The sequence below is a fragment of the Lepisma saccharinum genome, chromosome 5 (genome assembly GCF_977018435.1).
Source record: "Lepisma saccharinum chromosome 5, izLepSacc3.1, whole genome shotgun sequence".
In the NCBI taxonomy this organism is placed as follows: Eukaryota; Metazoa; Arthropoda; class Insecta; order Zygentoma; family Lepismatidae; genus Lepisma; species Lepisma saccharinum.
In genome coordinates, this window is record NC_139233.1 from 35,328,737 (window position 1) to 35,472,915 (window position 144,179).

A 144,179-nucleotide genomic window follows, 5' to 3' on the forward strand; every position below is an offset into this window, starting at 1 on the left:
GTGTTTCTCGATGAAATATCAGTATGTTGCATCATGGTAATTCATTAACAGCCATTCATGATCTGTTTCTTATCAGTTCCAATGCTAACTTTATGCCACAATTAAAACACTCACATATACTAAATAGGAATTGTAGCTTTCCTGGCGACGGGATTCGAAAAGTGTTCTCACGTTACCAGCCAGGTTAAGTCGATGTTGGCTTCCATGCGCTCTAGCCAACATCGACTTGACCAGGCTGGTGACTCACATATACTAATCAAACACTAAATTTTCCAGCAGAATATGTTAATATTGCAAACCAACAGACTCGCCTATATTCCGTGGATATGTCTTTCCCACCTACGTTCCTTCGACAAATAATCCACAAATACTCTGAACGTGATTATGTATTGAACTTTTTTGAAAGTGTTAATTAAGGCTTCCCGCTTAACACTCATTCTGGTATGTCAAAACTTTCTTACATACAAAATCACACACTTGAATGCGTTATTTTTATACTACCTACGACCAAATTGAGGCAGTTTTCGAACAGTAACATCAACTTTTCCAATCCTTTGTCCATAGAACGGTGCCACCACCTAGCTACTTGTCGACTACAACCTCCTCAGATTCTTATATTCCACGAGAAGGAACATATCAAGGACTACATACAAATCAAGTTATAATTGGTCTACGGTGAGGTATAATTCTCCTGAGAAGATGGTATTGCTTGGCGCCAAGTCCGCAATGTAAGTTCGATGACTAAAATTGTTTCAGTTGAATGGCCTTCATGTCCCCGTGACGCCCCTTACCCCGTTGTTAAGCACTGAATTGCCACTCATAACATTTACGTCTGACAGAGGCAATGAAGAATCTGCGACGCAGTGTTCGTCTGCTTGGAAAACCAATCACACCACGGGATCCACAGCTAGCTCGTACCTCCGTCTATTACATACCGCTTATTGCGACCAGACACTTGAAAGGCCGGCTGGGTAGCCGAGCTCGTAAAGTGGTCAACTGTCGATCTTGCTACCGAAGTTCCTAGCTTCGAGTCCTAATCTGAGAATGGCTGTTCTTTGTAATTGTCCTTACATCCTTATTTAAAGACCATTAAAATATCTTAACATCCCTATTCATAACTTATCATTTTTTTCTGAATCTCTCCATTTCATTCCTTAATTTTCACTCACTAAACTCACTATATCACCCACTAATCCATAACATATGCTCATTTACGAACACTAGCCAACCCTCATTTTAAACATAATATGTCAACCTTATTCCTTCATAAAACCAGAACAACAGGATACTTTTAACATAACTCAACATTTATGTAAGCATGTATACAAAATGATACAATGTAAATATTATAATGTGAAACAAATTAACGAATACATACACAAAGATAAGAAAAACTGGGAAACTTTATTCTGAGGAATGGCGTCTTGGTTTATAATTATAATGTACACAGAGAGCTGCACATCAGCCATATTCGCTTACTAGGTCCGCCTGGCTAGCAAGCGACCGAGTAAAACTATAGACCTGGGTTTTGACCCGTCAAGAATCGAAAGCCCACGGGTAACTGGAAGACCTTGAAAGAAGAAGCTCGCTTATCTTCAACGAACGCTCATTCCGATTTTGCACAGTCTCCAGATACATGAGTCACGCAGTCACCGTTGCCAACTTTTAGATTCTAAACTGGTCTAGGACCACTTAAAATGTTCATCACTTTTATCAATTTGAAATTGCAGACATTTATTCCTTGGTAGAAAACATTTGTATCACTCACACCCAGTGGCGGCGATTGGGTTCCAAAACTAGAATGCCAAGGTGCAAAAGTTGGGGGGGTGGCGAGGACAGTTTAATTTCCCTTCGTACATGAGGTTAGCGTGGTGCAAGAGTGGCACAAAGTGGGGGGGACAACTGCACCCTCTCGGCCCCTCCTCTAATCGCCGCCACTGCTGACACCTGTAAAGGAGTACGAACCAAGATTCGCAAAAAGTGCCATCGTAAATATTTTGGAACTTTGTGTGACTGGTGGTTATTCTACAGTATACTTTTTTGGGGGGTGCTCCCCTATGGCGAAGGGGTAGTGTCGTCGCCTTGTAATCAAGGGGTCCCTGGTTCGATACCCGGTGGAGGCACATGGTGGTTCGGATCCCACTTTAAACTATAGGTCCAGTACAGTCTTCTTAAGACTCGGGTAATTGAAAAACCTGGCAGGCATCGATGCCTGTGCACAACTGTGACGTGAAGCTTGTTTGCGCGATGTCGAACACCTGGGCTTGACGTGCGTGTTGCATATTATTGTAGGCGCGCCTCCTCGCAGACAGGTTTTTTCTGGGTCTTGTGCAGGTCTCCGAACGTACAGTCTCTGACATTTCTAGGTTGTAACAACGCCATTGACTTTGAATTGGATCATTACAACCAGGAAGTGTCCATGAATGTACCAAGACATAAGCGCATACCCCTTCTTCAGGGGTTCCCCTGTCTTAATTAGTAATGTCTTTACATCAATTTCATCTGATCATAACCCATCGTAGCGATTAGTACAGAGACAGAGAAAAGTGATTTGAAATAACATGAGCAACATAAACCTACACCTTACACATACCTTTCAGGTCAAGGGCTTTCTTTAGTAATCGACCGTCCTGAAGCTTTTGTCCTGTCATCATCTTCTGTGATATCGGTTGCTTCCTTTCCAATTCTTAGCTTTGTAAAGAGACAGAGAAAACAGAGGAAAATGGAGAGCAAAGATTTCTCCAAATGTCGCCACCACATCTCGACGATATCTCTTCGGCGATAACAGAGAGTTGCGAAGTTATAATTTCGAGAAGAAGGCAGGAGGGAGGGGGCAGGATCAATTCTTCTTCCGCGAAGTTGCCAGGAGTCGGGATCTGAGTCGGTGGCTTCAAGGGGATTTTTCTTTCCGGAGAGGTGGCGGAGGGATATGACACTTAGAGGAGACACGTATAACAGAATTTCAGTTTCGGAAAATACTCGAAGGAAGAAGTCCTGAGTGCACCGTGAGGGTGAGGATTCCGTTTTTAACTGTTCCATGGTATCTGTGGTTTGGGATAGGCAAACTAAGTAAAGCCTACTTTCTTTCAACCCTAATGCTTGGGCCGGCGCTATTAAGACCTCTGATGCGTGTGTTGCTTAGCCGCCTAAATCCATGTCTGAAACCTTTTGTGATTTTTTCTTATTTGATGCCATTTTCTGTCACTTTTGGCTGATCGCAACGATGAACATGAAATGGTGATTACTATGACTTAGCATATTTTTTTGGTAAGGGTGATGTAGTCCCAAAACATATAGAAATTCATATTTATGAAGAAACTTATAAAATTAAGGTGCTTTTTAAGGGCATATTTTGTCATATTTGGCCATTTCTGCATGATAGAGCATATTTTGATGGATTTTCGGTCATATTCAACATATTTTTGCATTTTTAAGAAATATACAGTCATTTTCGAAGTGGATTCGTTCTTACTCCCATGTTTACTCGAGAGTTTTTTTTTCGACTGTAGCAAAATCTTTTTCATTTTTAATTGAAAATTTAGGGAAACTGTTCATTGTGCATTGCAACTCAGGGCCTATAAAGTGAACTAACAATAGTACGTATGTGAAAATATCTCAGCATTTAGATAATGATGTTTGAAACAGACCAGTTATAAGGGCATAGTTTTAAAATTACAGTGCATATTTTGTAAAATTTTGGGCCATAAGAGCATATTTTATTTTGAATATTTTGTTGATTTTTAGGTCATAAAAATCCTAGCCTTAGTGATTATATAAGAACTGGTGCGAGGCTCTCACAAAGGAACTTCCAAGTAGTCGATTTTTGAAGTTTCCGGATTCAACTCCCGGCCTGGCCGTTGGTGTTCTTTGTGAGTGTTCGATCATCAATTTTATTTCGTCGTCACTCATTCTTATTGTCGATTAGCCAAAAGTGGAAGATAAGCGACGTAAAAGAACAGAAATGCAAACACAAAGGAGTACTCATGCCCAGGCCTAAGTAAGCTGTAGCTAGGTCTTTCTACACCAAGGGCAAGATCATAATTTGGTCCGATTGGCCTAGCTTTCCTTAGAGGAAAACGGTTATGTTCAATCACCCAATTAAAATGGGACAACTAGATCCAGAAATACAAACCTCGGTGCATGTTGTTATGTGTGTTGCGAATTAGCCATGGAAGTTTTGCTATTGAAGATCGGTCACCCCCGCAGAGTTAGGCAACGCACAAGAAAACAAGTATCACATTTTTAATGCGGGTTACTGTACATGAGAAGTCACTAATCATTAGAAAGAAAGTTATATTCACCCTAACCTAATTCCATAGTACAGTCAGGAGTACAGTCCATTGAACAGGAGTTATGTATATTGCCTAACTGCGGCGGTAGTAGAAGTTACCATTGAACTATTTGATATAGCCTTGAAGGTAGGCAACATACATAACATAACGCCTTGCAGGGAAGCGAGTATTTCAGGATATATATGTCCCATTTTTATTGCCGGTGACTGTACCTTGTAGTGCCATATTAGAAAAATGTTGCCGCAATGGTCAGAGAAGGCCAAATACTCGCTGTAGGAGGGAGAAGCTGTAGGGTTCGAGGGGAACCATTACTGGCGGATCATTCGCGGATGATTTGTCTCTGTTGACCCCCGCAATCAACGCCATGTTTGCTATACGTGACACGACGCTACGAGCACTGCTTCAAAGAACGGAAAGGGAGGAAAAAAGAAACACGGATGTCGACTGGACTCCACGGCGTGACGCGGTCAGGATAACGTGCTGTGAAACCGGAACTCCAGGATGAGTGCTGGGTGGGCTTCAGAGCCGTTTTGCGGAGGGACATTTCTTGAAGATTCTCAACTGAGGGAATTACATCTGGAATGGAATCCCGGTCTCCCACTTGGAAGCCAGACTCCAGGTTTCAAACTGTGTGTTTCAACTGTAGAGGGTGGGCAAATAAACAAAAGTGTATTACAAAGAAACTATTATAGTTTCAGCTGCATTGCTTGTGCCAATATAAAGAGAAACTCATAAAGCGTATTCCCCTCTTTGTTCCATGTAAAGGTTGAGTTGGTATAGGAGGCGCTGCAATTGCTGAAATTGAGAACTGTGTTTTCCTGACTCAGGAACTAATTGCGAATGTCCGACACCCTGTTCATCACGGTCGCCAGACATATCCTCCGTCGACTTTTCCCTGTGGTGCTATGTCAAGGACAGAGTGTATACAACACGTGTACTTGATCTGGACACATCGAGATGAAGGAGAACTGACGCTGTTTCTGGTACAGTCCTGTTAGAAAAATCTGTCGCATGGAATTTTTCTAAGTCCAACGTCTTACCAAATTATGTTGGTAGCTCTGCAACAAGGAAGTGTTGTGAAATATACGATCCTGCAATGAGAGAGAAGTTCGTTTCGGAGGAGCAGGAGGCGTGACTCACGGTCTTCTTCACAGGAAGTTCAACCAATGCAGCATTTTCTGACATGAGATAACGTCCTTATTAGTTAAATGTTGTTTCAATATAGCGAATCAGCAGAAAGATTGCGCAAAAGTTTACATTGTCGCTATAATCGCGTTTCATCGTTTCAAATTAGCATTAGATTTTCCAAAATATAGTTTCAAGAAATTAATATATGTATTCACGTATGTACTTTGATAATATTTTATCACTCATTAGAAAAGTTTTCACATTGTTTTCACTATGTGAGATGATATTTCATTTACATTTAAGATAAAATAGTGGCTTGGATGTAATAATAGTCTTCATTAATTAATTTAGAGATTCATTTTTATTTGTTGAGTCAATGATTAAGTGAATTCGTTATTTTTCTGTAAAAGAAGGATCCACAGCTGAAAGAAAATACACAAATTGCATTACTGAGGGCAAGAGTTAATTTTAACATAACTTTTTGCACACATAAGCTAATCACGACTCGGAATACATTTAAATTGGACTGACTTGAACTCGGAAAAGACACACTGATTACAAGACATCGATACATTACCACTATGCTCTGGCGAACGCCTATAATAATGAGGGTTGTGTGAGAGGGAGAGAGGTGACTGAAAGTAGAACACAAATAGTATTTTTTTGAGTATTGAATTTTTTATTTATACACATACAAGCCTACGAGAAGATTTATTGTGGTACATGTGTGTGTGGGGCGGGGGGAAGGGGGAAAGAGAGGAACAGAAAGATATTGGGTGAGATAGGACGAAGAGGTGATTATTTTAGTTATATAACATGTTTTATTGACGTTTAGTAACAAAAACAATCAATAATGATTATCTTATAAATACCATATTTAATGTAAATTTATTTTAGAAATGTGGGGCGGTGAGCTGTTTGTTTAACTTCAGTGCAGGATAACAAGGTGTTCCAGGTCGTATACCTGGTGGAGACACATACTGGTTTGTATCTCACTTTAAACTGTAGGTCCAGGCCCGATTAGCATATCTGTGCATAAAGTGGACTTTGAATTCAGTAGGAAAATAACGTCGATCTAGTATTTTGGATTTTAGATGCGTTGAGACCACTAAAATTACCAATTCTTATAATAAGAAACCTGTCCTCATCTTTTCATTTTGAAAGAGAGAGAGAGTTAATTGTATAATCTTTCGTTGTTAATTTCAAAGAAGACTAATTCAAATAGTAACAGTGAGGAACGAATAAAGCTTGCGAAATTTTTTTGGCAATGTGGAGATTTGAACCTACGACCATTAGAGTGACAACTCAGTGTGATAATCACTACCCCACGAGTTCATTCCTTCATACGGCATGATTATAAGTAAAGTCGAATTCGTTCAATGTGAATTAGAAATGCCTCCATATAAACAACACGCCCAAACGTTCTTTTGTAGCAAATTAAAGCAAGGTGGTATGAATGTCACAAAACATTTAAGCAAAATCTACTATATTTACGTCGAAGTCGTTTTATATGGAGAGGCTACAGCTTAGAAAATTGAGTGACCCGGGACCCACACATGATTAAGAAGGTCGATACAGTGGACCACCGGAATTTGATTGATTGATTTGGTTCATTTTACTAGGCGATTCCTCCACTTTTGGCTAATTTAGAAAATTGGTTAAGTGATGATTTGAAGGAATTAAAAACTCTTGTCCAGACTTGCACTCGAATCCAGAACACCTAGTGTCGTAGTTCGATGCACTAACCACTCCGTCACTGACGCAAGTTCACACTGGAATGGTGTTCTGTTGATGCTCTAGCTTTGTAATTACGTGCTTCAAAGTTTATAATCACTTTATACTCAGATGGGGGTGCAAGGTGTGACCTTCTAGTAAGAGACATAAAAATCAACCTCACTTCCCCATAGAACACCTTCTGGTAGGGGCGGCTGAATCCACGGCCAGGAAAATGCTCTGTGGAGTCTTGTGTTTGCCCTTGTGAGTGCTGAGCGCCCCTTCAGTGTTTAATAGGTAAGGAGATTATAGTCTTCAGAGAGAGTATGGTTTTCCTTCTTTTTAAGTAAGGAATGAATAAATACTTGTAGTTTTCAAAATTGAGTTCGGAAGTTTTTAACAGATTAATTTTATTGTTAGTTTTATTGAGAGGCTTATTGACGGGCATATGTATTCTGTGTGCTGAAATGCACATAAAAAATGAATCAATCAATTAGTTACAAGTAGGGCTCGGAACTTGAGGAAAAATCCTAGTGTCCGAAGACGAGGCTCAACATAAAATATGTTCATTTTGGGTCATTGAAGGCCAGAAAAAGGTGGGTTTTATTTGTATTTTTTTGCCTTTTTCGGCGAGTTTTGGCTTATTGGTCCTTTTTTAGGTCTTAACGGATTTTTTTTGCAACTTCACCTTCTATCGACTACGTTTTTACTGCCAATTCTCAATTCGAATCATCATCAGTTCATCACCTCTTAAACATCCTTTCTGTAGTAAAGAAATAAAAAAAGAAAGAAAGAAATATATTTGAACCATCCCTGAAATGAGAGAAAAACATTTTTGGACAACTGAAGCAGGTACGGTACAAGGTCCTTTAACCGTAACTTGTCTGGAAGATCGCGCTGTAAGTGGCAACTTTCTCTTGTTTTAAAGCTTTCAGCACGGTGTATGCGACCAGACAGCACGCGCCTGCAAAGATCTCAAGTCATATAAGAATAACTGAAGTTAACTGAAGTTATTAATTAATTTTGATCACATTTATACGTCCTTTTTACCGTTTTAGGTCCTTTTTTTATATTTTTAGGTATTTTTATTGGTCTTTTTTGGCAATTAATAGGTCTTCAAATTCCGAGCCCTAGTTATAAGTGACTGTTCCCCATATAATGTGACGGGTGCAAATAGCCTAAGTGCAGAAACACTTATATCAATCAAGTATACTCAGATAGGCTAATCGGGAACGGACCTACAGTTTGAATAGAGATCAGAAACCAAGACCACTTGATTACAAAGCGATTTTGTAAATAATGGACCTATGGTTCGATTCTCGGTTGTGGCTTAAACTTAAGTCCAGTCACGATTAGCCTATCTGTGTATAAAATGGACTTGAAGCAAACCCTCTCTTTCTTCTTAAACACAGCTTCCATTCCTTCACCCTACTTTATCTCGACATCTCCTTCTTCAGCTTCCTCCTAAAGTCGCCAAAGAGGGCTGGAGGTGAGTAAGCGCCCACTTGATATGGAAATCACGTTTCCTCAGTGATCAATAGCCCCTCTGCACTCCAGAGATTTCCTCCGGAAACAAGTTGCTGGAACGCTCCGGCAGTCTGGAGAATTTTCCGCAAGTCTTTTCATGAGCAGAGAATGAATTTCCAGTAGCAGTAATAACGTATGGACACTCGTAAACGGGTTCTAAGAACATGCAAGCAACATTTTTGCAGCCCGTCAAAGCAAATCGATAGTCGCAGTGGTGACGCTTGGGAGGGGAGGGGGCATGACCCTCCCAAGAAAAGCAGCTACCCCCCTGTTGTTTCTAGAGCTATTTTGACTGTCAATATATAAAGACATGGTTCGTACCATATGCAATCTTTTGTATTAATTATTTGAGAATTTTTATGCATATCCCAGCCACATATTCTGTTGACATTTCTTATTATGTATTAGTTCTTTCTTTCAGTATTTTCCTTTTTCTACTTCTGTAGACTAATCGCTATGATGAAGATGAAGAATGATGTCCATGACCAGACATCCGTGGCGAAGTGATCGGCTACAAAGCTAGAGGTAGCAGGTTTGTACCCTGGATAAAGTATTTGTATTCTTATTTCAAGTCACTTACGTCCATTTTCCGACATTTTTGTCTAATCACGACGATGAGCTAGAGCGATAATTAAATGTAATTTACGATGGTACACTTAAAAAGAACACCCGATTCCCAGGCCGGGACTCGAACCTGGAAAATACGGTGGCGATATCGAAAGTCGCCCACTTGACGTGCTTGTCCTTGAATATTGCATACAGGTAGATGCGTATATCATTGGGTTTGTTCCATCACACATTCATCAGTTCGCCATTTTCCCTAAGTAACGATTTACCCAAGAGGCAGACAAGCGTCATAAAACAATGACAATAGACATTGATAAGAATGACTATTCTGGGACTCTAATCCGTATCGCAGGGTGACGAGATCGAAGTGAGACCACTCAGTGGGAAGTAGGATATTTCTTCTTTAATGTAATCACCAGTCATCATCATGTTGAATGTGAATGTTGAAGTTTGCTCCTCGATGGCAATGTATGTTGAGTGCTAGACTATTGATCTCGCGCGAAGGTTCCAGATTCGAGCCCTGGTATGGGTGTTCATTTGTAACTATCCCTTCAGCATGTAATCATCCTTCGTCCTCATCGTAGCGATTAACCAAGATAAGAAGAAATGCTACGCAAAAATTCGACAAATACAAAGAAAGGCTTACAGCGAGTATAGAAGTAGAATTACACCAAACTGGAGGTGACATGATCAGCACCACGCTCCGGTCGCCTTGAGCAATCAGGGTTACTCGTAAGTATTCGTTGGCCAGAGGCTGGGAGGTTCCTAGAACCCCTGATGCAGTAACGGGAAAATTCCCACCCATCAAACCCTAGTCTTGCGTTTGCCAGTGAGAAATAAATGTAGTATTAAGGATTTTATAATTAGTAAATAATCATTAATGAACACAAGATTCACACTGAGATCATTTAATTGTCACCAATTCCAATAATGCATAAATTATTCATCGGTGGCAAAAAAAAATTATGAGTATAACATGTACAATAGAAAATCCCTTCCACTTTCCATGTCACATTACACACTTCTCTTCAACAATCACAAACCAGATAACTTGATATATAATAAACGCGCAAATCTTAATTGTTGTCTGTCTTCTAATTTGCAATAATCCTCTCCGCACTGAACAATAATTGCTGATATTTCTCATTGTTGTCTTCAGTTTGATTGATAACACTACACTTATCACTGACACTGAAACTGTCAACAATATTCCTCATAACAGGTTTATCTTTCTTGGCAGAAAGGAACAATGAAATTGTTTCGAATGTCTTCTTGAGATTGCTTGATGAGCGTATGAAGAGATCCTCTCACTATCAAGACTCCATGTGTATTGAGTGTGCAATCAAAGACACGCAGACGAACAGGAGGGAATACACGGGGCACAGAGAGGCAGTACCTAGAACGAGAAATTATGAAAAGTTTTAATTACAATATGAAATCGATATTCACTATTGAAACTTGTAAGTAAAGTCGCAAAAATATTTTAACAGAGTGTGTATAGAAATGTAGGCTAAGTGGTATTCAAAAAGAAAAACAAAGATTAGAAATAAAACATGGGAAAATATGTGAGAAAATCCCCTACACGGAAAATAGTAAAGCGGGGGTTGAATAGATGATGTGGAAATGTAGACTGACTAGAACCGTTGTGAAGGGAAAACAGAGGGCAACATATAATCAGAAAATCAATGATTGAGAAACTACTTACTTCTTGAGAAAACTATAGAAAAAATGAAGAGAAACTACTTCTGAAAGATACAACCACAGAGTAAATGATGACAAACTATACTTCTGAAAGAGAAAATCTTAGAGTAAATAATGGAAAACTAGTTCTGAAATAGAAACTCGCAGATTAAATGATGGGAAACTACTTTTGAAAGATAAAACCGCAGAGTAAACAATGAGAAACTATTTCTGAAAGAGAAAACCTCAGAGTAAATTATAGAAACTATTTCGGAAAGAGAAAACCTCAGAGTAAATTATGAGAAACTATTTCTGAAAGAGAGAGAACCTCAGAGTAAATTATGAGAAACTATTTCTGAAAGAGAAAACCTCAGAGTAAATTATGAGAAACTATTTCTGAAAGAGAGAACCTCAGAGTAAATTATGAGAAACTATTTCTGAAAGAGAAAACCTCAGAGTAAATTATAGAAACTATTTCTGAAAGAGAAAACCTCAGAGTAAATTATGAGAAACTATTTCTGAAAGAGAGAGAACCTCAGAGTAAATTATGAGAAACTATTTCTGAAAGAGAAAACCTCAGAGTAAATTATAGAAACTATTTCTGAAAGAGAAAACCTCAGAGTAAATTATGAGAAACTATTTCTGAAAGAGAAAACCTCAGAGTAAATTATAGAAACTATTTCTGAAAGAGAAAACCTCAGAGTAAATTATGAGAAACTATTTCTGAAAGAGAAAACCTCAGAGTAAATTATGAGAAACTATTTCTGAAAGAGAGAGAACCTCAGAGTAAATTATGAGAAACTATTTCTGAAAGAGAAAACCTCAGAGTAAATTATGAGAAACTATTTCTGAAAGAGAAAACCTCAGAGTAAATTATGAGAAACTATTTCTGAAAGAGAAAACCTCAGAGTAAATTATGAGAAACTATTTCTGAAAGAGAGAGAACCTCAGAGTAAATTATGAGAAACTATTTCTGAAAGAGAAAACCTCAGAGTAAATTATAGAAACTATTTCTGAAAGAGAAAACCTCAGAGTAAATTATGAGAAACTATTTCTGAAAGAGAAAACCTCAGAGTAAATTATAGAAACTATTTCTGAAAGAGAAAACCTCAGAGTAAATTATGAGAAACTATTTCTGAAAGAGAAAACCTCAGAGTAAATTATGAGAAACTATTTCTGAAAGAGAGAGAACCTCAGAGTAAATTATGAGAAACTATTTCTGAAAGAGAAAACCTCAGAGTAAATTATAGAAACTATTTCTGAAAGAGAAAACCTCAGAGTAAATTATGAGAAACTATTTCTGAAAGAGAAAACCTCAGAGTAAATTATAGAAACTATTTCTGAAAGAGAAAACCTCAGAGTAAATTATGAGAAACTATTTCTGAAAGAGAAAACCTCAGAGTAAATTATAGAAACTATTTCTGAAAGAGAAAACCTCAGAGTAAATTATTAGAAACTATTTCTGAAAGAGAGAGAACCTCAGAGTAAATTATGAGAAACTATTTCTGAAAGAGAAAACCTCAGAGTAAATTATGAGAAACTATTTCTGAAAGAGAAAACCTCAGAGTAAATTATGAGAAACTATTTCTGAAAGAGAAAACCTCAGAGTAAATTATAGAAACTATTTCTGAAAGAGAAAACCTCAGAGTAAATTATGAGAAACTATTTCTGAAAGAGAGAGAACCTCAGAGTAAATTATGAGAAACTATTTCTGAAAGAGAAAACCTCAGAGTAAATTATGAGAAACTATTTCTGAAAGAGAGAACCTCAGAGTAAATTATGAGAAACTATTTCTGAACGAGAGAATCTCAGAGTAAATTATGAGAAACTATTTCTGAAAGAGAAAACCTCAGAGTAAATCATGAGAAACTATATCTGAAAGAGAAAACCAGAGAGTAAATGAAGAGAAACTACTTCTGAAAGATACAACCGCAGAGTAAATGATGACAAACTATAGTTCTGAAAGAGAAAATCGGAGAGTAAATAATGGAAAAGTAGTTCTGAAAGAGGGAACCGCAGAGTAAATGAAGGAAAACTTCTTTTGAAAGGGGAAACTTCTTTTGAAAGTGAAAACCCAGAGTAAATGATGGAAAACTATTTCTGAGAGATAAAACCTCAGAGTAAATTATGAGAAACTATTTCTGAAAGAGAGATCCTCAGAGTAAATTATGAGAAACTATTTCTGAAAGAGAAAACCTCAGAGTAAATTATGAGAAACTATTTCCGAAAGAGAGAACCCCAGAGTAAAATATGAGAGTAAATGATGGAAAACTAGTTTTCATATGTAGCCACCCATACCAAAGGAAGAAAAGTGCCAGGTCATATTCAAAATTGAGAAAATAAGTGGGAATCCTTGCAACTTTGTCTGCCATTCGTAGAAATTTAAGATAATAGGACTCTAACAGGACTCGAACCTGGGTCTCTGGCTTACCATGCTATTCCTCAACCAACAACGGAGAGCGAAAAATTATGCGAAGCCAGGGGTGGCTTGGTAGCTAGGTAGGCAGAGCAATGGCACTGTGCCAGACCATCCTGTCTATTTTGAATATATCTACGCTTTAAATGAGCAATGCAAGATTTCATCCCGAAGCAAAAACTTGAATTGGGTTTCTCAAAGCCACCCATTGAAACAACAGCGTTTGTGAAAGGGGGCTGACGAGCCGACTCTCAATCATGAATTTCCTGCACGCCTCTGGTATTTACGCGCAATTATTTGATGATAAAAGAGGGATTACAGCTGGAATGAAAATGGACGGACGGATAAAATACGTTAAAGTGAAACAGAGAGCTGCGAATTGAAAATAAAAATCCCAGTTAATGCGGGGAGAAAAGTGGTGAAAAGGAAGCTAATGGATGAGAAGCAAACTGGCAAACAATCAAGAAACGAAGAGGGGGAAGGGGAGATAATTAGGCTAATGAGGAATGGTATTTAATTAGCAGAGTGCATGAGGAGAAAGGAAACAGAAGAAGGTAATAAAGAAAAAAAGAGAAAAGGAATCGAAGATGGGAAGTAAATGGGGGGAAGGGAACAGAGAGAGAGCAGGGCGTGGTGGGCACCACTGTACGATTCGATGCGATGAGATCAGACTCTCCGGCCATCTCAGGGTTGGCGAGACTCCAAAATCGCTGGGTTTGGGAGGACTGGACGCGGACAGGGGGAAGAGAGAGAGAGTTGTTGAAGTAGAATCCTTCCTTCCTTTCCCTTGCTTTTCCCAATTCTCGGATTGGCAGGACAACCCCTCTGGACGAAGCTGAAAGGGGGTGGTTCAAGTAAGGAATAGAAAAGTAAAGGTGATGTGGAAATCGCGAATTTTCTCCCTTTTCCTTGCATTCTCAAAGGAGCAACACTGCGTTTCTGGACCCTTCACGTTCGAAAGTAGTGGTTAGCATAAGACGACACAAAATCTGGTTTAGAAGTTGAGTACATTTTTTAAAAAGAACTCCCATTCATACCATATTTCTCGTCGAGATTATTGGTTTATTTTACTTAGGAAGAAACCTGTTGCAGCTATGTTTTCTGCTTAGCTGCAGTGGCGGAGATTGGGTTCCAAAACCGAGGGGGCAAGGTGCCAAAAATGGGGGGGGCAAAGATAGTATATTTCCCTTTGTAGATAGCATTGTGCGGGGGCAATTGCCGCCACTGCTTAACTGCAATACACTAGATATTTTCCAGTCTTCAGATTTTTACTTTCTAAAAGTAAGTGAGTTACAATTTGCTCAAAAAGTACGTAACTCAAACTTAATATTTTTGAATATGAGTCAATTATAATTACGGTTCATTAAGTAACTGTAATTTAATTTTAAAATTACCTTACTCTAGATGGGCTATAACTCATAGAATGTGTTGCATACATAAACATAACGAATTTTTCAAATTTGCAATATTTAAAAAAATATATATAATGCGTAGTTTAGGAGGAGGTTGGAGCCTAAGTTGCAAATATTGTATCTGCAATAATTGTCATAATTGTAAAAGTTTTTCACTGAAATTTTACAGGTGCTAATAATCTTAGAAACTTCGTTTTCTATTACAGACGAATAAAATAGGTCAATATGTTTTAATGGAGTTCAAACTTCAACTTTTTGTGTAATGTTTTCATTTTCAATTTCTGCTTTTATTAGTCTAGAATAGATTTTTGTAGATAGGGAAACAAAAATTGTCTGAAATTTTGTGACGTAAGGCGACTTATAATGTATTCATAAAAACTTTCTGATGTAGTGCGTAGTGTAGGAGGGGCGGTGGATGTAAATTCGTCTGATCGCAATAACTGGAGCGCACTGAACTTGTATGGCGATTAAATACATATTGCAGCTACATAAATCAGTAGTGTATATTGGCCGGTTCAAAGTAATACTTGGTACGAGCCCTCTTTTAGCCTCTTTTTTTATCAATTGAATATCAGTTTTTGACATATTTTGACAATTTTTTGTCAATGTTTTAGCGTTTAGCGATGTTTTAGTAAAATTTCCCATTTTTCCCACCTCATACTTGGTACGAATGCCACGATCTTACGTGATATAACTTAACCTATCCTTTTTTTTCTCTTACGATTTTTTCTTTTTCAGTGATCCTATCATTTTTTTATTTACGCACCGAACTAACTTACATTGGACTCCGTTTTGTTTTAATATTTCAGTATTTTAAAGTTTTTTCACATATTTTTTATATACCCTAAAAATGTGTTGATTTTTTTTTAGTATGTGGCAATTTATTTTTTTTTACGAATTTTTTTTTAAAACTGCTCCGTCACCCTCTCGTTCTTCACGTCGTACGCGAAGGACTTCTCTGCAATCAGGATGACGCTGCACACGGTATCATCGGGCAGCGCGTCGTGGAACTCGCACACGACCTTGATGTTGGTGCGATCGTTGACCACCACCTGCTTCCTCTTCGTCGTGTTGATGACGAACATGGGTCTGCGTGCTTTGAATTCGCTGGGCGCGTAGTACATGTCCACGCTTCCCTCGGTCACGCGTTTGTAAGCGGTGTAACCTTCGTAAAGTTTGAGGTAATCATCTTTGGTCATGTCGAGGTTGTAATTCTCGCGCGGGAACACTTCGTTCCTGCCATTCTTGAGATAAACGTTCTTGATCTTGCAGTCGTCGAATTTGCTGGAATCTTTTTCCTGATTGTTATCGCGTCCGGTCTGAAAGAGCACTACGACGAAATCTGGCATGTCGAACTGTATGTTGTTGAACTGAGTCGTCACGTCGAATTCCATGTGACTTCCGGACGCTAACTTTTGCACGCACTGGTAACCGTGAAAGTGAATCGGCACCTGTGGACTTTTCAAGATCTCCGCTTTGTACTTGAGGGCGTAGTTCGTTTCGTATTCCACGATCGGCATTCTCAACTCCATGCTCCGGATGACGCACTTGGCTGCTTCGGGTAAAGTGTTGGGCAGCGGCGTGCCGTCCGCGTTCAAGTTACTGTATCGCATCAGTGCGTTGTTGTCGTTGGCCGCTCTTCGAAATGTGACTCTCACTCCTCCCTCCCTCCCTCGATATTTTCGTCCCCGCTTCGAATCCTCCCGCCTGATAGTATGCTGCGTCCGTTTTGGATAATTTCAATGTTCCCACTGCCGTAGACGTGATGCCTGGATAATCTATTCTGTCGATGACGGTGTTGTGTTTCCTCACCTCCACCTGCGAGAACAGGTGAGGCACGAAGTTGTCCACGAGTATCAAATTTGCTGCTGCGGGGAACGCTTCTCCGCTTTCTTTCTTCACCACGTCGAATTGAAGGTAGAGGTCCGCTCTGTGAGGATAAACGAACCCATCGCCTACGTCCACGTCGTATTCGATCTCACGGTTCGCTTCGTTCAAATTGGCGAACGTGCGACGGTTCGGAGGGAAAGATTGCAATTCGTAACTTTCGATCTGCTCCATTTTTTTTCACTATGTGTGTTATTTATTATACGTTGATCTCCACGACGGCCGTCGTCGTGGCACCTGCAAAATCCACCACCTCTCCTTTCTCGTTCGTCACCACCAACTCTATGTCGTCTATGCGGTTGCGACATACTGGAAAATAGATCGGCGAAGAGGGTGTGTAGATGATCGGTTCCATGAATTCGGAACTGGGTTTGAACGTGGCTATGATTCCCGTCTGCTTGTGACTTCCCAACAATCCGTCCGAGGATTTCGTGATCATGCCTTCCGCTACGTTGCAGTGAACGTTCAAAGTTTCGATGGCCAAGAATTTAGGAATATTGGTTGCTACGTGCTTGATGCCAGCTTCGAGTTTTGTGTTGATCTCGAAACCTAAAAGTTCTCCTATGGTGCCCAGGTCCACCGTCTCCGTCGCCGACACGATTTCGACTCTGTGCGTGACCGAATTTTGAGAAAGGTACGTGCCTTTGGGTAATTGAGCTTGCAAAGTAGAAAGGTTGTATTGACCTGGCGTGACGACGATATGTTCGCTTCCGACGCTAATTTTGTTGTTGTGCTGCGTGACGTTAGGTATGAGGTACATGCTGTAGAATGCACGCAGAGCTATGGATTTAGGATAGACGATGTCGTCGTGCAGCGTGAGTTTCAAGATCGAAGATTCGCTCGTGAGATGGAACACGCCCATCGTGGTGATGCTGCTTCAGATTCCACAGTGCTTTCTGGAAATCTTCCACCGATGGCTTATTTATTTTAGAGAGAAACGCGAGCATGGAGAGACAGAGATGACCGCAGTTCACGTCTCCGAAATCTTGAATGCGTTCGTCGTTGTAGTATATAGGATTGTTCGTTTTCAGATAATGAACTAAATTTGTAGGTGGAACACCTCCGAAAGAATCGAAAACGAATGCTTTATCATTTTTGTGGTAACATATCCAATGCGTGCCTGGATTTTCTTGACTGTCCAAGTTGACTACTCTACATTCTCTATTCCTAACGGTTGAAGGTAACGAGTCGGACATGAAAACGCCTCTGAAGTGTTTGATTTGTAATGGTTTGATCAGAGATTCAATGTCTCGGTTGGTGAGTGCTGTTTATTTTTTTTAAACTTCCTCATCACGCCCTTCCCCCCTTTCTTCTCCATGGCCAGGTTGTGACGTTTCTGTTCTTCCAATTCCGCCTTGTTCTTCTTCGAGTCGATGTCTGTTTTCGCGATGGCGGCGCTACCCCCAGCCAAACTTCCAACGGCCCACAATGCTGCCAGGATGGCCGGGATGCTGAATATGAACCCCCCTGTTTTTTGCTGTTTTCGCGAACGCTGCAACCGTCTCAATTGTGGAGTGCTGAGCAGCAATTTCATTCCATGTCCTTTGGACAAGCAAGAACGTTTCTTCTCGCGTTGTTTCTTGGTGAGTAACCCATCGATGGCACCCAGCGTTTTCAGATTCGAATATGGTATCTGGTACACGACACCCTTGGGCTTCATGTTGTTTTTTTCACAGTATGTTATTTATATATAAATGTTCTGAGATTTTTTTTTGTTTCCCCCTCTCGTGTATTTTTTTTCAACGTATGTTATTTTTTATACTCCGCGCAGTCGTTACACAAATTCTATTACGTGCTTCGTTTTCTTACCAAGAAGTTCCTTTGTCCCCTTGTACACGATTCGAGTTTTGTTCTCGATTAAAATAGATAGCTTCTCGTCGGATAACATGTTAGCGTATCGATCTGGTAAAAATAGACTGTAGTGTGCGTTGAGCAACAGACGTACCTTGGGACCATACTGGGTAGAAACAATTGAACCGGAAGTTATCGTTTAAGGTTTGTCGACTTCCAATTCCTGAATTTTTACATACTCGACTGACAAATTTAGCATTTGTTTTAATGCTTGGATTTCACTCATTTTTTTCAGTCATATCGAAGAGAAATTTCAGGGTGTGTGTGTTAGAGAATTTTAATTTTTCACAATGTGTGTTATTTATATACCGAAGAATTTTTTTTGATCTCGTAGATTTTTTTTCACGGTGTTATTTATATATCAAGTTTTATTTTTACTTGTACATTTTTTTTTGGCACGTACATTTTTTTGTCTTGTATATTTTTTTGACACGTATATTTTTTCTCGTATATTTTTTTTGACGTACATTTTTGGGACACGTATATTTTTTACACCTACATTTTTCTCACATTTTTTTTGACAGGTACATTTTTTTGACACGTACTTTTTTGTTGCACATTTTTTGACAACTTTTTTTTACGATAAAAATTTTTACGATAAGGCAACTTTTTTCTGACGGTGATAATTTTTCCACGTCAACATTTTTTTGGCGTGACAATTTTTTTTTTGACGATAAGGCAACTTTTTTTCTGACGTTGATAATTTTTCCACGTCAACTTTTTTTTGATGCGACAATTTTTCTTGACGATAAAAAATTTTTACGATAAGGCAACTTTTTTTCAGACGATGATAATTTTTCCACGTCAACTTTTTTTTGACGACAAATTTTTTTGACGATAAAAAATTTTTACGATAAGGCAACTTTTTTTCTGACGATGTCCACGTCAACTTTTTCTTGACGAGACAAATTTTTTTTTGACGATAAAAAATTTTTCCATGGCAATTTTTTTTTGACATGTACATTTTTTTGACGTATATTTTTTTGTCTCATATTTTTTTTGACACGTACATTTTTTTGACACGTATATTTTTTTTGACACGTATATTATTATTTTTTTCACAGTGTGTGTAAGAGGAAGAAAGCTCGTGCTTCGGAAAACGAAATGATGTGTGTTATAATATCTTCCGTCTTCTGTTTAGACTTGCACCAATCATCCGTGTATCGTCTTCTCCCCTGGCTCTCCTCGTGAAGTTCGTCCATCCTATCGTTTAATTTTTCCCCTGCGGCCGAAAGAAGAGTGTCGAGATCACCGCACCTCAGGCCGCTGATCTCCCGAAGATGGTCCTTGACAACCATTTCACAAGGGATACGAAATTCCGGCGTTGTATTTGCTATGATTACAAGTTTCCCTACATCCTCACAATCTCCGTTTACTGCGTGTTTGAATATTTTACATAATAGCTCGGGCGGCAAATCAGTTATACGAGACATGTTGTTACTGTATGTTATTTATATACCCCACCCAAAGTTTTGTTTCGTGTTCATGGCGATGGTCGTACCCAATGCGGCGACCCGTTCACCCAAAGAAGCGTCTCTGCTGACGAATCTTTCGAAAGCGGCATGCTCCAATTTCTTGTCTGCTTCTTGACGTGCATCCAGATCGGTGCGAGTGTTGTTGTAAGCGATGTCGTGATCTTTGCATGCAGCGTCCAACGGATTCACACCCTTGTCTCCTCTCTCCAATCTTTTCTCGAGTTTGGTACCCGGTCCGCAGTACTGGTAGCCAGGTAAATGCATCTCAAAAGGTAACTTGTTGATGATGTCGTTCACGAGTCCCTTTCCTTCGGCCACGTTCCAGAATCTCGGAGGCAGCGTGTTGATAATTTTGATCAGGTAACCTATGCCCTTGTCGTCGTTCACGATGAAGTTGGAAAGTTTGGTGCTGATCATGTCCACGATGCCAACCTTCTCGTTGTAAAAATTACGATTGCCCGCATTCTCTTCACCGGCTATCACCAACAATCTGTCCACGAGCTTCCTCACGTCGTCCACCCAAACGAATTCTTTGGGTAACGTGTTGTAGCGTTTGATGCCGCTTCCACTCTTCACCTCGTTCCATATCGGTTTGATGAGATTCCTATACTTCTCACGGCTGCTCGATTTCACCCTATTCTGCGAGGCATCGTTGTTCTGGTACATGGCATCCGTCATGATTAGAATTTCCCTGTAACTCTGGTAATCTTCGTCGGTGTAATCTTTCGGCTGCTTTTTGGCAACGAGTTCCAACAGTCCCACCGTACCCGGATACCTGGTCCAACTATTTTTATCGCCTAAATTAACTTTAATGTCGTTGCCTTCGAAGGTGACTTTCGATTTCCCAATCTTCCAAATCACACTCTCGTTGGTTTCCATGCTCGGATACAATCCGAACACCTCATCCTTGTCGAAATTCCCCGTGCTCAGGTAGTCTCGTGCCAAAGGTCCCAACTCGATCTTATCCGAAGACGACGACGTGCTACCTATGGCTTGACGTCGTGCCGGTACGTCCTTCAGTTCGAACGGCGTCGAAGGAATGCTCGAAATGGGCGTGGGTACAGTGTAATTTTTAGCTGCAAGTGGTACGAGTTCGTTGATCAAATTTTTATTTTGTTCCGTGACACTTTTAATTTCTTTACCTAGACCGCTGATGAAATCGATCACAGGTTGATCTTGACGCTTCTTCTCTTCGTAGGATCCGCGATTCTCGGATTTTCAACCTTTGAAGCGTTTCGCGAGGTAATCGCGAAGCTTAAGATTTTCGTCTTCGATTTTTCGTTTCGTCATAACGTTATTTATACACGTCGTTTCTCACAACGTTGCAACGTTTAGAAAGTCGTTGATTTTGTTTCTCTATTTTCCGTCGTTGGGTTTCCTCGTCATGTCGATCGTCGCGAATCCGAAATCGTCACTGTTCCAGCAAGAAGAGCAGCGTTCCGAAAATTGATTGTAGTTCATGTCTCCGCCTACGTAGTCATCGTACGCGTGCTTGAGATTGGTGTGATCTTGACGAAACAAACATATGAAATTAGCGTTGTCGCGTAGTAACTGTTTTGGAATTTTGGAAAACGTTTGAGCTAGGTAAAAGCAATCCATTCCTTTGTGACGACCTTGCGTGAAAAAATTGCAAATTTCATTTTGATTTTCCAGGATGACATCGTTGAACACAACGACTGAATTTTCACGACAATCGTCGAGTGGTTTTATTTCCGAGGCGAACGTTGCAATGTCCAGACCATCGTACAGTCTCATCAGTTGCTGGTATTTGGATTGCTCCAAACTTTTCGAGAAAACGTACAGGTGCCTGTTCTTCCAATCTAACCAATTCGGTGCGAGGAGAAAATTGTCCACGAGCAGTGTCGTTTTCCCACACCCTGAAGGACCTACGTTTAGACAGCGGATGCTGTCGGGAAGCAACTCGCCGTTCTTTTTTTTCGTTTAACTTTCCGAATCCGGTAGACGCTTCACCACGTTCCACGTACTCACAAGATCACTTCGTTCGCGTCGATCCAACTGTTTTCCGGAAGTCCCAGCCATTTGACAAACAGTTTGTCACCTTTCCTACGCAAAACTTTCTCGATGAGGTACGTGTCGGGGTGTTTTGTTTTAGAGAGTTCCTCTTCGTAAAATCTTCCTTTCAAAATCTCGCCGCTACTATCCTTTATTATATACGTGTGTCGGTTTCTGGGTAAAATTCGAACCACCGTAAAAAGTTCCGTGCTCCAATTTTTTGTGAATCCCTTCTCGAAGGTGCGTTTGAATTTGCTGATTCTCACCTGGTCTCCAATTTTGAATTTTGATTTCTTGGTAGTCGGAGTGTACTTTGGACAGTAAACTGTAGAAATTAAACGCTGCTCGTCAGATTTCGTAACGTCAGCTGGCTTCATGCCTATCGTTCTGTGTACCGTATCATTATAGGTGTCGACGAGTTCCGGCAGGATGTCGACCCACTTGTAATTTCCCCGAAGCGTGAATCGTTTCCACATGTGTGTTTTCAAGGTTCGATTAAATCTTTCCACGATGCTGGCTTTGATGTGACTGAAAGTCGAATAATGTCGAATGTCATGATTTTGAATAAACTTTTGGAATACGGCGTTGTAAAATTCTTTACCGTTGTCTGTTTGCAAAAACCGTGGTCCTCTGTCGCTTTCGAGAAAAATTGTCTTGAATGCTTCCGTGACGCATGTTCCAGTTTTGGCTTTCAAAGGTAGAGCCCATGCGAATTTCGAAAATGTGTCTATGACGGTGAGGAGGTACTTGTTGCCCTTGTTCAATTTATGTACATTTTTCAAATTGCCGCTGCTCATCTCCACGAGGTCACTTTGCCAGAGGTCATCGATGCCCTTGGTTACCACCGCTAAACGTTCGTAGTTGCGGCGTGCAGGTTTATGCAATTCTTCGACGATGGCTTGCATAGACATTTTGAAGATTACGTTTGAGGAGAAGCACCAGCGTGATGGGATTCAAAGAGGGTGGCACCTCGCTCGTGTTTTGAACGATCAGCTTATCACCGGCACTCACGTCGAAAACGGCAAGATCTTCGTCTTCGTGTATTTCATATATGTTGCACGTTTCGTTCCAACGTGCCAGAGGAATGTTTACTGCTTTCTGGACACCACGATTCGATATCAAGGTCATGCTGGGGACGCTAGCTTTTCTGCCGTGAGACCAGTACGAAAATTCGTTTATCTGAATCGTGCCATCGAGGAGAAACTTGTAATACGGATGATAAGGATGCAACATGTACAGTTTGTTACCTTCGACGAACGTGGAGATTCTCTGTTGATTGGGTAAGCTGTTGATTTCGATGGCATCCAGAGAATGCAATTTGGCGATTTTAGTATCGACGCTGAGCAAATTACTGTGAAGCTGACCCAGTGTGTTTTCTAAAGGTACGATTTGTTCTGCAACGTGATCCGTTATGGCAGAAAACGACGGTTTGATTTTCACTTCCACGTTCAACTGCTTGTAGTTTTTGTTCAGTTCTTGCAACTTGGCACCGAAAGAGGCCAGCGTCGATTCCTGCGTGGATTCCAGCACTCCAACTTGATCTCTGATGTTGACGACAATGTTCTGAAGGTTCTCAACTTGATTCAATTTCGAGCTTTTCTCGGTAAGATCGTTCACGATGCTTCGCATCTCGGTAAACTGCGTGTGAAGATCCGCGACGCTCTGCGAAGTGGGCAGCGTCGACACCAGCGAACTAATTTCTTCTCGAATCTGTTCCACGTTTGCCGTTTCCGTTTCTAGTCGTTTCAGCATTCGAGATATGTTCCTTTTCAAAGCGTGTAATTCTTTGGAGGTGGGGAGATTGGCCACCGTACTCTCGAGATCGCTCAATGAACTTTTGATGTCGCTCGAATCGGATAGTGCCGTCACCGCCGTTTTCAATTTTTCCAAATCTTCCTTCGAAGGTACGCTCGTCCGTAACGATTCCACGTCACCCTGTATGTTGTCGAGTACGTGATGAAAATGAGCAAGGTTCGATTCCACGTTCAAATTTTCTAAATATTCGATCTTCTGCTGAACCGTGCTTAACGTGTCTTGAATGCTCGTCAACGCACTTGCTTGAACGTGAATATTTTTAATTTCTTCGTTGATCAACTCCAGAGACGCCTGAAGTGTAGCGATGGTGGTTTGAATGTGTTCGAAATCTTAATAAGCCTCCAATTGAATTTTTATGTTCGCGACGCTTTTACCGATGACCTGCAGTTCGTCTGACGATGGTAGGTTCGTCATGATATCTTCCAAAGTCTGTAACTTGGATTTAATTTCTTCCAACGTGCCGGTGAATTCTTCTTGTAATTTGGAAACGACGACATGCAAGCGTTCTACATCGATATCGTTCACGACGGTTTGAAGTTCAGAGTAATTCTTTTCGATTGCGGAAGTTCGTTCTTCGATTTCGAGTTTCAATTTTTCCAAATCTTCATTTTTCGGTTGAAATTGCTGTAATTTGGCCAAATCATTTTGAAGCGAATCCACGCTCAACTGTATATTTTGAACGTTGTCGTAAGAAGGTACGTCAACGTAATTTTGTATGAGCGTTTTCAGTTCGGAATCGATTTTCAGAATAGGATCGAGACATTGCGTTTGGAGCGTAGCGATCTCCGATTCTAAACTTTTGTTTAAGGTCTCCTGCAAAGCGATCAAATCGCTCCTCAACTTTTTAATTCGAACGTCCAGCATGAGAATCTCTTCTGCGTGGTCTACACGCTTGGTGTGGCCGAAAATGTCGTTAGGCATTTTGTTAACCGTTATTTATAATAGGATAGGTGATTCGTAATTCTACGAAGAGAGGAATGGGTTTGTCATAATCTCCGAGGAGTTCCACGTAAAGACGCCTGCAGAAACATCGTACGCCATGTTAGAAAGCACCTTGTCGTGCTTCATTCGAAAAATGTTCTTGCCGGTAGATATTTTGATTTCGCCTACGTTTTCCGGATTCACGGTGATTTGAAGTTTCCCACCGATCGGAATTTCGTAAAAATGTAAATTGTTGTTGAAGATGTAAAAAGTTTTGCCGACGTCTTCATCCAATTTCGTCCAAATGCTGTTGAGGTGAATCATCAACAGACCGTTGAGTTTAGGTAACACGGAAGGTAAGACTTCATGATCTGGTATGGACGGTGCAGTTTCCATGATGATCTCTTTTTAGAAACCGAACAAGTTCATAGGCATGCTGGTTATTTAAGGATACGGTCAAAGTTTTATTTTGTAATGACAGTCAAAGTGTTTTTTTACTGAGTAACAAAATTTTTTTTTTGAGTTAGTGAAAATTGTTGTGTGTGGTGGTGAGTGCTAATTATTTGCACTGTGCGCAATTCTTATTTATTTCTAAACGACGATGTCCCCAAGGCAATGTGCGAATACCACACTCGAGGACGCACCTCTTATCGTCATCGGGATCCAGCGCAATTTTTCTAACTTTGTTTGTGGTGATGATATGGTCGACGCTCTGGATTCTTTGTTCTATACTTAGTATCGTCGATTGTGAGTAAAGGCAATAGATGTAATCGTGGAAGGTGAGTTTGTTCTCCACCGTATTTTTGCCCACACCTTTTGCTTTCTTCGTGACGCTACTCTCTGTTCTCATGGCATACATCTTCGAACGCAAACCCGCGAACTCGACAATAATATCACCGTTACATTCATCTTTCAGTTTACCTAGGACTTTTTTGTTACGAGATGGAATTCCAAATCTGTTGGTTTGAGGATACGCAGAAGTATCGAAATACTCAAGCATGGAAGGATTTTTTTATGTCTTCGTATAGGTTAGGTGTTTGTATGCTGTAAATAAAGCTGTCGGTGTCCGTGTACAAAAGTGATATTTTATCGTTGTAGAAGGGTTTCATCACGTCATAATGAAATTCGAACATGTAAAGTTTCGACAAGACCAGAACCGTTGCGCCAACGTAAATTGGTTTTCTGAATTTCATCAATTTTATATCTAGATTGAAAAGTGCCAAATTCTTGTTGTAAATTTTTCTCGACTTGAATCTAGGATCGGCTATCCACTTCCGACATTTATTATTATCGGAAATTAATTTCACGTCTAGGTGCTTTCTAACATTCTCCATGGTCTTTCCGTACACCGCATTGTTCATTAATTTAAAGAAGTCCTTGTCTAAATCGGAAGTGGCAGCTTTTCTATGTTGTGTGTTAGTTTCTATGTAAGGTCTTAACCACGTGGAATGTTTAAACTTTAGTATTCTTCTAACATTTACTATCTGAACACCCTTCCCAATCAAAAACCGGAGATTCTTGTAGTGGACGACGTATCTCTGTTTAGGGTCCAATGTTAACAAAAGCTTGTCTTGAACCGAGTCGGGTGGACATTTGATTTCGGGAGTCGGAGGCAAATCCGAAAACGTGTCGTGCAGGTGGTCGGAGAATTGGAGATCTACCTCTGCGAAGAAACCACACTCGCTATCGTCGAAATGAATAATGTCTATCGAAGTGGGATCTAACCATTCGAATCCCCCGTAAGGAAGTTTTTGAACCATGGCATGTCCGTAGAGATTATTAACGTCGGCGTAGAAGATGTAATTCGATGCTCGATTTGAATCGTAATCTTCTTTCATGTGTACGTTATTAGCTTTTGCATGTCTCTGTACGCATTGCACCATTCCACCTCGTATCCCTCTTTCGATAAATAGCAACATGTCAACGTCCGATATCAGTTCCAGCTTGACCTTTGTCTGGAATAACATTGCCGACCACGCTAATCCCGGTAGACTGTAGAAATACGCTGGATCTAATTTATAAATATTCTTTGCCGTTTTCCTGAACGCTTGAAAAACATCCGCGAGAATCTTCACGTCTAATTTTAAATATGCGTCGTGGTAGTCTCCGAGTGTCCTACATTCTAATTTCTCCCACATGAGTTGCGCGTGTTGGTATTCTTCGTCCGTGATTCCTTTCTCTCTGAGTCTGCTGTAAAATTCTCTTGGAAGTGGAAGAGCATCGTCGCTAAATTTAGAACCATCACTAACATATTCGTAAGGATAAACCCCTTTACGTCTAACGAGTTCTATGTCTGCGTTGGGAAAACTAGCTCTAGTTATTTTAAATTGATCGTCGGTGAGTTTGTTCCCTAAAGCATCCAGACTTGCAGAGAGAAATCTATACGAATCCAGGAAACGCATCTCGATTGTATTTTTCGTTCCCGGAATCGACACTTGCTTGCTGAGACTAATGTAGCGTTCTTCATTCTCGGCCAAGACACCTATACGTTTCGGATCGTAGCCAAGATGTCTCACCAGGTGGTGAAAATCATATCCGCTTCCGTTGTGAAAGAATATGGGGATGAATTTAGGTTTCTGGATTTTAAGATTGCACGTGTTGCAAATTCCACCTATGTAGTTTCCGCTAAAATGATCGTGGTGAAATATTTTTTTGTTCTCATCAGTGAAACTTTGATCACATACCGGACACACCTCAGTGGAATTGTAATTTTGAAGTTCATTTTCAGTTAAAGGTGCCATCGATTTTGATGTAAGCAGTACGCTACCAATTACCACAACCTCCTTCACCATTTTTTCCAGGAAGTGTTCGATTACATTTGGCCCGCGGTATATATATGCTTCATTTATTTTATCACGTCGCACAACAACATAGCCGAAACAATTAGGTTGATGAAGCTGGTACGGCGTTGTGGAGGAAATTTCAGGATCCGGTTCGCAGTAGGAGAGTGGTTTCAGGAAAGACTCGAAATCTGCGACGATTGTTGCGGGATGTTCCAACAATGCTTTGTGCATTTTGAATTCTTCGACTCCGTTCGTTTCGGGCATCAACATTCTAGCCGGTCTGTTGTCACCGCAATAAATTTTATGTTCGGCAAGTTTCTCGATAGCAATTTGACGTCCGGTGTAATTTTGATAATCGAGTTGTTTTCGATCGTCGAACATGGTTAGACATCTCGGACAAACTTCGATGCAATGTTCATGCTTGGTTGTTTGGCTTCCTAGTAATCGAGACATTGAACGAATTAGCGTGTAATGATAGACATCCTCGTTGGAAATGAGAAGGAGATTTATTACACAAGCATCGTCATCGTCGATATCGCTTATCCTGACGGGATGCACGAGATATTTATCTGACGTGAAGGAATATACATTAATAGCGATGCGTTTTCCTGCACGATTTTCGAACTTTGTTATATCCGACAATGTCACCGGGTATTCAATGTCAGACATTACACTTTGAAACTCGGACTCGTATTGCTTGTAATTAGAAACCTGTTCTGGATTATTTGACCAATGAACAGGATGCAGTGCAGCCAATATACACCAAAGGAAACATTTTTTATTGCTGTTCTGTATATTTAACACAGCCCTCTTGTGTTGAATGTTCGGTGGAAGAGGAACGTAGCTGGAAGCGCGAAGAGGCGAGAATTGGTTCACGTAAACAGTTAACGTGTGAGGACTTCCACACAGAGACCATCCCGACCCTTTAGCCTCGAAATCGTCATGTATCTTTACCAGCTCGTTGGAAACTTTATAATAGAAGTTGTCCAAATTTTCGACTTCAGCAAAATAAAGAGTCTGGTTTTTTGTACGATGATAAAAAATACTCGTTGTCCCATCAACTTTCTCGTATTCAGAAAACAGAACAACGTATACTTTTATAGAGTTGTTTTCAAGTTTATCTTTTAAAATATTTAGTACAGATGTTTTCGTTTCATCCAAGAAACTAAGGATGTCACGGCCTGGTTCTGACTTAATTGAAAAATCCTGGAGTTGGTCGTTGAATGCAGATCTAATTGGTTTGGGTTCATTGGATAATTTAATTTGCTTGGAAGTGGAAGCTTCCGTTTCTGAATTATCGATTTTCCTTTTCGATGCTTGTCCGGTCGATGGTTTGCAAATTTTGAGGTGTTTACTTAAATTTGCAATGCTGATCATTTTTCCGCATCGAGCACAGGGCTTAGAAGGTAACGAACGATTAATTCTCGAACCTGTTTCGCTACATCTTGCCCTGTGTTTGCTAATATTAGTTTTAGATATTAATTTTTCGCAAGTAACACATTCAGTTTTATCATTTTTATGATTGAAACTGGTGGTGGATGCCATTACTTTCTCCAAAATCACAGAAATCAAAAAGTCTAGTATATAGCGATACAATTTTCAGGTATGTTATTTTATATAGAATTTCTTGGGTGTGAATACAAAACTCAAGAATTCAATCTACTGTGAATAGAATTTCAGGTATGTTATTTATATAGAATTTCTTGGGTCCGAATACAAAACTCAAGAATTCAATCTACTCTGAATAGAATTTCAGGTATGTTATTTATATAGAATTTCTCGGGGGTGATTACAAAAATCAAAATTCAACTTAACGTGAATATAATTTCCAGGTATGTTATTTTATATAGAATTTCTCGAGGTGATTACAAAACTCAAAATTCAACTTAACGTGAATATAATTTCCAGGTATGTTATTTTATATAGAATTTCTTGGGGTGATTACAAAAAATCAAAATTCAACTTAACGTGAATATAATTTCCAGGTATGTTATTTTATATAGAATTTTCTCGGGGCGATTACAAAAATCAAAATTCAACTTAACGTGAATATAATTTCCAGGTATGTTATTTTATATAGAATTTTCTCGGGGCGATTACAAAACTCAAAATCCGAGACAGTTCAGTTTTAACGTGTTCATATTTGAAAAAAAATGCAAAATACGCCTTGGAGATTTCAACCAATCCACTTTACTAGATTGGGGAAACTCTAACTATTGTTATTTGGAACCTTTAACCTTTTTTGGTGACGTAGAGTACGCGTAGAGAGGTCGGGTTTAGTGCGTCGGTCGAGTCTCGGTATCCTCTGTCCTCCCATACCAAAATAAACATAGGTCGTCATAGTCCAGCGTTAAAAAAATCTTAAATTGCAAATATCTCGCAAATGGTAAGAGTTATCGAAAAAATATATCGAAAAACACCCCCATACGGCATCGTTAGATGCCCCCTGTCGATTTTGGAGGTGTAGAATACGTATACCAAGTTTTGGTGGTCCTGGGGTCAAGGGGTAAGAAGTTAGCCCACCCCCTCCCAAAAACTTTGATCACTCGTAACTTTTGAACGAATAGTCGTAGAGAGGTCGGGTTTAGTGCGTCGGTCGAGTCTCGGTGTCCTCTGTCCACCCATACCAAAATAAACATAGGTCGTCATGGAACCATTTTTTTTCATCAATCGAAAATTTTTTCCAAGTCCTGCGTTAAAAAGAATCTTAGGACAAAAAAAAACTACAAAGACAGAGACATGGACATAGATATTACATATAGACATAGACATTACACAACTTAACCTAACTTAACCGGGAACACGAGCCCGGGGACAGGGGTCCAGGGACAAGGGGAAAGGCACTCCCGGGAACACGAGCCCAGGGACAGGAATAGGACCCCGGGGACAGGGGGGACCCCCGGGGACAGTGGGTGGTCACTCCACCGCAGCAGTGAATATTGTTTCCAATGTGCTTTGGATACATACATGAACACCATATATATATATATCAAGAACAACATATACATTAAACAACCCCGTTCAGAATCCGTAGACTCAACACAGAGAAGTAAATATACACACTGTTAAAGACTCCTAGACACGCTGAAAAACTTTCGACCACGACCGGGTTCGAACCTATAGGCCACACGTAGAACGAACAATGACAAGAACGAGTGAACGCCTTAACACACACGGCTACGGAGGAGAACCGAGAGAGGTCGTGTATAATTGTTCTTATATACCCAACAAAACTCAGAAACTGTCATACTCGAGAGCTATATTTTGCAACAACTATAATTACCCAACACTAGCAACAAGAACAAAAAAAATATATCAATTACTTGTAGAATATTAATTAGTAACTTTAGATAATATTAATTATTAGTTTTCAGTTGTAATTAATTTTAAAAAACAATTAATAACATGTTAGGTGATGATAACCAAGTGCAAAAAGCATTGCATTTTTTTTTTTACACACAAACAAAGCACCACTTAGTTCACAAAACCTCTAACAGATGGCAGATAGTTACATGGTTCTAGTTAGGATGATGATTTTTGGGTTGTTGGATTGGGGTTGAAGAAGACTATTTGTTGTAGTGACCACAGTATTGTTTTTTTTTTGTGTGTGTTTTCTGTTCTCTTACGAGAATTAATATTGGTTGTCATAGAATCCTCCAATTCATGACTTAGGAAAATTCTGTTTGGTGATTCATCATGTACACCTATACGTGAGAAAAAGTATGAATAGAACCTATGTTCGGAAATCGAAAATGGCGACCGGAAGTGGGGTTATCTTGGAAACGGTAAGACTTAGGAAAAATCTGTTTGGTGATTCATCACGTTCGCCTATATGTGAGAAAAAGTATGAATAGAACCTATGCTCGGAAATCGAAAATGGCGACCGGAAGTAGGGTTATCTTGGAAACGGTAAGACTTAGGAAAAATCTGTTTGGGGATTCATCATGTACACCTATACGTGAGAAAAAGTATGAATAGAACCTATGTTCGGAAATCCAAAATGGCGACCGGAAGTGGGGTTATCTTGGAAACGGTAAGACTTAGGAAAAATCTGTTTGGGGATTCATCATGTACACCTATACGTGAGAAAAAGTATGAATAGAACCTATGTTCGGAAATCCAAAATGGCGACCGGAAGTGGGGTTATCTTGGAAACGGTAAGACTTAGGAAAAATCTGTTTGCGAATTCATCATGTACGCCTATATGTAAGTAAAATACGAATAGAACCTATGCTCTTAAATCCAAAATGGCGACCGGAAGTGGGGTTATCTTGGAAACGGTAAGACTTAGGAAAAATCTGTTTGCGAATTCGACGACTGCAAGATCAAGAACGTTTATCTCAAGAATGGCAGGGACGAAGTGTTACCGCGCGAGAATTACAACTTCGACATGACAAAAGATGATTACCTCAAACTTTACGAAGGTTACACCGCTTACAAACGCGTGACCGAGGGAAACGTGGACATGTACTACGCGCCCAGCGAATTCAAAGCACGCAGACCCATGTTCGTCATCAACACGACGAAGCGGAAGCAGGTGGTGGTCAACGATAGCACCAACATCAAGGTCGTCTGCGAGTTCCACGACGCGCTGCCCGATGATACCGTGTGCAGCGTCATCCTAATTGCAGAGAAGTCCTTCGCGTACGACGTGAAGAACGAGAGGGTGACGGAGCAGTTTTAAAAAAAATTCGTAAAAAAAAATAAATTGCCACATACTAAAAAAAATCAACACATTTTTAGGGTATATAAAAAATATGTGAAAAAACTTTAAAATACTGAAATATTAAAACAAAACGGAGTCCAATGTAAGTTAGTTCGGTGCGTAAATAAAAAAAAATGATAGGATCACTGAAAAAGAAAAAATCGTAAGAAAAAAAAAGGATAGGTTAAGTTATATCACGTAAGATCGTGGCATTCGTACCAAGTATGAGGTGGGAAAAATGGGAAATTTTACTAAAACATCGCTAAACGCTAAAACATCGACAAAAAATTGTCAAAATATGTCAAAAACTGATATTCAATTGATAAAAAAAGAGGCTAAAAGAGGGCTCGTACCAAGTATTACTTTGAACCGGCCAATATACACTACTTAAATCGGATAAATGGCATTGAATTACAATATGGTGAACGATAAAAACATTTTTATCTATCTTTGGAGCATTCCAAATTCTTCTGCTACTTTAAAATTTATATTTAAAATTCATGTCTTCTGTATATTGTAACAAATTAGGAAACGAAATCAAAGACATTTTAGGGCATACTTCACTTGTTTAAAAAGTATCGGAGTATATTTATGGATGATGCCAGGATTTTTCCAGGGAGGTGCAAGAAAGAAATCCTTTTTCCAGGGGAACATATTTAGCTTCTTTTTTGCCATTTTTGATGATCGTCACAATGAGGATGAGTGGCCATGATAAAATTGATGAAGGAATACTCGCAATAAACACCCATGCCTACATCAAAGCTCGGTGTGCCAACAACTCCGCTACGCAGCTCGGCTCCTGCGTCGATCTGTCCAGTTTTGTATGCATAGTTGTTAGTTCCTTATAATTATGGAAGAGATTTTAGGGTGTAAAATTACGGTCTCGAAATGGGGGAAATGTTCTGAAAATGTTTTCACAAAGGTGAAAGTTGCTGGTGCCCTTATTTAATGCTCTTTTTTTCGGTTCCTTCTGTATATAATGCGCGCGGACCGCATAGAGAACTGTGGTTATATAATGCGCGCGGTGTGAAAACAGCTATATTTTCGGAAAGGTGACGCACCTTAAAATCCGTTCCCTACTTATAATAATGAACACAAATGACTGACTGAGATGAATTGATATGTGTGGACCGACATTAAGTTTTCCAGTGTACTATGGAGCCCTTGTCCCTCCTTCCGGAATCCCGTAGATGTGGTTTGTGGGTGGTTGAGTTAAGACGTTTGGATTATCTGCCTTAAAATCATAGCCTTTGAACTTAAGGTGTCCTAAGACCTCGGGGAAACAGTCTGGTATTGCGTTTCGGTGAATTCGGTTAACGCGTTTCAAGATGACGGCCTATTGGTCTGTTGTAATTTACATATTATTTTCGGTAGAGATTGTCTAAGTCAGTGGATCCCAAAGTGTGGGCCGCGCAATGTTCGAATATTTTCAGTGAAACTTACTTGTTTGTCTACACTTGGTTTTTAGGCTCACATATACCACTAATTACAATTGTAAATTCAATCAATGAGTCGTATATTGGCATTTATGTTATTCGTATACTTTCAAGTTAAGAACTTGGATTAAATTATTTATACTTAATTGTTTACATAATTCATGTATATATTTACGTTTTATCTTATATTATAATATTTTCGCGTATTTTTGCAACATTTATTCAGAATTTATAGGTTAATAATTTTCCCAAATAATATATACGTTTTCATTGCATTTCAAATCCAAAATGGCTAGGATTATTTCTATATTTCACGCAAATTTTGTTGTTTAAGCAAACATTTCTTCTTAATATCGATTTTTGTTCAACAATGTACAAGATTGAAGTAATTTTCTTCGTTATAAACTAAATCTTTATTTAATCATTTTTTTATGTCCAAGGGCAAATATGAATTATTTGATAAAATCAGTTTAGTTATCTCTATATAGTTTAATATTGTAATATAGCAAAGTATTTCTCCCTTGTTTTCAGTAAATATCGTTTTCCTATTGGTCGTTTATGTTAGGAGTGGGGGAATCACGCTACGTGTTTGGCGATGTAAAAACTTCCACTTTGGCATTTTTAATTGTTGCCAATCTGAACTTTAGCTTACTATCGCTAATTAACATTGATCTGTTATATAAATTATAAGTTTTTCTTGTGTTATTTTATGTTATGAGTTTGTATTATTGTAAGATCTGTTATGCTGCGCCTCGCGCTTGAGGTAGGCAGTTGAGGTCTTGCTATTAACTGTGAAGGTGGTGCGCGGACTCTCGTGTAAAATAAGTTGCTTATCACTGCCTACGAGCATGCATGACCCAACAAATTATAATTTTAACTTGTGCGAATCAATATGTACGCACGCGATTCGTGATTAAATATTTTGGACATTTTAATTATAAAGTATTTGAATTTTATTTACTGTCACGTGTCGCAATTCGGTGGTTTCCTTCCTGGAGGAAGGGTGGATCGCCTTAATCCCGATCCCTGGGTGAGAACTGGTGCTCCCAACTGACCAGACGGAGCAAGGAGCGGTGTGTTGTCAATTCGGATCTCCTTACCCTGGAGTTACGAGTGGTGGCACGTTGCAGATTGTTCCAAATATCTGCTTATTTAGTACTTCTTTACATATAAATTGTTTCTGAATTTGAAATATGTGTCTATTTTTTTTACCTTTAGGCAAGCAATCTAACAGCATTAACTTAGCGTTGCAAGTGTTGGATAGGCATACATTCTGACTAGGACGCCGCGGAAAAATCTTGAAACACTAAGGGCGCCGTGAAACAGAAAAGTTTGAGAGCCGCTGGTCTAAGTTGTCTTATAGTGGCGATGATAAAGAGGGACAAGATGGGCCATGTCTCTCTCAGAAAAGCAAAGGATCCTCCATGCCAGCCCCCATGTTAGAAATAAAACATTTTGAATAGCAACATATGCCATACTCCCTATTAATTTATTAACTTACAAACTGCTGAGAATTTCTCTATATCGCCGTCTGATACACTCCCTACCACCCTCCCCTAAAACTGGTCCATTAATTTTATTTTTAGCGTCGCCCTAACATTAAGAGATTATAGAAATCTACTTACCCGAACCTCTGTTATTGCCTAAATATAATTTCTCATTGTTGGCACGCGTTTGTTGAGCTATAATTGTCGTGTGTCGTTTGTGGCCTAGCACTGTGGCTGTACACCTCAGTTCCATTCTGTGGTTCGGGATGAAGTGGTGGTTCTCCACCTCCAGGTTTACTCCAAGGGCGGACGTCACAAGACCGTTGGGGCCCAAAGTCGACGCGTAGTAGAGTAGTTTGTATTCACCAAGCTGGAAAGAGATATAGATGTGGCTATAGAGGTTGTGAGCATGTTATCAGGATTGGAGATACGTTATCAATAAACTAGCAGAATTTGGTGAATGTAAATTTTTTTAAGGGTGATATTATTTTCAGAATATACAGCGGTACAGCCATTATTGTGAAATAAAGAAATACATTGACCAAACTGTGCCAATACATTGAGAGTATATAGCTACGAAATATGAAACAAATCAATAAAATCGATCTAGGGATTTTTAAAAAATATATTCAAGTACCCGGACTAATCCGTAAATGTTTCTAGAATTAAGTTGAAATTTTACATACACCATATTAAATGTTTGTTTGGTTCTGAAATATCGAAGGTTAAACATGCATCGAGTGTTAACTTTCTATCGTTGGACTGAAATTTTTATGTCCGCCAAATTTTATGTTTCTATATTTAGTAGTTCTGAGAAATCGATATGTATCAGTTGGTTTTGTTTGTCGACTAGCACAGACAAATGATTGAGTCAATCGAGAAAATAGATATTGCATCATGTAGAAAGTTCAGTTCTTTCAACCCACCAAATTTCGTATTAATAGTTCGAAATATCTCGAAGATGTCGAAGCATTGTAAATGTGTCTGTTCTTGATTTTCAACCGTTGGACTCTCAGAGACGGATGGACGTGCAAATCAAAATATGTTATGTCTGGTTGAACAACATTTAGTAGGTACGCGTAAATGTTACATCTGCGCATCATCTAGTTTCCGAGATATCATAGGTCATTTTTAATTGATTATTGTCCATTGCGTCCAAACGAATCAGTTGGTCGTGGTTTCGACACGATATTGAGAAAACGGTCTAGTCCGAGTGACATCCAAGCGACAAGCTACCCATGCAGCTTATTGTGTCTCTTCGGTTTGAAAGGTTGCAATTATTACTTCAGGCTTGCTTCCAAGTGACACGTTTCGCTTTGAATTATTATTTGTAGGCCTATAAGAGCATAGAAATTTGTTTTTTAATACTTGTAGTTCCTGAGATATCCGTAGTTGACAGGAACATACAGACGGACACTAGCGTTGCATAAGGGCATTTTCATGAGCTCAGACCGAAGAATGTACATTCACAGATAAGATGGATTTTTACCCTGTTGGGAACAAATCTAGAAACTCAGAGCCTGGGATCAGAAATATGTAAAGAGAAGGTAATACCATGCCTCCCTCCTCCCCTGATTTCAGATCGCACAGTGCTAAGTATCTTCCTCCCCTTAAGGACAACCCTGGCCTCAAAAGTCATAAACCATGAACATTTCAATCCTACATCTCCCCACATCCCCCCAGCCGATCATCAGAGCTTCAAAATCCTTGTCATCTCGCTTTTCCCCTAGTAAAACTCTACTGGCGGGATTGTTCTATCAGGGACGGAAAATTTCCCAGAACAAATTATCTGGGTGATAAACTAGAATTTCGCGACGTCGTTGGTGCCGTGTTAATTGCCCTGTTAATAACCCCCCTAAAAGTGCAGATAATGCTTCTTACCTTTAACGACTTGAGGTACGCTGAATCCAATGGCCTGCAAAATGGGGAAATGGCAGATAAGCCAGTTTGAAAGAAGTTTCGCTAATGAGACGATGTCCTAAATTTACTTTTAATACGTGAGCCAGCTCGTTGATTAAATGTTATGTTTTACCATAATCTCCAACGTAAGTACACGATAAATTATTACTATATTTTATATCATGTGCGGTAAAGTCCGTTGCTCAGTGGCCGCTGTCCTACTGACCGCTAAACTGGATATACGAGGATCGTTTCTAAATTTTGCACGCGTTGTGATTACTTTCCGGCCACGAAGGACACGCCTAGCCCTACTGGACGAATCCAAATACGAAAGGGGGGAAGTTGTAGAAATATGCGCCAAACTGCCTGAAGGATTTAGATCAATAATATCGTTTGTATCTGCCCGGTTATATATTATCGCTGGCTATTTACAGCGGTCACGTTGCTACCAATGTTTTGTCAGCAGAATACGATTTTCACGGCACTTGCTTTCCCATCTATGTTCCACTTGTAGCCGTCACCCCTATTTTGACAATGGATGCGTCCCAATGGCGCATGCGCACTTGCGTGGATAGTCACGACTGATGCCTTCACCGAGGATGGGATCGCGGGACCCCGCTGTATATATGAGGCACTTTCAGAAAGTAGAATATAGTAGAGTATAGTATTAGTATAGTATAATAAGGTATGTGGTAAGGTAGCCGTAGTTAAGCTTCTAGGGTAATTTTCAAATCTCCAATGAGAAATAAATTTATGACATTTGCAACATCCGCGCGCCGGAGCACTGCACACTACACAACGAAACGGTGCAAAAGTGTACCCATATATGCTAGCTTGTAGCCAGCCGAAGACATGGACTCAAATTATCTCAGGGCTTGCGGGGTTTAGTATGGAAAGGTCAAAGGTCAACTAGTAAACGTTTATTTATATTTATACACGCATGTAATTAACCTGTTTAGCACATACGCTCTTAAATCCTCTCAGTGAGGTACCTGGGCAGTATTAGTATTCTTATCTAATTTAGGGGGAACCAACTAGTACAGGTAACCAATAGGAACCTTGGAAGTCGTCACGTGCCACGCCGTCTGGGGACAATATGCGAAAGCGTCCAATCAATAGCGAGGGACGGGCCAAGGGGCCCGCGGTTTCACAAAGGTGTTGGTATGAAAGGACGCCGCAAAGTCAATCCGGCTACGACAAGGGAACGGTTCGGTCCCTTGGTATGTCCAGTCAGTAGCAAGAGACGGCAAGGTACAAAAGGGAAGGTCTGGAAGCACCCAGGAGGTTTGGGATTGGGCCGCAACGACCCAAGGGTAGCACACCAAGCTCTTAGGGAGCAGACCAGGTAGGTAGGTAATCTGCTTTTCTTATTCTCCTCCTTCCTTCTCAAGGAAGCCATTGGAACCCGGTAGGGGAAACATCCAGACTAGATCTGGGAACCAGGTCTTTCGCAGTCGGCATCTGGCAGTCGACTGAGCTCCGGGCCTTGCTGCATTGTTTATATACTGTTTGGTAGCAGCACTGAGGCGGGTGGAGAAGATCGGAACTAAGCCGGCTGCAGCGTTGCAAACTCCCTTCAAATTCACGAGATGCAACTCGTGCGTTATAAAATATCAAGTTTAGCATTGTAAAAACCACTAGCATGTGGCGATATAAACTTAACACTTGTGTGCTAAACTGAACACGTTACATTAAAGAAATTGCAAGATAAAGAGATTCGACAATGCAAGTTACAAATTAAACAACAATTACTGAATGCGTAAACCACCCAGGGTATTTAGCATGCTTTCTTTAACCAAAACGTGTGTGCCATAACAATATATGCTTCATGCTTAACAACAATGCACTCAAAATTAGATAAAAGATAAATCAAAAGCGTAAGCCTCGCAGGGCATTTCTCAAGCATTAATAATTATATATTAAAGAATACGGCTATCACGCAGGATAGCTAAATGTGATGACCACGCAGGGTCGTTACACATTTTAAAAAATAACTCTTATAACTAATTAACAACATGTACCATATAAATATTTTGTAAAATTGCTTCTAACTTTTTTTTTTTTAAAAAAAAAAAAGAGAATTACAAAACCCTTGACATCTGTTCCGAAGGTGGGCCATGGGTACCAAACGTTGCTCACGGCTTATAGTTTCGTAGAAAAAGTTGCTTGTGCTCAAGAAAAAAAGATTTATTCATGTTTATTCATTTTCTTATAATTTATTAGAGAAATTGTTAGTCTCAAACTTTTGCTTCGTGACATGCATTATGTACAGTTACGACGCATAACGAAATAAATAAAAGAGACACTTCCGCAAAAAAATGTATCACTGAAGTATTTGACATATAAACCCAACATGTTAATAACATTTAGTGATTCATGAAAGTCTGTGAAAATTTCACATTATTAGGTAATCTTTAATAATAAAACTTACTTTAATGTGAAAAAGTGTAAATTCCAGAGGGGAGTGTAACCTGTTCCCAAGGTGGCCGGCCCGACATTGCCCACCTTAGGAACTCGTCTCTGGACCACGTTTTCTAACAAAAATAGGTATCGTTCCTTTGAAATAAAAAATATTTTTACGATGCAACTGTGTGATCAAAAATAAAATTAAACGAGCTTTCAAAATATGTATAAAATACAGGGTGTTCCCTATAGGACGCCGAATTAGAAAATTAAATAAAAATGGAGAAAATATCATGAAAATAGTTATATTTCACATAAATGTAAGCAGTAACATCTCCCATTTACGTATGAAAGAGACAATGCCAGGCATATGTCCACCCCTACTGAGCCTGCATGCATTTATACGCTCCACAAAATTATTGATAACCCTCTCGCAGATGTCTGTCCCGATGCCTCCAATCACCCGTATGATTTCCGCCTTCAGTTCCGAAAGGGCTCGTGGTTTGTTGGCGTACACTTGATTTCACAAACCGCCATAAGAAGAAATCACCGGGTGTAAGATCACATGACCTTGCCGGCCATTCCTGGTCACCGTGCAAAGAGACCACTTGTTGCGGGAATTTTTCATGGAGTAAGGCAAGGGTCTCATATCGTAACCACAACAAACGAGTCAAAACAATTGAGGCTACATTAATCGGCATGACAACAGATACCAACATTGGTAAAAACAGGTCTGCCGACCTCGAAACAAAACAATAGCACTGGATTCAAATTCGGCGTCCTATACGGAACACCCTTATTAACATTCGTTAATTTCAAGGACGCACACACACACATTTCTTACTTACCTTAAAATAAGAACGACCACTAATCTGCTCGATCCGTGACGCAATAACTGACATAAAATGGCTGCTGGCAGCCCGAGACAGTTCGTTTTCTGTATAGTGCACCAGAGCTTTGGCTCATCTACGTAGTTTGGCATTTTGTTTCAGTTCTTGAAGCTCTCATTGCGTAAACGACATTAAACATAGTGATGGATGATTTGCTTGCTAGTATTTATGCATCCTACTGTACATACTGCAGTTGCCCAGTAATTATAATCTGCCCTTAGTAGGCAATAAAAATCAGTTAGTTCTCCAATACCGTCTTACTCAGAAAGTACTTGCCTTGAACTTTTTTTCTACGTAGGCACCCATGACATTGAGAAACTTATCGTACCGAGAGACAAGTACATCATCATAAACTTGTACCACTACCAACAACACTGCTACTACTATTACTACCATCGTCTCTTTGTTGATTCGTCCATGATTTGACTATGAATTTCAGAAGGGCAAATCTCACTTCACACTTAGCAGGATTCTCCATGTTTTGTTTCATCTTGCACAGACACATGTACACAGCCATTACCGTGATGCAACTTGCACGAAAGCTCACGATCATCTTGGGCATCCTTAAATGCTGCATGCGTATCCTTCCGCTGACACATCGAGGGTATATAAAAACCCGTCTCCTGGTACGGCACGTGTCTCTGGGAACTGGGACATTTCTATGTAGAAATATAGCTCAGGGAGTCTACTTTTAGAGTAAAAATGTTTTTTTCAACCAACTAATTTTATTGACAAACAGTAACTACTTTCTGGGCGTGCCTCGTAATATAATGAACAAAATTGTACTTTAATTAAGTACACTGCTGTTTCTGTCAATGGAATAATTTTAACAGATGCCTAACAACACCAGAGGAAAGTAGAATAATCTGTGGTGGTCAAAAAACACAGATTATACAATTATTTGTAGAGTAAGATTACTTTCGTAACATCCCTTGCTGTTCTGCTTTAGTAGCTTGGAGGCGAGTCACAACTCCAGATGCATTCAATCAACAGGTGAGCCGCTAATGTCATATCAACCCAGAATAAATCCCTAACCCTCGTGCTCACGTTCTGCGCTGTTGGTAGACTCGCTAGGTAGATTCGACCAGTCAGCCGGGGATGTTCAGAAAGTAATATGAATCTACTCAAAGAAGCATGCAACGGTTTTGATCCCAATGTTCATTTAAGACTCTAACTTTCTCTGTGGCACTAGAATCATATGGGAGTGCCAAACACTCACCTCTTTCCCATTGACGAACCACTTCAACTTCGTCTCTGGGTACGTTTTCCGAGAGGTGCAGTTGCCGATGACACGGTCTCCGATGGAGTAATACTGCAATATCCCTTCCACGATGGGGTCGGCTTTTGGTAGAGCTGAAAAGAAAAATAAGGTTTCTGTAGCTCCTAATGTATCATATTTAGAATAAAAATTTATATTAAAAACAGTAAAATCGCCAACTCCGATCCAACTTCTCTTCCCATCAAAAAATATATATTTCTGAGTAATTTGAGAGGATGTCCCCTCCATTAAAATGCTACGAACTGGAATAATCAAACAAGCACGTTGACTTTATGGCACTCCTAAACCCGAAGTTGAATTTTGTTTCTTTAAGTTTAATCGAGTTTTTGTTTTAAACCCACTTTATGCACAGATAGTTTAATTGTGACTGGAACTACAGTTTAATTTGTGATTCGAACTACTATGTCTCTCCGCCAGGTATAGAACCTGTAACGATTGAAAAATTTTTGGCAAATCTTTTTAATATTTAATAGCCCTCGTATAAATTCATTTGGAGTTTTAATCTTTTGAATGTACATTTTTATCTTTTATCTTTGTTAACATTGTAACGCAGTTTTGGCCCAACGAGAAAGAACGCAAAGCAAGTAGAAGCTTGCGTTGTTTTTCTTCCTTAACAACAATGAGTTCTTTTCGTTCGGCGCTGCGTGGGTTTGTAAATAAGTTTAGCTTGCATTGTGTTTCTGGATATGTCTTTTGGAAAGGGTAATTGTTAGATGCTAAAAATAACTTTTCAGTTTGTCGAAATCTTTTGTTGAGAAATAGGATTGCGCAATCTCGCAAGTATAAATATCAGCGTTCTCGCTGGCAGATTAATTGAGTATAGCAGTAGATTCCGGAATCGTTAGGTGATTAAATCGCTTGTCGAGGTCCAGGGCTGGGAGAACACAGGCATTGTGAGGGGAGTGGCTGGTCAGCTCTCCCTTCTACAATGTCCTGAGTTTTCCGTAAGCCACCTTTCTGGATTTGTGCTGGTCAGCATGATCCATAAAGGGGATTTTGGCAGGCTTGTAAATAATTTGATTTATACATAATTAATCTTAATAACTTAAAATTTTGTTTCATAAATTCTATCGAAGTTGGCACTGGTCAGTGTGACTCCGGTATAAATTCAAGTTATACTTCCTTCTCGTCGAGTTATTTGTTTTAATTCTTAAATCATTTTGAATTCTCCTGGTCAGGAGGTTCATTTAAATAAATTTGTTTCTTTGATACTTAAATCCGAGAGCATACCTCTGGTCAGAGGATGTCTCTTAAATCTAATAACTTATATAGTTTTACGTCCGTTTCTAAAGTCTGAGTATCCGGAACGTTTAATGGGTTTTCTTATTTTGGTTTTATGTTAGATATAATTTTGAAACAGTTATAATAGGTGACCGGTCGAGTAAATGTTTTTATAGAAATTCGTTTTATGTAAAAGTCTATTGTTTTGCTTTTGCAATGTAAGTAGCCAAAGAGGGTAGACAGTGTCCCCCGTTATGTTATGGAATTCCAAGCGAACATTTGTAGTTTGTGGCCGAGAGATGGCTTTGGTAATTGGGTAGAGACAGGCTCCCCTTATCTTTAGTTATGAATGTTATTGGAGGTTGGCCCCGAAGAGGGTAGTATACCTCGAGAGTTCTAAAGAACATAATACTGAAGTGAAAATATGACAGAAGCACAAATAGATATTTACGGAAAGAAGTTTATGTAATTTTCTTTTGGTTTTGGTTAATGGAAATTGTCGATCATTACTGTTAATTTGTCACCTGTTTATTGAAACCAAGTTAAGCTGGGATATGGACGATATACGTATATATATATATATATATTAGAGGGAGCTCTCTGGTTTGTATTTTATGAGAAAGCAAGTTTCAGTCTATGTTTTTCGGAAGTTATTTGAACAGAAATTAAATTTTGGCATTGTAATTTTCTCTCGATCTGAAGATTGTATACTTTCTTTTATCCTAACGTATATATGGATTAGTAAATAAATTTATAATCGTTATTTGGTATTTCTTTGAAGTAAGTTTACCTAATAAGTATAAATTAACTGACTTCCTTTTGGTTGGAGAGGTGTCCCGCCGTTACTGGTCAGTGAGGCGGAGGCCTTATCAATCCAAAGGACGCCAGAATTGATTATGCTGATTTCAATCGCGAATCGTATGCGTATCCTCACTGGTCAGTGGGATGCGGGTGCGATTGCGGTGGAGTTCAAGCATGAGAAAGGGCTAATATAATTTGAAGTCTTGGTTATGTAAGTGTAAATTTATCTTTTGATTATATTATTATCTTGAAACAGACCCTTACCCGAACTTTGGGATGCGGGGTCCCATGCCCCGCAGGAACTGAGCGTAGTCGTGGCATTTATATATTTATAACAGAAAGATATTTGGTAGGCAGCGACGCCCGGTCTTTGTCTGTCGAGGGGACCGAGCCGGTGTGTCGTGTGTCTTGTCAACGGGCTATCCGCCTACTTGTTGCAAACCCGGGACGTTAACAGAAGCCCTTGTTTGTTTGAATGCACTTTATGCACAGATAGGTTAATGGAGACTTGATCTACAGTTTAATGTGGAATTCGAACCACTATGTGCTTCTTACCGGGGATCGAAGCCGGAACTCCTTGCTTACCAGACCATCGATGAGGCTATACCTAATTGCGTTGGATTCTTGTCGCAACAGCATGTTCTCCAACTCTCCTTTTCCTGAACAAGAGCAACCATTCTTCACCATCGAAACAATATCCTCCATATTCATCTTAACATCAAATAAGCACATTGGTTCTTGAAATGATGAAAGTTGGTATAAATTTTGGACATTTATTATAAAATTCCAGGTGGCCACAATGAAAGTTATTCTATTCAGAGCCCTCTTAAGCCCGTGCGAAGTATCGGATTTTGGTGAAACTTGGTGTAGATGCTATGGAGGCCACGGGTAAGCAAATACCAACGACAAAAATAGTTCAAATTTTCACCACCAGGTTGAAATGTGGCGCTGAAATCGGGTGCACAGTCAGTGTCGGATCTATAAACGGAAAAACCCCGCAGTACGGGGAGGGCTGGGATGAGGAAGCCTTTAGGGGACCCTTGCCATGCATGCAATAGAAGGTTTGTACTAGAATATGTGTGTGAAAGAAAAGAGTCCAAATTGTAGGTAGGTTAGGCAAACTAGTCTTGTACGTACAGGGTCAACGAAGTTAGTTGTGTTTTATACAGCGTATATTGATACATTTGCAAATACGCTGTATACAGAAACAAACTGCCGGAATACTAATCGAGGCGAGTGTACGATAAATTTCAACTCTTTTATTTTATCTGCGCAATGATTGAATAACATAACCAGATGTCTTGCACACTATGTTCTGCCTTCTGACATGACGAATGTTGCCAGTGCACCTCATAATTTAAAAAAAAATCACGGATTTTTTGTGTAATAATTAACCCCATATATCGTCTGTAATGCATATCATATCTAAAACTTTACCGTTATTTTATCAGTTAGATAAATACTCACAGAGAGCATGGATGCACGTTGAAAATTATTCCAAGCGATTCCATAGATGTCTTTTATCCATGTTTTTTCCTCCTTACTTCATTCAAAAACTTCTTTACAGCTTAGTAACTTTTCTCCATACTGAACGTTCATGTAGAAAATCTTTTTCACATAGACAAAGTTTATATCCAGTGCAACATTCATATCTATCGTTTTTTGTTCAAACGTTATGTAAGTTCTAAGTTGCGTGACTTTCCGGACATCCTTTAGGTAGATAAAAAGAGGGTGGCATTTTGTAATATTTTGCGGGAAGGGGGTGGAAAAGTTCGTGAGACCATTGATAACGCTGTCTTACGCTTCGAAAGTAAAGGGTTTTCTAATAAGAATGATACGATATGATTTTACAATGAAATAAAATAAAAACTATTTCAGATACAACCAAACTTTTTATATTATTTTGAAGCATAGTTTATTTTATGTTTTGAATAACACATCATGTAATTGTCCACCTCGACTTCATGCACACGAGTGAATTCGATGAACCCAATTTTCGACGACTTTGTGCAATAACTCGGGCCTAATGTCACAAATGCAGCGTTTGAGGTTCAATCTTAATGCATCAAGGGTTCGTGGTATGTTTGCATAGACTATAGATTTCAAATAACCCTACAAAAAGCAATCTAAAGGAGTTAAATCACAACTTCTTGGAGGCCAACTAACAGTTGCATTTCTTGAAATTATCCTTTCACCAAACTGTGCTTGCAATACGCCGATAGTGCATTAGCAGTGTGACATGTGGTACCGTCTTTTTGGAACCAAATGTCCTCCAAATCAATTTCATCTAAATTTGGCCACAAGAAATCTGTTAACATCAATCGGTACCGCTCACCAGTCACTGTAACTGCATCTCCTACCTCGTTTTTTTTTTTAAAAAAAATGGTCCGATGATGCCACCATGCCATAAACCACACCATACAGTGATCTTTTGCGGATGCAAGGGCTTCTCGTGAATCTCTTGTGGATTGTTTTCATACCAAAAACGGCAATTTTGTTTGTTAATATATCCACTTAACTAGAAATGAGCTTCATTTGAGAAGATAATTTCTTGCCCAAAATTATGATCCGTTTCAAGTTCAATAGAACTTCTACTTTCATATTTTTTTTTATAATAACCAAACTTTTTAAAACGTGTATTTAGCCATGATGAATTGTCACGTGTACTAAACACAAATGACAACTAGTGACAGTTATAACATTTGAAGCATAGTTGCCAGTTTATTTCAAAATTATATCATTCTTATTGGAAAACCCTATATAATTCACGTTGTCAGGGCAATATTGAACACTGATATACCCACAAAGACTAAAATTTCTGGTTTTTGTTACTACAGAGCCACAGTTCTACCTGGTGGTGAAAATGTGAACTACTTTTTTCGTCAGGATTCTCTTCCCCATGGTCTTTATAGCTTTTCAGCGTAATCCGATGCTCCAAATGGGCATCAGATGGCTCTGAGTAGGGCAACTATAATTTTGGCCACCCGTTTCGAAACTTACGCCTGCATTTGTTTCGCATATATTCATTTAGTTTTATTTCTTTTCAGGTCCCTAGTTTCTTGGCTAGTTCACTTCATAATATGCATCGGGTCGGCGACGAATAAAGGTAAGATGAATCATATATGAATAATATTGAATCTTGTAATGAATATAGTTTTATGACATGTGTCATACGTTATCCATTGTCTGACTAATCCTTCTTCTATGTGGGTCACTATTTATATTTTGAGCCTAACATTGAAAAAACAGGAATTTGGCATTGAAAACTGCTTAATTGTTTTTTGAAGTATTCTCCTTTATGGTCAATACACTTTTGCATTCGTTCGAACCATTTGTCAAAGCAGTTTTTCCAATCTTCTTGAGACACCTCCATAATATGGTTTTTGAACGCATCAACGGCGTCTTCCGCCGACGAAAATCGTTGTCCACGCAATTTATTCTTGACATTCGGGAACAAGAAGAAGTCATAGGGTGCCAAATCAGGACTGTACGGCGGATGACCCATCAATTCGATTTTTTGACTGATCATAAAGTCAGTTGTTAGACGAGATGTGTGACAGCTGGCATTGTCTTGATGAGGAATGATCCCACGGCCTTTTTTTTGTTTTTCCGTATTTGACCGAAGACCTCTGGCAAACAAATTGTTGTGTACCATTCAGAGTTGACCGTTCTACGTTCCTCTAAAGACACAGTTGCCACATGACCAGATTTCCCGAAAAAACAGGCGACCATTTGTTTCTATGTGCTTCGAGCGCGAACAACTTTTGTTGGATTGGGTTCATCTTGAAACACCCATACAGTCGACTGCTGTTTACGTTCCGGCTCATATGCATATATCCATGATTCGTCACCTGTTACAATCTTATATACGTCTTTTGAAGCACCACGATTGTATTTATTGAGCATTTGTTTGCACCAATTGACGCGAGCGTCTTTTTGAGTTTTTGTCAAATTGTGTGGGATCCAACGAGAACATACCTTTCTCACAGCTAAATGATCATGTAATATTTTATATATGCTGGTGGAACTAATGCCTATGGTTGCTTCAATCTCACAGTATGTCACATGACGATCTTGCAGTATTAGGTTTTGCACAGCATCAATGTTTTCTTGAACAACAACTGATTTTGGACGACCTTCGCGAATCTCGTCGGTGAGCGAATGGCGGCCACGATTAAATTAGTTATACCAGCGTTTGACAGTGGCAAAGGATGGGGCTTCATCGCCAAATGTGGATGCACTCTTGTCTTGATAATCCACGTCGAAAATCGTAACAAATCATCGCACGAAAATGTTCACGAGTTAATTCCATTTTATTGTTGTCGCGCAATCTCCAAGGCAACATAAACAACACAAATCAAGCTATTGACAAAACATTTGAAGTACGTTATGGTCAGTAACGCCAGACGATTCCGTGCAAACGTCAAATCGTGCCTAACTTCAATCAGTGTTGCCAAGGCTCAAAATATAAATAGTGGCCCTCGTACGTTATATCTAACGCTATGTTTCGAGAGACCAACTCTTATCTTACCTTTAAGTAAACAAGTTTCATTTTATCAGTGCTCGGAACCGACTTGCAAGTGCTACTACAAATCCGGTCTCAACCGTCGGGTCGCGGCCTGATACCGGGCCCTGGCGCTAATTATACCGGCCCGCGAGAGGTTCTCCTGACGTTAACAGCTTGTAGCCCAAGTTGGCAACCTCCTGGAGAAATGGCCTTTCCTTCGGCGTTCACCAGCATTAAGAGGAATTCTTTCTCACCAGTGTCTGAGAGGGGGCTGCCATCCGCACAGTCTCCAAATTTGAATTTTAACGGTTTTGACTTTGTGGAATTAGAACATGAAGGATGAAGCGACTTGCAACCCAGCATAGCAAGTCATTAACAAGTATATTGGGATGGAAATATTCTAATTAATTGGAATTTTTCGGTGTCGCAGAAGGAACACGCCAATGAAGATCAGCACTTACTAAATTGAATTAATGATATCGGCCAGAGGAAAGCAAAAGATTCCATTGTCATTCCATTCATTGTCAACTATTTCAACCAAATGTTGTCAGCGAGCCTAGACATAACTGAACTAATACACTCTATCTCTATGCCTTAATTTATTTATTAATACAAGTATTAAATTTCAAGGGTACATATTAATTAACGTGTAAATTTTAAAAAATCAGAAAGCTACAAATGTCATCCCTAAATTAATACCTGCACCTTAAGAACTGATATTGTTATACTATACAATTGCAATGAAACATCACACACATAACCAAAAACTCAATATACTGACCAAGCCAGAATTTATTTTATTTTAAAAGATAAACTAAACGTTACGTTTCAACCTTCTAGGAAGGTCTTCTTCAGATTATGTACCAAATACAAATGACAGGTACTAAACAGGAAGATTATATATATATATATATATATATATATATATATATATATATATATATATATAAAATCACTCCCCTCCAGACACAATATTATTAGAAAGTTGTTTATCTGGTACATTCCTTTCCAGGTGTTCCATGAGGTGGCCTTCTCCTGTCAACCGCGACTTAATTTTTTAAAATATCAGTTTATAGAAGCTATAAAAATGCAAGTTAAGCCGCCGCATTGAAGTGTCTTGGCGGGAAAATACAATGTTGGATTTTCCGATTTTAGTGAGAAAAATGCTGTATTTTCTAGGCATGTAGGATATCTCTCTATAGCAATGTTATTTGTGACCCTGTTTTTCCTGCATTTAATCTCAGGAGTTGAGAAGACAGCATTTGAAAATATCATAGAAAGTAATTATTTCGTTGTAAGTGCGTTTGGTTGGTTGATTTGGTGTTTTAAATCCACTATATGCACAGTAAGGCTAATCGGGATTGGACCTACAATTTAAAGTGGGATCCGAACCACTATGAGCCTCCACCGGGTATCGAACCCGGGACCCCTTGATTACAAGGCAACGACGCTTGTCAACTGTTGTTTCACCTGACAGGCGATTTAGATAAACATTTTGTTTCATCTGGAACGTTGTTGGACTCCTTATCTCACGCTCATTTTACTTATCCTTTATTTCTTCATTCCTCTTCCTTCTTTTCTCCTCCTTCGCTCTTGTCCTTTCCACAGAATAAAAGCCTAAGCCCAGCATTGGCTGAATTAGTAATGAATGAATGGGAAAAGAAAGTAGTCGAAAAAGGAGATGACAAAATGATTCTGTTTTGCAGATATGTGGACGATTGTTTTGGCATATGGAAGGGAACAAAGAGGCATCTCGACATATTTTCCAAAGAAATGCAAGATGAAGAAAGAGGGATATTGCTGGAACTCGAAATAGAAGAAGACGACAAGATAAGCTACCTAGATATATTGATGAAAAGGAAGAGAGGACAAGAAATTGAAACCACTTGGCATCAGAAGTAGTGTGCAGCAGGGGTATTCTGTCACAAAAGAAGTGATGTAAGTGAGGTGACAAAGAAAATTCTATAAAGAATATGGAGAACAGAATCAAGAAAATATGCACGAAAGAATGTGAAAAAGAAAGTAAAATAAAGAGCCTATGGAAACAGTTGGAAAATAATTGCTACGAGGAGGATAGACTGGACGAACATAAACAGAAGAAGGAAGAAAAGTGGCAGGGGAGAAGAGAAAGAGAAAGAAGAAGAGAGGTGGTTTGGCATAAGGAGTATATTAACACTTACAGAAAGGGAGGACGAGGCATCTTAAGAATAGCGAAGAATGTAAACAAGAAAAAGAAAAACAGAGAAGAGGAAGAGGAAGGGATTGTCTACGAGGTGAAGTGTAAAGAATGTCAAAATGTGTACATAGGAGAAACAAAAAAGAGGCTGAAAGACAAGTTGAAAGAACACAGTGATGATGTACGACTTAAGAGAGAGAGAAATGCGATATTTAAGCACACAAGAGAAACAGGACAGGACATAGAGTGGGATGAGTCTAAGCAGATAGAAAGGGAGAAGAGAGTACTGGTGAGAAAATGGAAGGAGGCCAAGAAATAGAGAAGAAAGAGAAAGAAGACACAATAAACTGGAATGGGAGACTGAAGATAAACAAAGAATGAAATAAGGTGTTAGAAAGAAAGGAAAGAACAAGAGCAAAGGAGGAGAGAAGAAAGAAGAAGAATGCAGAAAGAAAGGATAAGGAAAAAGAGCGTGAGTTAAGGAGTCCAACCACGTTCCAGATGAAAGGAAATGTTTATCTAAATCGCCTGTCAGGTGAAACAACAGTTGATTGGAGAAGGCCGCCTGATGGAACACCTGGAAAGGAATGTTCCAAATAAACAAATTTCTAATAATCTTGTGTCTGGAGGGGAGTGATTTTTGTGTATATATATCTTCCTGTTTTGTACCTTGTACCTTGATTTCATTTGTATTCGGTACAGAGTCTGAAGAAGACCTTGCTAGAAGGTTGAAACGTAACGTTTAGAATATCTTACAAATTAAAATAAATTCTGCCTTGGTCAGCATATTGAGTTTTTGGTTATCATGGAAACAAGGCTTAATGGTGTTATCACACGCATGTAATGCGATATGTTACTAATGCACACAATTTTACATTTTCGGGTAACTAAATAAAAATACATGAATAGCAGAGAGAAACAAAGAGCTGTGATCGATTTCTTGCAAATACAGGGTTGTTGGTCACCGGAGATCCATAGCAGGCTGCAGGTAGCGTATGGAGAGGACACAATTGCCATTACCAATATTAGAAGATGGATTTCCGAAAGGGAGAAACCTCGGTAGCGGATAAACATCGAAGTGGCAGACCTGCAACCTCAGTGTCGGTTGAAAACAGATAAATAGTGACGATGTTCTGGAACAGATGGGGTACCATCTGTACGGACGTCTTGGAACGTAATGCAACAATGAAAAGTGTTCGGTATGTGCAACTCGGCCAATGGGTCACATGTGACCCCTAGAATATATAGGCGTAGTCGGCCGATGGTTAACTGGTGACCTATCGTGCTGATTAAAAAGTTAATGTGCTTTTAGCACCTTCATACTTCTATGTGAGGTTGTAAACGCTAGCAGATGTTCAGATAAAACTCTGAAATGTTATGTGGAAGAAACCCCACCCACCCAGGACCCCCCTCCCCCCGACTCCAAAGTTACGTGTGGAAGCTGGCGCGAATTTTAAATTTGTACACTTATTTGACAAAAAATGTTATAACTCGTAGACTATTTGATCAATCTACTTCGGGTATATTTTGTTTTGCAGATAAAACATCAGGGCATTCAACCGTGCAGAAATCAAAACGCCAAATCCAATAAGAGGGGTTGGGTGGACCGCGGCCCTAAACTTTCAATGAGAAAATCATACAAATTGTGAGTTTGCCCCTCTTTCCCCGCTATTTTGGGAAGGAGAGGTCAACTTTAGCCTTATTTTCAAAGAATGGTCCTTTCTCAACCGAATGAAAGTAATTTCATGTTCCTGGGTGTATTACATGATAAAACATGTGAGAAAATCCCCATTTTTATATTTTTTTTCCCATTGAAACCCCTTTTATTGACTGGCGTTTTGATTCCTGCACGGTTGCATGTCCTGATATTCTAGCTGCAAAACAAAAGTTACCCGAAGTAGATTTCTCAAATAGTCTCAGAGATATATCGTTTTTCTGAAATAAGTGTAAAATTTAAAAATTGCGTGCACCAAAACCCGCTCGGCGGTCTAAAGGTAAATTGGGGGACTCTATTCGACGAGAAAGAAAACAGATTCTACTGGACACTGTTGTTTTGCATCACGATAACCCCCGTCCCCACGTGTTAATGGAAATGTCACAGCCCTTTCCAAAATGGGGTGGTGTGGTCAGTAATGCCTCAACCCTCTTACAGTCCTGAATTATCCCCATCGGACTTCCATTTGTTTGCCCCTCTCAAAAACAACCTTCGCGTGGACAGCATTTCCAAGACGTGGAAGACATTAAAATCGCTTTGAATGCATGGCTCAAAATCAACCACCAACTTTTTGTCCAGAGCTTATTTCGGCATTGGGTTGAACGGTGGCAGAAATGTATCGAAAGCAACGGACGGTATTTTGAATAGCCAATTGTTCCTCCTTCATATATATTTTTTAACAGCAGAGGAGGCATTAATTTCGGGATGACCTTACAAAGTGAAATTGTTGGGATCAATACATCGACTTTTATAAACCGAATTTACCGAGCCTCAAGCTTACGAAGGTTGAGATCCACTACAATAGAGCAATGTTGAAGACTTCACTGCTATTTTTGCAGGCTTCATGTACAGCCGGATCAGCTATTTCGCCTGGTACGGAACAAGAGTAATGTACCACTAGAAGCTAATACCGTGTGGTCAGTCTCTTCAACCAATGTTTAGGGACCCTCCAGGGGACATTCCAGACTTAGTCAATGAAATCGGGAAAGATCAAATATTATCCAATCCCTGCAGGCAATATCTTCCCTTGGAGCGACATCTCATAACATGCCTTGAGATGAATACGCCCTCATCCGTTATACAGGCCTCTTCCTCATCGATTCTCTACTCTTCTTTAATCTCCATCTTTGATCTCGCACGATGATAAAAAACAAAGGAATAACGGAGATAATGTCCGGGGAAAAACCCTCCTACCAGAATCATACGAACGAGTAGTTTTAGAGACATCGGTTTGTGACTACACAATGAGTCCTTTCCGGATGAATATTGATCTCCTTTTCCTCTCTTTTCCCGAGGAACAAAGGGAAGGAATTCAGGGAAGAACGGAAAGGGAGGAAAGAAAGCTTTAAAATTGTGAGTAATTTCGGGAAGAGAGACGTCCAATTTGCTTTTGGGAAGAGTGGTTATGCCGCCCCTTCCCTCTCCTCCCGAAGTCTTTATTCAGCAATCACAGATCGTTCTGTCTCTATATCGACAAATCTTTTTTTGCCGCGCAATTTAACGTCTATTTGGTGCTTGAAAGGGAATGCGATAAAAGATTCTAGACTTTGCGAAGGAGGGGATATTTGTAGAACTGAGAACAGTGGCGTCACCAGAGGATTTTCTTCGGAGATAAGGGGGAGGGAGAAGGGATGGATATGTTCAGGTGAGCTATGCTTTGTTGCCATAGCTTCTCTCTCCCTCTCTCTGTGTCTTTTTCTCTTCCCACTCCTCTTTTTCTATTTCTCTGTTGTATTCTTGTCCTTACTACCCATCTCTTTCTCTCTGTTTTTCTTTTTATTTATCTCTCTCTTTCTCCACATCGCTCTTCATTTTCTTTCCAGTTTTCTCTATATCTCTTTCTTTCTCTAATTTTCTTTATATCAATTTATTTTTCTCTATCTCTGCCTGTTTCGTCTTCCAACCTATTTCTCGCTATCTCTTATTCCTTCTCTTCTTTTATTTCCATGTAGTTCTCGCTATGTACTTCTGTTTGTTCTTTCCATCTCTTCCTCACAATCTCTTCTTCTGTTTTTCTATCTCTTTCTCCCTTTAATTTTTCTCCTTTTGTTGCCATATATATCTTTCTTCTTTCTTTGTGTCTCTTCTTTCCTTTACATCCTTTTGATATATTCTTGTCTTTCCACCGGTGGCCGCGGTGGCTCAGTCGGTAACGCGTCTGACTACCATGCTCAAGGTCCCGGGTTCGATCCCCGGCCGGTTCAAATCCGGGAACTTTTCTAACGGTGAAAGCGGCCCCGGCGCCCACCCAGCGTCGAATAACATGGGTACCGGGGGGAAACCCTGGGGGGTAAAGGCGGTTAGGGGCGTGATGCTGATCACATCACCCCCACTCACGACCGGATCAAGAAAGTGTGGGGCGTTACCCCCACACCCCCTATACGCCTTCATGGCGTGGTGCTATGCACAGGGGAACACTTTACCTTTACCTTTACCACTATTATCTCTACTTTTCCATCTCTTCTCGGTTTCTTTCTCTCCTTTTCAATCCATATTTTTAAGGTTTCCCTCCATTCCACATTTTTTCTGTCTCTTTTTAGTCACATTCTTTGCTTGATTCTAGCTTCTCTATAATAAAATCTCACCTATATTCTATATTATGTCTTCCCCCAACCACTTCACTTCCCGGTAATTTGAGGAGTGCAGAAGACGAGACTAGTTTTAAAATTCGAGACGATAACTAGAAAAATATGTTGCTTAGAAAAGTTGCTTGCGTTATGGAGTTTCAGACCGACGGGACATGCAGGTAGGCGATACGTGTAGCTTGGAAACGAACGTTAAGAAATAAATGCAACTTTTCATACTGAAGTGACGCGGCAATTGCACATGTCGATCAGACTGGATCGTTTTTTCAATAGCGTAACTTGTCTCATGCATTTCTTATAGACTGGAATGGACCGTGTCGCTTGTCGCTTCGGTCTGAAACCCTCGTGTCGCGTGCCACTTGAGTATGAAGCTCCCTTAAAGTTTTAGCACCCGTGGAGCATTTCTTTATTACGTGCAGTAAATGTAGCTTATGCTTACTCCTATCGTATAAGACTACTTGAATATGTAAACTTACCTAGGACGGTCATATTGCTCTGCTTGTAGGTGGTGTCGAACGTGGGCCCCTCGCTCGAAACTTCACACTTGTATATCCCAGAGCTATTAAACGATAATTCTTTCAGGACGACGAAATTTTTGTTGGAATTTTCTTGCTGGAAAGAGAATGACACATTGTCTAACTAAGTGTATTAAATCTTCAATAACTACAGAACATAAAACTGTACTACTAAAGTGCTTTCAATTCAAAACTTTACATGTGAAATCTTAACAAAACTTCGGAAAATAAATACAAATTATTCACAGCACCGACTGTTTATCGTATTTGAACATACCATACATATCGACCAAGAAAAGAAAAACTCCAGCAAACTCACGTGGATAGTCATTTGTTTTCCCCTCCCGCTTTTCCCTTGCTTGTATTCGAGTGTCCCCATGTTGCCATATCTTATATCTTCAACAACGTTAAATATTTTACTTCTTGCGCTGGGTACGGTTCCCTCCACCCTTCAATATGATACAAACCTTTCGCAGTGAATAAACGTAACGAAGACGTGTTGAAGAACGCTGCACATCGCAGGGGCAGTATTGCAAGGCAAACAGCTGATTGCATCGCCCACGCTCCCTTTCGCTCGCTTATGGTTGAAAATTTAACAACAGCGCCAGAGAGTATTTTTCTCTTGGTCCAGCTGTAAAAAAATGTAGGCTATATTTGAACTAAAATTGTTTATCGTGTTCAGTTTTTTTTTAAAAATTAGCGAGAACCCTGTATCAAGCAGAAACCTTCTATATACTTTACAATAAAAACCGTTAATGCCGCCCCTCATGTCGATGTCTGTGTATAAAATCCATGATATGATTCTCGATGACCATATGACTCCAACGTTGACCGGTGGAGTGGAGGGATTAGCATTGGAAGAGATCAAACCATGTTATCCAGAGTTCGTAAATATGGAAAACAGAACATTGAGCAATCCTTGTGCATAATTATCGCAAAGCTTCACTAATTAGTAGCTATTGTTCCCACTAATACTATAATTGCGTTTGAGCTTTTTTTTATTACAGGCGGGTACATTTATAAAACGAAATGACGGAAAATAAGCGAAAGTGTCATCTGTGGAGATTTCGGAAATAAAAATGAAAAAAGCGTCCAATAACAACTGCAATATTTCCGTAATGTTGAAGCCATCGTTTCATGGATTTGTTCTGAAATACGAAAGTACCAAAAATGTAGAATTGTGGGAATTATGAGGTCATTTTTCCAATGTTCCAAAATTCAAACAAACAGAGGAAATAACGCATTTTGAAATGCAACACCGTTTACACTTATTAGAGGGTTTGTACAAATTAGTTGTATTCTCATTATATGAAGTCATATTTAATTTATGGCTAGCTTCTAAACATATTTATTTACCCAATAAGGTAGAGTGTGTGGCTTTCAGTGTCCCTTCATCACTTTAATCCCGGGTGGATAAAAATCCTGATTTTTTTTTAAAAAAAATCATTTTGATGATTTTTATTTAAATCGGATTTATTTATTTAACTCGATTTTTTTTTAAAAAAAAAAAGCTTAAAATTGCTTTTTAAGACAGATATAGATATGTTTTTCATATAGAAAGGCTTTTTCTAGTAAACGACTCTGAGAAATATTTGAACAGTTTGAACAGCGAATAGAAATGATATGTAAATATACATTTTTCTGTTTCTGATACTATGTATATGAACCTACTATGGAAATGTTTGTTGAATGTGTTAATGCACTTATAATACATAATTCCAGTAACTTCTTTTCCAGTAAAAACCTTCTGGATGTACACTGTAATTGTGACTTAGGGTACAGTATTTTATTAAGTGTTTGTAGCTGAATTTTAGTAATTTTTAAAATGATAGTTTGCAAAATATTAGCTGCCATGTTTACTTACAGTTTAATGATATGGACGCTATTTACAGTTTAACATGAATATTATTTTGTATATCTTTCTACAAAAGATATTTGCTATTTTTGCCTATAAGAATTATTGAATTTTAAATCAAGAGAATTTAAGTGTGTTTACTTACAGTTTACACTATATTTCCCTTCGCGTGACCTTCACCCCATCAGTACATATATTTTGTTTCCTTCCTTTTCCTTACTTAGAGCCCAATAAACACCACTAAATGATTACGATATTAATGTACTTTCTCAAAAAGTGATTCTAATATCTACAAAATCCTTATGTACATTATTCTATAAATTATTTATTTAAAGTGATTTAAATGAGTGATTATTTTTTTTAAAAAAATTACCTGATTTGAATCTTGATTTAAATCGTGATATAAATCAATCCTTCTTGCTTTAATCTAATCATCATTTTCATTCATCGTCGCGATTCGATCTAAAGTGGTAATAAAAGAACGTATGATGAGAGAGTAGAAAGAAAGCTTATTCCAAGTTCACTTTATGCTCAGATGGACTAATCGCGACTGTATTTGCAGTTGAAAGTGGGATCCGAACCAACATGCAGAACGAACCCAGGGCACTTTGATTACAAGGCGACGTCCTTACCACTACGACATCGTGGAGACCTCAAGGAAATACTCACACATCCAAAAAAATATTTGTGCAAGGGCACTTTCTGTGCAAAATTACTTGATCTGTTGTTTTCTCAGGGGTTGTAATTTAAAAAATATTAGCCACTTTTAAAGCACGAAAGCTTTCACAAACAGACGCTGAATCGTGTGGAAATTGTGTCTGCTCTCTGGGTTCAGAAACAGCGGAAATGCGGGGAGAAACAGTCGGTTACTGCCAGCGTCGTTGTGTTCTGGACATCTAAAAAAATCGGAAACAGGTGCCTCTAGCCAGACAGGTAATTCCATTTTACCTTTTCTGGGAAATCTGCATATTCGTGAGAGCTGAATTAACAACCAAAAGTTGAGTGACACTGCACCAATCCAATACAGAGTGTTACTTAGTATAGGACCTAAATGATACAGAGGTCCACAATCCCATATCTGACATTTCAGAAAAATGTACAATTCTTGGTATCTAGTTACAATAAAACAAAAAGGGCACAGCAGTAACGATGATCTAAAAAGGTCTTTTTTAAACTTCCAATAAATTCTTACAAATTATAACATGAAACTTTCAGAGGAAAAAACAAATACAATGACAACACTGGGGAACAAAAAAAATATTTTATTTTGCGGCATAAAGTTTAATAACAGTTTCAGCACACAAAACAGCTGTTATTGACAATTGTATGATTGGTTCAGTTGAATTGACTCCAGTTGTAAAAATAAACACACCATGGAAAATATAGGAGGTAAAATTACTCTACGCTTTTCTCGGTAATATCAAAGTTTGATAATGGGCTGAAATTCCCATAATAAACTTATTTATTTATTTGTAAATTGTTGCTAGGCAACTTATCAAGCATTGCTAGGCAATATATCGGACACTCAACAAACCTTAAGGAAGAATACCAAAACATAAAAATGGTTTTAGAAAAAAATTGAATATGCTGAACATAAGTGGCTCGTGTGTGTGGATTTGAAGATGGTGATCTTTTTACTAGGACAGCAAAGTGGGTACACAAAGTATCCCTGTTTCCTATGTTTGTGGGATAGTCGTGCTAGAGAAAAGCATTGGACGATAAAAGTTTGGCCCCCAAGGGGGAAATATTACAGTGGGAAAAGCTAATATCATTCATGAACCGCTGATAGATAGGGACAAAATCATCCTTCCGCCATTGCATATTAAACTTGGGTTGATAAAACAGTTTGTCAAGGCCTTAGATACAAGTGGTGATTGTTTCAAATAGATATGCCACACTTTTCCAGGACTAAGTATTGAAAAATTGAAGGCAGGAATCTTTGACGGGCCACCACAAATTCGTACACTTATAAATGATGCCAATTTTACAACTTACATGTCTTACATCGAATCTGAGGCCTGACTGAGCTTTGTGTCCGTCGTCAAAAACTTTTTGGGGAATCACAGAGCAGAAAAGAACCCCGATATAGTTGGAAATATGTTGAAAAATTTTGAGAAATTGGGAGCTCATATGAGTGTGAAGATACATTTTCTACATAGCCACATTGACAGATTCCCTGAGAACGTTGGTGATTTTAGTGAAGAACGGGGAGAAAGGTTCCATCAGGATATAAGGATAATGGAAGAAAGGTACCAGGGACGGTGGGATCGCCACGTGATGGCCGACTACTGTTGGAGCTTACAGAGGGATTGTCCTCAAAAGCAATACAGCAGGAAATCATATAGAAAACGTTTCACATAGTTTGTTACTTCATTGTGTACATATTTTCTTAATTATTTTGATCATAGGCCTATATAAATGTATTTTTATAATAATGATTGTAATCAAAAAAAGAAATATTAAATTGTTGTTGGAAGTTCATTTATATGTATGTCTTATGTTTCCGCCATTTTGGTTTAGTTGCATTTATTTCATAAATTAGAGCCAATTCAGGAAATATATTATTATATCATTATTCAGCAGCATGAAATTGCCCTAAATTAGCTCTCAAACACTGTGCCGCAATTTCACTGTTCCCCAGTGCAATCAATGGTAAAAAAAACTCCCTAGAGTGAAAATATTGATAAACGATATATAATTGAACAGGTAACAAACTTTGTATATTTGGGAAGCCATATTTCAGTGTTCGAACACAAAAAAGATGTTTAGAAAATATAATAGATTAAATGGAATTTTGAAAATAAATTTTGGCTTCTATATGATAGCGAATATTGGACTGTTCGTCAACATGATAAAGCTAGAATAAATAGTTCACAAATGAGATATTTTACGTTTTTAAGTGGAGTAACCTTGCGAGACATCGTCAGAGAGCCATTTTCCTCGAAGGTTATTAAATTACAGGCCAAAAAGGAAAAATAACTTTAAGAAGACCATACAGCCGATGGGATGATAATTTTTTGTAGTCGCAGAACAAGTTTTTATTACACACACCTGCCATGAGGACACCCAGAGCTCCACATATTCCTTATATCGGCCACAGCTCAGGTGATTACAACATGCTCCAACCGTTTTTACCACCAAACACACATTAATCAGAGTCTGTGTAAGCCCCATAACCTCTTATGCAAGGACATTGCCAGAGAAGTTCCTACTTGAAACCCATCCCGAGAATCGAACCCGAATATCCGGCATGGCTGCCAAATATTCTCTTTCAAAAAAATATATTTTCGTGTATCTCGATTGTTATTCTCTCCACGTCTTTCTTTTAAAAATGTTCACTTTATTCTTCATAAATATAAACACCCATGCTTTCCCAAGATTCTAAGACTGAAATATGGTGTACCGTAGAAGCAAGCTGCCTGGCCTCTCCGCCTTCGAGGTTGTCAACTGGCTTGACCAAAACAGAATCATGTCAAATGACGAAAAATTCCTCCGAACCAAAACACATTCAAGCCTAAGGATTACACAAATATGATTCGGATTGTTTTACATTATACATTGGTTAGTACAAGTGATGTTAGCATACCATCAGTTAGCGTACAATCAAATAGCGATAGGTAAGATAGTATTTGCATTATCGGACCTCCTCGATGGTCTAGTGGTAATGTCCCCTTGTAATCAAGGGCTTCCCGAGTTCGATACCCAGTGGAGGCACATAGTGGTGCGGATCCCACTTTCAAATGTGGGTCCAGTCTCTATTAGCCTATCTGTGCATGAGTAGAATTAAAAACTGAAACTAAAATATATGAGGCTGATGCTGGTTAGTCCTTAACATTTTCTGCCTCCTAATATTTTGATATGAACAATTATAGTTGTAATGAATCTTTATCCTTGAAGTTCCTTGTGACCAAACATGGACTACCTTTTATATATCGTGCTCTCCAAGACAGCAAATACATACTAAAATTAAACATACATTAAGAATATTGGAAAATAAAACATATTTGTATATGAATGATGAAACGCAAGTAAATGGAGAAGATTCCATAATACTGAATTGTGTAACATATATTCATACCATGACATTATTAGAATAATTATATCAAGAAAACATCGGTGAGCAGGACATTGTGGTGAATCGGGACTTCAACCCGTTTATTTTTATCCCGTTCGCCACTTCCTTTTCGCACACAAGGTGGCGAGAAGGAACTGGCGAACGGCATAAAAATAATTGGGTTGAAGTTCCGATTCACCACAACTGGAAGTGGCGAAAGGGACAAAAATAAACGGGTTGAATTCCCGATTCACCACAACATGTAAACGCGTGGGAGAGAATAGAAAAGTTTTCATGATCCTTGATGGGAAACCTAGTTGAAAAAGACCCGCAAGAAGGTTAAAACGAAGATAGGCCTGAAGGAAATTGGTAAGGATGGTCTAAAGTGGATTCGTTTTGTTCTGGATAGAGGCAAGTGAAACACTTGTGTTGCTGCGACAATAGACTATGGAGAATAGAAACTTCTGATTAACTTATTTGATAGTTACAAAAATATTTCAACGTCTTCCCCTCCTTGAAAAAAAATAACCAGAGAATTATCAAGGTAATGCGTACTTACATCCACAATGACTCCATCCGTGTCGAAGGTCTGGATCTCGGACTTCGGGTAGTTACTCGGCATGTAGCGGAAGAATTCGTGTTCGTTCTTGTACCACTTGACGGAGTAGAGGTTGGTGCCGTTGAGGTCGTAGAAACAGCGGAGGGTGGCCGTCCCCTGGAAGTCTGCCTCCGTCGGGACGTCCAGCTCCTTCAGATAGATATTCGACGTCACTGGAAACAGGAAGAAATGGCTTTATTCTAATGATTCGTCCTAAGCAAGATTACAATTGAAAAGTTCTAAATTTATAGACACACGTACCAAAACTCAACGGTAGATTCCTTTATATTTCTGAACTGAATCCATTTGAAATATTTGTCAGGTAACCATCGAACTTTGACTGAACGCGTACGATTCTTTGAACAGAGTGTTTCTGAGTCGGAGGCATTTTGTAGTTTACCGGACGTAGTTATTGTGAAGAGCTTTTATATACTCTGTTTTCGTGGTCATGCCTAGATTATACCTATCCATCTATCATTCTTTGTTCCACCGTTCTTGGGTCAACTTTATCTTCCTTACTATTATTCCCTCTCTCTTTTTATTATATTTTCCTTATCTTTCTTTCTCTGCATTTCATTCTTTTTTCTTTGTTCTTTGCTTCTCGAGTGTGTTTCTCTCTCTTTCCTTTGTTTGCCTATCGCCTTTTATTAATTTATTTATCTTTTCTTTTTCTTCGAGCTTCCTCTCCCTCTATCTTTATTCCTCTGTTTAATCTTTCTTCCCATCTTAGTTATTTTCTCTGTTTCTCTATATGTTTCTTTCTTTATTTCATCTTGTCTTATTTTTTTATATTTATTTTTATCTCATCTTCAGTTTCTCTCCCTTTATCTCTTTATTTTGTCTTTCTCCCTTTTTTCTTTCTCTGTTTCTCCATCTATCACTATCAGGTCTCTTCAATGTCGTTGTTGTCTTCCAATAAAGAGGTCCCAGGTTCACATCACGGTGGAGGCACATAGTGGTCCGAATCAACTTTAAAACTGTAGATCCAGCTCCGATTAGTTAATCTGTGCATAAATAAACTTGAAACTAATTTAAACCCACCTCTTACTGACAATTTCTGTCCGGCATTTTCTCTTTCTCTCTCTTTTAAATTCCTCTTCATCTCTTCATGCGTGTGTGACTCTATGACGAACTGTCATAAGGTATTCTCGAAACTTAGGTTTCGTGTGTGTTTTGCTGGGGTAAAATAGCCCAACTCAGGTCCAAAGACGATGAACTCGTCTAGTGCAGAGAATTCACGATAGGTGGAATGCCTATGCAATATGAAAACTTTGTTGCTTTAATACTTACGCGAAGAATCGCTAGATGGCTCTGACCGTTGTGCGCATTTGAATTGTAAATTCCTTTGTCTGAGATCCGATTTTCTCGCGGTTTCCTTATGCACAAGGACATTTTGATGTGTCGGTCACTGCACGCATGGGCAATTCGCAGTTATGGCGCAAAATAATAAAATATACAGCGTTTTGATCTAGATGCCTTTGGTTAATTATCAGCAAAAAGTTTATCTTATTGAGCATTACACTGGGTTCCTTAACGCATATACATATCTGTTAACGTGTGGTATTTAAATCATGAAAAATTGTTGTTTGGTAAAGACAAATGTGCTCTGCAAAAATGACGAATAGTGATCGAGAGGGGTGTGCAGTGGTGGAGAAGGACTTCCGGAAAAAAAAACATGGAGTGAACAGAGTAATGTCACTACAGTGGAGGAAATCAGAATTGTTTCCGTGCTTTAGGGAGGAATCTTACATCTGCAGTTAGGACAAAACGGCAGATAATAGCATGAAGTGAAAGCACATCGCAAAAATAAGTGTTGGAAAGGAATGGAGCTCTCGGGGAGAGAGAGGTAAGAGTGGACTCGTGCGTGCTGGATTCGTTGTTCCCGACACACCAGGTGAGGAAATTAATTATCTTAAGTGACTTTGAGAGGAAGAAAATTCTCGAAGATCGTGTTTACAACGTTTAAGCAAAGTTGTTTATGAGATAGCTATCTCGCGTGTGTTGAATTTTACGGGAAACGGTACTAGTACACGTCACAGACCATGCGTTATTTACAAAATGGCCATCGACGCCATGTTTGAAAAGGGCTCTGTGCACACGTAAAACGATTTATTTTCGTGCAAGAAACGCATAGCACTAGTCAAAATAAACGAGGAGCATGTTCTAAAATTGGTTCAATGTCAAAATAGGAAGTAATTAGGACTTTTGTAATTCCTTATATGGCATTAAAGGTGCATGCTAAATGACTTTGATGGGTAAATTTTCGTTCACGTATCGACAGTTTTTATTTTACGTCTCTTAACTTGATAAGGACAGATTGTTGATGCTTACGTACGCAGGAAATATGTGTTAAATTGAATACAATAAATAAGTTTACTGTTTCTGGTGTTCATATTTACGTGCTAAAACATTTTCTTCCATTTGTATTTAGTGTTTGTGAAAATGTTTAAATGATTAATTCTTCTCTTTCAGAAAGGGGGGAATTTCGCATGTGTAAATCGGGTTAATGCTGTTGCTATGGAAAGGGGTTATTGTTAGTTGTAAATTATTTGAAATCCTATTTGAAAATCTGAAGGTATAAAATTTTAATCTCCAGCGATCTGCACGCGTCACCAGCGTTACCAGGCAAAGTTTATCAAAACAAATAATTCGAACTAATGACATATTCAACGTTTCAGGATCGTTGAGACTCAGTTATTGAGTCGTAGTTGTCTGATCTAAATTAATAAATTGAACGAATGTCATTTAGCTCGTCGCAACTCTTTCTCTACTCTCAATGATTATGCAAAGTTTTCATTTAGGATGAGGGGGCTAAGACTTTTTCACGGGGGATAGTACCCCTGGCTTGGACTCCTCTTGATGATATTATCCTACGCCACCGCGGGGAATTATGGAGCCATTTCTCCTGAGAATCGAGAGCGCTTGTCACTTGCAAGAACAGTTGGTGGAGGGGGCAGCAAGTTCCCGCCGCTCCGAAGAAACACAAAGGCTCTCATTGTCAACTCATAAAGCAAGATATTTGCCTCCGCAGAACCCTTTGACGGAGCCACATGCGCTGTGAAGTATAAGGTTTCGTCACAGATTACAACGCAGCGGGTTTCTGACAGAGAATGGCGCCATTCTTTTCTTTTTTTGTCAACTGTAACTCGGGTGTTTTATGTTATGTTGTGTAAGCAGTGTTTTATTTAAACGTCACCATAAGAACGAGCTTTTTTGGAGTCACTCGGGGAATTCCGAGACATTTATCTGCAAAGAAAAGCTTGAAGCTATTGTACATGACCAAAACCTTACAATTAAGGGACCCAGGGTTCGATTTGAGGTAGTGACACATTGCGCAGTTGCTTTAATCCCATTTTAAACTGAAATTCAGACCACATTTAGACTCTAATCTTAAAGAGGTTGTTAAAAACAATTCAGTCATCGGAAAATAGAAATAGTGAAGCAAAGAACAGAAGTCAAGCAAGAAACAGAAGATAAGAGGAGAGGGGGGGACAGAGAAGCAAAATAAGTTCGAAATGAGAGCGAATGACAAAAATATAAGCGAGAGATACAGGAAGAAAATGACAGAGAAATGATAGAAGCTTGAGAATGAGAGAGTAAATAAGATATAAAAGGAAGAGTCAGAAAGTGAACTTAAAAGATGCTTGAAAATGAGAAAGTTAGAAATAGAAGGAAGAGATACAGGAAGAGAAAGAAAGAGAACTGAAGGAAGTTCGAAAATGCAAGAGAAAATCAGAAATAAAAGGAATAAAAAGAAACAGAGAAATGAAAGCTCGAAAATGAGGAACAAGGAAGAAATTAAAAGATATACAGGAGGATAAAGAGAAATAAAAACGAAAAATAAATGAGAGAAGGTGGAGTTAACGAGGTGGACAGTGAATAAAAAAGTAAACTGAGGGGATACTGTAATAATATAAATCATCACCAAGGAGAAGTAAACAAGCAAACATAGATTCTACAGACTGAAAATAGAAAAAATGGAGAAGAAAGATGCCCAAAAAGAAAATATCAAGGTGGAAAAGGGACGCAAATAAAAGAGAGAAGGAGTGCATAAGGAAGCATATCCCCCCCCCCATTCCGGGGAAGAGAGGGCTCCCACTATAATGTCCCATGTATTTACTAGTGTTTCAATATGATACATTTAGCATTTGTAGCTCATGCAATGCATAGGTCACGTTTCCATTTCATGGGGAAATTTTGATGTTACGTTTGCGGGCCAAAGGTAGCCATTGAAGATGTCTTGGAGTCGCTAGAGCCTGTTCACCGAGGCTCGTTCTCCTCTGAGGGAGCAGATCAGCTGTCGTTGGAGGCGATTTCAAGGATCGTTTAACACGGACCATGAATCGGAAGAATGGAATGGCTTTCTTTATGCTTCGGCAGGTGGTGAATACAAATGCAGCCAATCACAAGAAGCGAATGGATCTGAATCGCAGGATCTTTCTCGAAACTGCGTGCAGGCAACAGTTAGTGTGGATGATATGGTATCTAGACGAGAAGACGAGACTTAACAGTGTCTCGAAATATACATGGTAGTCCAAAAATGACTTTACAACTTCGTAAGTGTATAAAAAATTATTCGGAAATGTTACCGAACTGGTTGTGGTGTCAGTTTGCAAGGAAAAACATCAAGTTTTAGATAATAAAAAGGAAGCTATTCCGGTTCAATGTGGCTTCCATTGATAATACGGCTGGCATCCCATCTGAAGCCAATTTCTTGTCAAACCCTTGGCAGCATACAAGCGTCACATATTCGACTGCGCCGTAGATGCGTGCTCTGAGCTCAGCTACATTGGCCGCTGAGGGTGGAACGTTCATCTTTAATGAAACCCCCAAAAGTAAAAATCGAGAGGTGTCAGATCAGGTGAACAAAGTGGCCATGAAATTGGCCCACCTTCACCTATCCATCGACTAGAAAATCGGTTATTGAGGAAATACCGGACTTCGGTGAGATAGTGAGTGAATGCCAAAACACTTAGTGAGCTCGCCCTTTTCCTGTGAAAGCAGCCATTTTTATTGAAAATGCCTCTGGCGCTTTCGGTGGCGTAATTCGATATTATTCCACAACGCTAGTCGAACTCGGTGTATTTCCTTACAAAATGACACCACAACCAGTTTTATAACTTTTCCGACTAAATGTTTATACTCTTGCAAAAGTTATGAAGTTCTTTCTGGACCGGGCCTCCCCTATGGCGCAGTGGCAGCGTCGTTGCCTTGTAATCAAGGGGTCCCGGGTTCGATACCCGGTGGAGGCACAGAGTGGTTCGATGCTACTTTAAACTGTAGGTCCAGTCCCGATTAGCCTTACTGTGCTTAAAGTGACTTAAAACACCAAATCAATCCAATCCAATCCTTTCTGGGTCGCTCTTTAAAGTATAAACAATAATATACATGGACGTCTTCAGAACATTTTCCAGGGAGTTCAAGCAAGATTTTTTTTTCAGGGGAGCCAGGCACATTATCTCCCATAATAATGTTGTCCCATCAAAAAGACTCCTTCAGTTTGAAATTATCATGTTCCTGTAACGCCCTTTCAATAATTAACGCATATTACTGTGACTGAAATGAAATTACATGTGAAAAATACATAATTTTTGGTTGACTCCCATTTTTTAGGGTGGGAGCACAGCCCTCCTTCCAGACGTCCACGTATATACAGCGTGCAACTGCACAAACTTTCACAGTAACAACTCTTGTAGTAGCAACTTCCTCAGAGGCAGAATTGGAAATAATTTACTGCCGGTATGCACAAACCTGTCTCTTGATGCAACCTTTCTTCAGTACTTACGTTTTTATCACTTTGAAGTTCAACTTCAGTTGTATCACATTTGTGTGAAGATGTCCATTTTAGCAACAAATCTAAACTCATTTTTCACTTGTGACACTCACAAGCAAAATGAACATGTCGCACATGTTACGTGAACTCTAGCATCTTTCGATACATAACAGTTCCCGAATTTTTCATTATCTTCAACCTGTCTTTCGACTTAGTGGCAATTCTAAGTGATCGTAAACACTATGCATCCCATTGATTAGAAAATATAACATCACATGAGCTACAAATTTTCTTCATGTTTCAGAGATCGATAACATAGCCAAAAGGATCAAGATAGAATAAAATTACCGAAATATGTTGTTTTATGTAAAGCAAATTAGCAAACATGTAAAATATGTAATATTCTGGCAAATATGTAAAAATATGTGACATAAAACTTATGTCAAATCATAGTTATATAATTTGTTCACATTTTCCTCTTCAAAGTATGTATCTAGAAAGGAATAAAATATGTAATTACATACAAATCCGGGATCTACTCATAACATATGATCGACAAGGAGCGCTCGGCCGTGACGGCGCGATGTGGGGAAGGTGAAGAGTGCTGTACAGTACAAATCAAACAAGAATGAGGGGGGAGAGGGAGGGAGAGAGAGGGAGAGAGAAATGAGCGAGTACATTGTTGGCCACTGCTAGCTTCTTGTGCAATCAGCTCCAATAAATAAGTGCCAATTTTAAAAATTTACTGCTTGTATGCTTTTTGGCATCTTCATTTACTACCAGTATGGCATACCGGCCCAATTCCATCACTGAACTTCCCTTAATAACATTTTCTCGTTTGGCATCTCGTTTCGACGCTACGAGCCATAGAAAAACGGAATACCGTTACTGCTAATAACAAAATACACCTATAAATAATCAGCTGAATATACGCTTCGTATGCCTGAAAAAGTCGCTTCGGTACATTTTTCAAATATCGTACCTGTCTGCAATGAGTCCGAAAGTCTAGGACACTAAGAATTGGTCTCGTCTCGATTTTACAGAGGCCTGTCGCATTGTTGGCCTCATCTCGACAAGTCTCGAAAGAGCTTGTTTCGTTCCAGTCTCGAATTTCACAAGATAGAAACTTTTCTTGTCTCTAACAGATGCTGTGATATACAACTGGTAACCGCTACATAAGTACACACATTCATGTTACAAACAGTACGAATTGAAGAAGATGAATATCAAGAAATGGAGACTTATTCAGAAATTCCTCCCGTCCAACATTTAGATTATTTTCATGTTATATCTTGCCTAACGGAAAACATTTCATTTCAAAACATGTCGTCACAAGATAAAAAAACTTATCTCCGTAGTGGAGTGGTTAGCACAGCGGACCCGGGTTCGAATCCAGGACTGAATATTCTTGTGAGAACCCTTTAATCAATTAACTCTTATTATCACCCATCTTCATCGTTAGTTAAAAGTGACAGAACAGCGACGTAAAATAACCTAGCTCAATAAATCCATTAATAATAGTGATAGCCAAAATGTTCTATTTAAAGCACATTTATCAAAAATCATATTGCACCTTAACTTATACTTACAAGAATACAACTGTTTTCATACAGATTTTACATGTTAGCAGGGCAATTATCACTTCCAGATCTTAAAACGAATTTCTAATACTGAACATTATGGACGTATGATACAAAATTCTCAGGTTAAGAGGAAATTTATTTTCCCTGTTGTGAATGACTCGGGAAATACATATATGTATAAAGGTTGCGATAAGAAATACAATGAACCGAAATTCGATGGCTTCCCAAACCTCTTTAATTCAAACACTGACTAATAGAATTGAATTATGCAAAATTAATAATAAGTGTCCGAAACAGCATCGTGGTTAAGACTTTTATTTTCGATCTCCGATTTTTAGCCTACAGGAAAATTGTTTAAACTTCTAACACCTCTGTGTGTGTGTGTCAGTCGTGCAAATGTGAAGTCAAACACTCGACATCAAGGTCGAACTTAACAAGCATGTAGGCATTCCCACTGCTAAAGCGTTTGAGAAATTTAGGTTTTATAATCGTGTCAAGCCATAATTTCACGAAAATAGAACGAGTAATATTCGGAGAAAAGTAGCATTTGCGTCAGTAATCTACAATCTCACTTAGCTTGAACGCATTCAAAGTTCGTTACATGCTTTTAATTCAAACCTGTGGAATGTCCAACATTCGATACATGCGTGTATTTTCAAAGTACAACTCTAGGAACTAGCACTTTTTTAATCCTTAAAATAAAAATAACCCATCCTGAGGTTTAAAATAAGGTTTAGTTTTATGGAGTGTAAGATATATATTGCATAATGTATTAAATCACTGTAATTTTAACTTCATTGACATCACTTTTTTCAGCTCTTGAACAACAAATTAACAAGATGAATATTAATAAGTATTAATAAGGTTAACAGAAAAATGCATGGAAAGTAAAACAGTCGTATGAAGTAACGATGAAATGGAATGCAAAATACCTTAAATTTTTATTCAAGTGCAGAGAAGCTTTTCAATATTTCGCTTGATTTATCTTAAAGCTTCGTTTTGTTGTAGTGTAAAACAAGGAAACCAACAATGCCATTGTATCAATTGATGGATTTTTAAGTGCATTTTCTTTCATGTGTCTATAAAGGGAGGAGTAGTGGAAGAGAAAGAAAGTAGAGAGGTCAAGTAATCTGAAAAAAAAAAAGACTTAAGTCAAATACTTGATTGCCTTCAAAGTTCGTAGATGCTTCAAATTCAAATCCTGTGGAATATCTAACATTCGATCAACATGTGAATCTTCTTTCACAGTGCAACTGCAGTGAACTAGCACTTCTTTAACTACATATTGACACAAGTAGAGACTGGAAACATTGAAGGAAAATTATGGTGATGCTCTCTCTAATTAATATTAAAATATATTAAATATAACACACATTTTTGAAAGAAGTAAAGAAGTAATTAAATAAAACCCACAACATTATATACGTGTATAATTTCAAAAACAGTGATTACTCAACAATATGTCTACTGTTTGTGACTGGTAGCAACAATGACTCGTGGAATCGGGTAATGGCTTTATTCCCGCCTCTGCAAGTGACATGTGTTCCACAGGTTGACGTGTGCGCCTGTAGCCTTATTGAGTAGTGCGCTCAAAAGCAATGTTCTCACAAAAAGGAACAAATTTCGTTCATCAAAATTCACGTTGCACGTGGAAGAAATGCTGTTAAGTATCACAGATAACTTGTGCAAGCTTGTGGTGATGAGGCACTTCCACATCCAATAGTGGTTCAGTGGTTCGCCATACTGATTCGCCAAGACTGCAAAAGTTCAGTAAACACCAGGCAATATTAAAGTGATGCTTCTTGTTGCCTACGTCCATGATGTCGTTCCCTTTGTCTCAGTACCGAAGGAAGTTACCGTGAACAGTGAGTATTACAGTAACTTTCTAGAGAATCACCTTCGTCCGAAACGACCAACACATCTGGCAAGACGCCCGACCCTGTGGCCGAGTGGTTAGCACATCGCGCTGCGACGCCAAGGGTCCCGGGTTCGAATCCCGGTCGGGCTTGGTTGTTTGTGAATGTCCATTCATAATTTAATCACTCATCCCCATCTTCGCAAATTAGCCAAGAGGCACAAAACGCGAAGTAAAATAAACTAAATCAATCAATCAAACATCTGGCAAGACATCTGATTGTGCTCCGCTACAACTCAAGGTGCCTTGTTGCAATCTCAGTGGGCAACTGCTCAAGTGTTGGGATTGGAATGTGCCAGAACACTTCCCCACTTAGTCCTTGCGACTACGGCTATATTTGGAAGCTAAAATGACTTTCTACGGGGCCGTCACTTCAAGACCATCCATGGCATAGTGCAGGCCTTAGGGCGGTTCCTTATAAAAACGATTCCGCTGACGTAATGAAAAATTGATAGAAATTTGGCAAAATGTACTGTACTGTGTCACGGACGCAATGGCAGGATCGCAAATTGTCACGAACGCAATGGCAGTGCCAATTGCCAAGGACGACGTGACTTCCCTAGTCGGACGTAAAGTTGTATATCCAAATATACTGTAGACAAATGAGGCACAGGCGAAGAAAAACGTACAACCACTGATCGGTCGCAAGGCAGCTGCTAAACTGGACGCGACGAACGTCTCGACGCTACTGTCAACTCAACCTCTTTCACAGCGAGCGCGGCTCTGCTCGTCTTACCTACCTGCGAGACTTACTATGGCCGTTACGCGCGCTTATTCACGCATGAGGGTTGACCTTAGCTTAATGTAAGACGCAATTCATCTGCGTAACATATATATATATGTATGTTCATATAACTATAACTGTGTGTTATTTCACTCTCCACTATAGATAACCTTTCAGTAACACACACACAGAGAGCTGCAAGTTATGGTAATCCTAGCCTGCCTCAATCTTCCAAACACCTTATGTTCTAATTTCACCTCGGCTAAAACTCAGGCGGCTAAATGGGATACTCTGACCCCTCTCAGGTACGGGCTTGGTGAATAAAGCATTGAGAACTTAAGGGTGTTGTTGGTGAATCATGAAATAAATGAACGACTATTCTCAAATTTTAAGATTGGCAACTGCATCTTCTGGGAGGTTACTTTGACCTTTCTTTTCATTCATTTTTATCCAGGAGATGGTTTATTTCCAATACATACGAAAGCTTACATTACACTCAAGTTACAATTTACAGTCCATGAATATCCTTAAATTTAAAATAAATACAGAATCCCCTGTTCGTTAATAATAGATTCGATGAATCCAGAATTCTAATTTGCTGCATGTCTCCACGGGAAAAATCCAAATATGTATATGTGCAGGGAATAGTTAGGTGTGTATGTGCGTCGCTAGGAGGAAGCCGTACCAGGGAAGAGAACCCTGTCGTTTTTGCAACCGTAGACGAAGCTTACGGCCTACCATTCAGTAGCAGACAAAAACTTTCGTACGTGCCCCTTCCTACAGTATTGCGACCAAAATGTGTCACGAGTGTCGATGTTAATACGGGCAGGATTTTAAGCAGAGTAGAATCTACGGGCTCCACTGAGTACTTGGGATCGAGAAACGTTAATAGGCAGAGCTTGCAACAAGATACACTCCAATGATGACATTTCCATTGAAAAACGAGACATATTGCATTACATGTCTAGTTTTGCTTCCTTGCCCAAATAAGTCTACGTTGAATAAATTTTGAAGAAGGCCAAAATAAAGTTCGGAGATCTGAAATTCTATCATTTTTCCGTAAGAATGAGAATATATGGGTCAACAGTGACAAATACATGTCCAATAGGCAGGCGTCATTAACCTCAAAGGATTTCGGCCTATCCTAACCTGTCGTCCCATAACATTATAAATTTCGAAGTATAAATTGTGCTTGGCGAAATACAGGTATATTTATTCCCAAGTGTCATTAGATGTTTATATCGTAGAGCCGACGCTGATGGAATGCGTGCAAACTAAGCTCCGCATTTACTTATATACCTTTCCCATCGATGCTCACTTGTTAAGCATTACGTAATTTGCACAGCGCGACTTGCGACATTTCCAAAAACTAAATACTCATCAATGTCTATATTCACAATCTCAATATCAAAGTTGAACTAATTTCCACGTTGCAGCAAAACCAAATAAAATTGTATAAGGGGAACGATTCATCTCTGTTAATAAGGACTAAACTCTAATCATTCCCCGTTGCAACTTGAACCTTATTGAATACATTAAACTTAAAAGAACAGATTCGATCTTCCCATTGTTGCTAAACGAAATCTATGTCAATCTAAATCATAAACATTTTTCTGCCGTGAAAGAACACAGATTTACATATCCAATATTAAAGATTCGGTCAGAAAATTAACATATAGATTATTACATTAGGCTGCGTTTACACTTATTGTTACAATAAAGAAAATATTAGTGAATTATATAAGTCTAGTAATAATCTTTCTATTTATCAAAAATTATGAATTATGAAATATTAAATATCAAATAATAAGAACTAACTAATATAAAATAACCCAGAATAATTAACGGCACATGGATATGAGCCGTGAGGTTCATATCAACTGAGCCTGAAATTATTACGAAGGAATTCAGTAACTTCATCGTCCACAATAATATAAATAGACAATTATGAGCATGTAATCACTTTTTTAAAACGACCCTCGTATATATGTATATTTATGGATGTATGTAAAACGAATGCATGTAACGCTTTTGAGACGAGAGAAAAAGAGAAGCTTGAGATCAACATTGAAAACACAGGTCTATCCTATCTCTAGCCTTCTATCAAATATGCTTTGTACCTATGGCGACGTGACTGTTATGTCTCAGGAGATAAATTATTTCCATGATTCTCTGAGTAAAGATAACACCGCAGCCCCCCCGGGAGAATATTCAATATAGATGCCAGAGGAATCCCCCCGGTGGGACGAGGTTACGCCATCAATCCCCCAATTAATTAACAGGGAAACTGAGGCGAGTAACGAGTCTTGCGCAAATGAAGATTTATACAGCGCTCTGCTTGCGTGTGCTCCGACAAATTTCCCACTTCAACATGTTCTCCAATTACGAGGAATTTTGCTGTGTCTGTGGCGTTCCCGGAGATTTATGTTGGATAGAAAGCACATCACTCATTGTACGGTTTCATCTATGGTCTTTTTGTCATTTTTGTTGTGCGACTTTCATGTTTCCAACCGGTATGGTGTTCTTTTCTGCAGATGCTTCTGGTACAGGGTGTATCTAAATTTTCATCTACGTAATTATGTGACTGTGGTAATAGTAGGGTTAATAAAGACATCGTTACACATCGAATAAAAGCACCAAACTTCATGCAGTGAATCCATGGCTTTTGTATATGTCTGCGTCCGTCCGATGTGCTCGAACTCTCTCGGCGCCATCTTGAAATACGGTGCCAATTTGGATTTCTAGAATATATTTCTTCAAAGCTTAGTATCTCGAAAACCAGCGTACTGATTTTCACAGATTTATGTTTAAAGTGAAGATAAAAGAGCGGGGATGAATGTGTATATGTGTGTGTATGTATGTATAGGGTGAGACAGTCAAACGGGAAGATTTAAAAAAATCACAAAAAATAGAGAGCGAATATTATTTGTTTTTTAAACACGAATGTACTGTCCATTAGTGAAAATTACTAGTGTACCTGAAAAATGTTAATTTTTTGAATGTGGTGTCAGTAAGATTGCGTCCATGGCGTTGCACACATTGTCAGAGTCTCAGAGTAAATCCGCCCATGACGTTGCGTAGCATCTCCAACAGAATGTTGTGGATCTCTTGCCGAATTCGCTCCTTCAAATCATCCCTGGTTCTTGGAGGGTTGTCCTTGAATATTTTGGATTTGAGGTACTCCAAAGGAGCCGTCAAGTCGAGTGAACGGGCAAGCCACGTTTATATCGCCGAATCTGTTAATGAGACGACCAGGAAATGCGAGTCTAAGCACATCCATAGAAACTCTGGCAGTATGGCTAGTTGCACCATCTTGCTGGAAGAATGTTTCTTCATCTGGGCCATAGTCATCGAGGGCAGGCAGGAAAAAGGTTACCAACATGTCAGCATAACGTCCAGCGTTTACCGTCACCGTGTGACCGTGTTCATTCTCGAAAAAGTAGGGGCCGATGATTCCACGAGGTGATAATGCGCATCACACTGTTACTTTTTCTGAATGGAGAGGCGTTTCATGGAGAGTGTGTGGATTATTTTCGGACTGCCTCTCGCAAAGTCATGGGCGGATTTACTCTGAGAATCCGACAATGTGTGCAAAACCAAGGACGCCATCTTACTGACACCATATTGAACAAATTAACATTTTTCAGGTATACTAGTAATTTCCACTCATGTACAGTACATTCATGTTAAAAAAATAAATAACATTTGCCTTCTCTATTTTTTGTGAATCTTTTAAGTCTTCCCGTTTGACTGCCTCGCCCTGTATATATATATATATATATGTGTGTGTGTGTGTGTGTGTGTGTGTGTGTGTGTGTGTGTGTGTGTGTGTGTGTGTGTGTGTGTGTGTGTGTGTGTGTGTGTGTGTGTGTATATATATATATTTGGTTTATTTTACTTTGTTTTTAAGCCATTTTTGCTAATTGCGAAGAAGAGGATGAGTGATGATATTATGGAATTGATGAAGCAATACTCACAAATAGCACCGATGCCAAGGTTGGGATTCGAACTCAGAACCCTATTGTTAATAAAGTTTAAGATATTCGTATATTTATTTTATTCTAGAACCAAATATAGAATATTTAGCATTTAGTCGATTATTTGGATTGATTGATATGTTGTTTAAATTCCACTTTATGCAAAGTAAGGCTAATCGGAGGTGGACTTACAGTTTAAAGTGGGATCCTAACCACTATGTGTCTCCACCGAATAACGAACCCGGGACCCCTTGATTACAAGTCGACGACGCTACCACTACGGCCTTTACTCATTAGATCGCTAAATAAGAAAACGTGTTGAATACATCTTAAAGAGTATTAAATTAGCTTTAGTTTCATGTGTGATGTGAAAAATACTTGCTTAGAAGGTGACTGAGTTACTGTTGTTTAAATGATGTGTCTTTCAACGCATTTGCTTTAAGGTAATTCAGAAAAAATCCAAGTAGTTTTTCTTAATAAACCCATAAGCCCGATGGCTTAGTGGCAACACTGTCGTCTTGAAGCCAAAGCGTCCAGGACTCTATATCTGTTGAAAGCACATAGTGGTTCCGATCCAGTAGTACTGTAGTTCCAGTACCGATTATCCAATATGAGCATAAAGTGTACTTGAAAGAAAATTCAACACTAACTTCAGTTCAATTCAACTTTGCAGTAAGAAACGCAGACACAACTCGCAATAGTCATTCGTCCCCATGACGCATTTTAAAAGCGTCTTGCCCAATTAGGTTTTATTATTAAATAGCTTTATTGCCCTCACCCCCCTCGCGTCATTCGCTTCCCCAATCAGCATTGAGCGCCTGGGTGGATCCAAGACTCCCTACGATTGCGTGAGTGGGTCCCAGAACCCTCTTAGTGCCAAACAATCGACAATCGCGGACCATATATCGATTACCAAGGGCTACGCGGGGCGATTTCGGGCTCTTACTTGGCCATAAGGGAAGAGGGTAATATAATAGGTAGGGAATCGGAAACGCGAGTGTTTGCTCCCATAATTCCCTGATGGCTCATCGCCGAACGATGCTTCGGTGGGTGTAACAGCGGGGGGCAACAATGTGGAACAATAATGGCCGAGTCCATGAAAATGGCACTCGGTGATTATTGCAATTGGGGTTGGGCCCCCCTTGTATCTTTAATTATTTTCTCCCCTCCTCATGTATCGTTGCGTGCTTGCTAGTCTGACGCGATCGAGGTTCTGGGAATGTTCTTATAGTGACTCTCTATCGTGTATTCGTTTTTGGGGTAGTAATCAGCAAAGATGAAAAAAGTGCCCCTATATGTTGCCTCCACTAATGTCAATATTAAAAAAAATACTATAACAGAAGGTCGAATTACTGTCTCGTCATCGAAGTTTCCGGATTCGAGTGCTGTCTCAATATCATGGCTGTTGTCTTGGTTTCTGTCCTTATATGTACTGAGTACACCTTTACAGCCTCAGATTTATACCTGGATAAAGAGATTTAAGGCCTCAGAGATATATTTTAGTTACGGTAAGGGACTCAGCCCCGTAAACTATGACGGGTACAAATAACCTAAGTGCTGACGCACCCACAATTTTCGCTTCATTCATTCTATATCATGGTTGTGATGAACCAAAAGTAGCAGAAAAGTGATGTAAAATAAGAAAAAATGAAGAAACAACACAAAACGTTATCAGAACTGCAAAAATTCCATTACAAATTTAATTATTTCAACTTCATCGTTTTCTATAAGGAACCAGTTTGCATTCTACAAAACAGAATAAAGCCAATTTCAAATTACTAAATAGATCCGCCATTGTGAACGCTTGATTTCAACATGCATAGTTCTTGTATTTTGTGTGTGCTCCGTGTCATCATATTTCAATAAACTTTAAAAGTACAATAGGGGGTCTACACGACCCGGCATACCATGAAGAACATAATGACTTACATTTGGTATTCTTGTGGAACGTTCCAACCTTCTAACATCTTCATCTGGATATTCCTTCATACTTGGAAGCCAATTTCGCAATTATTGATTTATTATTTCATTGTGTATGACCAGTTTTCTATTCTTTCCATTAAGAACAAAAATCGAAAACTGAACATACACAATGAAATAAAAATTCAGTAACTGAAAACTGGCTTCAAAGTGCGAACGGATGTCCAGTTGAAGATATTAGAAAGCTTTAACGTTTCACAAGAGTAAGAAATGTAAAACATTACGTTCTTCATGGCAAGCCGGGCCTTGCAGGCCCCTATTGTGCTTTAATCAATACGATATATATACTGAAAAAATAAATATGCTGACCAAGGCAGTAATTTATTTTATTAAAAAGATAAACTAAACGTTAAGATATATGTAGTAGTAATAAAAATAATAAATATTAATTAAAGTGTAAAATATGCATTTTAATATTTCTTTTAGCAGAAAGAAATTAATAAATACTATACCTGTAACATTAACGTATTTTCGGTTAGAGTTTCTGTCACTCAGTTCACCAAAGTGGATAGGGGCCTCACATACCAACAAAGTGCCAAGCTGTTTATAGAGACGAAGGTGCTTTTAATGGTTAAATTCGCGTCACAAGTTTAAAGGGAGTGATCTATGAGAGTTTAAAGGACACACTAATGTGAAACTATACTAGGTATAATTGGCAAATTTCTCTGTGAAGGAAATAATGCTATTTAAAGTGAAAGAGGAGAGAAAACGTGATATATAATATAATGGGAGAAATAAGAGAAGGGTGAAAAGAGACAAGGACAATATGGAAAGAAAGACATAAGTTATGAGTGGAAGGAGATAGATCGTGAACAGTAGAGCGAAAGAGAGGAAAATTCTAGAAACGAACACACACAGAGAAACACAACAGAAAGAATAATAGAGAAAATGAGAGAGTAGGAGCATATAAAGAGCAGATTGAGTTGAGTTTTTTTTTTGTTTGTTTGTGTTTTCACTTTATGCACAGAAAGGATAATCTGGACTGGACCTACAGTTTAATATGGGATCCGAATCACTATGTGCTTCCACCAGATATCCAACTCAGGACCCCTTGATTACAGGGTGACGACGTTACCACTACGCCATCGGAGAGAGAATATATAAAGAAGTAAAAAAATAAAAGAGGAGCATAGGAAAAGGAAAGAGATGAAATAATTAATTTGTATTTTTCTTATTTTGCGTTGCTTTCTAGTTAATGTGTGTTGATTTCATTAAATTGTTTAAGGAACTCTCATCTCGAGACTCGAACAAAGAAGCTTCAGTGAAGAGGTCCTGACTTGACAACTTTCTGAAGGGAAAGAGGGAGGTAAGTATAGATGGATAAAGATGAAAACAGAGAAAAAAAGGATAGAGAGAGGAGAGAGAGACAGAAGGGTGCAAGTAGATAAAGAGAAACAAAAATAATATCGAGAGATAAATACAGCTTAAGATGAACACAGAGAACAAGAGAAAACAACAGGACGATCAGACAAAGAGGAGCACAGAATAAAAGAGGGAAAATTACAGAAGGGGGATACAGACATACATAGGGAAAGACGGAAAGGAATACCGATATCTAAGAAGTGACAGGGAAAGAAAGATAGAGAGGAATGCAGACTGATAAAGAAGGACAAAGAGGAAGATATATCTATAAAAATGGGGTCAGAGTAACGTGCTATGAAGTCAGAGGTCCGAGATTCAGATCGTGGTCAAACTTGTATGCATCACTGTGTTCGTCTTATCACTTTTCATCAATTCATAATTTATTCTCATCGTCGCGATTAACTCGATCAGTGAATTGATTGATTGATACTTTGGTTTATTTCGCTTCGCTTTCTGCCACTTTTGGCTAATCGCGAAGATGAGGGAGTGATGATATGATGAAATGGATGAAGGGGCACTTACAAAGAACACACATATCCAGGCCGGGATTCGAACCCGGGACCCCTGGCATTGTAGCGCCTATGCTAACCACTCTGCCACGGAGGTTGGCTCAATCAGTTGAGAAGCTACGTAAATCAATGAAGTAGGAAATAGAGAGGAATATAGGCAGATAAAGATGATCCCAGAGAACCAAACAGAGCGAGAAGTGCAGACAAATAAAGAGGAACATAGAGAAAATTGCATGGAGGAGTACAGGCATATAGATGGACATTTAAACAGCCCTCTAAATGTAGAGTCCTGTTATATAAAGGGACAGACAGGAATACAGATATATAGAGAAAAATAGAGAAGAAAATAAAGAAGTGTCGACAGTGAAAGATAAACATGGAAGACACCGAGAGAGAGAGATGGACTGTGGTTGCTGAAAGAGACCTTCGTCAAATGGATCCTGAGGAGGAGCAAGCGGAAGGGCGTCGACCATCTCCTCTCACGCGATATGACAGTTTGTAAGACAAATGAAATCCTTAAAGACAGCGACGGGAAGAACTCTCCCACAGCCTCCCCCACTCCGTTTCCTTCCTCCAAGTCAAGAGAAGACCTGCAGACGCCTCCCAATTGTTGCATTCGCTAAGGTAGCGCATACACTCACAATCACCTCTACGACAACCTCGTCGGGATTGGGTTTCACTTATCGCACACCGTATTGAGCACCGCCTACTGACGTCACGATAAATGTTCTCGTTGTGTTGTTAGGTTAGCGATGTATGGTGCCACAAAGGCACATTTCAACTCTGTCCAATCTATCTGTGAAGCTGGCGAACGAGAAGAAGTCTCTGCGCAAGTAGTGACGCGAGACGGTTCAACCAATAAAACACTTGACAGGCACGGTATTGCGTGGAAAGGGGGGAGAGCGACTGCAGTTACTAGCCTTCGAGCAACGTATACTGCTTCACTACGGCCACTCGATTTCCCCAACTTCTCTACTGATTAGCTGGGACAGGGTATAGAGAATGTGGGGGTAGGGCCCACACATTCTCGATTTCGGTTATTTTGTAGGTGATGTGATCAGCACCACGCTCCTTTACCCTCAAGGATTGGCCCCAGGTACCCATTGATTTGAGGCTGGACAAGGCCGGAATATATCCGACTTTAGACAACCCACCCCGCGATTCGAACCTGTGTCTCCCGCATGGCAGTCAGACGCCCTATCGACAAGACCAGCGTGCCTCTTTGTTAGGTTCAGGGCACCTTGAATAAATAATATATTTTAGGTAAAGCCCCGAAAAATTGCAGTGTATTATAGTGAACTAGTTGATTTACCCGGCTTTGCCCGGGTATTTATTTATCCCAATCTTGTATTAGACACGAAAATAATAAATTCTAACCATAATGTAAAATGTAAATAATTTTAAATGTGATCGTGAATGCTTAGCTACTCCGAAAACTATGGATTCGACACTAATCTAGGTCCTTTGTGGCATTTTATTTTTCACCCCCTCTCAACCCCCCCCCCCCATGCCGATAGGTGATGAACTTGGAGTTGAACCGCATTGGGAGTGTCACGAAAACTATGGATTCCATTCGCAACACAGCCTGAATGTTAGACAACCCGACAAACACTATCGTTGTGCGGATTGCATAGTCACGGATATCTGTTTTTTTTTGCTGAATTTAATATAGGTGGTTCTCGATTATTTTTACATGTCACCCCTTCCCACCCCACCCCTAGGGGTTCCAGGGGTGTCTTACCCCCCAAATTATTATTTCCAGATTGCAAATGAAATGAAACGTGTACCAAGTTTGGTTGAAATTGCTCCAGGCGTTCGAGAGTTATGCCGGAACAAACAAATATACACACCCACACACACACACATACATCCATTTTTATACATATAGAAGATTTATGCAACGGAAGCAATCCGCTCAGACGTCATTAGACGAAGGTGCTCAATATTGTGTGCGATAAGCGATACCCATCAGGATTTTCCCCGCGTATGGCAATCGCGTGACCAAGACAAGGAACAGGACACGAACCACGATACTGTCTAGTGATTCGTTCCCTCTGTCCTTTTACGATCTGCTTTTTGATTCTGGTTTATTGTGCTTTACGGTCATTGCAGTAAAACCTACGCCCTAGCGGTAGCCGCATTACCTCCCCCTTGTCCCCCCCTATGGTTACGCTTTAATTTAATGCTGTGCGAAGGAAATGTTCGCCTGATAGACATGGTCGTAAGAACACAACGACAAACCCTTGATTTGGGGGTGAAATATAAGGTGCTAATTGCATGCTGGGGTGGGGTTCGGCATGGAATGGTGTCATTTTATGGGAAACGAGCTTTGCTCTTTTTCACAAATCAGGGGTTGTTTTCGCCCTTGTCTGGGATGATGTTTCAACGACACGCATATGCTACAGAAACGATTTTTCAAAGAATAAAGTGGCCTCACTGTGAAGGCTTGGCGCTAACGCTTTCGTCTCGTAATCAAACGGTCTCGGGTTTATTTCCAGAGGTGAATCAGTGGTTCAGTTCACTTGAAACTGCAATCCCAAACCCAAATAACCTATCCGATCATAAATTGAAGGAATGAGTTACTCTTGCGGCCCAACGGTTTAAGAAATAGATTGATTGATTGATAGATTGAATTAGTTTATTTTACGTCGATTTTCTGGCACTTTTGGCTAATCGTGATGTTGTAATGAAAAATTGCTGAAGTGACACACGCGAAGGACACCCGGGAACCCTGGCGTCGTTGTGCGCTATGCTAACCACTCCGCCACTCCGTTGACTCACTGTCTCGCCACTGAAGGTTCTGGGTTCAAGTCTCCTGGGCGTGGGATTTTGTTTCCAAAGCGCACCTTTATAGTCACAATTTATCCTCAACGATGCGATTAGCCATAAGAGGCAAAGAAGTTCGGAAAAAAGAAAATTACAAAACAATAACATGCCAACTTCTCGACTTGTTTCTAAAACATCTAATGTATAGACGGATATGATTACATGCGCCTAGGGTGGGTACATTCTATTTTTAAATTATTATTTTTTGTGCATTATGTATAATTGTTTCCTTCTAATAATAAAATTCAGGCATGTGGGATCTCGATATTGAAGGAAGGTTAAATAAAGGGACAGCAAGGAGTTAATATGCGATGGGCCCAGACCGAGGACCACAGAGACACACCTCCATCCTCCACTTGCTTCTTCACAGTACACTATGCGCCAACTCCGAACCTCAAACGAGAACTAATTCCCAATGAATTCCGATCATTTCGGCTACTGGATTTAGAAATTTCAATACCTGTCGATTCAGGGTTGGTTCTGCAAGTTGGTTGGTACCTTTCAATCGGATGAGGCAAGTAATGGAATTTCGAAGGCCTGCATTCCAAACCAACGAGAACATCCTGCCCCTGTAACATGCCCCTCTTGTGCCTGCTTGACATTTATTACTCATTCAACAATATATAGTGGTATATACACTGTCTCTTTTGAAGCAATACTTTGGTGTGCGTCAGTGGCGACGATTTGGTTCCAAACTGGGGGCAAGGTTCCAAAGCTGGGGGACAAGCACAGTTTACTTTCCCTTAGTAGACAAGGTTTAGCATAGTGCGGGGGCAAAAGTGGGACGCCCCCCACCCTCCGTAATCTAATCACCGCCACTGGTATACATTCATCACTCGTAGTGAATTCCTACTTTTGGGGAGAAATTTAAGACAGTAACGTATTCTAAAATAGCTAGAGAGATGAATAAAAGATTATACTCTAACATCTACGGACTTCGTTCCTTTAGTTCCAAGAAATGCAGACTACACAATTTTGAAAATGTCTAAAGTTGTCAATAGCTACATATTCTGTCTCTTCTCTGTCTCTCTCTCTCGTTCTCTTACCTTCTCTGCCCTTTTCTCTCTCTCCCCTCTCTGTTATTTCCCATATCTTTCTCTCTCTTCCCCATTCTTTTCTCTCTTCTATCTCCTTCACACTCTACCCTTTCTCCTTTCACTTTCTATCTCTCTCCCTACCTCCTCATCTCCATTCTCTGGCTTTCTCTCTTTATAAAACATTATTCAGAAGATTTTGCGAAAATTCTGTTCTATATCTCTGGATCTATGCACAAAATATAGTTTAGGGCTCACAGTCCAGTATGTCGGTTTCAAGAAAACGGCATTATACTTTTAAAAGTAAGGAAAAAGTATTAAAAATGCAATCTGTTAACGCACCAAAAAAAGATCTCACCAGTTCCTTTCCTTCTCCCCATCAGCCCTTTCCTTCACATCAAACGAGTTGTGCCTTACTCTCCGAACAACCCTCGTACATTCCTCAAGAGCGTGCTCGTTACGCACCATTACACGGGCAATGATTTCCGCTTGTCAACAAGCAGCCACGTTTGAAACAGAAATCGAAGCAAGGATTCCTTTCAGGCTTTCTCGTTTTACATTGCCCGTCGATGCTTCTCCCCCCCCCCCCCTTAACCCCTTCCTGCATCGGATCCTTTTCCCCTGCCGTGACAAAAACGAATTCACTGCCTTTCGCGAGAAAGCTTTGGGCGCCGTGTTATAAATCAAAGGAGGCAAAGAGTTTGAGAATGTCCGGCCTCTGCAAAGGGGCCTTTCCTTTCGTGGATGATGGCGAAAAGAATGGCTGTGGAGTAATGGATGACGCTGGAGGAAACACGAGGATGTATTGGGTTTCTTTCCCAATCATCCAAAGGGAAACCGTTCCATAAAGGCTGATGCTGGCTGCATGTGAGCACGGAATTAATTTCAATATGTATTGGTTTCTTTGATGGCCTTTTCCTTCTACGACCAGCTAGAGATGTAAGCCTTTTGTAGATCAGAATGCATCGTGTATCTTATCAGGTCAACGTCAGGCCCGGATTCATCTATGTGGATGCCAGGGGAAAACATAATTGTGAGCTAGCCTTTTTACCTCTATATGCATTTGCCTGTTTATGTTTTCCAAATACGTTTACATGTCTAATATCGCATTTCTCTGTTTTCAGAGATTTTCCCATCTATTCCAAGACCAGCGTGAGACCAATGTTTACAAATAGAGACTGGACCGAGACAAGAGCGAGGCGGATGTTTGCAAATAGAGACTGGACCGAGATAAGAACGATACGGTTGTTTACAAATAGAGACTATACCGAGACAAGAGCGAGACGGATGTTTGCAAATAAACCGAGACAAGAGCGAGGCGGATGTTTGCAAATAGACCGAGACAAGAACGAGACGGGTGTTTACAAATAGAGACTAGACCGACACAACAACGAGGCGGATGTTTACAAATAAAGACTGGACCGAGACAACAACGAAGCGGATGTTTACAAATAGAGATTGGACCGAGACAAGAACGAGGCGGATGTTTACAAATAGAGACTGGACCGAGACAAGAGCGAGGCGGATGTTTGCAAATAGAGACTGGACCGAAATAAGAACGATACGGTTGTTTACAAATAGAGACTGGACCGAGACAAGAGCGAGGCGGATGTTTGCAAATAGACCGAGACAAGAACGAGACGGGTGTTTACAAATAGAGACTAGACCGACACAACAACGAGGCGGATGTTTACAAATAAAGACTAGACCGAGACAAGAACGAGGCGGATGTTTACAAATAGAGACTGGACCGAGACAAGAACGAGGCGGATGTTTACAAATAGAGACTGGACGGAGGTAAGAACGAGACGGATGCTTACAAATAGAGACTAGACCGATTCATGAAAAAGACAGATGTTTACAAATCGAAACAAGACCGAGACAAGAATAAGACGGATGTTTACAAATCTAGACGAAACCGAGACAAGAATCACACGGATGTTTACAAATCGACGAGACAAAGACGATTGATCAATTGATTGATTTGCTTTATTTTACTTGGCCTTTTTGTGCCACTTTTGGCTAATTTGCGAAGATGGGGATGAGTGATGACATGATGAAATTGTTGAATGGACATTCACAGACATCCATGCCCAGGCCGGGATTCGAACCCGGGACCCCTGGCGTCGTAGCGCGATGTGCTAACCACTCCGCCACGGGAGCCGGCAAGAGACCACGACGAGAAACAGACGGAGACAAGATCGAGAAAGAGATGGGCATTTGCAACTAGAGACCATATCGAGAACATCCTAGTGCGTTAAGTGGTCGCCACCGAAGGTTCCGGATTCGAGTCCCAAACTGGGCATGGAATGACACGTGTATTTGCTATTCGAGATGAGATAGAGAAACTGCGATTCCCTGCCTTCAATGGAGCAGTCAGCATTAGTATATGAAAGCCAGTGGTCGACATGGACAGCAAAAGTAATCACTGGTGTTAAGCGATTATATCAAAGCAAACATTGCTGAAGAACTTTCTTCCAAAAGCGAACGCCGAGACTTGAAAAAAAAAATTACTTACCAGATGAGAACATAGATTTCGGCCAGTGGACAAGTAGAAATATATATAAGTTTTATGCATATATTTCCTCATAAATAGGAATCTCGTTTCTTACAGCAGGCTCTCAGAAAGCTGTGAACCTCGAGGAAAGTAGCTTTCGGGAACCTCCATTGGTTTCCTAGGGTACGGCTGTGCAAGACGAATGGGGTCGACATTAGGCAAATGGAGGGAACCTTCATGTCGAAACGAAAAGAGCTACGGTTTCTCGGTTCACAGTCCGCCATTGGTAGAAAAAAAATGGTGAGAAGAAAACCACGTATAAGGGACTTATATTGATTCAGAAAGGGTTTCTTGGAGAAATTTATGCCGGTGTTAATGTGTGTGATTACTCTTGCATCAATATCCAAGATGGCGCTAGCTCTCTCAATGCAATGGGAAATAAGAAAATATTTCAAAGGAACCATGCAATTATGCTCCCGCAGCGCCATTGCTTAACGTGTAGCCATGTCTAGAAAAGTGTCTATAGCTGGTGATGCACTATTCACGGTGGAAATTGTATGATTAAAATATGAGTATTATTGCATAGGAATGGTTTTATGCGAATTGGATTTATTCACGCATCGAAAATAAGGTGACAATGAAACTTCTTTTAGAGCGGTGCTGCCCAAAATTCGGGCCACGAAAGTTTTTATGTGACCCTTATTAGTACTGATAAAACTTACATTTCTATTTTGATGCATTATCTTTAGCGCATGTAATACGTGGGTCGTTCACTATATAAGTTTCCGTATGCTGTAAAATATTTTATTTTTAAGATACATTAGAAAACTATACATACATGTGTAGGAGGATCCTTCCTCACTTCTCCACATAATCCCCATAGAGATTCAGGCATTTGTCCCAACGTTGCACCAATTTGTCCATACCCGTTGCAAGAAAATCAGGGCTCTGGCTATTGAGTACTATTCTCACATTCCGCTTCACTTCTTCATCTGTTTCGAAGCGGTAACCTTGTAATTCAGACTTTAACACCGAATAACGTTGGAAATCGGCGCTAAATCGGGGCTGTATGGAGGGTGGACAGCCGTTCCCACCCCAATTCTTCAATTTTGTGTTGTGTTTGCACTGCTGAGTGGCGGCGAGCGTTATCGTCAAAAAGAATTACACCAGCTGACAGAAGACCTGGTCGCTTATGTCGAATTGCGTTTGTCAGTTTATCCAATGATTGACAATGACGGTCAGCATTAATTGTTCTTCCTCTTCCCCAAAAGTCCTTAAGAAGAACGCCCTTAGCATCCATGCTTCTGAACTCCTTATGACTCGAGCCCGCGTTTTCCGAACAAGCATTTACTTTTCGCCCTTGAGCGCATGCGCCTTCACGTCTGATAACGAATCGATTGTTGTTCCTTGTAGACGAAGGATGACGCTTGTCAACCATGTGCTTCATCTTAACGGCATTGCTTTATAAAATATTTTATAGCACAGGAAACTTATATATTGAACGTCTCTAGTATGACACATGGCTAATTGAAGAAATAGTAGGTTGGGTCTGCATACAAAAAAGTGTGGACACCCCTGATTTGGAAACATAGAGAAAAGCATATGAAGAGAAACGTTGAGTTTTTACTTCTATTTTATACACAGATAGGTAAATCGAGACTAGACCTACAGTTTAAAGTTGGTTTTTCTCGAACCACTGTGTGCCTCCACCGGCTATCGAATCCGGGACCCCTTGATTACAAGACGATGGCGGGTAAGCCCTAGGAGCAAAGTATATTTACGTATCAACTGTCACTTTCATCATCATTTAATTTAATTCCGCCTTCCGTACAAGACCAGGGGTGATATTTTGTGATGGCACCTAAATGTCAACATGTCGTCCATATAGTACATCCTGGACTCCATTTTGCATTCTAACGAGGCTCTGGTGTCTGGACTCACATTCAGTATAATCCTTTGGGGGAACTCACTGGCAAGTTTAGAAGCATTTAGAAAACAAAAGCAAGCCATTAGGATTATAGCAGGTATAAAGCCTAGGGAATCGTGCAAAACGTTGTTTAAGAAATTTAAAATATTAACCCTCCCTTCTCTGTACATATATGAAATGTCATTATATGCGAGAAAAATATTGCGCTGCGAAGTTCAATAGAACACACATATAACACCCGAAATAAACAGCTCTTAAAGCCTTACTTCACCAGGCTAACATTAGGTCAAGAAGGACCCCAACAGATGGCAATTATAATATTCAACCATTTACCAAATAATATAAAAGCAGTAAGTATGACAAGTTTCAAAAACAAATTCAAGAAACTATTATTTAATAAGGAATATTATAGCGTTAGTGAATATCTAGATTGTAAATTATAGAAATTTTGTAATTATATATTTTTTTATATGAACTGTACTGAACCCTCCAAATACCAATGTATATGGTTTACATGGAGTAATAAAATTGAAATTGGAATTGAAATTTGTGGGTTGTGTGTTTCCATATGTGTTTATGATTGTCCCTTCGTCTATTTCATCTTATCACTGTTCATCTTCATCTTCGCAATTAGCCAAAAGTTGCAGAAATGAGAAGTAATAATAAAACAAGTCAGTTAATTTTACAATATCAAACAAACGTCGAAAAATGTTTTGGATAACCCGTTTGAGGTATTAACTACAGACCATTCATTTTATTCACGAATACTCCTTGTATTCAAAATTAACATTCAAGATTTCTTATTTGAAACTAATTTTCGTTAATAAACGATCACAGTTAAAGTTCAAATTCAGAACTGTGAATGGGTGTTATTTTTTACTGTCCCTTCATCAGCTTTATCAAATCATCGCGTGAGAACCAAAGGGACGTAACTCCAATATATCAAATTTACAGGAGATATAAAATAAGCTATTCTTACGAATATGCCTGACTCGTAAATTAAAAAGCCAGTTAATTGGTAGTGCCCAATAGCATTGGAACTTGAGGTATGTCGATCGGAGAGTTCTTCAGAGGATTTGTTTAAATAAAAGTGAAAACAACATTTTTGGTATTACCTTCCTCTGGTTTTCATAGACTATCAATCACCGTCGCTATTAACCGAAAGTGATAGAAGAACGTTAATAATAACACAACCGTATTTGTACCTCTGACCTAGGACGTTAGTGTCTTGTTTTTAGATCAATTAAAAACATGTAATTTCCGTATTTATTGAGGACACAGTGTCGTGGCACTTGGTATATGCATTACCTATTTATTTACACTTGTAACTAGAAAAGAATATCACCCTCCAAAATAAAAATATAACTCGCACCTCGTGTAACATGCTTGAATTCTTGTCGAGGAAGTTTTCCAAACACCCTACATTATGCTACAAACTTTTCATTTTGGAGAACGAAGTTTATAGACGCCCGTTTACGAGTTTTGAATGCGAGACATCAGCTGTTTGAAGAAGCTACGAAGAAGAAATGAATAGAAACCTCCTCCAGAGCTCCAGAGGCCCTTTTGGAGAAGACGGGGAGGTCCCTGCAGTCTTTCCTTATTATGTCTCCCCGAGCCAGGCTTTTAGCGCCTGTCGTTTGTCATTTGTTATTTAACAAGCAGCAGCTCTGAGCAAGGTGCGAGTGATTCCCGGGTGATTATATTTGTAAACGGAAGTTGGTTGCTGGCGGAGGATATAGCCGAGAGCTTCTTTAAAGCCTCTCTTCTTTTCCTCAGACGCACCTGTTCAGTTGCACGCTTTTAAGATTATAAAACTTAATTGTTTGTAAAAGCCTTTCTCCCGACGGTTCCTCCTGGAAATTGGGATAGATTGCCTGAGACATCTTGTCTTTTCCCATAAACCTGTTTTTTTTGTTTTTTTGGGGAGAGCGAAGGAAAGGAGGTGGGGAAAATGGGTCGGAGTTTTACCCTCTCACCACAACAGTGTTTCCAACTGCTGGGTCATGTCTTTAATTTGTAGGTGTGTTGTAATTTGTGTCTTCAAGGTATTCAAGGATGAATTCAGAATACCTCAAAATCATTAATATCTTCACATATACGACAGATACGTATGTATATACGTATTGACAAATTCTAAAAGGAATTCACATCTTCACCAATGGATGCATTAAACTCCAAAAGACATTCACATCTTCACAATTAGATTCATTACACTCCAAAGGACATTAACGTCTTCACCGGTAGATTTATTACACTGCAAAAGATATTACTATGGATTTATAGCACTCCAAAAGGCATTCACATCTTCACAGATGTATTGATTACACTCCAAAATGGATTCACATCTTCACAGATGGATATATTACACTCCAAAAGGCATTCACATCTTCACAGCTGGATTTATTACACTCGAAAGGACATTAACGTTTTCATCGGTGTATTTATTACACTTCAAAATACATTTACATATTCACAGATGGATTTATAGCACTCCAAGAGTGATTCACATGTTCACAGACGGATTCATTACACTCCAAAAAATCCACATCTTCACAGGTAGATTCATTATACTACAAAACACATTCACATCTTCACCGATGTATTCGTCACACTTCAACTGATCAATTTTTCACTCTTCATCCATGAACTCGTTTCTCGTCGTCGCCTTGTAATCAAGGGGTCCCGGTTTCGATACCCGGTGGAGGCACATTGTACAGTGGTTCGTATTCCACTTTAAACTGTAGGTCCAGTCCCAATTTTTCTATCTGTAAATAAAGTGAACTTAAAACAACAATTTTAGAAATGAACTCGTTTCTAAGGAAAATAAATTCCTCGTTCGTTGAGGAATATATGTGTAGGTTCGATATAGATGTTTGAGTGTTCAAGAGGATTGTAAGAATCGCCAGTTTATTTCTGAATTAGCTCGCAGAATAAGGGAGGATCATAAACAGGTAGACTGGAATCGAGAGGCTCGTCGGATGAGAAGTGTTGAAAGCAAATTTTTCGTCACTCAAGCTATCCAATCAACCGTGCAGCAGATGTTCTTGACTGCCCTGCGATTGATTTTTCCGTCTCCGCAGGTGTTGAAGAACTGGAACTTTACTGCTGTACAATATTATTCGCTGCTCCTGTACACGCCGGGTTTGGCTGTAAATGGAGACTGGGAACCCACGTATAAATTAAAGTCTTCCCTTTACGGAATGCTTCGCATTTCAGAATTCGGGTGTACAGAAAATAAGGAAGAGGAAAAAGGATACGTAAGAAGGTACAGAGATAGAGAGAGTGGAGAGAAACCCGAAGGAGGAAATGCGAAAAGAGATGAACACACATGCTATAGGAAAAGAGAGTGAGAGTGGAAAATTGGAGCAAGTGAAGTATGTGAAGTGAAAGAGGAAGCAAGGAACGTTTAGTATCACAGAGACACCAAGGTAAAAAGAAGAAAGATAAATCAAGGAGTAGAAGGAAAGCGGAAGAATGTAGAAATAATGGAAGGAAGTAAAAGTGTGTCAGAATGAAGCAGTTGAAAATAGCAAAGATATATGAAGAAAATAGTAGAGAGAGAGAAAAAAAGAGAGAGAGAGAGATATATAGGAAGAGGTAAATACATAAGAGGAGGGGGAGAGAAAAATCGAGAATTGATAAGAAGATACAGAGAAGAAAGACGAAGTAAAAAGGTATCAGAAAGAGAAAAGGGGAAATATTGATAGAGAACGGTATGGGGAGAAAAGTGTTGAGAGAGGAAAGAGGGGTAGATAAGGTAAAAGAGAAAATGAGAAACGGAGAAGAAGGGTGTCGAAAACAGAGAGAAAATGGAAATGGACATAAATATAGAAGAAAGGACAGAGAGAGGGATGGAAAGAAAGCCAGTGGCGTCTTAAAAAATAATTAATACTTCAACAACCGGTGCTGGGAGAACGTTATGTTAAATAACTTATAAATATACAGAGAGCCAACTGTGTTCTATATTGAAATCGGAAAACAAAACGGATTAGGAAATCAAGTGCCCTCTCCTGTCACCTACCGGATGTCATCTGCTTACGGGGACAGTACGTGGAAGACTTCTACCTGCAATATTTACATGACGTCGCGATGGCTGAGTATGGTATGACGTCATCCAGCTGCTCAAAATCTTGAATAATTTCCACAGAGAAAGGTGGAATGCATAAAACAACACCGAAGCTAATCGAAGATCCAGATTTCGGATTGCAGTCTTGCTTGTTCTCATAAATTAACGGAATACATCAAAGAGTTGCGACGTTTTGGGTTCAATACCCTTACAGTAGCCCGCTGTGGCTCTCCCTTGTTCTTCTTCCCCTATCTTGCTTCTTCTCTCTCACGGTGTTTTATATATTATCTCTGCTCTGTCTCCCTTTCTATATTTATACTTTCTCTCACCTATTTGTTTTTCTCTCTCTCTTCTTTGTCTTTCTATCTCCCTCTTCCCTTGTATTTCTCTCTTTCTCATTCTCTCTCTATCTTTCTCCTTGTTTTTTCTCTCTCTCCCTTTTCTGTCTTCCCTCTTTTATTAGTCTTTCTCCCTCCTTGGCTTTCACACTTTCTCTCCCTTTTTGTCTCTCTCTCTCTCTCTCTTGTCGTTCTCTCTCTTTCCACTACTTTCTCTCTCTCCATTGCCTTTCCCTTTTTCTCTTTCTTTCTCCTTGCCTTCCCCTCCTTTCTCTCTCTTTTTCTTTCTTCGCCTTTCTCTCTCTCTTTCTCTGTCTACCCCTTTGTCATTCTCTTTCTTTGTCAATATGACTAACATTAAACTGAAAATGCAAGTAGAAAAGCACTTATTATACACGTTAGTTATGACAGCATTGTTCTATTGTAAATAATATTAATTATCATGTAGGCATTAAGTTCCTGATGACAAATAAAAAAAATGAGGAGTTGGGGGAAATAGTAATTAACAAAATGAAGACAAACAGAAGTAGTAATTAGTTCGAAGAAGACATGTAAGAGAAAATTGAAAAACAGAAATCGTGCTTTTAATCACAGGTGGCGTAGTTTTAATTAGATGTATCGGAATTTTTTGATGTACCTTAACAAATTGTCTTTGTAATTCGTATCTTGCGCGTGGGGGGAGACGTTTTCACAGACTTTTTCGTCTTCTGTTTTTATCTTAATCACATTTCTTATCCTTGTCGTTCTCTTCATTACAGTGGCTTCATTTGTAGAAAAATGCGCTGACAAAGAAATAGGAGATTTTTTTTCATTGGCGGGGAGAAGGATTATACCATCAATGGCATTAAATCGTTCTGGAAAAACTGTCTGCCGTCTCCAATTTGTACAGGAACATCTTCTCTTTTCTTATTCCTTCCAGACTCCCTCTTTCCCCCCGTTCCGCTTGTAAAAAGGGAGATTTCTTTCTTTGATCCCTTGGAAAGTTCATAATGGAAAGGGGGGCCCATTTTCCTGAGCTTGTAAGATCCCTCTCCTCCCCCGTCTGACGAAGGAAAATTCGGTCTTTTTCACTGGTTGTAATTGAAGTGGTTTACGTTCAATGATCTTGTTTCAGGGTAGTTGGAAGAGATGCGTAATAACCCGCGGGTGGTTTTCAGACCGTCTCGATCTCATAAGGGTCGATTTTTGACACCCTACGTGATGAATTTTATTACGTCGGCGCAATGCTTTGCTCATCTAATGATAATAGTGATTTCTGTAATTCTATAGTTGAAGACGGTGGAAAATATTCAAGTGTTGTCATGATGTGTACTACGCCATGATTTATTTCCTGTTAATATTGAGTTATCATTATTAGAGTTGTGTTGAAGATTAACATATACGGCAAAAAGAGAAAATTGTTACCTTCAACATGCCGCAAGTTTCATCAAAATCAGACTCTAGGTTCTTGAGAATACGGATTGAGTTCTAGTACAGTCACGGACAATTTTCGGTTGTAACGAACCCATTGAAGCTAAATGGATTCGTTACAATCCAGAAGTGTCTGTGATTGTACATCATAGGTTTGTCAGTATACCAAATCTTTGTCCACATATTTGCAAAAGTTTTTTAGTAATCGAGTCGTGCGGTTATTGGCTTGAACTTAAATTGCTAATTTCTAACTTTAGCTGTTTCTCAAATATCGAAAGGTAAATAGATATCGATTGTTGGAATTTAAATCTCTATTAGTTTCTAGGTAATCGATGGTATCGATTAGATTCGATACATATCGATTCGGTATTTATAAACGGACCCATCGAGAATATCTGCAGTCTATCATGTTGATAATATACTTGACAAATTTCACATTTGTTTCTTCAATGATTTCAAAATTAAAGTAACAGAAAATGAAATCATTGATTGATTTACTGTCATAAGAAAAAGTTTGCACGAAACAAGAACTTTTTATAGGTGTTCAAGTTCAGAATTTTTTTTTATTTTCTCATTTACTAGTTTCCAAAATATCAGGTCACTCTCAATGGAGGATCCGATCAATTTAATTTATATCGAATTGAACCAATGATGGGGGATTCCAGGAAAAACTTAATCAGGAGGCAGAGGGAAAGTTGGAAACATTTTCTGGGAGGGTGACACAATTAACGGATCCCTAAATACCATAAACAAACATTCTTTCGAATTTGCTGGTGTTTACTAACATTGTAGTAGTTAAAGCTGCTGCCTTGTAATCAAGGAGTCCTTTAGCGATTTAGATATCACTTTAAACTGCAGGCTACCAGTAATCAATTCCTCCATGCTATTACAAACTTTCTTCTTTGCTGGGGTGCGAGGGTTATCCGCTCCCCTGACCCATATGACACTGAATTGAACTATTAACTAACACTTGTCCTCCCGTTTCGCCTGATCCCATTTCGCCTAACACACAAAAAATTTCCCACCTGGGAATATTATCGACATGAAGGGTAATTCATAATGGGAGTGCAGAGCTTGTGATGTTGTCAACCATCGTCCTGTCGGTTAGGTTAGGTTAATAATACATTAATAATAATGACCCTTCATTTCGATAATATTCCCTGGTGGGAAATTTTTTGTGTCTAAGGCGAAACAGGATAAGGCGAAATGGGATATCCCGTTTCGCCTTAGAAAGTTAGTCAAATAAATCACGTGAAATTGTATTGGAGGTGAAAACGCAATAAGGCGAAACGGGCCCCTAATCAGCTAACTCGGGTTAGTTTTTCAGACTATCATAGTCTCGGCCGATAGTTTATTAAACTAAAATCTCACTAACTCTCTGGCACTACTAAACACGAAGGTTTATTGCTGCATCAACTTATGTCTTCCATATGCTCTTATCATGGGCAAGAACAACCCACTATTGATCATCTTTTCCATTTTCTTTCAGGTGTTTATTTAATATTGTCATTTCATCTTTGACTTTTCCTCCAGGTCTATTAATATCAGGTTTCCAAATGAGGACATTGTTTTCTATCCTCTCCTATGTGTGGGTAGACGAGGCCGCTGTCCATTGTTCTCAGGTGTGATATGTGACAAGACGCTCATGACGGCAAGGTTATCACAGCACTAAGAAGCCAGGGGGTAACGGCTTCGATTCCCTGCCTGGGCTTGACTGTTATTGTGAGTGTCCCGTCATCATTCCATCACCCATCCTCATCTTTATCATTAGCCAAAGTGGTAGAAAAGCGACATCAAATAAGCCAAATCAATCATGTGTGAAAAGTGTTGCAAAGAAGTGGGAGTGAAAATATATCTAGTTATTTTATTCTAAGCAACAACAACTAGACATATTTCCCTTCCCACTACTTTACAACACCTGCCAATCATACACACCTGAGAACAATAGACAGTGGTCTAAAGTATGGACCCTTCTACTTGCGTGATACATAGCCTGCCCTCTACTGTCACATTAAGGTACTTTTTCAACTTTGCTGATGATACACCTGAAAGGGAATGGTGTGCTCAAAACATTTTGGAATCGATTAGTGCCTTTGCAAGTCCAGTTTCAACTTTTAGTTAAATGCAACGCCGATAGAGGGGGTAAATGAAGTATGAGGCAGACGGTTGATCCATTTTCTGAGCTCCTTGATACCGAGAGCATCTATTAGAGGGCGCCACACCCTGTTATCTACCACCGCAGCATCCTTTCTTCTATAATCGACCTCTGACGGCCTCCTCCTCCGCCGCTGTTAATAATGATTAACGTGTCACGCCTCTGCTCCAAGCGCTGATAGGACGGAAGGTATTTCCACCAGGGGCAGCTGCAAGCACGCCACGGCGCTGTAAAATAATGAAACACCATTTTTGGTAGCACTTTCGTTGATAGGCTGCTCTGAAGATGGTGGCGTGAGTTGGTAATCTGATTTGAAAAGGGGAAAAGTTTTTGGGGGGGGGACGTATTGAAGCTGTAGTGATGGTAGTTGTTTATCTAAGAGTGCACAGGCTTATCAAGATTCTTGCTGGACTACATTTAGCAAGTGGTGGACTAATCGGTAGAGGGTCTGGGTGCAACCCGGGTGACTCGGGTTCAATTCTCTGAGTGAATTCAGGTGGGAATTTTTCCAGACATGTCCTGAGGTTCGCCCAGAGCCTACGCCGGAGAGTGGTGCTCAGTGGCGGCGATTAGTTGGGACGTGGGGGGACAATTGCTTCCCCCCACCACTTTTTGCCACTTTTGCGTCGCTAAACCTTATGTACAAAAGGAAAGTAAACTGCCCTTCCCCCCAGTTTTCGAACCCCATCGTCGCCACTGGTGGTGCTCATCACATCACCTGCACAAATGGACGAGAATGTGAATCTGTGGGGCTATACCTCCATATCTCCTCATATGACTACATGGCATGTTGCAAATATCAGGATGTGTGTTCACTTTTACGAATTGAGGACTAAAAGTGGTAAACGTTGTAAGTGCCAAAAGCGAAAGTGTTGGAAAATGGCATCGTTCAGCCCGTAAGAACGTTCACACTATTGCCTCTTTACACGCCCGTTAAACTACTTAGAGGGCTACCAGCCACATTTCACGTTTACCACATTATAATGCATGGCACATTTCACAGTTTAACGTGGAAAACGGTGTTTGAATTATCGTGGCACTTACAGCGTTTACCAATTTTAGTCTTGATTTACAGATAGACCTGAATAATTCCTCACTTCAAGTTATATTTAAGAGGAATTTGATGAATGTGGAATAATGACTGATAGTAATGGTAATGATAATGGAGACAGTGATAGGATTGAAATCATAAGTTTATGAAACTGAGAGAGCATGATTTTCAAACTTGATTTAATACAAACTAAATATAGATATTTTAACAATGAAATTATGATATGAATGTTCTGCAGTACTTGAACCCATGCATACGAGAGGATTTCTGGAAAGAAGATACAACATAGTGGTTGTCGTCTTGTAATCAACGGGTCCTATTGGATCAAAATGTTCGGATCTGAGTTTAAACTGAAGGTTCAGTGCTTTCCAGCGCTCAGCGACAGTTCTTCCGGTAAACAGAACATTTGTTCGTCATATGTAGATTAACACATTTTGTTCTATTTTTCTACTTCTTTATTACAGAGGCTGTAAATTTGCTTTTCAAAATTGATTCACGGGAGTGTTAAAAAAAGTAGTTGTAATAGTCTGTGACGAAATCGATTGTGATTTGCCGTTTGTAGTGACTCCAAATTGACAAAACTGCAGTCTTTACTATATTCGATTCCCGCATAACAATAATAATTAATCTAATGCCTTAAGTAATAGCACGGGAAGATACACCTTCAACAAACACACACAACTGCCTTTAATGAACAAAGTATTCGCCAACATTCTTCCACGGATCGACAAACCTGTGTGATACCATCATTGTATAGATTCACCGAAAGATACGGAGAGAACCTTTTACGCTAAGAAAGGTTTCCCCACCCATGAAAGTGGTCAGACTCCTGAGGAGGCGATATTCAAATAGAGCAATGTCGGGAGAGTAAGGTGGGTGGACTCATGACTTTTCTGTTGGGTTTGCAACGACGTGTGGGGTCTCGCATTGTCTTGATGCGAAATAACATCTCGCCGGTTCAGTAATGCTGGATCCTTTTTATTAAACTGCGTGTGGCTGATCCAGCTACTGACAGTATAAGTTTGAAAGCTGGTGATCCACATTCCATCATCTGACGTCACCACGGAATGCTTTCATTGTTAAGCTTGCGCCTAGGAATATAGTGCATGTGATAGCACCACACAAGTTAACGTAGCTGCTATATTAAAGTTGTGAAACCTTATACCATGACCTGTACAGCAACGACCAAAATATTCATGGGCAAGATAACACACGAACTAACACAGAAAAAAGGAACTATTTTTTCAGAAGTCATGTGGTTACATTAACTTCGCTCTTGCAGGTGATGGGGAATAGTAAGTTGCCGTTACTTGAAATCGTTACAAAGTATATGGTTTTGTTTCAGAAAGAAAAGAAAAGTTAAATTCTTTCAGAAAACACAACTCGAAGAAAGCGAAGAATTTCTCTCCGATCTAGAAACAGGTCAAGCCATGAAAGAAAGCAATGAATAAAACATGCTTTCTTTTCAATGTATCCTTCCGCGTCTGAGCGCTACGCAATCTGAAGCGAATCGCCTCATTTCGTCCGAGTTTTCATCTTCAGTCTCCCAGCGGGCTGGCAGATTCCTCCCGATCTTCTCTTGAGTTTAATCTTCACGGGAGGAAATCTTCAAGAAGACCGAAGCCGTAACTTCTTAAATATCGGTTATTTCGTCCAAGACGGGAAACCAACTTCGAGCCTCTCATCTCTGGAATGCACTTTCATGGCGTTTTCATTAAAATTTGCACTCCGGTCCAATACACTAATCTTCGCAAGAGTGCATGAAGAAACATCTTTAGGAATTTCATGTCTGGAGTAAGCGGACGATATCAAGTCCTCTATGCAAGTAGGGCTCGACCAATGAACGCGTAAGAGGCGATGTGAGTGCATGGAGGGGAAAACGCAGCTACCAGCCGTTTGCAGCAGCGCACACTGCTTTGCTCCTCCCACTCGTTCTCTCCTCTTTTCTACCGTTTTTCTTGGTCTTGTTTCACAGATTTCCGAAACAGAGTGTAGTTATAGTACAGAGACGAAGTTTGAAGTTTTGTTTTATGTTCATTTTATGCACATATAGGGTAATCGGGACTGGGCCTACTGTGGGATCCGCACCACTATGTGACTTCCATAGGCATCGAATTCGAGAATCCTTTATTACAAGGAAATGACGTTACTACTGCACCATTGGAGAGACCATAGACATGAGACGAGACTTAGAAGAATCTCGCTCTTGTCTCGGGTTGGAAACGTCTGTCTTGTTCTTGGTCTCGTCTCGATCTCGAAGAACTATTTAATGGTGAGTTTCGATACAAAACATACGTGCATGCAAACAAACACTGAATATTTGAAATAAGACAGAATTGTATTATTTGCTGTCTGGCAATCCTTATCTTATATCTATTTTTGTGCAGGGTTGTTTAAAATTATTGCCCGGATGTTATGAAGTTATTAGTGATACTATGTTATTAAAACAAAACGAACGTTAGCGCTGCAATCTATCGAGAAACTGGCCAAGTTTTTGAGTGTCTTTCGTTCTTAATGTGTAGTTGCTTCAGCGCCCGCGAGGAGGCAGTTTTCCCAAAATGGTGAGTACTGATAGTTGCAAGGCATGTACTAGGGTAGAGGAGGTAAATGAACAGCGTCCTTTATATAACCCCAGAAACATCACAAGGGAAGCAGGGAAGGAGATCCAAGTTTCAAGTTTGAGTTTGGGCATGAGATAGAGAATGTGAGAAAGAAATATAGAAAGTTTCTCCCTGTAACGCTATTCCTCGCTCGCAAAGGAACATAAATTGGATTGTGTGCAATTCGATATTCATTTGTTTCCCTTGTTCGAAGAAGTAATACGTCACCAATCATGTGACTATGGAAAGGGAGGGCTCTCGCGTGGCTTGCGGAGCTCTCTCTCTCTCTCTCTCTTACTCTGGCAGCGGTAGGGGTTACCGTTAATTAGTTTCATTTGTGCACTATTTAGTTATTCCATGTTTAATACCACCATTGCGCAGATGGTCGTTTCAGATTGGCCGATACTTACTAGTCTTGTTCATTTGGTATCTAATTAGATTTACGATTTCTCCATCCAAAATTGCTGACTAATATATTATATACGGAACAATAATATCGAATATTGAACACAATCTAAGTCCGGTACATCTATTTGGCCTTGTATGAAATGGGTTGGTTGTATTTATAATTTAAATTAATGTAAATCGGACATGTGTATATTATACTAAATTTGTTATTGGAAGATTTCTATTGTTGACGTTACTGCTGTTACATATGACCAATTTCTAATAGTTATTTCATCAATAAATTGTTAAATTTACCTTTTACTTTTTGTACTTCCCACAAAGGCCTCTGAATTGGGCGAATAGTTCAATAATCAAGGTAGTCAAATTGTCAGCCATTAGTATATATAATTGTAGAGGGCTAATGACAGAATCCCAAATCTAAATTATATGTGAAAATACTAGGGTGGTGACATCCCTCACTTTCTTTCCCTATCAGAGAGAGAGAGAGAGAGAGAGAGACGTGAGAGTTTAGAAATGAGTCTCTGATGGTTTTAGAAAAAAATAAGGATGCAGAGGAGGTTGGGAATACTTTCTGGAGGGTAAAGCCACATTTAACGTACCACTAAATACCATAAAATGTATGTTTGGGCTAAAATAATATGTATTTATCGCACGTGGATTTTCTATGCCCCACTTTCTGTCCTTGTGGGTGTTACTGATTACGCCATCGTCGTAAAGAGTTGTCTGAATGTGGCTAATAGCCGTTTCATGAACTTTGCCCAAAATACCTTCCGACGCAACTACGTGATAAAAATGAACGAGTGACTAGCGAAATATATGCTAACAGCACAAAACCTGATCTATCTAACCTATCCACATATGCATGTAAGAGATTAAATAAACAAGCATAACCTGCCCAACCTATTTATATGCTTATTTCTGCTATTGTATGCCTACGTGGATGGGTTAGGCAGGTCAGGTTTAGTGCTGTTAGCATGTATTTCCAAGTTGCTAAGTCTAGCCGCTAGCTAAGAAGAAGAAGACATACACAAAAACTTGGTCAGTTTCTCGATAGACGACATTAGTTATTTTGTGTAACGCAGTGTCAGTAATAACTACATCAAACCCGACAGTCATTTTAGAGAGCTCTGAATTTCAGTGTCATATGCATTTATCCATTATTTCTGAAACGTCACTTGTGCAGTCACGGACACTTGTGGGTTATAGTGATTCCTTCAAAAATCAATGGAGTTGTTGCAACACAGAAGTGTCAGTTTGAAGAATCTTGATCACTAAATTCCACGGTATTAACGTCTTTATTCGTATAATTGCAATATCCTGCGTAAAATTCAAATTTTCAGTGTGGTCTTCTAACGGTTTGGCCTCCATGGATACATCATTGTTTAGTACAGGGTGTAGCAAAAGTCAGGTTACGTAGGTGAATGGTCACCATGGTTGCCAAACCTAACATCTAAGAATTTTACTTGTGGAAACAGATGAGATGAAATATGTTTACTAAAACGTAAAGGCTATTCTGTAAGGACCCCATCAAAGGAACAACCACAGCGCCATCTTCCAAATCATCCCCACCACAAGAGCAGACCTCTTACGCAACTGGGAGCATCGAATTGAAGCATGCATTCAAGCAGATTGTGCGCATATTTGATGAGTACTGTAACTGTATGACGTGTATGTTTGTATGCACATATTCGTTTCCTAGGTAACCTGATTTTTGCCTCACCCTGTAGATTGTTGATTGCCAATGACCAAAAATACTAGAAAGAGATATTTTTATTATTATCATCATTCTGGTGTCATTAAAACAAATCCCCATCATGAATGGCTACCTCAAAAGAAGTCTCCAACAATTGATACGAAATAAAGCGACAAAAAAACGCTTGGTTGAAATTGGTACTTCCGTATTGGGAAACGATCCTCTTTGGCATTCCAATTTTTCCCCCTCCACTCCTCTCCCTTTCCTCCACCTCGTACAGCACTAACACGTAACACATCATTACGGCTAACATGGTGCAGATGGTTGTTGGCGGAAAAGTGGGGAGGGGTGGGGGAGGCCCCAGTTTAATCTGCCCGAGCGAATACCTCTAACACAGAATTTTTTTGAAAACATTCCGCGGTTTGCCCAAATGACCCTTGTTTCGTGGCATGGCAGTGTTTGGTAAAAAAAAAAATTCCCTTTCCCGGAGCAGAAAAATCCCATCTTTAACAAAAATTCCCTCGCTTAAAAAAAGCTTCACAGCAACTGATACAATAGGTATTAAGGTAAATTGCTCGTAACAAATGTGTGTTTATGTGTGTACAAACAGAAACATGTTTGTTTCAGCGTTATGAACAGTTAATATTTTATACAACACTTAAAAAATTGCATTTCAGACTATAATAGATGCTATGAATACACAGTGTAAATTTTGTGGCTTGATTTATGGTGATTATTGTATAGTTTTCAGTGTATATTACATCTCGTATTATATTATACGTACACTGAAAACTATGCAATAATCACCATAAATCAAGCCACAAAATTTAGCGTATACTAATATTTACAATACTTCCACAACATGTATAATATGATTAATGACCTAAATACATAGTAGATATTGATTTTTATTGAAGATTCGTATTACTATTACGATAGCGCCGTCGCTTTATAATCGAGGGGTCCCGGGTACGATACTCGGTTGATGCACATAGTGGTTCGGATCCCACTTTAAACTGTAGGTTCAGTCCCGATTATCCTTACTGTACATAAAGTGCACTTTATATACCAAATCAACCAACCAACTATTACGACGGAAAATGTCTACTTAATGAAGTTTTGGTTTCGAATATTGCATCTTGGAACTTTATATGCTATTTAGGATAAAATATTTTTTATAACATGGGAGGTTTCACCATTACATTTATCACTATCTGTGTACTTACAGTTTATTTTAACATGAAATTTGTCATTTTCATTTTGATAGGGTGGGCCAACAGGTGATACATGGTTCATCCTGACTAGTTACGAACGCTGCGTTTCATAGAGGAGTAGCGGAAGCTCCTAATATCTCTGAAACACACACACACATACATGTAATAACTTTGGTAACAGTTTCATACACCGGAGACACATTTCTTCAATTTTACACAAGGAACTACTTACGGAAATGAGATTCTCCAAGGTTTACAACGTTCGTCGAGGTATTTTCTTGCATCGTGGAATATATTTGACCGGGAAATCATGTATTTTTCAAGAGAAATATCTCACCGACGCACAATTGCCATTGCTTTCATTTGCTTGCCCTACGACAACCGGATGCTGCGTACGTTTGATGACGTAATCCCCGGTCAGTGTTTCAACCCCCTTTTTTTACTATGCTTGCCTAACGTAACCAAACCTAACCTTATCGGAAATGGTTCCTGGGGCTATCCGTGAATGGTTCGTGGGACTATCCGTAAATAGTTTGTGGGGCTATCCGTGTATGGTTCGTGGGGCTATCCGTCAGATACATAATGTATACTTTCCACCGGTGACGAACACGATAGTAGGTATTTTTCGGTGAAGAAGGTTGAAACACTGCATACCCACAACATGAGTCAAGATGTGCCCGCCATATTGTGTGTTCCGGAAGCGAATAAAAAAAAGCACTCAGAATGTGAAAAATTGAGTTTGTTTTCGTGTAAAAAGCATAATGGCACCTTGAACTATGTTCCGCAATACACAATTGGTAAGTACGAACCATGCGAAACACAAAATATGCGATTTTAATGTGTCTCCGATCTATGAAACTGGTACCATAACTTTAAATAATAGTATCTGCTATTATTCGCGCGTGAATACACCTCGCTGGTGAGTGCGTTGGCTGTCTGACTTGCCAGCTTACAATCAACCCCCTATCTTAATTGGCTAAGATATCTGTACCCAGTGGCGTAGCAGCGTATCGCGCGGACCTGGGCGAGATTATAATGCGACGGCCCATCCGTTCTTTACATTTGAAATCTCAAGACTAAATCTTCAGGGATGCGTCAGCAATTCATCATATTTAAATAATGATAATAAATTATTGACGGAAATTATATTCAATAATTTCACTCACGCTAAAAGTGTCTTTCTCTCTTTTCCGAGAGCTGAAATCTGGCTGTTTAAATGCCTCACACTTGCTTTGTAGCAGTTGGAGGTGCTTTATTATTAACATGCATTAAAATTATGAGTGCAAGGTCAAAAGAAAGAAGAAAATACAAGACAGATTGTTTCTTATTCAAGGATAGATTAAATGGGGGACAATGTCCAAGCAATTTATCGTGAATCTTTGCGTTAATGTTCCACATGAAAAATAAAACGAAAATTTTTACTTCTTTCGGACTTTCTTGGCCTTAGGACCCGCCTGCCTGTATACTACGCTCCTGCTTTGACGTATTAATTCAAATTATAACGTTTAAATAGAATTTAAAAACAGATTAAAACAGAATGTTTTAATTTTATTGCCCACAAGAATTAGCCTTTCAATATTTTTTCTTGCTTCTATTTATTACATTTTTCTTATCAATCCCGTGGGACGCGAGGCCCCTTTAGGCGCGAGGTCCCTGGCTGTCGCCCACTTCGCCCGCCACTTGCTACGCCACTGTCTGTACCATTAGAAAATATCAGTTGCAGGCTTCCCCGTAATTTAAAAATTCGACCCTGGCGCTATGGTATAAATTCTGATTCAAACGCCTGTTTTTTTCTTTCTTCTGAGAAACGCTGTTTTCACTTTGATCTGCAGTGTTTAGACATCCAACACGAACTGCGACGACCTTATACTCCAAAGGTTTTCGTATTGGGTATACAAAAAAATAGCACAACGCATTAACACACCCTAGCAAAGATAACGGTAACCTCACTTCTTGAAATCTCTAAAGAAACTGAATTGGCAACATCTCTTTTCTCCACGTGGACTTGACAAGTACTGTCAGTTCCCAAAACGGACGCTATTGGTGGGAAAGGTTTGAGGGGAGGATATACTGGGCTCCACGTGGACTTGACATATGGTTTTCAGAGGGAAACAAATCTTTTGGAACTATCTTTGAAGTAAAGTGGAGTTCGAATCAAGACTTGAACTTTACTGCTTATGAGACATAGCTATTGGTGGCGGATCAGTACAGGGTGACGCGTGCTACACCTGGTTATATGGAGTGTTCTCCACTGATTCTAGCCCTCCGTTGGTGCTGTCCCTGATCTCAAACACTGTTCAGAAGACACGGATGAAATGCGAAAACAACAAATATTCGAAATCCTGTTTCATTTTATTCCTTATTTAGAGAAAATAAAATAATATGGAGAAGCTAAATGAAATAGTAATGCGAAAATGTTCGCTTGCTTCTTTCCATTGCCTTGACAAAATTTCCCTTTTTTCCCCTTCATACGAGGGAAATATCCCTCTCAAATTACCATCGAAGTTGCATGGAGCAATCGAAGCGTTCGATTCCGTCACGCTCCAACGGGGATGAATTGTGACGTAAACGCACAGAGCGATGTTCATTTGTCACGAAAGGGACAAGTGACAGTCATCTCGGCTGTGACGAAATGAGAAATGTTTTTCAGCCACGGACACGGCACAAAAAAAAATCGTTTCATCAACGCAAAAGAGATATTGCGGACGTTTTTTTTATGGGTCACGTACCAGTGGACAAATTGATGATTATCCACAAACGACAAACCCAACGATATTATTTGCATTGTGCGTTTTCTCGACCTCTACAAATAGGAAGCTTTAGTGGTTCGGAGAAGAGAAGGAGGTTGGATCTATTTTGTTTTTCTCTTTTGTCGCTCCGAATTATTTAAGGGGGACAGGAAAAACTCTCGTGGGTGCTTGGTTTTAATTTTTTTCTAAATATTTGAACTAGCGCTCAGAACAAAGGAAACAAAAGCATTCGTTTTTCCAACTACCAATTCAAAGCTAAACTTGATTGTAGACGTGAGAGTTCAAAAAAAAAGTCTGTGATGGTTTTAGAAAATATTGAGGATGCAGAGGACGTTGAGGATATTTTCTGGTGGGTAAAGTCACATTTAACGTACCACTAAACACCATAAAAATGTATATTTGGGCTAAACTATATTTATTTATATAGTTTTTTTTATCTGTTTTCATTTGGGGGTAGGCGAGTAGGATGGGTCGACAGGAGATGGAAAGTGCATCTTCTATCTCTGTTGCGACTGAGAGGGTTTTTAGTTACTCCAAAAATGAGTTTCAAGTTACTTTACTGGCACGACCTCGCCTCTGGAGGTTCCAAGTTTGAATTCTGGCATGAGATAGATAATGAGAGAAAGAAATATAGAAAGTTCCTCCCTCACTTTATTTCCCTATCAGAGATAGAGAGAGAGAGACAATAAGCGTGAAATAAATGTATGAGAGAGAGAGAGAGAGAGAGAGAAAGATATTCTTCCTCTTTCTCTCTCGTATCTCTGTATCTTCTCTTATAGAGACATAGATACACATAGAAAGACGAGAGAGAGAGAGAGAGAGAAAGAGGAATAATATATATTTTTCTCTCTCTCATACATTTACTGTCTCTCTCCCCCTCTCCTTGATATAGATAGATTCTTCCTCTTTCATTCTCTCTCCTTTCTTTTCTCTTTCCCCATCTATTTCTTTTCTTTCCACTATAAGAGAAGAAAGAGAGAGAAGGTTCTTCTCCCCCTCTCTCTCTCTCTCTCGCACACACACACTTTTTCCTGTATCAGGGAGAGAGAGAGAGAGAGAGAGAGAGAGAGAGAGAGAGTATGTGATAGAGAAGGAATGGGCATCTCTATCTTTCTTATCTTCTCTTAGAGGGTAAAATAGAGAAATAGATGGGGAAAGAGAAAAAGAGGAGAGAGAACGAATGAGATAAAATATCTCTCTATGAAGGAGAGGGGGAGAGGCAGTAATTTTGAAAAAGAGAGAGAGAGATTCTCCCTCTTTCTCTTGTCTTTCTATCTGTATCTATTTTTCTCTCTAAAAGAAGAGAGAGATAGAAGGAAGAGGAGAAAGAGTCTTCTCTCTAAAAAAGTAAAGAGATAGAAAGAGGAAATCTCTCTCGCTCTCTCTCTTTGTGGTTGTCCTTTTATCTATTTCACCTAATAATAATGCATCCTTATCGATGTGATTAGAGTTGAGAAAAGCCATGCAAGTTAAGAATATACAGAAAATGTATCGCAGTCTCCTTCCGAGACGAATTTAGCCCCCTCCCCCCTTTCTCGCCCGCAGTCGATATCAGGCCCCCCACCGGGAACCGAACGCGGCGCCCCGTATGCACCAAACCGCAACCGCTCGTTCGCAAGCTCTCCACGTCTTCACCACCCTACTTGAGATGAGGTGAAGGCCTTGTGGAAGAGATCCTCGTGGCTTGAGGGTTGTCTATTAGGCAGGCGGATTTCGAAGCAGGGACGACTTAAAATTGTGGCACCCGAACTTTTTCTTTCAAATCACCGTTGTCTCTATGTACAGTGTCTCTCAAAAGTTTTAGGACAACGACATTTTAAACTAGGCAACCCAATTTACACAAGCCGTTGGTGGGTTGCGTGCAGAGTTAGGCTCAATTTCAGGGTTGCCACATGCACAATAGATATTTATAAAATACGCGAAAGAAATATAAACAATTATTATTGTATAAAATTATTAAAAATATCACTATTATATCGCAAATGACAAAATTCTTTCTGAAAGAAAAAAATAGGTTTTCTAGTATTTCATCGCTGATGAGTCTACAGTAAGGAAAAGAGGTGAGAGGAAACGAAGGAGAGGAGAAAGAGAAAGCGAAAGGAGAAGAGGAAAAGTAGAGGAGAGAAGAAAGAGAGGATAGACGAGGAGAGGAGATGTAGTGAGGAGAATGGAAAAAGATTCGAGGAGAGATGAGGAAAAAAGGACAAAGAAGAGAAAAGAGTAGGAAAATGAGAGGAGGGGAGAGGAGAGGAGGAGACGAGAAGAGGGAAGTGGAGAGTAGAGTACAGGAGAGAAAAAGAGAAGAACGAAAAAAGAGAGTGCAGTGGAGTCGGAAATCTAAGACAGGAAAGGAGATAAGAGGAGTGGAGAAGAGTTGGATGGAGATAAGATGCGAGAAAAGTAGGGAAGGCGATATGATATAAAAGCAGAACAGAAAGAGGGGAGAGAAGAAGGAGAAGGAACTGGAGAGAATAGGTAGTTGCAGAAAATATCGTCTGAGCGTCAAGAATGGATGCATTGGTCAAATTATCGACATGAAACATTCAATAACATTTTGAAATGTATTGGAGAATATATTAGATCGGTGCGAAATGCCTTTCGGCTGAGTTCAGAGCAAATTAAAATCTTCCATGTAAGATCTTTGATTTTACCTGCGATTACACCACTAAAAAAATGAACGTAATTTTTAATATTTATAAGAATTATTCAATTTTTCTCTACTTCTCGGTTCGTTGAAATTGAGATTTTGTAATTCAATATCTCCCCTCCCCCCATCGTTAATTCCAAACTGATTCATTCCGTTTCACACGGCGTGGACAATGAACACAATGGGATATGTCTAAAACTTACGAAAATTTTCTGCCACCGGAAGGGTTTGAACCTACGACCATCAGATTGACAATCCTGAACGGTAGCCACTACCCTACAAGCTTTCGCTCCTTAAGCAAGGTAAAAGGAGCTGACCAATGTGAAATGTAGATGTAACTCTGCTGCATGTAACGTGTAAACAAGTATTGTTTGTATCAAAGAAAACGAAAGTAGTACGACTCGGCGAAAACATTTAATGGAGAATTGCACATGGTGAGAACTTTTCATTCGATGTTTGCGGAGGTATCCTTGCATTGAACTCAAGTGGGAGAACGGGTAAAATTAGCATGTCCTGAATTGCCACACATATAAATAGTTATTTCATTAATATTTGTCATTGTCTTTGAAGCAGTACACAATTATCGTTAGAGTATCATAATTCACGATCTTATATTTAAAAATATCCCGTTGAACGTGTGTCAATTCATTTATTTGTTTATTTTTTTTTATAAATTTCATATGCAGAACAATGTAGCGACTATATACTGCTATTACAAATAATGTTACCATGCTCTTGTTTAATGGAAGGGATTCATTTTTAAGGAACATCTAGTATGGAGGATCGAACGTGGGACCGCAATGCTTTCAAGAACTCTAACCAATACACTACGCCCTTTGTTTTCTTGGAGCTACAGTTCCTAATTATTCTGTCGCCTCAATATTGTAACGTTATCTGCAAAAGAGAAGTTAAATACTCAGATATAGCTCTGTACTTCTAGAATTACTTTATACACATGCATTTGAAATTTAACTCTGAATTTCTTTCTTCTTATTAGTATATCTAAGCTTGTGAATATATATTATATTATATATATAACGGTTTCATGAACATCTACGAAATAGTTCCTTATAACTTGGAATATGGTGAATAGATATGAAATGTCTTGAAATTAATTTTCGACCACTAGATTTTGGCAAGGGAATTATGCGTGATCCGTTTCCAGTTATTCATTGCTTAAACAAACGTTTTAAAACTATGTGGAATTTTCATTCTGGGATAAGTTTCTTTACTTGCTACATGTATGCGAACTACACTCTGTCCCACTTATCTCTGGAGCAGGTGAACGAAAAAAAGTATCTGAGCAGCGATGAACACGTGAGAGGAATGGGATTGCGTGGAGGGAGGAAAACCACTGCAGTTACCATCCTTCCCAGCAGCGTGCACTGATTCGCTCTGTCCACTCGATCCCCTCTCCCCACTTCTCTTCCGCTATGCGTGGCTTTGCTCCAGAGATACTGGGACAGGGTACAGTTAATTGTTTCCCAAAAGGTATCATCTATGTCTGTATGCCACACATTGAATTCTTACTCACATGGAAAAAAAATGTCAATTTGTATTCAGGGGTAGTTTCACAGTTACAAACTATTTTGGCCTTGATGAGAAGTTTAGTGTAAGTAGGCATTTTGTTCATAATTTTGAAATTGAGGTCGTCTAAGGTTGAAATCCTCATATTTAGGGCTTGAACTCGTCATCCCAAGAGGTTGAAGATCGTCCTCTACTTTGTGCGTGACCTTCTTTATTTTTCTATTCATAATTCATCCTCATCGTCGCGATTAGCCAAAGGTAAGATAAGAAAAGGCCTCCTCCGTGACCGTGCGGTCAAAGGAGCTGTGCTTTGGACTCGGACTGCAGGACGGCATGGATTCGAGTCCGCCTATGCTCACTCTCTAGGTTCTCGGCCTGTGTATGGGACCGGTAGAAACCCACCATCGTGAAGAAATTGGGGAGCTACGAGTGAATAGCTTAACCCGGTCTCGGAAATCTCCTATGGGGCATGTTCCTGGGTAAACAAAAAATTATCGATCAGACAATTCGATCATCGAAGGCGATAAAATAACCTCCGGTTGACCAAGTTGCCAATATAAATAAATGGAATACAGATTGTCTTCGAGCTTACATTGTTAAAAAGGAGCGGATACACGTATTACTATCCCAATAATTATTCAATACGGTTTTTTGTTTGTCAGGAATTATCACTTAAACTATTGCATGTTGAGCTGGTGCCTACATAGCCGCCTCTTGTGAAATCTACCATTCTTCAGATTCTCTTTAAAATTCGACTCTGGTCACTTGTAACGTGCTGGGTGCAGACACTGTGCATCGAACCACAGTGTTTTGCGATAAGAAGCGGCCTTGAATAGCGTGAATGAGTCACTTTGATCGCGAGCAAGCTAGACTACCAAGCTTGTCTGCCTTTGAAAACCAAGTCATTTTTTTCACGGTTTCCGAACGCGATTGCTATTGTAGAAGTATATATTCTCTCAAAAGAGCAAGAAAGGAAATTCGACCAATGTTCTCCCGTCGTTTAAAACCAAATATTATCTATTAAACGAAAAGTTCACGATTGTCAATAAACGGTTTAACCTATCTGAGCATAAGGTGAATGTAAATACTAAATTTAATAGAAAGGTTCTCCAAAATTTCTCTTCCACTGTCTACGTAAGGTCAGTACCCAGGGGAGTGGCCATGTGGGCCATGCTTCCCCCTCGAACCCTAAAATATTTAAATGTGAACCTATAAATAAATAAATACGAAAATGACATCGTCGATTTTTGAAATGTGTAAAAATTTCAATTTTGCTCTTGCATAAATGAATCTGTTTCTTGCGCAAAAGTCTTCAAGCTGCAATATTGGGTGGTTTTAGTTTTATAATCATTGATGCAAGGCTAGCAGACGTCCGATTCACCGATTTAGTCAGGACAGTGCGTTACTTTCAATCCCTGTCCCGAATTTTTCGAACTGCAATCGTGATGCGAAAATGTCTCTTTATTATTGTTTGTTGTTAACTCATAATTAGACATGTTCTTTATTGTATGAATAATTCTAAGTATTAAACATAGAATTATCATGACTTTTTAATGCCGCTCGCACTATTTGAGCTATTTTGTAATATCTGTCTGTCTGTCTCTCTCTCTGGTCTACGTCAATGACAGAAATACAAGCAATATTCTTATTTATTTTTAACCCAATTAAAGGAAAGTGTAAGAATTTAAAAGAAATAAGAAAGATCATCACTGTTGCTCTTCCTTAGAAATTGTTGTTCTTCGAGGAAGAAAAATTAGAAGGATTTAGTCCAGCACCTTAACACAGTGTCCCACGAGTCTCTCTTGACTAATACTGTCAAATGTGACATGATTTTATGAATAAAATTTTCCGCCTGTTTACGTATAACGTTGCACGGATTTGGTAGTTCGCACACGGTGTAATTATTTCGTGTTACCTTACGCAACAGCAAATACATTTCATAAGACTGTTCTGGACACAAGACTTGCATCAGTAAACAAGCATCTTGTCTGTTACAGTATCACAGGAAAAGAACATCGTCCTGTAATGTTCAAGCCTCTAGATATTTTCCATTAGTAATGTCTAATCACAATAATAAGTTAGAAGAAATAACTGGCATTTTCACAACTACCAATATTCTTGCTTTAATCACTTTGAAAATTATTTCTCGAAGATATCGGTTATACTACAAGAAAGGAAATCAAAATTAAAGTCAAAGTTCAACTACACGTATACCAAACGACATTTACAATATTAAAGGGACAGAATACTTTAAAAAAATTGTTGTTTCATTCGAAGGTAAAGGCGTGGTGTGGCGGTTCTTCTACCTGGTTTAAGGAACGAAAGCTTGTAGGGTAATGGCTACCGTTCAGGTTTGTCAGTTTGATGGTCTTAAGTTCGAACCCTTCCGGTGGCAGAAAATTTTCGTAAGTTTTAGACATATCCCATTGTGTTCATTGTCCACGCCGTGTGAAACGGAATGAATCAGTTTGGAATTAACGATGGGGGAAGGGGAAATATTGAATTACAAAATCTCAATTTCAACGAACCGAGAAGTAGAGAAAAATTGAATAATTCTTATAAATTTTAAAAATTACGTTCATTTTTTTAGTGGTGTAATCGCAGGTAAAATCAAAGATCTTACATGGAAGATTTTAATTTGCTCTGAACTCAGCCGAAAGGCATTTCGCACCGATCTAATATATTCTCCAATACATTTCAAAATGTTATTGAATGTTTCATGTCGATAATTTGACCAATGCATCCATTCTTGACGCTCAGACGATATTTTCTGCAACTACCTATTCTCTCCAGTTCCTTCTCCTTCTTCTCTCCCCTCTTTCTGTTCTGCTTTTATATCATATCGCCTTCCCTACTTTTCTCGCATCTTATCTCCATCCCACTCTTCTCCACTCCTCTTATCTCCTTTCCTGTCTTAGATTTCCGACTCCACTGCACTCTCTTTTTTCGTTCTTCTCTTTTTCTCTCCTTTACTCTACTCTCCACTTCCTCTTCTCGTCTCCTCCTCTCCTCTCCTCACCTCTCGTTTTCCTCCTCTTTTCTCTTCTTTGTCCTTTTTTCCTCATCTCTCCTCGAATCTTTTTCCATTCTCCTCACTACATCTCCTCTCCTCGTCTATCCTCTCTTTCTTCTCTCATCTACTTTTCCTCTTCTCTTTTCGCTTTCTCTTTCTCCTCTCCTTCGTTTCCTCTCACCTCTTTTCCTTACTGTAGACTCATCAGCGATGAAATACTAGAAAACCTATTTTTTTCTTTCAGAAAGAATTTTGTCATTTGCGATATAATAGTGATATTTTTAATAATTTTATACAATAATAATTGTTTATATTTCTTTCGCGTATTTTATAAATATCTATTGTGCATGTGGCAACCCTGAAATTGAGCCTAACTCTGCACGCAACCCACCAACGGCTTGTGTAAATTGGGTTGCCTAGTTTAAAATGTCGTTGTCCTAAAACTTTTGAGAGACACTGTACAAAAACCATATCCTCGTCTCGTTACATAAAGTGATAGGGAATTCTGTGTCCTCAGGAAACTATATAGTAAGAGGCAAGGAGGTAGATTGAGAGAAATACAGTAACACACAGAGGCAAAGAAAGGCAGAGTGATAGACAAAGAAAGGCAGAGTGATAGACAAAGAAAGGCAGAGAGCTAGACAAAGAAAAGCAGAGTGATAGACAAGGAGAGGCAGAGTGATAGACAAAGAAAGAGAAAGATACAGAGATAGACAAAGAAAGACAGAGAGATAGACAAAGAAAAGCAGAGTGATAGAAAAAGAAAGAGAAAGATACAGAGATAGACAAAGAAAGACAGAGTGATTAAACAAAAAAAGATACACAGATAGACAAAAGGGCAGAGAGAAATACAAAGAGATTGATTTAGAAACAAAGAAAAGTAGAGAGCTAAATAAGGAGACACATATAAAGAGACAAAGAAAGGCAGAGAGCTAGATAAAGAAAAGCAGAGTAATGGACAAAGAAAGAGAAAGATACAGAGATAGACAAAGAAAGACAGAGAGATAGACAAAGAAATGCAAAGTGATAGAAAAAGAAAGAAAAAGATACAGAGATAGACAAAGAAAGACAGAGTGATTAAACAAAAAAAGATACACAGATAGACAAAAGGGCAGAGAGAAATACAAAGAGATTGATTTAGAAACAAAGGAAAGTAGAGAGCTAAATAAGGAGACACATATAAAGAGACAAAGAAAGGCAGAGAGCTAGACAAAGAAAAGCAGAGTAATGGACAAAGACAGAGAAATATACAGAGATAGACAAAGAAAGACAGAGAGATAGACAAAGAAAAGCAGAGTGTTAGAAAAAGAAAGAGAAATATACAGAGATAGACAAAGAAAGACAGGTTAATTAAACAAAGAAAGATACACAGATAGACAAAAATGCAGAGAGAAATACAAAGAGATTGATTTATAAACAATGAAAAGTGGAGAGCTAAATAAGGAGACGCAGATAGAGAGAGAGAGAGAAACAAGTCGACACACACAAAGAGAGAGAGAGAGAAAGAGAGAAACAAGGAGACACATACAAAGAGAGAGAGAGAGAGAAACAAGGAGACACACACAAAGAGAGAGAGAGAGAGAGAGAGAGAGAGAGAGAGAGAGAGAGAGAGAAAGATAAGTGAGTCAGCGAGAAAAGGATTCAGATCAAAATAGAGAGATGGATTGAGAAAGAGACACGGGCCAGACACAAATAAATTGAGATAGAAGCAAAGAGAAAACCAAAGCTATAGAGATAGATTGAGAGTAAAGCAAAAACATTAAGACATACTTATACTGAAAGCTCAAATATATTTACAATTCCTTAACTAACATGAAGAAAATAATCTTCTGAATTGCATTGTTATGTTTCTCCAACTTTTAATCAAATTTAGGATTTTCAGGATTTAAAGATACGCTTTGAAAACTCAACTTTCGCTGATGAGGGAAATTCAAGGTGTACTCGAATCGAAGAAAGACCCTTCCATGTGACATTTTGTAGCAACGTGCATTACACTATCCTAGTTGGATGATTGGGCTTGGAGAACTCATAGCATTATAGGCATTTTGAATGATCGTCGATTTTAATTATACCTTTTATTCCAATAAATGTCTACATGATTGGGTTGACAGCATCCTTGTGTAAAGGGACTAGCAAAAATATACTTAAATGTTCTTCAATGCATAATTTAGAAAAGTAGCTAAGAGAAATAACGTCTTGGAAGACCTTGAAATAAGTCCCCAGTGTCCCCTCGTCGATCCCTGCTCTTTCAACACGTACATCTCTAGGGATCGAACCGGAACGACGAGAAGAGAGCGAGATATACTGACAGAGACTCATCTCTCGCCTTGATAAACAAGGCGAGAGATGAGTGTTTGGAAATATACCTAAAGCTTACTCAGAAAAACGAAGAGGATGTCTACCTGATTGAAATTGGACATATAATCATCGTAATTGTATAGTTAATGCGCTAATTGTGGACTTGTGCGCCATGGTTGCATACACTCGGGATAAAATTTAGTTTTCTCGAGAACTCGTAGCGTCGAAATGAGGCGTCACTCAGAATCGTTATTTTGGAACGTTGTTTATCTTACTGGTCTCTATTCGCAATGAAAGTTTGTGCTGCAACACGTTGTAAACTTATATATTCTTTATGTCGAAACGAGAATGTGATGGATGTTTGTAAATCGACACGAGACCGAGAACAAGAAGTCTCGATTCCATCACCGGCAACTCCATGGTTCCAAAGATTTCCATAATGCTGGACTGTCCCGATGGCATAGTGGTTACGCTCTCGCCTTGAAATCAAGGAATTCCGAGTTCTATTCCGGTTGGAGCCACATTACACAGTGCTTATCAACACTTGAACACACTGGTTATCTGAGTATAAAGTGAACTTCAACATATTTTTGAGAATCTCATTATGATTTATTTCCTGCGTAGCCAAATTATTATCGTTGAGCGGTTCTGGCTTCGATTCTCGGTGGGAGCTCCCACAATTTCGGCATTGACTCTGTGGCGTAAGAACAATTGAGGAGCTACTTGAAAAGAAGAAGTAGCGGGCCGCGGTCTCGAAAACAGCGGCGAAGGGATACGTTGCGCTGACCACGTGTCACCCAATGAAAAAGCCAGGGCAGGCCCCTGCCCTTAGAAGGATGTTATGCCATCGAGTTTAGCTTACTTTTCTGAAACTAATATTGTTGGTGTGTCAGTAATTAGTTAATTTGCCGCGTGGAAACAGAACTATTATCATACATGTGAGAATTAACATCTCCATGCAAATGATACAGGCTGATGCTATGTAGAATCATTCTTGGAGGAAAACATATTCCCAGAGAGGAATATAGTGACTGTGGCTGCTGGCCTTTGTCAGTCCTCGTGAGTGTTGATTGCAAGCAGCTGCATTGTGTGGAAGAGAAGAATGTCGCCCTCTGTGACCCTCTCCCAGTGAGTATCCAAGATAGCTTAGTAGCTAACACTAACCAGTAAGCCATTGCTGGCTCGACCAGGCCTCGAACCGTATATACAGTGCCATTGATGTGCCAACTAAACCAGCCCTGGCTTCGCTTTCCGCTGTTTTGATTGTGTGGTATTATGTCTGTTAGTGATGCTGCACTAATGCACTAATACAGCTCCCAGCGGGGACTCCTGGTCGAACCTGCATTTTTAGCTTACATTTCTACGTAGTGCATCTCCTGTGAGTGCCAAATTATAAGGTATTGTAGCAAGGGTTCGATCTGGGGGATAGCGTTCGCTATTCCACCGTAATAGAAAGTGCATTCCTGATTTGCCTATCTGGCCATATGAATTACTTCAAACAAAGATTCCGTCCATAGAGGTTGAAATTTCGGGATATTAAAGTTAACGACAAATCAATATGTAAATATTATAGTGGATGTGTCAAAGAAAATACTAGCGGAAGCATGCATAAATAAACTAGAGGTGTACGGGGTGACCCTTTCTTATGACCCAAATGTCAACTTTTCTTCTACGTAGTACACTCCGGACCACATTTTACAGACTAATGAGGATCTGACGTCTGGATACATAGTCAGTACAATTCTCTGTGAGACTTGTGACTTCGTGATTGTTCTTTCATCAATATCACTTTATTATGATTCTAATCTTCGTGATTAGTCAAAGGTGACAGAGAAGGGAAGTAAAATTAAAGTGTCAATGCAATGTTAGCTACGATGACAGGGATTCTAGGTTCGAATCCTGGTCAAGACATGGACATTTCACAATGTTTTCTGCTTCATCTATTTCATCATTTCGCCATTCTCATCGTTGCAATCAATCTAGAAGCCGGCTCATTGGCCGAATGTGATGAGAGGTCGATTCACAATTTTGCTACTGACGGTTCCGTGATTGTCCCATCGTCAATTTTATCTAAACATGATTCTTTTTCATTCAAAACCCAAAAATTCTATCAATTAATGTAGCGAAATACAGATGCAGACGGTAATAAACGTATTGGAAGCAAAGTGTTTCGGCCTCTGTAATGTTTGTCGTACACATTTACCGTCGCTTCTTTGAATTAGGCTAATCGGAACGAATGGGATTATAGAAAGAAGAAGGGAAGGAAAAAGCGAAAGCCTTACTTAAAGATGTCGTCTCAACATTTACCTGGAATTACAGAGGAAAATCACTGTAAAACTCAGCCAGGATTTGAACATGTAACCGTCCGACTACATTCCATCCCCTTACGAATTCACCAATCTCGCATACTCAGAAGCGAGGGGCTAGTGAATCCCGGGCGAGTGTCTCACATTAAACTGTTGTACTTTCCCAATACAAAGCATACTCAAAACTACTTCTCGGAAAAATCTCAATAATTTCTCCTCAGTTCTGCGGTTCATCTGCTGGCCCGTAGGGAAGGAGGGAAACGTCTGATTCATCAGACCTCCCGCAGAAAATTTACCGAGGAGGGTCAATATCGGAATGTAATATTGTTATGGTTGTTATATTGATGTCAGGTTCACGTGTCATTATAAGGAAGAATTGTTTTAAAGAAGATAGAGAAGAAGAGAGAAATTGAGAGACAGCAAAAGATAGAAAGAAAGTCAAAGAAAGACAGAGAGATTGACAACGAAAGACAAATAGGAATGCTGAAAGGAAGAAAATTTGAGAATTTATTACGGTAAACCCAGACTGAAGGAGAAAGTGGAATGAGAAGAGTAATAAATACGCGATGGACAGAGAAAGAAAGATACATTAACAAGCAAGACACGCAGAGTGAAAGGGGGAAGAAGAGAATGGGAAGGATAGAAACAAAAATAAAGAAGAAGGGACGTACTGGAAGAACAAATCGATAGAAAGAGAGAGAGAAGAAGGAGAAATAAAGAAATGATGGAGACAGAAAGAATAAAGAAGATAATGAGAAAAGAGAGAAAAGAAGAGGAAGTGACAACACGAAAGATAAGGGAAGAAGGATTTGATTTCTGTAATTTACTTTCGCTTTCTTTCCGGTTTTGGCTAATCGCGAAGATGAGCTTGAGTAATGACATGATGATATTGATAAAGAAACACCCAAGAATACAGAATATACCCATACCGGAGTTCGAGCCAGCGGCATTGTAGCACGCTGTGCTAATCACTCAGACACTGAAGAAGGTAAGAATGTATATAATTGTTTTTTATTGCGGTGTAAAGTAACCCCTCCCCCTTTTTTGACCCGCCTGTGGGCGCCCATGATCGGACACAACAGCTTCAATTTATTTTTCAAACAAAGACATGTATTTAGAACGGAAAATTGACCACATTTAGACAACAATCTGATGAATAGTGATAAGCTTACCTGGAGGTAGCATCCAAGACAGAAGCAACAATGAAAACTGGAGAACTGCCCTCGGCATCTTCATTGTTGGCAAAATTAACAATGCTTCCGAAAGAGCAAGTCCTTGTCTTCAATATACAAGCAGGGATAACTCGTATACATTGTTCTTTCCTTCATTGTTGCGTATGATAACCATACAATATTGATTTCCAAGTGTTTTGATTTTTCTTTAGAAACGTCTTTTCACATTTATGCACTCAAAAAAAATCCACTGTCACATTTCTTTTCGGAAGCCTTTGGCGAATTTTGACCCCGTTTCTTGAAAATATGCTACGAGCTCTCAGCCAAGGGGCATGCTGCAAAGTGAACGCCCCTGAGTGGCATCGAAGTTTAAACTTCTTCCAACTGTTGGCAAAACCTTTTTTTCCCCCTCAAGTCCCTAGCGAATTCGGAGAGTTGAGTTGATGCGGGGGAAAGATAGCGTAACGCAATACTGCAATAGTTCAATTGTAGTCCGCGAGATGGGGCGACCGGTCGAGAACCATATCACACGGGATTTTCATCCGCGCGTCGTGGATGTCACGATCTGAAAGACTAAGGGATGCCTCACGTTATTCACTACATTTCTCCCGTACAGCGCAGATGCGCGCGCACCGCCAGGAAAACGCACTCAAAAGACCCATATCGCTCTCTCCCTCCGCAATTTCACTCCCCCCTACACTTATCTTGCTGTCGGATATCCCCATGCCCTAAGCCAACAGTTGCTTGTTGTGCTTCAAATATTGTCCCGGTCTCCACACATTGTATATCCCTCATCGGGCAATCTTTCATTAACACGTTGGCCCTTCCCTTCACTTTCACACCCTCCTGAACCCTAAAACCTATTGAATTTGCGTGCGGGAAAGTTAACGTGCCGTAGACATTAAACGAAGTGACTTATTCTAGCATTAAAAGAACATATCCACTAAATCACGTAGGTATACAGAACATAATAAAGACAATCATAAAATATCATCAGCTTGACTTCGTTCTGATATTATGTGACCGTTATTTTGTTTAAAATATAATTCAATTACTCGTTCTAATTTTATTCCTGTTTCGGTTATTTGACGTCGCTTTTCTAATCCTTGGGTAAATTGCGACGATGAGGATGAATGGAAAAGAGAGAACATTGATGATGAGACAAAGAAAACCATATTTACATATAGTATTGAAGTTCGAACTCAGAACTTCTGTCTTGCAACCCGTGACACTGATCACTCTGCATCAGAAGCTGGTAGTAACTTTTTAAAGTAATTCATTTTCACTTACTTCTGATAATATCTTGCTTACTTTACGTCGCTTTCTACCTAAATGATGATTAGATAAATTAAAGGGACAAACACAAAAGAACATTCATGGCCAGACAGGGAATCGAACACAAAGCCTTCCGTAGCAGCAATTGTAATACATGATGAGTTTAATTTTCCTCCCATTCAAGTTAAGCAGGACGAGGAAGATGAACGATGATTGGATGAAGTTGATGAACGAACAAATTAAGGAAAACCCATGCTTAAAGGAGATTAGAAGATATTTTATATTCGCGACAAAATTATCTTTCTTCCGTCTTTTCAACACTTTTTCAAGCAATACATGAATTAAGGCTGTCACTTTAAAGCTTATAACCCTCTGCCCACAAAGTGAGTTGGTATCATTGTATGACGTCTTGCCTCATTTTGATTGGCTAGCATGCTCAGGGCCATGAGGAAGAATCAAGCCTGCTCAGTTGGGAGGCATCGTTAAGGGGGAGAGAGTGGAGTGGCTCTTACTGTACACGTGAATGGTGAGTGTGGCTGTCCGATGGGGGATGTAAGTAGATTGGGGTTCCTTCTAATTCTTTAGTTAGATATTTATTTACTTCTTCTATATTAGGTTTGTTATTTTCAATTGATAATTAGATTATTATTAGTTTCAGTATCCAGGAACCTAATCTATAATTCTCGGTCGTATGGCCGCAGGCACTACTCACGTATTGTCCCCCAATTATTAATCAACTAAGTTGCAGGATGTAAATTTATTTGAATTTGATATAAAGGAGAGGGATATATAAACTAGTTGTCTATTAGAATTCTATTTTCTGGCATTGTTAAAAATAAAATTGAAAAGATCTAAGTTCTGGTTTGAATTCGTAAAAATAATTTCCTAGAAGAATGGACTGGGACAACAGCTTACTTTCACTGGCACTCCGTATACAGTATATCCTGCTTTATGCAGTTGAGATTGAGCGTGACTACAATGAGATGGGCCTATTTTTACAGCTTAGTTACAAGCTCTATGAGGCAGCATCCTGAACTGTTGTTTAAAATTTGTCGTAACAGCTTTCAATCCTGAATTGTGAACTCAATTAAGACCCTCTTGAGCTTTGCTTGAGAGATTTTATACCAAAGTTCATTTGGTTTCGCAAATTAACATGACGTCATTTCTCGTCAACCAATGTACCTTCGCCATCCTTAATTGGCACATCTCTACGTACCCTCCCCCTGTCTCGGTGACTCATCGTTATCGGATGGCTAAAAAATATAAGAGATCCTTAAATGTAGAGATTTAGAACGATTGAAAGCCATAGAATTGTGATAGCTCATGCTAGAAAAGCCAAGACTAACTGTAGAGAAGCTCTGCGTATCCACTTGGTTTCGGACGTCGACAAGAGACGCAAGGCGGCAAAGCTATCTGCAGCGAAATGCAGTCCCTTTCCGATGCAATTTCCTAAAATTGGGAGACGAAGATGGAGAAGATTCAAGGATTTTCCGCCGCTCGTAGAAGAGGTTTTTCTTTAACGGAGAAAAAATGTCAGGTCCAGAACTGAAATCTGAAATTCGTATGGATGCACCAACACCTAGACGCTGATGCATCTGTGAGATTTTTCCAAGGCATTTTGGTCTTGCAGCAGAAAGATTTCCTATTCAACTTTGGATCTCTTTCACTTGTATCTTCTTTCTATCTGCATTTCTGTAAATCGGTCTGTTTTCTTCCTCTGTCTCTATTATTTATTTCTCTTTTCTCCTTTTCACTATTACCACCATGTATATCTCTCTTTTTCCATTTTTCTCACCCACTTTCCATTTTCCCTCTCTCTCTCTCTCTCTCTCTCTCTCTCTCTCTCTCTCTCTTCCTTTTAAGCTACATTTCTCACTTCCCTCTCCCTACCGTTCGCGAACAATCCCATTTTTTCTTTCCCATTTATATTTCTTCTCACTTTCCTCCTCTGTCAAATCTTTATTTCTTACCACTCACGGCGACTCTCTTTAACTCTCATTACTTATCTACAGGATGTTTCAAAAGTCTCCCAACCATAACTTTCATGGCTCATAACATGAAGATGATACGTGATATTTACATCAGGTTTTCTGCATTATGAGGCCTTATCCATTGCCTCTTTTGATTACGGTTAACTCCATGCAGAACGGATTACGTCAATGTGTTTCTTTCCAGAATGCTTAAACATTTTGGAGAAAAGGCATACAAAGTTGTCGCAGGGTGATAATTCGCAATTTTCTGACTAGCAATGAAGTACACTTATTTATAAATACCTCAATGGATGATATTACTTGGCTCCTGAAACAGTCATTTCTCTATTCTTAAACGCCTTCTCTCTCCACCTATCTCACTCTTCTTGTTGTTTCCTTCTTTCTTCTATCTTGCTGCACCCTCTCTCTTTTCATGCCTCAACACGACAGTAAACTCTTCTGCTTCCGTTAGAGTACATCTTTTGGCCACATCAATTACAACCACCCTGTTCTGCCACTACCCCTCGCCTCTGTTTCACTCAATACTGCACTGCTTGAAACTGGTTCCACACACAATCGCCTCTCAGCACAAAATGCTCTAAAGACCCTCGAATGACACTATATCTAAGCAATGAATCGGTTTCACTCGTGGATTAGGGTAACCTTTTTCAGTTAGGATGAGTTCTAACAAGATCGGAATTATTCCCCAGTGATTCAGATAAATGTCGTCTTAGCTTAATGATAGAAAGTAGTGATCTTTATGGAAAGTATTAAAATGCAAACCTCAGGCTAACGAGGCATTGACGTCCGAATCCACAGGGTGAATAATCCTGCGTGGGTTGATGTGTTGTTTTCTGGCTTGCCCATCTGTGTGTTGAGATCACTTATGTAGCCCGAGCTTTTGTCAAAAGCATGGCATTAAGATGTGCTTTACATTGTTCTAGATGAGTTCATTTCCACGGAATTTGTGATAATTGAGACATTGTATTTTAATTTTCTGACACAAATTTGTTTTACCTCCCCGATGGCGCAGTGGTAGCGCCGTTGCCTTGTAATCAAGGGGTCCCGGGTTCGATACCCGGTGGAGGCACATAGTGGTTCGGATCCCACTTTAAATTGTAAGTCCAGTCCCGATTAGGCTTACTGTGCACAAAGTAGACTTAAAACATCAAATCAAATCAAATCAAACAAATTTGTTAGGTTAGTCTTAAGAGGCTTCTGACCCCGTATCAGGCGAAGGGTAGCAAATAGCCACAGTAGTGACGTACCAAAAAAGAATTTCAATAATCAGACCAAAATAATTGGAAGATAACAAGGGGTAAGAGCATGGCCATGGACATTCCAATTTGTTTATCAACAACTAAACCATACACTATCAGCATTATGAAGTATTCTTAATATAACGTGATCAAACTCATTTACTCGTCAGTCATCTATTAATAAAATTATTCAGATGATATGGGTGACATATAATTTAATCTACCACTAGTGCTAATTGAAACTGTTAACTTAGCTAATTTGGCATAGAAAATAGTAACAGAGAAGTCGTGTGGTTCTCTTTAATGAGCAATTAATGTAATCTTGCAACTAGTGACATCTATGAACTACACGGTGAACTATTGGAAAGCATGGAAATGGGTGGTAAAGGCCGGTGTTTGCATCAATTCAAATCAAAGTACTCTCATATGCAGAACGGACTGTCCATATATAATTGATTCAATTATGTCACCAAAGGGGAAACTTGTAAATTATTTATGGCTCCTCCGCTTGGCGGCGCTGTAATCGCGTGATTAGTGTCTTTAATGGATTATCCCACGCTGGTTTCAATGCAGTGTTCAACAGAGCAGCAAACTGCCGTAGTTTCCGATGCATTTGCTTTCAGTGCCTGCCCAGCCCATGGTCTCTGTTCGGATATTAAATGGTTCAATTGTTGTGCCATTTTTTGTTGTGTTTCAGTCGGTAGGGCGTCTGTCACGCGGGAGATTCTGGTTCGATTCTCGGGATGGGATCTCAGGAATTTACCTGGCAGTTTCATTGCTTAAATCGGCTCTAGGACGCATCCAGCCTATAATTAATTGTACCCGGGAAGACCCTGTGGGGTATTGCGGATCACATTACATCCAGTATAACCGAGATTGTAAACGCGTGTGACTCTACCATTTATGCTCTTCTATGGCACTGAGGATGGATGCCTTGTTTACAACTAAACAGCTTCAAACAGATCATATTACTTCTCCTTGTTTTTATTTTTTGAACATGTTTTACTTAGACTGGTTTACAAAACTGTTTTATTGCACACTTTTTATATTAGGCGGGTCATCTTTACATTTTAACATACTTTTTTTTTAGTTTCAAAGGAGGAAGGTGACTGATTTCAACGCTCGGTAAGCTCTAGATACACGACGTAGGTACAGTCGTGGACATGACTGGGTTGTAACAATCCATCAACTTTCAATGGAATTGTTACAACCCAGAAGTGTCCATGTCTGTACATATCAATACTTTTCCCTATAGTCGTCACCTCCTGGAGTAAAGCATTGGTATTCGGCTCCTCATAAAAATCTAAACGCTGCTTCCACAACTACACTTTCGTCCTGGTGAAGCGATAGAAGTCACAAAATGCCATGCCTGGGCTGTAAGGCGGCTGTTCGTACGAACCTGTAAAGGTGGAAACTGTTCTGTCACAATTATTCCGGTTCAAAATCATTGCCCCGGTTGTTTTTGTCCTTCCAAAAAAGATTGGTACTGTAGCAGTTCCAGGCCACCTTCGGACTTTCATCTCTTCACTGGATTAATCTATGGTTCGGAGGGAAGAGGGTAGCGGTTGAAGTTGTTGAAAAAATGAAGGATGCTTTACTGCAGGTAGCGACTATGTAGCAGAATAAATAAATACTAATAGGACACTGAAATATGTTTTTTCTCTTTTAAGGTGTGGCAATGCGAGGAATCACCAATGTAATGTTCATTAACTCTTCAGAGGTAATTACTGTCAAGTTTATTTGCTTTATGAATAGATTCAAGTTGGTTAATCTCGCAATATCGTTGCTCATATCACTTGTGAAGGTTCTTTGAGAGTGTAGTTTATAACGATGTAGGACCGGTCTGGGTAACCTGTTGTTTCTGTGAAAGAGTGATCTTGTATGCACGCGAAGAGTGCAAAGCGAGAAGCGGTACTGTAGCGTTGTAAGAGGGGAGAAAGGTAGGCTTTGTCCTCATTTGATTTGTGAGTAGCGGTGCAGTGTGCTATTGTATTCATGGCTGAAGAAACAGCAAGTCGTTCCATGTAAAAGAGCGCATTCCCCGGCAGTATTTTTTTACCAGTCAGGGCACGTAGCTTCGCCATTCTTCTGCTGCTTACTACACTTGAAATCCAATGTCAATATGTTTAAAATGTTTAGACAGAGCTAGTGTTTTAGAAAATTATTTTACAAATGTTAAAACTAACCAATATTTAACCCATTAACTGCGGCGGAGCTCTATATATAGACTATCTAAAATTAACAAAATTAACGGTTCTTGTATTGCGGCGTCATTCTTATGGGCACCAATTTTTTGTGCTTTTATTCTTCTAGGTGGGCTTATGGAAATCAAAAAATCCATTGTTGATGTTTTGTTATTTCCTGAGCCGTAGTGGCCTACTTGGTATGTTGTCTGACTGCCATGCGGGAGACACGGGTTCGATTTCTGGGGTGGGTGTTCTAAGGTCGGAATTTTACCGAACTTTCCAATGCATAAAGTGGCTCTGGGGATCACCCAACCTCAAATAAATATATACCTGGGGGTAACCCTGAAGGGTAAAGGCAGCCGGAGCATGATGCTGATAACATCACCTTCAATTTAGCCGAGATCGAAAATACCAAATTCCATAAATGTGCATTAATGCTATGGTTCTGTATGCAGGGGAACCTTACCTTTGACGTTACCTAATATGAAATGTTTATTTGCGGCAGAGTCTACATATACGTAGATTGTATATCTTAGCTTCATTTTGCGGAAAGTCTTTTTATAGTTATTTTTTTGCATTATTTACGATGATGCGAAATTGCGGTTGCATATATATACAGGGTGACTGGTAATTAGATGTATTCCCTGAAAGGGGTTAAAGTAGAGACAATTTGCAATAAATTTCACCATATGATACCCCGTCCGAAAATTAGTAGTTTTCGAGATAATCGAATTTCAATTGTTTTTTTAAAAAATGACAATTTTCCAAATAAAAAGATGAATTGAGAAAAAACTGCTCATTGTATGGAACTTATTTCAGCATTTTCTGATAGCTAACAAATAAGTGGTTCGTTAAAAAAAAGTTTTTCCCAAATAACAATCACATGTAAGTAACGGGTGGGTCTAAACTTACAAGTGATGATAAAAAAATGCACTCTTATTTTACTTGGCAACGTATTAATAACAAAAATGGTATGACACGAAGCGTACAAATTACTTAAATTACTTCCTTGAGTCATCTGCTATCCAACAAGGTACAAATGTTGCTAACATTCACATTTGTGTACAAGAAATAATACTTCATTCATCTTCATGTGAATGGAATCAATGAACAATACAATTAAAGAACATTAGACGTCTTGCTCAAAGTGGGCACCTCCGTTACGAATGCATGCACGCAGGTTTTTACGGACATTTGGTCTCTTAACTCGTGTTGTGATGGTGTCCTTGATGTGTTGACCAGCTGTTAAGATCCTCTCCCTGAGCTCTTCTTGCGAGTTTACCGGTGTCTTGTCGTGTGGCTCCAAATGTATAAGTCGCAAAGCGTCTAATCGGGGGATCGAGCCGGCCAGGGAAACGGGCCTCGGCCAATCCATTTCTTTGGGTAATTTTCATCCAGCCACTGTCGCACGCCCAGGATGGGATGGATGGGCGTCATCAACAATCATTTGATCGAGCCATTTTTCCTGCCCCAAATCTTAAATGGCATCACTTATGAACATTTTTTGAGGAACAGGATGGCAATGTTGTTGGAGGATGTGCCTCTAGCTACAAGACGTGACATGATTTATCAGCATGATGACTGCCCAGCTCGATCCCCCGATCGATTTGATGCCTTGCGACTTTCACATTTGGAGCCACGTGACAAGACACCGGTAAACTCGCAAGAAGAGCTCAGGGAGAGGATCTTAACAGCTGGTCAACACATCAAGGACACCATCACATCACGAGTTAAGAGACCAAATGTCCGTAAAAACCTGCGTGCATGCATTCGTAACGGAGGTGTCCACTTTGAGCAAGACGTCTAATGTTCTTTAATTGTATTGTTCATTGATTCCATTCACATGAAGATGAATGAAGTATTATTTCTTGTACACAAATGTGAATGTTAGCAACATTTGTACCTTGTTGGATAGCAGATGACTCAAGGAAGTAATTTAAGTAATTTGTACGCTTCGTGTCATACAATTTTTGTTATTAATATGTTGCCAAGTAAAACTAAGAGTGCATTTTTTATCATCACTTGTAAGTTTAGACCCACCCGTTACTTACATGTGATTGTTATTTGGGAAAAACTTTTTATTTCAACGAACCACTTATTTGTTAGCTATCAGAAAATGCTGAAATAAGTTCCATACAATGAGCAGTTTTTTCTCAATTCATCTTTTTATATGGAAAATTGTCATTTTTTAAAGAAACAAAAAAAATTCGATTATCTCGAAAACTACTAATTTTCGGACGGGGTATCATATGGTGAAATTTATTGCAAATTGTCTCTACTTTAACCCCTTTCAGGGAATACATCTAATTACCAGTCACCCTGTATATATATATATATATATATGATTTATTTTTGGACGCACTTCCCTTCAAGATCGCTTAAACAAATTTATAAAAATAACTAAGTTGTTCAAGAGAAGAACCTGATAATATCGATTTGATGCCGATGGTAATAAAATATCTCCGTCAGTGTTGTTTTGTATGGTGCAACTGTACAGACAAAAAACTAGATAAGTCCTAAGAAATGTGAAAGTTTAAAAATTCTATTGAGGCCTGAAAGTTTGAATTTCTTCTCTTGGAAAGAGAGGAAAATATGACCTAGGTTTTTGTCCTGCACTCTTCAATTATTAATGTGTCAAACTTCGTACCGTTACTAATGTCCACACACAAAATTCTGGAATTCGTTCATTCACATTACAACAGAACTGGCAGAAACTTCTACTAATGTGAAACCGATAATACTGTAATCAACGTATTCATTTACAGATCACCCACTATGTCCTTTACATGATAAGCTAACAGAGCACACGCAACAATGGTCGAATTATCAGTTCACTGCATAACAATGATAAGTGTAACAGTTCATTTCCAACAACAAAGTCACAATTGATTCTTTTTATAGTTTGTTATTATTACACACGTCACCATTTTTGTCTCTGTAATTTAAATTACTTTCACACGTTTCCAGGTATTGGTTAGCGGGGGGGGGGGGGAGGGAGGTCAAATGTAGCTCACTGGGAAAAGAGCCAAAAGGAAAGCTGGTAATTAAATTCTGTCACAGCAAACCGCGAAAAGAATGCTCTGGTGTGCTCTATTCTAGGAGGTGAGGGGGTTGTTTCACCCCCGCTGCTTTCAAACAACGCGCAGGAGCCTGATGGACCACACGACGAGTGCTCTGTTGGAACTCAACACGGTTATCTCCAACACCAGGTAATGATGGAGATGATAGGGAGTTTTTTTTTTTTTTTTTTTTTTGCTTTTTTTTATTCTTTCAATGGTTTTTAATCAAATCGGGTGTGTCTCTGCGTGTATTCTGTCGTGCGAGAGAGAGAGATCGCTGAATATAGTGGAGGAATCAATCCCTGATTGAGATTTTATCTTCTAAATGAGGAACAAGAGCCACAGTCTCATTTTAAATCACGGAATAACGGTTTTCGCAATTCTAGCGCATCAAATGATTCACAGCGTGTTCATTCCCGAGATAGGGTTTGTATGATAATACACATTGTAAAGCTTGGTGAAGTTTGCCTCAAGTACACTTTAAACACGGGTTGGTTTCCGCTGCGAATCGAACCCGGGGACACTCGATTACAAGACGAAGTGAGACTGAAGTGTTAGTTCAGAAGCTGGCGTACGTTATGGCTAAGGCGAGTCATCTTGTTTAAGAGGAAGTTGAACATTAACACGTTTAATCTGTTTAATAGATTAATTTTGAGCCTCGGTAACATAGTCACCTTGTAATTAATGGGTTCATTACCCGGTGGAAGCACACAGTGGTTCGGACCCCACTTTAAACTGTAGGCCCAGTCCCAATTAGCCTTACTCTCCATAAGGTAAACTTAAAACAAAACCTTAAATATATATATATATACAGGGTGTTTCCGTGACCTTGTTCCAAACTTGTAGGGTGGATGGAGACTGACCCAGTACCAATATGAGATAAGAAAACTCGGTCCGGAAATGCACCATTAAAAAGTTATGAGACAAAGCTATTTGGGGGCTTCCTATGTCAGTGGAATAAGACAAGTGAAAGATGCGGCTTGTAGATTTAATATGGACGTTACTACAGTGTATCGTAGCTCTCTGCGACGAAAACTTTACAGTAGGTGTTCAAACTTGCGTTTAATCCCCGTTATAGATAGGTGGCACTGTGGTTCAAGTAGTGGTGTTTGTGGTGGGATAAACCCGAGAAAGTATGAACTCTCCTCTAGCAGATTTGCTTACACTTAAAACTTGCTCAACATGGCCATATGAGTTTTTTGTTCAAGTGTGAAACCTCGCCTAATCCAAGATTTTTGTAAAAATGCCCTCATGGATTCCATGAGAAAGTATGACCCCCCTCAGATTGATGAGGCTACACTTATAAAAGGCACTTCTGAGAGATTGTTGTCCATAAATTTGTTAAAAATATGCCCCTCTTTTGGCCATACTTAAAACTAGGCCAAGACACACATACACATATTCAGACATACACACACACACACACACACACACACACACACACACACATATTTACTTCTGGTTTAAGTTCAATTGGATACCAGCTTCAATTTGTTTATCTAATATTAAAACAATGTAATTCTTCTAGAATTGCTCCGTGACTCTCTCATTTCTTACGTCATAAACATATGATTTTTCACCTATGAGAATAACACTACAAATGGTGTCTTCAGGTAAAGCCTCATGGAATTCACAGATAATTTTAATGTTTGTCCTGTCATTCACCACAACTTGTTTTCTTTTTGAGGTGTTGATTACAAACATGGGTCTCCGTGCTTTGAATTCATCTGGTGAGTAATACATATCAGTACTGCCAGTAGTGACACGTTTGAAAGCCGAAAATGCCTCATATAATTTGAGGAAATCATCCTTGGAAATGTCTAAATTGTAATTTTCTCTAGGAAATACCTCATTTCTGCCATTTTTAAGATATATGTTCTTGATGTTGCAGCTATCAAATTTACTTGAATTTTTTTCCTGATTGTTGTGTCTCCCAGTCTGAAACAGTACCACCACAAAATCAGGCATGTCGTATTGTATGCTGGAGAATGAATTTGTGGCATCAAACTCATAATATGTACCAGATGCGGGCTTCTGTACGCATTGATATGTATAAAATTGCAGAGGAATGTGTGGATTTTTTATTATATCTGCTTTGTATTTCAGAGCATAACTGGCCTCATATTCAACAACCGGGATTCTTAGCTCCATAGTCTGAATAATGCACTTGCCTTCATCAGGTAGGGTATTGGGCAGAGCTTCTCCTGTAGGGTTTATGGCACTGTACCTCATCAAAGCATTGTTATCATTTGCAGCTCTTCTAAATGTGATTCTTAAACCACCCTTCCACATAATTTCTTTGTAATCCGAGAAGAATCCTGGCAACAGGCGCATCGGGAACAGCACTGTGTGGTTCTTAGATAATATCTTATCACCAGCTTCAAATCCACCTATTTTGTAGTAAGAAGCTTCGGTTTTGGATAATTTTAGTGTGGCCAAAGCTGTGGAGGTAATGCCGGGATAATCCACTCTGTTTATGACAACGCCATGCTTTCTGATCTCAATTTCAGAGAACAGATGCGGCACAAAATTGTCCACCAATCTTATGTTTGAATTTGCCGGATAATCTGTTCCATCGAGCTTTACAACATCAAATTTGATGTATAGATCTGCTCTGTGGGGGTGTATAAAGCCATCCCCTACATCAAGATCAACCTCAATCTCTGTGTTGGGTTGATTTAAATTTGCAAATGTCCTCCTGTTTGGGGGGAATGATTGTAGCTCATAACTCTCAATATTTTCCATTGTATGTATTTTTATTTAAATGTTAATCTCTATGATTGCAGTTGTTGTGGCTCCAGCAAAATCAACTAATTCTTCTTTTTCATTAGTGACCATCAACTCAATGTAATCTATTCTATTATGGCACACAGGAAAATATAATGTTGGGGATGGATTGTAGATGATGGGCTCCATAAATTCGGAATTAGGTTTGAATGTTGCAATGATGCCAGTTTGTTTGTGAGTGCCTATGCCATTTGATTTGGTGATCATACCCTCGGCCACATTACAGTGAATATTCAGAGTCTCTATGGCTAAGAATTTAGGTATATTCATAGCAGTGTGTTTGATGGCCGCTTCGAGTTTTGTGTTGTTCTCAAAGCCTAACAGCTCTCCTATAGTACCCAGATCCACTGTCTCCGTAGCAGATACAATCTCTACTCTGTGAGTGACAGAATTTTGACTTAACACTATACCTCTGGGTAATTGAGCATTTAGAGTGGACAGATTATACTGCCCTGGAGTGATGACAATTTTTTGATCCCCTACTGCAATTGTATTGTTGTGGTGTGTAATATTAGGGATCAGGTACATGCCGTAAAATGCTCTGAGAGCTATTGTTTTGGGATACACTATGTCATCATGCAATTTGAGTTTCAATATTGAATTTTGGCTGGTGAGATGGAATACCCCCATGATGTTTCAGATACCACAAGGCTTTTTGAAAATTTTCAATTGATGGTTTATTTATTTGAGACATATATCTGAGAACAGATAAACACAGATGTCCGCAATTAACATCTTTGAAGTTTTGAAGACGGGCATTATTGTAATAAAGATTAGCTGATTTTAGATATTTTACTAAATTTTCAGGCGGAATACCTCCAAATGAATCAAACACAAATGCCTCATCTTTTAAATATTTAAGATAACAAATCCAGTGAGTGCCCTGATTTTTGTACTCATCCAAATTAACAATGCCACACTCTTTGTTGAGTGGTTGTTCCGGTAAAGAATCAGACATGTACACACCCCTAAAATTTTTGATGCCCAGTGGTTTGATTAAAGCTTCAATATCTTGGTTTGTAAGCGGCTCTTGTTTTTTTTAAACTTATTCATGGCTCTCTTAACACCTTTGCCTTTTTTCTCCATGGCCAGGTTATGGCGCTTCTGCTCATCTAATTCTGCCTTATTTTTCTTGGCATCTATTACTGTTTTTGCTATGGCAGCTGATCCCCCAGCCAAGCTCCCAACAGCCCCGAGAGCAGCTAAGATGGCCGGGATAGTAAATATGAATCCCCCCACATGTGATTTTTTTCTTGATTGCTGTAATTTTTTTAATTGGGGGGTGCTAAGCAACAATTTCATACCATGGCCCTTGGCAAGACAAGAATTTTTTTTCTTGCGCTGCTTTTTGGTCAAAAGACTGTCAATAGTTTTAAGAGATTTGAGACCTGCATAAGGTATCTGATACATAACACCCTTGGCCTTCATTGTAGGTTTATTATATACATATTCACAGCCCCCACCCCAGTTTTTGTTTGGTGCTCATAGCTATGGTGGTCCCCAATGCTGCTATTTTTTCACTGAAAGAAGCATCTTTGCTTACAAATCTACCAAATGCAGCCTCTTCTAATTTCTTGTCTGCAACATGTCTCTTGTCAAGATCGGAATCTGTGTTGTATGCTATGTCATGGTCTCTGCAAGCAGCATCTAGGGGATTAACACCAGGATCCCCTCTGTTTAATCTATGGTCCAATTTTGTGCCTGGACCACAATACTGATAGCCTGGAATGTGTAGTTCAAATGGCAGCTTGTTTATAATGTCATTAACAAGCCCCCGACCCTCAGAGACATTCCAAAATTTGGGGGGTAGAGTATTAATAATTTTTATAAGATATCCAATCCCCTTAGGGTCATTCACTATAAAATTAGACAATTTGGTGCTTATCATGTCCATAATTCCAACCTTTTCATTGTAAAAATTGTGGTTGCCAGCATTTTCCTCCCCAGCTATCACCAATAACCTATCTACAAGTTTCCTGACATCATCAACCCACACAAATTCTTTAGGCAGGGTGTTGTATTGTTTGATTCCACTGCCAGTCTTGATCTGTGACCATATGGGCTTGATTAAGTTGTTGTATTTTGCTCCACTGCTAGACTTGACTCTTTTTTGTGTGGGATCATTGTTCTGGTATAGAGCATCTGATTTTATTAATATTTCTTTGTAATCCTCATAATCTTGATCTGTATAGCTGCCAGGCCTTTTCCTAGTTATAAGTTCCCACAATCCAGGTGTGCCGGTGTACTTAACAAAAGCACCTTTTTCTCCGAGACGAGATTCTGAATATACAATGATATCATCCCCCATAAAAGTTACTCTGAAATTACCGATTCTATGAATAATGCTGCCATCAAGCTCTGTGTCAGCATATAAGCCAAACACCTCATCTTTGTTGTCTTTAGGTGTGGTTAAATATTTTTGAGCAAGAAGACCCAATTCAATAGGATCCTGAGTAGCTTCAATTCTTCTAGGAGCAACAGGACTAGGTGTATGAATACTGGAAAGTGGGGTGAATGGATAATCTAATATGTTTCTTGCAGCTACAGGTACAAGCTCTGTGATCAAATCTTGATTTTGCTCTGTAACAGTTTTGATATTCTTACCTAAATTATTAATAGCATCAATTACAGGCTGTTCTGTTTGTTTGTGTTTTTCATAAATTCCCCGGTTCTGTGATTTCCATCCCTTAAATCTTTTTACAAGATAATCTCTTAACTTAAGATCATCAATGATTGGCCTTTTCATGGTTATTTATATATGTCTCAACGTCTAGAAAATCGTTAATTTTGTTTCTATATTTGCCAGTATTAGGTGTTCTTGTCATATCAATTGTGACAAACCCATAACTGTCCTGGTTCCAGCACCTACTGCAAAACTTGGAAAAATCATTGTAGCTCAAGTCCCCACCTACATATTCATCATGTATGTGTTTGAGGTTGGTATGATCCTGATGAAACACACATATAAAATTGCTGTTGTCTCGGATCAGCTGCTTCGGTATTTTTGAAAAAGTCTGTGCCAGGTAGAAGCAATCAATGTTTTTGTGCCGCCCCTGTGTAAAGAAATTTCTAACCTTGTTTTGATTATCCAGTATAATGTCATCAAACACAACAACAGAATTATCGAGACATTCATCAAGTGGCTTAACATCTGGTACAAAAGTGGCAATATCCAATCCATCATATAGCTTCATCAGCTGCTGATATTTTAATTGTTCCAAGCTCTTAGAGAAAACATACAAGTGCCTGTTTTTCCAGTCTAACCAGTTGGGTGCCAATAAAAAATTATCAACCATTAGTGTAGTTTTACCACAAGCAGATGGCCCAACAATAAGACACCTAATATTTTCAGGCAGCAACTTGCCATTTCTCTTAATCTGCTGTTCAGGTTCTGGCAGCCTTTTTATAACATCCCAGGTGTTCATATTATCACTTTGTCTGCATCGATCCAGCTGTTTTCCGGATGACCCAGCCATTTGACAAATAACTTGTTGCCTTTTCTGCGGATGATTTTTTCTATGAGATATGTGTCAGGCTGTTTAGTTTTGCTGAGTTCTTGTTCATAGAATCGGCCTTTGAGAATTTCTCCTCGGTGATCTTTTATTATATATGTGTTAAGGGTCCCGGGTTTAACTTGAACCACTGTAAATAATTCAGTGCTCCAGTTTCTCGTAAAGCCTCTTTTGAATAAGTGCTTATATTTGCTGATTCTTACTTGGTCACCCACCCTGTATTTGGCCTTTCTTGTTGTTGGCTGGTATCTAGGATAATAAACAGTCCTGATCAATTTTTGCTCATCAGATGAAGTTACTTCAGAGGGTTTCATGTTGATTGTGGAATGGACCGAGTTGTTATATTTATGTAGAAGTTCTGGAAGAATATTAAGCCATTTATAATTACCTTGAAGTGTAAATTGTTTATACATAAGATTTTTTAAGGTTCTGTTGAATCTCTCTACAATTGAGGCTTTGAGATCACTGTAACTCGAATAATGTTGTATTGACTGGCTTTTAATAAATTGTTGGAACACAGAATTATAAAATTCTTTGCCATTATCTGTTTGCAAATAGCGGGGTGATCTTCCTGAATGATTGATGATTGTCCTGAAGGCTTCTGTAACACATTTTCCAGTCTTGGATTTGAGTGGCACAGCCCAGGCAAATTTTGAAAATGTGTCTATTACAGTGAGTAGATACTTGTAGCCCTTGTTGATTTTGTCTAAGTTTTTCAACTGTCCAGTTGACAACTCAATCAAGTCGCTCTGCCATAAATCATCTATGCCCTTTGTGACTACTGGGAGTCTCTTATAATTATGTCTGGCTTGTCTGTGTAATTCATCAACAATAATTTGTCTAGACATGATATGAAAACAAGAATATTGCAACTATGGGGTGTTCAGCAGCTGAGACTACAGGATTTTCTAAATATAATTTGTCTCCAATTTGTATTTTAAATTCCAAAGTGCCATCATCTTCAGCATAGGCTGTTTCTAATGTATTGGGATCTGTAAAATCCTCTAACTCTACACTGGTGATTTTTGGTTTGTTGTCAGCATTTGTTATTGATAAGGTGGGGTAGTGATGTGCCTGTGGCTGAAGCCAATATTTGATCTTGATTGGTCTCAATGTGCCCCCAACAAAAAACTGGTAATAAAATTGTGCAGGGGACAGCATATATATTTTGCCACCTGGTGTAAATGGTGAATCATATTCTTTGTTGGGGATGCTGTACAATTCAAGAATTACTGTATGTTTTGGATTCTCGATTATGCCGGTTATTTCCTTTTCTGCTGTAAGCAATCTGCTTGTTACAGATTCAAGGTGCTCATTGATGGTCCTAACAACATCATCATGGCCTGGCTTGATCTTTATGTCCACAGCAAGTCTCTTGTATTGTTGCACAATCTCTTGAAGCTGGGTGGCAAAAACAGACAGAGCATTTGCTTGATTGGATTCCATGGTCCCTAGCTGTTGCTTGATATTAGCTACAATTTGTTGCAAATTTTCAACAACTGCCAATTTTGAATTTTGAGCAGTAAGATCATGGACCTGTCTTCTGATATCCTCAAACAAGGCATGCAGTTCATTAATATGTTGATTGGTTGGTAGAATAGCCACTGTCTGAGTGAGTTGTTTGATCTCTGCCTGGATATTCTTGATATCTTCTGATTTCAATATCCTATTCACTGCCCTCTTAATATTTTTAAGTTCCTGTGATGTGGGAAGATTTGATACTGTATTTTGTAAAAATTCAAGTGCCAATTTTACATTGTTTAATTCAGATGCATCAGCCACATTTTGCATAGCATTTTGGAGCAGGGCTATATCTGCCTGAGAGGGTGTTGATTGTTGTAAAATTTCAAGTTTTGTTTGGATATCATCGATCAAGTGATGAAAATGAGATAGTTCAGATTCGGTGTTGAGGTTTTCAAGCTTTGTGATTTGTTGCTGGACACTGACAAGTGTATCTACAATCCCAGGCAATCTGGATTCTAGTACATTTGCCAAATCACTTTGCACTGCTGCTATTGTACCTTCAAGATGGGTTATGGAACTTTGAATTTTTCCAAAATCTTCATATGTTTCAAGTTGCAGCTTAATGTTCGCAACACTCCGAGTTATTGCATTCAAAGCATCAGAAGATGGCAAGTTGTTCATAAAATTTTCAAGTGTCTCAATTTTTTCTTTAACCTCGGCTATGGCATTGTTCAGAGGGCCCAGATTAGGTATCTCGAGTGATTGAATCTGTTCTTTTAGAGTGGAAATGACTAGATCAAAATCTTCCTGTGATTTTATGCTTTTGACAATTGTTTGGAGTTGTGTCTGGACATTATTTATCTGCTCTTCCAATTGCTGTTTCAATTGCTCAGAGTTGGTGGCCTGGGTCTTAAATTTTGCTTGAAGAGCTGCTACAGCTTCTTCTAAACTTTGAAAATTATCTAATGTTGCCAGATCAGTATATTTCTGAAGCAGCACTTTGAGTTCAGAATCAATTTTAAGAAGAGGGTCCATGCATTGTGATTGCAAATTTGTAATTTCTAGTTGAAGACTGGCATTGAGTGTGGTTTGTAAAGCTTGTAAATCACTTCTTAATTTCTTGACTCTGACATCAAGCATCAGAATCTCATCACTGTGATCTTCATGTCTTGTATGGCCAAATATATCATTAGGCATTTTTGTTTTACTGGTTATTTATTATAGAGTATCTGATTCTTAATTCTATAAAAAAGGGTATAAGCTTGTCATAGGATCCAGGGACCTCAATATATAAGCAGTCGCCAGCAGAAACAGTATATACAGTGCCAGAAACCATGTTTGAGTGCTTAATTCTATAAATATTTCTCCCTACTGAAATCTTGACATCACCCTCGGGAGTTGTAATAAATTGCAATTGCCCACCTACAGGTAATTGGTAATGATTTAAATTATTGTTAAATATGTACAATATTTTGCCTGTTTCATCATCATTATCTGTAAGTATGCTGTTCAGATGAATAATTAACAAGCCACTCAGTTTAGACAGCATATCAGGAGAGGGTTGTGGTGTCGGCAGCTCCATAATAGCCTGTTTTTTGAACCCAAATAAGTTCATAGGCATGTTTATTTATTTCAAATCATGCTCTGTAATTGGGCATTGTTTCCCATTTTTCAAATCACAATGCCCCCAAGGTAAAGTATGTATGTCACATGATAAAATGCATCTCTTATCATCATGTGGGTCCAGGGCCACTTTTCTTACAATATTGCTAGTCAACAAGTGATCCTCACTCTGAATTCTATTTTCTGATGTTCTAATTGAACTCTGTGATTTGATGCAATTTTTATAATCTTCAAATACAAGATCTTTTTCCACAGTAACTCTGCCAATACCCTTGGCCTTTTTGACAACAGCACTACATGTTTTAAAACTGTACACCTTGGCACTTAACCCAGCAAATTCCACAATAACATCACCAAGCGTCTCATCTTTTAACTTGCCAGGCACCTTTTTGTTGTGGGGTTGAATTCTTGTATGTTCACTGGTATCAAAGTATGGAAACAATTCAGGCTGTGCAATATCTTGATAAACATCTTCTGTTTTAATATCAAGAATAAAACTATCCGTGTCCATGTACAATAATTTTACACGATCACCATAAAAAGGTTTCAGCACATCATAATACAATGTTAACATATGTAATTTGGACAATTCCAATATCACAGCCCCTACATAAATAGGTTTATCAAACTTAATCTTTGTTTTCATCATGTTGAAAAGAGCCATGTGCTCATCATAAATTCTTCTGTAAATGAAGTTGGGCTTTGCAACCAATTTTTTGCTCCGGCTGGGGTCAGTAATTATTTTAACATCGGTATGTTTTCTGACATTTTCAATTGTTTTGCCATACACTGAATTCACCATCAATTTAAACAAGCCCTTATCAAATTGGCTCTTTGCAGATGTTCGAAGCTCTGTGTTTGTATCAATATATGGTTTCAACCATTCTGAGTGCTTGAACCTCAAAACTTTGCCAACTTTGGTTACTTGGACACCATGTTTCATCAGGAACTGAAGATTTTTGTAATATGTAACATAGCCTTGTTTCGGCTCTAGAGTCATCATGAGCTTCTTCTGTTTAGAGCCAGGTGAACACTGAACCTCGGAAATTGGGGGCAGATCAGAAAATTTATTGTGCAAATCATCAGGAATTATCAGATCAACCTCTAAGAATAGGCCATAGTTACTGTCATCAAAATCCTTAAGATCTTCAATATTGAAATCTTCAACCCACTCAAGCCCTGCATATGGCAATTTATCCATCATAGCGTGACCATAGAGGTTGTTTGCATCTACATACAGTATATAATTTGATGGCCGTGCTGGATCATAATCAGGCATATGCTTGTTATTTGCTCTGGCATATCTCTGGGAACATTGCACCATGCCTCCTCTTATACATTTCTCCATAAACAGATACATATCTTGATCGTGGATCAGATCCAATTGCATTTTGGTGTTGAAAAATGTTGCGGCCCATGCTAGGCCCGGGGCACTGTAAAAATACACTGGATCCAGTTTATAATTTTGCATGGAAGATTTTCTGAATGCCTGCAATATATCAGCTAAGAGGGTGACATCAAGTTTCAAATATGCCATGTGATAATCACCAAATGTCTTGCATTTTAAATTGTTCCACATCAACTGAGCATGGTGATAATCTTCATCAGTGATTCCAGATCCTCTGATTCTGCTGTAAAACTCTTCTTGTGGTGGCAGGGAACACTCATCGAATTTAGAAAAATCTGTAACATAGTCATATGGATATACACCCTTCCGCCTAATTAATTTCAGGTCCTGATTTGGAAACAATGCACGTGTGATTTTGAATTGTTCATCAGATAATTGAGTGGCCAGTGTAGCCAGGCTAGCAGATAAAAATCTGTAAGAATCAAGAAATCTTATGCGAATAGGAACACCATCAACTTTAATTATCTTGCTAATAGATATATATTTCTCATCATTTTCAGCTAAAATATTTAAATTCTGCTTCTCAAACCCCTCGTATCTGATCAGATGATGGAAATCATAATTGGATGCTCCATGGCAAAATATGGGGACAAATCTTGGTCTCTTGATCTTAATATTACAGCTATTACAGAGGGCCTGTTTATATCGACCATCTGTATGAGAATGGTGATGAACCTTGATAATTGTATCTGAAAATTCAGAATCACATACCGGGCATTTTTCTGCTTTGTTGAAATCCTCAATCTGTTCCTCTGTTAAAGGCAACATAGGCTTTGATTTTAATAAGATGTTATATGCTATGTCACGGCACTCATTTTCTATTCTATGTGCAAATATTTTGATGGCATTTGGTCCCTTGTATGAATATTCTTTAGTAACAATACCATCCTGTACAACCACATAACAAAAGCTGGAAGGTTCATGTAGCTGGTATGGTGTACTTGAAGATTCTTCGGGATCTGGGCTACAGAATGCAAGAGATTTGAGATTTGATTCAGAATCCCAGACAATATATGCTGGGTGTTCCAACAAGGCTTCATACTTTTTGAATTTGCAATTTTCACTTGGATTGGGCATCACCATATGAACAGGTTTATGGTTCCCACAGTATTTCAGATGCTCAATTAACTTGTTTTTAGCAATTTCTGCATTCTCTTCACAAACACCATTCACCATTTTTCTACCATCAAATTCAGTTAAACATCTTCTGCACAACTTGAATATTTTTTTATATTTGTCTAGTTGTGTTCTCACCAAAGCTTCAAGATTATGTATCAGAGTGTAATGATATGTACCATCCTTTTCAATTAAGAGCAGATCAATCGGAATTGCAGATTCATCATCAATTGTACTGATTCTGAGAGGTGCTATCGGGCAATTGCCAGTGGAACAAGTAAATACATTAATAGATAATTGCTTGCCATTGATGTGCCTGGCCCTTTTTTCAAATTTATCAATATTCTGAACAGACATTGGATATTCCAAACCCTCCATTGCATCGTCAAAAAGATGTTCATGCTGTTTGTAATAAGTTACTCTCTCTGGATGCCTTGAAACTAGAAACAAAGCAGCTAATATACACCACAAAAAGCATTTCTGGTCGGTATTTTCAATATTAACCACTGCTCTTCTGTTTTTAATATTGTCAGGTAATGGCAGATATGTAGAACCTTTTAATGGGCTGAATTCAGAAATATTAACATATAACTTGTGCGGAGAGCCGCATAGGGTCCATCCTGATTCTTTTGCCGCAAATTCAGAGTGTTTGATATTCAGTTGATTTATCAACCTGCTTATTATTGTGTCTAAATTTGCGTTTGAATATACCGGTACAGTTTCTGTTACGTGGGGATGTATAAATTTTGTGCCGTTTGGCTTCTTATATTGAGTATACAATTTGAGGGATAGCTTATAAGAGCCATTTTGTGCATTTAGAATTGCCTGGAGATCAGAATTTATACTGTTCAAGAAATTCTCAATGCCACATCTTGGCTCTGATACAAACCGGTGATCCCTTAATTGGCCGTTAAAACTGCTACGGATGGGTTCATAGCGTGGCTGTTTTGCTGCTCTGGCATTAAGAGGTGCTTCGTGCTTTCTTTTCAGACCAGATGTGGATGGTTGTGCAGAGCAAGTATCTTTATGTTTATATGTGAAATATTCCATGTTATATTTTCTATTGCATTTGGGGCAAATTTTTGTAGGAGTTCTGTATTTGTCCGAGTTACAAATTTTTTGATGCTTGGCCCAATTAGGGCTGGATATATTCTTATTGCACTGATTACAATATTTTTGATTCGGCATTTTTGCTGTTGTTTATTATATACAATTTCCTGGGTTTCAAATCAAAACTTTATACTGAATAAAAAATATCAGTTGGGTTCAGCACTGTGCTTTGTGTGTGTGTGTATATATGTATGTGTGTATACACTTAATATTTTTGGCTTTGGTATTTATATACAATTTCCTGGGGTTCAAATCAAAACTCTATGCTGGATCAGTTGAGTTCAGCACTGTGCTTTGTGTGTGTGTATATGTGTGTATGTGTATTAATATTTTTGGCTTTGGTATTTATATACAATTTCCTGGGGTTCAAATCAAAACTCTATGCTGGATCAGTTGAGTTCAGTGCAGACAAAAAAACTGCATAGCTCTATGTCAATTAGTTCTTGAGTTTTGTATTTAGGAACCACTTTGGCCCCCCTGCCAAAAATTGGCTTTTATTGTATCAGTGTATATTGTCTCTATGACCTTACTTGGGCTATTCCAGTGCAGACAAAAAAAACTGCATAGCTCTATGTCAATTAGTTCTTGAGTTTTGTATTTAGGAACCACTTTGGCCCCCCTGCCAAAAATTGGCTTTTATTGTATCAGTGTATATTGTCTCTATGACCTTACTTGGGCTATTCCAGTGCAGACAAAAAAAACTGCATAGCTCTATGTCAATTAGTTCTTGAGTTTTGTATTTAGGAACCACTTTGGCCCCCCTGCCAAAAATTGGCTTTTATTGTATCAGTGTATATTGTCTCTATGACCTTACTTGGGCTATTCCAGTGCAGACAAAAAAAACTGCATAGCTCTATGTCAATTAGTTCTTGAGTTTTGTATTTAGGAACCACTTTGGCCCCCCTGCCAAAAATTGGCTTTTATTGTATCAGTGTATATTGTCTCTATGACCTTACTTGGGCTATTCCAGTGCAGACAAAAAAAAACTGCATAGCTCTATGTCAATTAATTCTTGAGTTTTGTATTTAGGAACCACTTTGGCCCCCCTGCCAAAAATTGGCTTTTATTGTATCAGTGTATATTGTCTCTATGACCTTACTTGGGCTATTCCAGTGCAGACAAAAAAAACTGCATAGCTCTATGTCAATTAGTTCTTGAGTTTTGTATTTAGGAACCACTTTGGCCCCCCTGCCAAAAATTGGCTTTTATTGTATCAGTGTATATTGTCTCTATGACCTTACTTGGGCTATTCCGCCAAATTATATGCTTCAAGTCTCCTATACTTTGGTGGAGCCTGTTCAGGTTCTATCCCCCACTTGTGGGTTCCACTGCCGATCCAGCAATGGTGAAGAATCTGCACTGTGCCCTGGCTTTTATAGATTTGCAGAGCCAATCAGAAAACACCACACATCGCATTATGTCGTACAATATTAATTGATTAAATAGTTACAACATGATGCAATAGAAGTGACTGGGGAGTAAATATGTATAGATGTGGGTAGGTGCGGGTACAGGTGGGTTAGGGGTGGGTAGGTGTGTATATGGGTGTGTAGGGGTGAGTTGGGGGTGTGTGGGGGTGGGTTGGGGGTGTGTGGGGGTGGGTTGGGGGTGCATTCAGAAACATGAGACCTTTTCTTATATTTTTGTCTCCTGAGCGTACATCCCATTTTTCTGCTGAGCGTACATGCAATCGAGACCGCAGCGCCTCCACGCTTAGGGGAGCGGAATTGTCTGGAACTACTCCAATCAGTCAATAGAACTGCACGAGCTTTGTCAATAAGAGTACATGCAGGCAATAGAACTTGTTCTGCTCGAAATATCGATCCGATCCCACCTGTTGCCTGCCGCGCCGAGAAATTGCCCCGAATATTGATCCCACAACTCCGTGGCGCGAGAATCTGAGAAACTGGCCTATCACAAATACCTGTACAGACATGCATGTCCCAGAAGGCACTGACCTAATGCCATGTGTATTAATATATGCCTGACTCTAAATATGAATAGATTAGAACAAACAAACTGGATGCAAAATATCCCAGTTTCAATTCAATCCATTTATCTGAATCGAAGAAACCAGCAATTCACATATCCCCATATCATTGTATGCTTGCCCTATTAGGAAGTAAATATGTGTGTGTGTGTGTGTGTGTGTGTGTGTGTGGGGGGTGTGTGTGTGTGTGTGTGTGTGTGTGTGTGTGTGTGTGTGTGTGTGTGTGTGTGTGTGTGTGTGTGTATAGCCTAGTTTTAAGTGTGGCTACAAGAGGGGCATATTTTTAACAAATTTATGGACAACAATCTCTCAGAAGTGCCTTTTATAAGTGTAGCCTCATCAATCTGAGGGGGGTCATACTTTCTCATGGAATCCATGAGGGCATTTTTACAAAAATCTTGGATTAAACGGGGGTTCCACACTTGAACAAAAAACTCATATAGCCATGTTGAGCAAGTTTTAAGTGTAAGCAAATCTGCTAGAGGAGAGTTCATACTTTCTCGGGTTTATCCCACCACAAACACCACTACTGGTTCAGACCCAGCCCTGATATAACTTATCTGAGCGTAAAGTGGACTCAAACCCCAAAAAGGTGTCAAAGTTTGTTGTCACTCAACGACCTTCTTGGTGTTATATTTTTTGTTCCTATTATAATGTTAGCTGCTGTACAGGAGGAATTTATGTGCATAAAATGGATTTAAGCTTTGTCAAACTTTGTCATTTCAATAGCGACGAGACATTTTTATAAACACACACACATACTTGTACGCTCGAATATATTGAATATAAAATACAGGATGAGGCAGTCAAACGGGAAGATTTAAAAAAAATCACAAAAATAGAGAGAGCAAATATTATTTAATTTTTGAACATGAATGTACTGTACATGAGTTGAAATTACTAGTGTACCTGAAAAATGTTCATTTTTTTAATATGGTGTCAGTAAGATGGCATCCTTGGTGTTGCACACATTATCCGAGACTCAGAGTAAATCCGCCCATGACATTGCGCAGCATCTCCAACGGAATGTTGTAGATCTGTTGCCGAATTCGCTCCTTCA

General features: G+C 39.2%; 1 protein-coding gene across 1 annotated transcript; it reads right to left on the bottom strand.

Moving 5' to 3' along the window:
• Positions 1 to 10,289: 10,289 nt before the first annotated feature.
• Positions 10,290 to 118,870, bottom strand: LOC145988321 (uncharacterized). The gene is made up of 6 exons (XM_083123184.1): positions 118,361 to 118,870; positions 61,567 to 61,778; positions 55,060 to 55,195; positions 41,520 to 41,653; positions 35,247 to 35,478; positions 10,290 to 10,623 (listed from the first exon to the last, which is right to left on the bottom strand). The coding sequence occupies exons 1-6, from the start codon at positions 118,422 to 118,424 to the stop codon at positions 10,541 to 10,543; spliced, it is 861 nt and encodes a 286-aa protein (XP_082979310.1). The 5' UTR covers positions 118,425 to 118,870; the 3' UTR covers positions 10,290 to 10,540.
• Between the last annotated feature and the right edge of the window lie 25,309 nt (positions 118,871 to 144,179).

Coding starts and splice junctions, on each gene's coding strand:
- LOC145988321 (XM_083123184.1), bottom strand. CDS start 118,424: ATGAAGATGCCGAGGGCAGTTCTCCAGTTTTCATTGTTGCTTCTGTCT. Junction 55,196..61,566: donor CGGATGGAGTCATTGTGGAT/GTAAGTACGCAT, acceptor TTCTCTTTCCAG/CAAGAAAATTCCAACAAAAA. Junction 41,654..55,059: donor GAGCAATATGACCGTCCTAG/GTAAGTTTACAT, acceptor TTTTCTTTTCAG/CTCTACCAAAAGCCGACCCC.